The sequence below is a fragment of the Rhinopithecus roxellana genome, chromosome 14, assembly GCF_007565055.1.
Source record: "Rhinopithecus roxellana isolate Shanxi Qingling chromosome 14, ASM756505v1, whole genome shotgun sequence".
NCBI lineage: Eukaryota > Metazoa > Chordata > Mammalia > Primates > Cercopithecidae > Rhinopithecus > Rhinopithecus roxellana.
The window spans coordinates 59,776,807-59,920,985 of NC_044562.1; the positions used below are offsets into that span (position 1 = coordinate 59,776,807).

General features: G+C 47.9%; 2 protein-coding genes and 2 pseudogenes across 3 annotated transcripts; 2 read left to right on the forward strand and 2 right to left on the reverse strand.

The window, feature by feature from the left end:
• The first annotated feature begins 7,628 nt into the window (after positions 1–7,628).
• Positions 7,629–12,077, forward strand: LOC104660459 (annotated as a pseudogene).
• Positions 12,078–22,609: 10,532 nt separating this feature from the next.
• Positions 22,610–86,080, reverse strand: TWIST2 (twist family bHLH transcription factor 2). Of its 2 annotated transcripts, none has more exons than XM_010360804.2 (2): positions 85,383–86,068; positions 22,610–23,304 (listed from the first exon to the last, which is right to left on the reverse strand). In XM_010360804.2, exon 1 carries the CDS (start codon positions 85,898–85,900, stop codon positions 85,418–85,420), a length of 483 nt encoding a protein of 160 aa, XP_010359106.1. In that variant the 5' UTR covers positions 85,901–86,068; the 3' UTR covers positions 22,610–23,304; positions 85,383–85,417. The 2 variants fall into 2 exon arrangements, with proteins under 2 accessions (XP_010359106.1, XP_030772763.1); XM_030916903.1 differs by lacking the exon at positions 22,610–23,304 and adding an exon at positions 46,414–46,887 and having other exon boundaries at positions 85,383–86,080.
• A 41-nt stretch (positions 86,081–86,121) lies between these two features.
• LOC104660458 lies at positions 86,122–89,574 on the forward strand. The gene has a single exon (XM_030916902.1). The coding sequence runs from the start codon at positions 86,643–86,645 to the stop codon at positions 87,204–87,206; it is 564 nt and encodes a 187-aa protein (XP_030772762.1). The 5' UTR covers positions 86,122–86,642; the 3' UTR covers positions 87,207–89,574.
• A 39,915-nt stretch (positions 89,575–129,489) lies between these two features.
• LOC115893422 lies at positions 129,490–129,622 on the reverse strand (annotated as a pseudogene).
• Positions 129,623–144,179: the final 14,557 nt, after the last annotated feature.

Consider the following 144,179-nt stretch of genomic DNA (forward strand, 5'->3'; position numbering starts at 1 on the left):
TCTGCAGAGCTTGTGGCAATACCACCTGTTTCATTACTGATATTGGTAATTTTTGCCTTCTTTCATTTTCTTTGTCAGTATTGCTAGAGGTCTGTCAATTGTATTGCCTTTTCAAAGTGCCACTCCCTTCATTTCACTAATTTTTCCTATTGCTTTTCTGTTTTCAATTTCAGTGATTTTCTCTCTTATCTTTATTATTTTCTTCCTTTTGTTGGCTCACACCTACAATCCCAGCACTTTGGGAGGCCAAGGTGGGCAGGTCACCTTAGGTCAGGAGTTCGAGACCAGCCTGGCCAGCATGGTGAAACCTTGTCTCTACTAAAAACACAAAAATTATCCAGGTGTGGTGGCACACACCTGTAATCCCAGCTACTCGGAAGGCTGAGGCAGAAGAATCGCTTGAACCTGGGAGGTGGAAGTTGGTACAGTGAGCCGAGATCGCACAACCACACTCCAGTTTGGGTGACAGAGCAAGACTCCATTAAAAAAAAAAATTGTTCTTTGGGAGGCCGAGACGGGCGGATCACGAGGTCAGGAGATCGAGACCATCCTGGCTAACACGGTGAAACCCCGTCTCTACTAAAAATACAAAAACTAGCCGGGCGAGGTGGCGGGCGCCTGTAGTCCCGGCTACTCGAGAGGCTGAGGCAGGAGAATGGCGTAAACCTGGGAGGTGGAGCTTGCAGTGAGCTGAGATCCGGCCACTGCACTCCAGCCTGGGCGACAGAGCGAGACTCCGCCTCAAAAAAAAAAAAAAAAATTGTTGATTTGAGACTTTTCATGTTTAGTATACGCATTTAATGTTATAAATTTCCCTCTTAGCACCGCTTTAGCTATGTCCTACGAATTTTAAGATGCTGTATATTCATTTTCCTTCAGTTCAATGTATTTTTAAAAATTTCCCTGAGATTTTCTCTTTGACCCATGTGTGGTTTTGGGATTTTGTGAGGTTTTTTTGGTTTCCAGGTTTTTGGAGGTTTTCTGTTATTGATTTCTGTTTGATCGCACTATGGCTGGAGCACACATTCTGCATGATTTTCATTCTTTTGAATTTTTTTGAGATTTGTCTTATGGCCCAGGATGTGGTCTGTTTTAATATACGTTCTATTGGGATTTACAAAAAAATGTATTCTGATGTTCTTGGGTGGACTGTTATAATATTGATCAGATACTATTGGTTGATGGTGTTTTCTATATCCTTGATGATCTTTTGTCTAGTTCTATCAATGGTTGATAAAGGGGTTTGAAGTCTTCAACTATTTATGGATTTGTCTATTTCCCCTTTCAGTTCTATTAATTTTTGCTTCCCATATTTTGCAGTTCTGTTGTTTGCTGCATACACATTTAGGATTGCTATGTATTTTTGTTGGATTGGTCATTATTACTATATAATGTCTCCTCTCCAATTCTGGTCATCTTACTTGCTCTGCAGTCTACTTTATCAGATATCAACATAGCCACTTCTACTTTCTTTTGATTAATGTTTGCATAAAGTATCTTTTAAAAATCTTTTTACTTTCAGTCTGCTTATATCATTATATTTGAAGTGAGTCTCTTGTAGACAGTGTGTAGCTGAGAAATGTTTTAAATCCAACCTGTCAATTTCTATTGTTTATTGGTGCTTTTAGACCACTTTCATTTAATGTAATTATTGATGCATTAAAACTTAGGTCTGTCATTTAATTTTTTGTTGTTGTTGATTCTGTTTCATTTTTTCTATCTTTCTGAGGGTTACCTTAACATTTTTTAGAATTCCATTTTTGTTTTGATCACCAAAGGGATCTAAATATAGGGTGCAAATACATGTCACAAGTAGGTTTCCCTCTGTATTCTGCTCAGTGCCTTGAAGGTACCTCTCCTTCAAGTCTCCTGGGTGTTGTATGGTGAATGTGGTGGTCCAGTTGGGGGAGATCTCAGATCAATGTGAAGAGGGTCTCTCATTAGACTCCCCATCTTGAGAGGTCTCTGCACCATGTAGACTAGCAAAGCTACTGCAGTCCAATTTTGCCTCGATCTTCAAATGTCCTTGTAGTACTATCAGCTTACATTCTTCATTTTATCTGGACTCCACTTTTAAAAAAATAGTTTAGCTTGTTTATTTCTTACTATCTTGTTTGCTCTTCTTTGCTTTTAAGAATTAGAAACATTTTTCCAGCATTTTAATTTGTTTTCAGCAGGAATTTTATTTGAGTAACCTAGTTTGCTATGTTCCTGGAAGTAGAAGTTGCAAATGCTTTTTAAAAGACCCTCTAGATTGAGTTATTTGGTTGCAAGTCCAAAATAAGAGCGATTCACTGAAGATCCCTCAATAACAGGGGTGCCATTGCTTGTCTTCCCCCTCAAAGAAGACTCTGAGGCCAAGTTTTTATACAGATCACTTTCTTTTTAATTTCCCAGGGGAAAAGGGACTAGGGGGACTGGGCAAATGAAGGAGGGAGGAGGGAAAGCTGGCCCAAGGCTGTGTCACCGAGCTACTTGCCACTGCTGGCAACAGGGGCTCAGTTATGCAGAGGACCTTCTGAGCAGTCATGGACAATGGGGTCAGAATAGTCCCCTTCTCTACAACGTGGAAGAGGGATATTTATCTTCCAGCTTCTGTCCCATGGATGGAGAGTTGCTCCCAGGTCTGTGAACTCCCCTGTGCTGCCACTCATGGGCCCCAGAAGAGATGAGTTCTGTCCCATGACAGGCATCCAGGAAGCCCTGGGCAGAAGACAAGAAGCACCTGACATCCTAGTGAAGCACCATCAGGACACAGGCAGGTCAAGAGGATTCGAGAGAGGCCCTAACAGATGTCTGGACAAGGCTATGTACTGTAAAACGAAAGGTCTGGAAGGAGAGAGGCAATCAGGCATCTTGGAGACTCCCTGCTCCACCTGCTCCAAGGGCAGTGTGGTCATCTTTGCTTCCTCCGTGGCTCCTCTGCCAGCCTGCTCCCTCTCCGTCCTCACAGGTCCTGGTCCCTCATCTCCCCAGCTTGCTCAAGGCTCACACACTGCAGCCTCCACGGCCCCTGCTGCTGAATCCAGATAGGTATCCTCCTGGTCTCCGCTCTTGCAGCCAGTGAGCTCAGCCTCTGTGTTTCCCAATTCCCAGGAGGACTCCACTTGGCCGACTCATCTTTTTGATCCAGGCCACCCATGCCACGGCCCTTGGCAGCTTAGTGGTTGGCTACCATCTGGTCCAGTGTTCACCCTGCTCCAATCAGCCAATGGGGAGGGACAGAGATTTGGCTGTTTACACAGAAGGGCTGTGGCAGGAAGACACTGTCAGCACAAAGGACATAAAAATGAAGGCAGGGAGGTTTGGTTTTGTTTTTTATTAAATCTTACGACTCCCAAGAATGGGCAGTGGGAGGAACTGGGCCTGTGGGGTCAGCAGGACCATCTGACAAAAAGAATGTGCAACGTTTTCCAACGTGATTCGTTTTGTCTTTTTTTTTTTTTTTTTTTAATCTGTGAATTGTTGGGTCAATTCCAACATGATAAAGAGCCACATTTGTTAATCTTGGCATCAAAGTGATGTGTTTTCAAAATCCGAACAGAACTAAAGAAGTAACAAGTTTTACAGAGGCAAGACTAAGAAGTAAAGAAGTCACATCCTGTGTGAAAAGTCTGTTTCCAAAGAAAAAAACACAGATGAGCAAAAACACTCTGCTGAATAAAGACTTCCCCCACCCTCGTGGGACGCTGGAGCTGCTGTGTGCTGAATCAAGACTTCCCCCACCCTCGTGGGATGCTGGAGCACTCTACTCTGATGTGAGTGTTTGGGGATCCGGGTTCCGGACCAGGACCTCCTCTGGGGCTTCCGCACGCTGCTCCTTGGGCGCGCCTTGTTTAGGGCTCTGTTGAGGGCATTGTGGTGGTAATGGCACCCACGGAACAAGAAGGGCATGGGCAGAGGTCTCGAGGGCCTTGTCTCTGGTGTGTCCGTCAGAAATGAGCATCCTCCCACCTGCCAGTCCAGGCACCCTGACCTGCAGGAAGTAGGCCGAGACACTCCAGCTTGAGGAGCGGGGACTGAGCTCAGCTTCCAGTACCTTTCCGGAACTTCTCATCTCTGGACATCGAAAACATGGAGCACCCACACAACCCCCCTGGCATGACAGCGAACACCTGGGTGGTCCTTTCTGCTCATTTATCAGCCCATTCCTTTCCCCAGTGGCGCTGCCGGTTCTATTTGGTTTCCACAGTTGCTTCCTTGCAGATGGAGACATGGAGGAAAACTCGGGCTATTTGCTGTTGTTTCTGTTGTTTTATTATGCTGCGTTTTGTCAAATCAGAAAACTCTCCATTTGCTCTATTTCCAGCGGTGGGAATGGACTGTGCAGAAGCCGCCCACACCTGGCAGGGGTCAAGATGAGCCCTAGGTCACCACGTTCGCTGGGACTCCTAGGATGGCACCTTCGCCAGGATTCCCAGGATGGCACCTTCGCTGGGACTCCCAGGATGGCACCTTCGCCGGGACTCCCAGGATGGCACCTTCGCCGGGTCTCCCAGGATGGCACCTTTGTCGGGATTCCCAGGATGGCACACCTGGCAGCAGTTCCTGTTTTCTTCGGTGTCATTGGAAACACTACTCTTTGGATGTGGGTTGTTGGGATGTCAATGTATCAAGAAAGATTTCCTTATTCTCCCTCCTGAAATTCTGCACAGACAACTGTTTTTAGCAACAGTGATGTAATTTCTATTTTTGGTGGCAGTTTTGAGCACCCTGTCAGTTGGAACTTTTTGTGTTGTAAACAGACAGGAGTTCCAGCCCAAATGGAGGTAAGCAGTAAGGACAGTGCACTCACCTCGGTGGAGACGCCAAAGGTTCAGGGACCTTCAGGAGAAGTCTGATCCAGCCGCTCAGTGATGCAGTGGGGACCGAGTGCCCTGCTCCCTCCACATGCCCAGGGGCTCCCATGCTGGCCTGGCCGCTCTGCAGAAGGCCACCCTAAAGAAAGGCAGCCGGCCCCAGCTAGAGCCCCGGGGTTCACGCTGGCTGAGCCACCTTCTTGTTTCTTCCGCAGCCCAGAGCTCTTCTCGCCTCCCCTGAAGGCCTTCCCAGGTGATGGGGGCCATGGAGACTGCATTGGACGCCTCTATGCACTGGCCACGAAGCACTTGCTGCGGGACTCCCTTGGAAACCCAAGACCCTAAATGCCATGGGACCCCAGGAGGAGGCACGTGTGCAGCTAGCAGTGCCGCTCTGTGGCGTGGAGATCGTTCTGCTCAGACATTCCTGAGTGGGGGCTTAGCAGCACAACTGGGTACCCTGTTGCTTCCAGCCCCTTGGGCCTGCAGACCCCCCACTAGAGATCGGCCCTCATGCCAGGCTTCTTACCTTGTGCAACTTAGCCTCCTGCTGCACCCCATCCACCAGCTCTGCCAGCACGAGAAGTCATCCCACACCCTCCTGCTTCCAGACCACCCGCTGTCTCCCACAGCCCCCATCTGTACCCTCTGGACTTTGCAGAGGCCCTCTGCTCTCCTTAGGGTTACAGAGCTCTGCATCCCTCTCCTCCCCTCCCCTGCAGCTGTCCCCAATCCTGCACCCCACACAGAGCCTGGGGCTCCACACTCCCTCACCACTGACCACACCTGCCAGGTGCTGCCCGCATCTCAACTCAGGCCGCCTGCTCCCGCCCTCCACGTTGGGGTCACGCAGCGAGTCTCCCAGGTCACTCTGCGCCTCCCTCTCCTTCGGTGTCCTGCCGCCTAGGCGGCCATGTCATTGCAGCCCTTGCTGCAGAATGCGTGCCTGGAAACCTCGTCCCAGCTCCCTGAATGCACTCCCTTCCCACAGGACATCCACACAAGACCACATCCAAACCTCCAAATGCCTCCTGGACACTTCACCTGGAGGCCTCACCTGCCTGGTGGCTCACAGAGGCTGGCTCCTCTCCCCGCCACAGCCAGGCTGCTCTGCTCCCCCTCCTCTTCACGTCCCCTCTCGGTGACCACCTGCTCCCCCATTTCCCACCTCAAGCAGTGCCCCTCTGTGGCATGGAGATCGTTCTGCTCAGACATTCCCGAAGGGGAGCTTAGCAGCACAACTGGGTACCCTGTTGCTTCCAGCCCCTTGGGCCTGCAGACCCCCACTAGAGACCCCCATTTCCCACCTCAAGGGCACCCTCCTCTGGGCCCCCTCCCCTGGCTGCTACCTATGACAGGCGGCAGCCTCCGGCCACCCTCCATGCCCAGCCATGCAGAGCCTGGGAAACGACAGGACGTGTGGCTGTCCTTTCACAGCCCCGTCAGCTCCCCCAAGTCCAGCCAGAGCCGAGGCGCCCCGCACTGTGGCCCCTGGCACAAAGCCTTGGTCCTTCTTGAGTGCAGGTTGGGGGCAGTTTTGTTCTGTGAAGTTCCTTGGCCTTGAGCTTAGCTGGACCCCGCTCCTGGAAAGCCTGAGGGACACATTCCTCTATGCTAAGCCCCGTCTGAGTATCTTCGAGGAGCACTCTGCCGTTCTCACCCCTGGTTCAGGCTTTCATCTGCGTGGAGGGCCTTGTCTCCTGAGAGTCCCTGCCTCAGCCTCACCTGACTCCCAGAAGGCTCTGCAAAGGTTTGCTGGGCTGTTCCCCAAACAAGGGGCCACAGGAAGCTGGGGACTGCTGAGGGCGTGGGAGGCAGGGGAGACTATGTGTGCCCTTTCTCTTCCCCACCTGGATCTTGACTTTCCCTCACTGGAGACCTGAGGATGGAGTGCAGTGGCTCAGCTAAGCTTCTGCTAACAGCATGCTCGCTGTTTTGAAACAGCAATGAAGGAACATTTGGGAGTTGGGGTATGTGCAGAGAAAACATTTTCCTTGAATGTCTTTACTGAATGGGTGGGAATAGGTATGTGTGAAGGGGAAAAGTTCAGGGTACAGTGGTCAGGTCCTTGGGAGACGTTGGGGAGGGCTGTTTGGCCCTGCTCCTGAGGAGGGTGGGCCCAGGCTCATCCTATACGCACTAGTTCCGACGCCTCACAATTAATCGAACGGCTGAAAACAAACATACAAAAAGCTCTCAGCGTTGTGTTACCAGGGCAGCGGTGTGATGTCATCTGTTCATTCCAAGCTGTCACCCTGAGGCTGAGTGAAGTACATGGTAAGGACAGGCAGATGGTGCCTTATGTGCATCGCGCAAATAAGGTTTGTGTAGAGTATTTTGCTCATGGACTGGAATTCATTGGTTATTTTACTCACTGCACGTTCAGCTCTGCAAAGCGTCTTCTGCCTACCTCGGAGCAGCGTGGTGCCATTTCCCTTCCTCCTTCAGACTTTCTTCTACGTGGAGGTCCCCGTCCTACACAGGTCCCAGTCTCAGCTGACACTCAGGCCCCAGGAGGCTCTGCGGAGATTTGCTGGGCTGTTCCCTCGCACACTGGGCTACAGCAAAGGTGGGCGCCACTGAAGGGCCTGGGAAGTAGAGGCGTAAGAGTCTATGGCAAAGCCTGCTGCACATAATCTGATTATTTGGCTAAAAATCAATAATCAGATCCTGTGCAGAATGTTCTCATGTAGATGATCTTATTCATTGTCACAAAAACCCACAAGAAAGGTAGAATGGAGGTTTCTAATCCCTATTTTAGAGCTGAGGAAACCAAGACCCAAAGTCCGTTTCCAACAGTGGCTTTTCTGCTTCTTCCAGGAACACAGCATGACACGCGCTGTGAACCTCGGCTGTGGGACAACCGCAGGAGAGACAACACTCAGCAAAAACAGAACCCACACCGCCCCCGTTTCGCTCAGCCCCTACTGCTCCACAGCTTGGAATGCAGCAAATGTTTCCGCTGCGCTCAAAGGGAAGGCTTTGCTTTAGAGTCAGCATGAGAGCTCGCCTCGCCTCCCCTCCATGCCCCTCCTCACCTGGTTGGGTTTGGACCTCAGCTCCCTGCTCCTCGCTCTAAGCCCTGGAATGCGAACCCCAAGGGCCAAACCCCCCGAGGCTCTCAGGTCCCAGGCGGGGACACCTTCCTGGCCTTGGCTGTCATGGCCCAGATGGAAACAAAGAGAGCTCCCCTCTCCACGGGTCGGCTGGTCCTGCTGCCCTGAGAGCAGGAACCCAGGCTCAGGCTCTGCATGGAGTTCCCCATCTACCTCTCCCTGGGCAGCAACGCAGAGGCCACCTGCCTCTCACTCTCTGGGTCCCACCTGCAGCCTGTGCCAGTGGATTCTGTAGTCTCCACAGTGATGCTGGGAAAAGACCAAACACCCGGACAAAGCACGTGGACGGCTGCCGATGCCAAAATTGCAGGAAGCAAGGGAAAGGCAGCTGACTGCGACACTTTGCCAACCATGTGCGACACTCCAGGTACCTAGAGGCAGTGAGGCGCTACTGAACTGGTTCCTGTCCATGCTTGCAGAGGCTGCTGTCGCAGAGGCAGGGCAGGGGTGCATGGCTGTGCCAAGTATCCTTCTGGGATGAGCCGATTCTCTTGTCCCAGGTCGGGTATGATGGAGGGGCCAGAAGGTGTGTTTGAATAGCAGGCATTGGGGATTTGCAAAGGGCTGTGATTTCCTGGGCCTCCCATCTTACGCAGGCTCTTGGTTCCTCCCTTGGAGCGGGGACCTGGCTTTGGAAGGCCCTGGATCTTTGCTGGTTTCTGCTGTTATCTTGCAGTGTGACCGAGGTCAAGTCCATACCCTCTTCCCAGGTTGTTTCCCCTGCAGTAAAATTGCCTTTTGGAACTGAGCCCTTCAAGGGGAGGCGGCTGAAACAGTGGGGGTGATGCTGCGTGCTAAGCCCCGCCCCCTTCTCCTAAATATCTGCTTCTCTCCTTGTTGTCCTTTTTTACTTATTGATGGGTTAGACAGCCAAAAACCCTCTCTGAAAGAGTGTCTTGGCCCAGGCCCATCTGGGATGCTGTTGTGAGCCTCAAGTTCTATGGATCTACGCCTGGAAAGCTTTTAGCATAGAATGTTTTAGGTAGAAGACCAGGACCACAGAACAGGACCAGGACCCCAGAACAGGACCAGGACGCCAGAACAGGACTAAGACCATGAAATAGGAAGCAAGATACGTCCAGCACCCAGTTCAAAGAGAGGGCTGGGGACGCCAACACTTCACCTCCTTCCCAGCAAACTTGGAAGGCGCCAGGGCATCCCTGGAGCTGCTGCTGGCAGAGAAGAATCAGCGTCCACACGTGCAGCTCACGCTCGAGGAAGGGCAGGGGTGACGTCAGAGGCCTGCTTTGCCCAGCACACGCTTCTGGAACGGCTGGGATTTCAACTTTTAAGGTCTCAACTCCTTCTTCCTCCTCAGATCTTGGGATTTTGAAAATGATTCCGAAATGCCTTTCGATCTCAATTTTGCTCAAGGAGATGGACCTAATTTACTGCATTCCAACTGGAAACATTTTTGAGAGTAAAAATACCTGAAGACATATTGGGCCTGGAGGTAGCAGACTCAAAATTAAAGAAGGGACCCCTCTGTCCTCTCCCCCGATTGCATTGAGCACAGCATGTCAGGGATCAGTGAGTTTCCATGGCCCTGCAATCAGACCTTTTGCTCTCTGAAATTTAGCCTTGATTTTGAAGCCCTGAGCTTAGTATATGTAGATGAGCTGACGGGCCCAGGGAGTCACTCAGAAAGTCTGGAGGTCCTTCAGAGCTGCATTAGATACAGCGGGAGGGGGTCAAATTGCTAAATTCATCTGCCCCAAAGCCCTGAAAATTCCCAAACAGCAGAGAACTTCTCAGAAGACTTGTGAAGTTGGGAGTCTGCAGGTGGGTGGGGGTGATGGCATTCTACCCCAAGACAGCGTTTTGAAGTTGAAGCTCAACTTAAAATATTTGTTCCTATTTTTGAGACAGTGTCTTGCTCTGTCACCCAGGCTCTTGGAGTGCAATGGCACCACCTCAGCTCACTGCAGCCTCGACCTCCCAGACTTGAGCAATCCTCCCACCTCAGCCTCCTGGGTAGCTGGGACTACAGGCATGCACCACCACACTTGGCTGATGTGTGTGTGTGTGTGTGTGTGTGTGTGTGTGTGTGTGTAGAAATGGGGTTCTGCCCTGTTGCCCAGGCTGGTCTCGAACTCCTGAGCTCAAGCCATCTGCTCTCCTTGGCTTCCCAAAGTGCTGGGATTACAGATGTGTGTCACCTCGCCCAGTCACCTTATGCTTTTGGAGGGACATCACCAATCAGACAGTGGCCTGGGCTGGACATGGCATCCCTGGAAGACGGCCCCTCTCTAGGGTATACTGTTCATGTGACTCTCAGAGCAGGCGTGGCCAGGGAGTGTGACAGCTTTGTATCCGTGTCCTGGAGCTGCCGCAACGAGGCACCGAGGGCAGCGGGCTCAGGCCTCAGAAACGCATCCTGTCCGGGCGGTGGAGGCTGAAGCCCTAGATCACAGTGTGGGCGGGGCTGGGTCCTTCCCAGGCTGTTCAGGGGGGCTCTGTCCCAGGCCTCTCTCCTGGGCATGCAGGTGCTAGCTCCGCTTGTGTCCTTCACCTCCCCTTCCCTCTACTTGTGTCTGCCTCTGTCCCCACATCTCCTCTTTATGAGGACATTGGCCCTATTGGATCAGTGCCCTCTCTAATGACCTCATTTTAATTCAGTGACCTCTGTGGAGACCCTCTCTCCAGAGAAGGCCTCCTTCAGAGAAAGCCTCCTTCAGATAAAGCCTCCTTCAGATAAAGCCTAAAGCACTGGTGGTCAGGACTTCAAAGTGTGAATTTCAGGGGGACACACTTCAGCCCATTACAGACCTGATGGCTTCTGCAGGACACCCAGCCCATCCCATGGCTTATGGAGGAAGAAGCCAAGTGGAGAGGGGGAGGTGGTCGGGCCACCCCTTCCATGGCCAGCAGCAACTGCGCCCGTGTCTGGGCACTTCCTGGGTGCTGGACCCGTGCAGAGCGTATTCATGCCTTGCCCCAACTCGTCCTGGAGGAAGGTGCTGTGAGCCCCCATGCACCATCGAGACGGAGGCTGAGGCGAGGGCAGGCGGGAGCTGAGACCCATCTCAGGAGGTGGATATTTTTATCATTGGGTGTTTGTATTTTTCTTATGATAAGAGCCTTTGTCTCTTTCTTCTTGCACATCATTTGTTGCTTGCTTTTATTCTTATCTGGTTGTTTTCTGTGTGGGTTATGGATCCCCAAGCCGCCTTCCCTCGGTCCCAGCCCAGGTTGTGGCTCCCCTGTGTGACTCCCAGGACCCAGGATAGACGTCAATCGTGTCCCCTTGTGGGTGCCTTCAGTCTAGCACCTGCCTGTCCCTTCCAGGGGTCTCTAATACAGGACTTATGTCTTCATGAAGACACTACTGTGCTGGTTCGTGTTCTCCGGAGGAGCAGAGCCACTCAAGTTGTGCACATCAGAAGAGAGTGATTTTAAGGAACTGGCTCACACTGGCAAGTTCAAACTCTGCAGGGCGGGCCGGCAGGCTGGAAACCTGGGAAGGAGCTCATGTCCCAGTTCCAGGCCTCAGGCAGTCTGGGGGCAGAATTCCTTATTGCTCAGGGCAGGTCAATCTCTTTGTTCTAATCAGGCCTTCAACTGATTGGGTGAGGCCCACCCCCTTGGACGAGGGCCACCTGCTTTACTCGAATGCTAATGTCATCTAGAAACACCTTCACAGGAGCATCCAGATTAATGTTTGACCAAATATCTTAGCACCGTGGCCCAGCCAAGCTGACCATAAATTAATCATCACACTGTCTAATGCCAAAATAATTCAAGTCTTTTTTTAAGTGAAAACAAGTTTATTAAGAAAGTAAAGGAATAAAAGAATAGCCACTCCATAAGCAGAGCAGCCCCAGTAGTTCAAATCTTTACTGAAGTCCCAAGATGCTTGTGGGAGGAAGGTGTACTCTGAACGTACGCAAAAATCTTAACATTTCTCTCTCCTTGGCCACTCTCCGCATTGCTTGCTATGACTCCCCGCAAACTGCTTCCCTCACTCTCAGCCCTGAACCCAGAGATACCCCAGCCCCCAGCACTCCTACACTTCCTTCTGCCTCCCACTTTGCTCCTGTCCCGTCCTTCCTTCTCCTCCACAGGTGACTCCCAGCCACTTCCAGTCCTCACCCTGTCCCGACTTCTCCACCTTTGTCTCTTCACCAACCCTGAGGCCTTGCCGTGCAAGTCCAGGCACTGAGCCAGCAAAGGCAGAATCCACCACCCTCAGGTGGGGAAGGGGAGCAGAGAGCACGGGGCACTCTTCCTTCTGCACATTTCCTGGGCATTTCCACCCCATTGCTCGCGAAGTTTGGCCAGCTGGTAGCTTACGGAGCCAAGACTCCTCCAAGCCCCTCAAGACTGCAGGCCCAGCCCTCCCAGCTTCGGTTCAGATCGGGGAGGAGAGCATCAGTGTTCCTGCTTCTGCAGCACCACCGTCCTCCCCAAGGTGGAGATGATGTCGACAAAGGGGGTACTGAAGCAGATGGAGCGGTGCAGGTGGTGAGTCCCTAAAACGCAGGTGGAAGGTACATGCTGCCACAGGCTGAGACAAGCAGATGGGAAGGTGGGTGTCTCTGTTGGAATACCAATCCTTGGCCCCAGAATTCCTGGTGGAGAATCCTCCAGTAAGAATGCTTGCTGGGCACGCTCCGTTTGGGAGGAGTTAATATAACAGGTCCTGTTTCTTTCTTAAGGACCGAGGCCACTGTGGGAGCATGGGCTGCCTAGTGCCGTCCCAGTTGTTGCTAGATGAATGGTGGGACCTGCCATGTAAATGGCTATTTGATGCCTTTTCTAGGTTGTGTGTCCTCCTGGAATGGGGCTTCTGGCTTCCTCAGTCCTGGAGGCTCAGAAAGATGTAGGTTGTGCCTTTTGGGGAATGCTTCCAGGGACCTACATGTTACGTGCCTCTGTCCATATTTTCAACAAGCTTTTCAGATCACAGTTTTAATGTCCATTAAGGAACTATCTCATTTGGCCAAGGGAGGCATACACATGTGGGTACTCTAAGATAACACAATTTGAAGAGATTTGATATGAAACTGTCAGACTGGGGTATGATCATTCTCACTGCAAGAGAAATACTTGATTAAAATGCATTGAAGACATATTTTAAATGTGTATAAATGCACTCTCTCAGTGCATTTAAGACAGATGCATTTTACTTTCCAGGCTTTTCACATCAAGTCATGCCTGTGCCCACAGACAGGGGAGGAGGTGACATGAGGCTCCAAGCTCTGGAGCCTTGGAAGTCAGGCAGGCCCTGCTGGAATCACAGCCCCTTTACTCCCAGGCAAGTCAGCTCGCCTCACCAGACCTCTGTGTGCTTCTCTGTGAAGTGGGGATAAGGGAGAGAGTCCCTGTTACTTGCGTTTTCATGGGCTTAATCCTCTCTGTCCAACGAATGTGTGAGAAAGCAAAGGTGACTGTAGCATAGACATGGTTACCAATAGACCGGCCGCTTACTGCGTCGTCCCCACTCAGACGTTCCTGCACCGGACTCCTGGTGGCTCCTCTCATCTTCTCAGGCACACCTAAGGAGTCAGTCTCTCCTGACAAGTGGATCCAATGACACAACTGAGACTGAGCACCAAGGGGACGTGATGCTGGGAGCTTGTCCCAGGAGACGCGACTGAACCCCAGAAGGGCCCCATGGGAAAACTGATAAAGCCTGAAATGTGTGTGCAGACATGGACCTCTTTATTACACACAACGACCATTAAAATCTCTCCTGCTGTGGTGTAATTATTTTCCATAAATTATTGGGGTACTGGTGGTATCTGGTTACATGAGTAAGTTCTTTAGTGGTGATTTGTGAGATTTTGGTGCACCCATCACCTGAGCAGTATGCACTGCACCCTATTTGTAGTCTTCTAATCCCTCGCCCCCGCCTACTCTTCCCCCAAAGTCCCCAGAATCCATTGTGTCATTCTTATGCCTTGGTGTCCTCATAGCTTAGCCCCCACATATCAGTGAGAACATACGATGTTTGGTTTTCCATTCCTGAGTTACTTCACTTAGAATAATAGTCTCCAGTCTCATCCAGGTCATTGCAAATGCTGTTGGTTCATTCCTTTTTATTGCTGCATAGTATTCCATCATATCTATCTATTTATCTATCCATCTATCTATCTATCTATCTATCTATCTATCTATCTATCTATCTATCTATCTATCTATTTATCTATCTCTATATCAGAGTTTTTTATCCACTCGTTGATTGATGGGCATTTGTGTCGACTCCACGATTTTGCAGTTGTGAATTGTGCTGCTATAAACATGCATGTGTAAGTATCTTTTTTGTATGACTTCTTTTCCTCTGGGTAGATACGGTAGTGGGATTGCTGGATCAAATGGTAATTCTACTTTTAGTTCTTTAAGGAGTCTCCACACTGCTCTCCATAGCAGCTGTGTGAGTTTACATTCCCACCAGCAGCGTAGAAGTGTTCCCTGTTCACTATGGTGTAATTTTTAAGTTTAAGCTTTTAATCTCAGATGAATCTATCTATCTACCTACCTACCTATCATCTGTCTACCTATTATCCATCTGTCCTAAAATATTCACAGGCTTACAACGGAAAAGAGCTCTTGTCTTCCTCCTTTCACATCCCAGAGCCCCAGCGTTGGGAGGGTTCTTTCAGTGTTTTTATCCATTTCTTCTGGTATTTATCTCCATTTTTAAAAATAACATGCTTAGGCTGTGGAGTGCGGTGGCTCACGCCTGCAATCCCAGCACCTTGGGAGGCCAAGGCGGGCGGATCACCTGAGATCACGAGTTCAAGAACTGCCTGGCCAACATGGCGAAACCCCGTCTCTACTAAAATATGCAAAAAATTAGCCAGACGTGGTGGCAGGTGCCTGTAATCCCAGCTACTTTGGAGGCTGAGGTAGGAGAATCTCTTGAACCCGGGAGGCGGAGGCTACAGTAAGCCCAGATTGTGCCATTGCACTCCAGCCTGGGTGACAAAGCAAGACTCCATCTCAAATAATAATAATATACTCTCAAATAATAAAATACTAACAAGCTATTATTATTATTAATAAGATACTATTATCTCAAATAATAATAATAATAGCATGCTTAGAATGTTCTTTATGAATTCTTCAGTTCTAGGCGTGATCTTCTGTCTTTCCACACCGGGAACCGAGGACTCAGCTCTTCAACATCCACCTTCCCACCTGTTTCTGCTCCTCGTGCGCCTCTCTAACTTAAGTCTTAATTAATAGTTGAATCTGTTTTACTGTTTCCATCATTATAGCTGTGATATAATCACAGTTCGCAAAACGAAATCACATACTGCACTGCAATCCCACTTCTTTCCTTTTCAAACTTTTTGTTTTTCTTAAAGTTAATCATTGTTTGTTTCCTGTTTTCCCTTTTCTTTTTTTGGTGTGTGTGTGGCTTTTTATGAACTTTTCACTCGTTCAGCCCCAAACTTTGCTAAAAAAACAAAACAAAACAAAATACACACACACACACACACACACACACACACACACACACACACACACACACAAAACACCTGGGGTCTCTCAGCGCCATTGCTTTCCTTGCAGACATTGCTTTGGTGACACACCCAGCACTGGGCTGCTTTGCCCGAGGCCATCCTGGAACCCTGCTCGGGATGTTGCTGCCCTCTAGGCGGGATCCTTTGCTTCCCAGATCTTCTGGTTTTCAACCAGAAGGAGCTTGTTGAGTCAGGCCAGCAGGGAGGGGAGCTGACCTTTTCCCGTTTGCGCCAGAGATCCCTGCTCTGTACCCACCTACTGCGTCTGTGGGCTCTGTGCCCTCTGGTTGGGGGTCAGTGGTGGCCTGTGGAAGGGGACCAGTGGTGGGAGGAGAGCAGGCCAGAGTTTCTTCCCTAGCTCTGTCCCTCCCAGTCGTGCGCAGCCCTCAGCAGCCTCCACAGAGTGTCCTGAGTTCCAGCGACCGCACCACCCCAGTGGCAGCTCACCACCTGCTGCCACCCCAGCTGCCACTCCAGCTGTGAGCGCCCCACATTCTGCCACACCTCACACATAGCTCCGGCCAAACTTCCCTTAAACCACGGAATCTGGGCGCAGGCCTGGGGTCCTGCAAGGTCCTGGTGGGGAGGCCTGGGGCTGCTGCTGATGTCTTTACTCCGCAGCTCACAACTGACAGGGCACCTGGGTCCCCACGCCGGGGGTCGAAGCCGTCAACCCACTGTCCCAGCACTACTGTGGGGCTGTCCAATGTGGTTGCAATGGACGAGGCTTTGCTGAGGCCAGGGGGCCTGGCTTCTCCCCACTCCTGTTTCCACAATGGGGTCCCCCATAGCCTGTCTCCCATGGCTCTCTGTGTTCCAACGTGGAGCAGTGATGTCCCTGGAGATTCAGAAAGACTCACAGGGTTCCTGCAGCCCACCCCACCTTCCTTCTAGTCCCAGAACCTGGGTGTGTGGTCGAGGCAGTGGGTTTGGGTACCCCAGGCCAGGCCCACTGGGTTCCCGGAGATGGTCTTGACCTTGGCTGAGCCTCCACTGATTGTAAAGGTGACACTTAGCCCTCTCCCGCCTCTCTGTTGTTTTATTTTTCCAAATTGCTCAGAACCTGGGCAGGGGAGAGGGACAGTAACTACTAGCTCCCTCGATCATCCCAGCACTGGTGCTTCGACGTCAGCACTGTGTGTGCTGCTGCGGGCCGCGCTTCTTTCCCTCCCTCCTCCTTCTTTCCCTCCCTCCTCCTTCTTTCCCTCCCTCCTCCTTCTTTCCCTCCCTCCTCCTTCTTTCCCTCCCTCCTCCTTCTTTCCTTCTCGGTGTAGGACATTCCCGTGGCCCTTTCAACCTGGAAGCACCTCTAAGCTCTGAATCCTGCTCCTCTCTGTTCTGTCTTTCTGGGACTCCTCATTGGACTTCCTGGATTCGTGCTCTGCTCAAATCTCGTTTTTTTTGTTGTTTTTTGTTTCTTCTTCTTCTCTTTGTCTTTTTGCTCTGCTGCTTATGATTTCCCTCATTTTGTCTTCCAAAACTGCTACTAAAGTTTCCATTCAAAAAATGGTGTTCCTAATTCAAGGAGATCTCTGGAATTCTCAGTTTTCTTTTTCGCCGGTTGCTGTATCTCGGAGTACGGGAGCTTCTCTCCGACAGCACTTCTGACGTGGTTCTCCCCCTTCCCCTGTGCTCTTTCTTCTGTGTGTTTGTTCTGGCCTGTCTGTCCCGGGTGTCCATTTATAATGGCAGCTGAGAGGGGTTCTCCTGCCTCCGGCCTGGAGAGGCAAGGCTGGGCTTCCAGCGGCTGGCACTGAGCAGGGGAGAAGCGGGGAGCCTCCTAGAGTTACCCCAAATCCTCCATTCCCACCTGCTCCACACGGCTGTGCTGGGGTTCAGACCCTTCCTGGACCCCTCCAGCTGGCAGGAGTGGGGGAGGGTGGTCATCAACTCTGAGCTGGGAAGAGGGTCTTCCCATGCCTCTTGCAGACCATCAGCCAGTCCTGCGGCTTTAGCCCCATGCTGTACCTCAGAATTAGAGGTTTTGTCACCTGCCAGTCCCCAGTCCTTCTGGGACCAGCCTGCTGGTCCAGCTTCCCAGACTCAGGCCTCCCTGCTGCATTTCCCCTTTCGAGGTTCAGCCGAGGAGCTGCCCACCCTTTCCCACTCATCTTCCGTGAGCCTGCCAACGTCTCCTGTCTGCAGGCTGCCCCCGGCCCTCTCTGCTGTGCATTCGCAGGTCATTCCTTCTTTGATGTCATTTTCAGGGTCTGTATTCATTCCCTGTGGCTGCTGCACCAAACAACCACAAACTGATGGCTTCAGAAGTGGATTCTCCTGGAGTTCTGGGGTCAGACATTTGAATCGAGGTGTGGTGGGGCTGGTTCCTTCTGGAGGCTCTGAGGGAGCACTGGCTCCAGGCTGCTCTCCAGCGTTCCTCACTTGTGGACACGTCACTCCCATCTCTGCCTCTATCATCTCCCGGCATTCTCTGAAATCTCCCACTGCCCTTCTCTTGTAAGGCTGGCCTTGGATTTAGGAGCCACCCCAAATCCATATGGTCTCATCTCCAGATCCTTAACTTAATTACATCTGCAAAGGCTGTTTCCAAGTAGGGTCCATCCACAGGTTCCAGGGGTGCAGATGTAAACATCTCTTCTGGAGGATTTCAGGGGGGAACACTGATAATCAGGCGTGTGTAAACACACAAACACCTAAACACACGTCCTGCAATGCAGAGCTGCCGGACAGCTTCCTGCCCTCCCTGCTCCCTCCCACGCTTCATCCCTAGACCACCGGAACCCAGGCATAGCCTGATCATCCTTCCTGGCCAACGCACCCCTGCACCCCTCCCATCCCTCTCCCCTCCTCTGGCTCCCACTCATGCCCTCCCCACTTTCTTTCAGCAGTCGGGCCTGTTTCCTGAATCACTGAGTCAGCGAGTGATGAGACCTGCTGGAAGCATGTGGAGGATGGGCGAGTCCACTCAGCCTTGGATGGGGTGGCAGGAAAAAGGCAGCCCTAAGCCCAGCCCAGGTCAGGATGAGAGTCTTTACTCAGGAGGACAGAACTGGCAGATTGGCAGAGAGCAGGCCCAGGAGTAGATATTGGGGTCTTCATCTCAGGGAGACTGGGGCTTGGAGGGGGAAAGTCAAGCCCACTGGGGTGTAAACCAGTGTGGCCATGAGCAGGCAAAGGGCCTGGCTATTTCTAAAGAGCCCTGACCCTCCCAGGCAGCTGTTGACTTCCTTTAGGGAAAGGACACTTTGAGTCTTCCTACGGGCTGGGAGTCAGAACAGACCTTTGCCCTATCGTTCGGTTATGAGGTGCCCACATTCAATCCCATGAGGGCTGCCATCGCCATGCTCTCTGGGCCTTTGCTTGCCCTGGCTGTTGCAGCTCAGGCGGCTCCCATCCTGTGTGGGCAGTGAGGCGGTGCTCCATGGATGGAGGGTTAGACTTGTCTCGCCCCAAGCCAAAGGGCTTAAGTGGGAGACAGAGTGTGGGTTATGCCCCCCACAGAGAAGCAGGATGCAGAGACGGTACAGATGGCCCTGGCCCCAGACGACGTGGCATCTTAGTCTGTGGGTTGAAGGCATCTGTGGGGCAGATTGCCTCTTTACAGGTTGGCCCCTATGTGTAGCGGCCCGCAGGCATACCCATGCCACACACAGGGAGGTGTTTGAAGAGCCTCCGACGGCATCGTTTCTATGACTGACCGCCATTTTCATGGCCTTGCAGGCACAGGATAACACAAGGCTGCACCTGGCCTCTGTAGCCACGTGGAATATACTGCCTCTCCCCAGGACCCACCCTGCCCTCGAACGCCACACTCTTCCAGACAGCCCATCCCACTCAGCCTTACCCAGAGGCTTACCCAGAGGTCCCCTGTGAGGGCCCCCACCTCCTCTTCTGGGGTGCTCAGGGCTGCCAGCAACCCCTCGAACTATGTCACTCAGAGCTACACAACACCCTGCAGACGGCATTGGGGCCACAGGGAGATGGCTGACCTCAGGCTGAGTTCCCGTTGCCTCTTGGCTGCCCCATGACTCCCGGCTCCCACTGGACCTGTGTTCCATCAGCTACAACCTAGAGTCCCACCTCCGTCTGCAGTTGCTTTCAAAAGCAAAGAGTGAGACTTTTCCATCGAGACGTGTTGGTCTTGGCCACTGCACAGGCCCAAGGCTGTGTTTCAGATCTGAGCCTGTGGACCTGCAGAGGAACCCCCGCCCCCAGCGTGTCTCACCCTGCGGGGAAATTCAGACTCAAGGCCCCCACCTGCCTGGCCAATGGCCCTCCCTCAAGGATGGTCTGCGATGCCAGGGCCTGACTGGGTGCAGAGGTCCCAGCAGCGCTGCTGCCCCCTCCAGGTTCCCTCATCCCACACGTCTGCACCCAGGCCCCTCAGGTTGACCTGGTCGCCTGACAGCTGGGGACTCCTTCGGGCTGCCCTTGAACACAGGTGGAGGTGAGGGGGATTTGGTATGTTTTCCTTTAGAGAGCCCCTGGGGCTCTGAACGCTCTCCTGTTCTGCGGACTCAGTCATCTGACCCTGAAAATATGTGCACACCAGCTCTCACAGGTCTGTTCTCAGGGCCATGACCGCAGAGGGCTCTGGTTGACGCCAGAGCCGTTGTGACACCCCGGAGCAGGAGCCAGTGTGGGGAAGTGGCCCCACGACACTGGGGTGGAGGAGCCAGCAGCAGGTTATAGGACAGCATGTACCTGCGTCCATAGACATGCATCACACACACACAAATACACGCATGCCAGCGTGCGTATGGAGCCATAGACACACACATGCGTGTTCCAGAAGCATCTTTCGGCAACCCTTCCAGGAATGTGTGTGCAGGGGTGAAAACAGGAAGGGAGCCCGTATTCACGGCCACGTATTTCCACGTAGCCTAAGGTGTTGGTGACCAGCTCCTAGGGCACCCAGAGTTGGAGACAAAGCCCCAGGAGAGACCCCAGGAGAAGCCAGGGCTGGGGGAGAAGGAGACCCTGATATGCCGACCAGAGTGTGGGGTGGGTGGGCCGGGAACAGGCAGCCGCCAGTGACGCCCGGAGATGCAGCCGCCACAGGGAGGCCCTGGGATGACCCCCTTGGCTGGGTCACTGCTCTGAGGCCCCCACTGAACCCCATTCCTGACCTCCCACGTGGGGTCAGGTTGCTCCCTCATTTGCACGGGGCCCTCTCATTCCTCGCCTCCTCTGCCTTGGGCTTGGGTGTGCACACTCACAGGGCTGGGTCCCCCACAAACGTGACAAGGGGCTGTTGCTGAGCAGGAAACCAGGCTCAGGCACCGAGCAGAGGAAGAGTGAAGTTTTTAACTTGGAAACCAAGAAAGAGGCTCCTTCTGGCCCCACCGTCCATCAGCTTTGCATTGCGTGATTTGGGATTGTTTCTATCTGAATCACGTCAGGAAGGAGGGCATCATGGCCTTCGTGGTCTTCGTGGCCCCTACGGGCCTCTGCAGAGCATGCCAGACAGTACGGGGGAGGGCAGGGTCTCTTGCTGCTGGGACCACTGCTGCCCTATTCTATCTCCCCAGAGTCTCGTGTGTGCACACGTGTGCATGTGTGTGCTGGTCGTATGTGCATACATTCATGTGGCATGGGTATGTGTGTGTCTGAAGTGTGCCAAGTGTGTGCACATGCAGTGTGTGTGCGTGTGTGGTGTGTGTGCATGTGTGTGTGGTATGTGTGTACATGCATGTGTGTGGTGTGTGTGTACATGCATGTGTGTGTGGTGTGTGCATATGCAGTGTGTGCATGTGTGTGTGATGTGCATGTGCAGTGTGTGCATTGTGTGGTGTGTGTGCATGTGCGGTGTGTGCATGTGTGTGTGGTGTGTGTGCATGTGCGGTGTGTGTGTGCATGCATGTGTGTGTGGTGTGTGCATGTGCAGTGTGGGTGTGGGTGTGTGTGGTGTGTGTGTACATGCATGTGTGTGTGGTGTGTGCATGTGTGGTGTGTGCACATGTGTGTACATGCGTGTGTGCATGGTGTGTGTACATGCACGTGTGTGTGGTGTGTGCATGTTCAGTGTGTGAATTTGTGTGTGTGGTGTGTGTGTACATGCATGTGTGTAGTGTGTGTGTGCGATGTATGCATGTGTGTGTGTGTCTTTGTGCTTGTTGCATGTAGTGGGTTCTGGGACTTGCGCTTCAGGGATCTGTCACCTGGACAGGCGCTCAGGGCCCCTCATGGGGATGCCAGCCCCAGCAGAAGCCAGTGCCGCACCAAGGTCACCACCAGGAGCCAGATGGAAGCTGAGGTCATGCTGGTGTTTCTAGAGCTAGTGCCCTTGCCATGGTGGACCTGAGGGCAGGGTGGGAGTGGGAAATGAGGCTTACAGGCCACCGCCATCCTGCCAGAGAACCCTACTTCTAGAACCCCTGTCTGGGAGCTGGGTGGGCTCTGTGTGCCCACTGCTTGGTGAGCAGCTCCACCCAGCGGACCCCGGTACCAGGTGTCCCCCAGGAGACATGCCTTTGGTGTCTCAGGGTAGTGACCTGGTGACTCACAGTCCCCAGAGCTGGAAGCCTCCACCCTGGGGTCCACAAGCACCACCCACCCCCACAGTGCTCATGGGTGCTGACATGGTAAGGAGGCAGCAGGCAGGGCATGGAGCCCTTGCCCTCATGCAGAGGTGCCCACCTGCACCAGACCTGGGCTGACTCTCCTTGGTGGCAGATCATGGTCCTTGTGAGATTTCTGGGCAGGATTCCAACCTAACCTGCACATCCGGGTGTTCCATCCTTAGCCAGCTGCCTGGTGAGCTCACAGTCAACATGGCACGGATGCACGTGGAGCAGACAGTGATTCGTTCGGACAGGCAGGCAGGTGATGGCACAAATGAATGCCATGCTTGGGAGAGCAGGGAATACCACCCAGGGTGAGCAGCAGGGAAGGCTGGCCCTGACTTTGGACAGCAGGGGCGGTGCACAGGATGGGCATGCTTCTGTATCAAGAGTGGGGCATGGGTGTGACAGCAATGGTCTCTTGTGCTGAGGCTGCTGGGGAGCAGCAGAGGACCAGGCACTGGGAAAGGGCTGAGGCCCCCTCTGCTCTCCCAGGCCCGGGTCTGTTCACACTGGCAACCGTGTTAGAGTTGGTAGTTTCTAGAAATTTCTGCAATTATGCACAGTATAAAACGTCTCACATCCTCTCTCGTGCCTTTTAAAGTGAAGCAATATTGATTCCTGCGACCTGTTCTGACTCTCTCAGGCCATGCCCTGAGCTGCGAAGTAGAGATGAGAACAGAGATGGGGAGACCATGGCTGCGCGGACGTCTTTATTTTTCCCGGGTGGGGAGCAGGATACACAGCCACACTGCAGTCACTTAGCTTGTAAAAATATCTCAATAAATAAAACAAACAAGCAACATATACACTGAACAGAGAATATTTTTTTAAAATGGCTAGCTGAGCAAATCATGGAGAAAGAAAAAGAACAGCGGCATGAAAATCAGAATTCCAGGCTGACTTGAAACAATCAGGCAGAGGCTCGGGGGAGGGGAAGGAACTCAGGGGTCCTCTTCTGAGAGCCTTGGTCCAGTTTCGACAGAATTGTACAAGAATGCATTTCTGTTTTATTAAAAAAATAGACATTAAAAAAGGCACTTAGAGGGAAATACAAATTCAAAATCCAAATCCTCATAAATGTGTTCCTGAATCTAGACATTTTCAGAAAGAATAAACCTCCCCCAAAACATAAGACCCAGAAGAAAAATCCAAACAGAGACAAGATGACCATGACAACGTCACCAGCAAGAGGGCTGGGGGTGCCCTTCCTATGTGGGGACCGTCCTGGGGGAGGACGGGAGCCCGGGTCTTCTGTCCGATGTCACTGCTGTCCCCTCTCTCGACGCTGGTGGAGGGCAGAGGTGAGGGTCTCCTGAGGTTGTTCAGGTTTCAGAAGTTACAGACTCGAATGCATCCCAATTCCACTTGCGCTGCCGACGCGACGGACAGCCTGGAAGATAAGGAAGGGGGACGGTGAGCTAAGGCCGCCTCGCTCGGCGTCCTGCAGGATTGTCCCAAGACTGTCTCAAGGCTGGGTGGGACGGGACACGGGGCCGGCCTTGAGAGAGCTGGCTCTGTTCTACTCACGTTCCTCCCAAAAGACACGGGACAGGTGACTGCTACTGGGCCAGCCCAAGCTTCTGCAACCCCTGCCCCCAGGGCCAGGCCAAGCCCAGAGCACCCTTTCCCACTCCCGAGTGCCCTTTCCTGCCCCCAAGTCTACTCTCTCACACTCACCACCCCTAGGCCTCTCCCTGGCCAGTGCTCGGCATAGCTGTGAATGCTGTCTGGCTGTGGGTGAGCCCCTCAGAACAGGCTGCCTGGGGACAAGATGTGCACACTGGCCCTATACAGGCCTGAGGGAGCTGTGGGGTTTTGGGCAGCAGAGGGCTGTGTTTCAGGGAGGAGGACGCAGAGAAATGGGTCAGCCGTGGGGGGAGCTGTCTACGGTGGATTCTTGCTTTAAAATTTGTGCTTTTGACACAATTATAGATTCACAGTAAGTTGCAAAAACAACATAGAGATGTCCCATGTGCCTTTCATGCAGTTTCCACACATACCACACCCACAAACACACCCCACCCCCACATACGCACACACACACCACACAAACATACCACACACTACACACACCATGCAAACATACCACACACTACCATACACCCCACACTGTACATACACACCACATACACATACCACACACACAAACACACCACACTGCCACGTACACACACACACTACGCACACCACACACCACACAAACACACTACACCCCCACATACACACAAACACACACCACACACACCACACACCACACAAACATACCGCATACTACACACACACCCCACACTGTACATACATACCACATACACATACCACACACACAAACACACCACACTGCCACCCCACACTGTACATACACACCACATACACATACCACACACACAAACACACCACACTGCCACGTACACACACTACGCACACCACACACCACACAAACACACTACACCCCCACATACACACAAACACACACCACACACACCACACACCACACAAACATACCGCATACTACACACACACCCCACACTGTACATACACACCACATGCACATACCACACACACAAACACACCACACTGCCACGTACACACACACAACACACACACCACACAAACACACTACACCCCCACATACACACAAACACACACCACACACACCACACACCACACAAACATACCGCATACTACACACACACCCCACACTGTACATACACACCACATACACATACCACACACACAAACACACCACACTGCCACGTACATACACAATACACACACCACACACCACACTACACACACCACACACCACATAAACACACCACACCCCCACATACAATCACACACCGCATACACCACACACCACAGAAACATACCGCATACTACACACACACCCCACACTGTACATACACACCACATACACATACCACACACACAAACACACCACACTGCCACGTACACACACACACTACACACACCACACACACTATACACACCACACACCACACAAACACACCACACCCTCACATGCACATAAACACACATCACATACACCACACAAACATGCTGCATACTACACACACACCCCGCACTGTATATACACACCACATACACACACAAACACACTACACCCCCACATACACACAAACACACATCACATACACCACACACCACACAAACATATCACACACCCCACACTGTACATACACACCACATACACACGCAAACACCACATACACAAACACACCACACCCCCACATACACACACACACACACACCACACGCCACAAATACACCACTTACTACATACACCTCACACACTGCACAAACATATTACATACATATCCACACAGATGACATACCACATGTGGTATATTATATACCATGTTATATGCCATACATACAATGATGTCACCACGTCACACCCAGGCATCTTACACCAGTAGACACCAAGAACTTATTCATATATCACTCGTGTGGGTGTGTGTGGTGTGTTTGTGTGTGGAGTGTTGTTGAGGGTGTGTGTGGTGTGGAGTACGTATGTGTGGTATATAGTGTGCAGTGTACATGGTACTTGTGTATGCATGTGGTATGTTTGTGTGGTGTGTGGGATATGTGGTTTGTGTGTGTATGTGGGGGTGTGATGTGTTTGTGTGTGTGGTATGTGTTTGTGTGTGTATGTGGTGTCTATGTACAGTGTGAGGTGTGTGTGTAGTGTGTGATATGTGTGGTGCATGGTGTATGTGGTGTGTGTTTGTGTGGGGGGTTGTGTGTGGTGTGGGATATGTATATGTGGTATATAGTGGGCAGTGTGTACGATATGTTATCTATGTGTATGTGTATGTGGTATGTCTGTGTGTGTGTGTTGTATGTTTTTATGGTGTGTGGTGTATGTGGCGTGAGTTTGTGTGTATATGGGGGTGTGGTGTGCTTGTGTGTGTGTATGTACAGTGTGTAGTGTGGTGTATGTAGTGTGTGGTATGTTTGTATGGTGTGTGGTGTATGTGGTGTGTGCTTGTGTGTGTGAGGATGTAGTGTGTGTGGTATGTGTGTGTCTATGTGGTGGATATGTGCAATGTGGGATGTGTGTGTAGTGTGTGGTATGTTTGTGTGCCGCGTGATGTGTGTTTGTGTGTGGTGTATGTGGTGTGTGTTTGCATGTGGGGGATGTGGTGTGTTTGTGTGTGGTGTGTGTGTGTATGTGGTGTGTATGTACAGTGTGGGGTGTGTGTGTAGTGTGTGGTATATTTGTGTGGTGCGTGGTGTGTGTTTATGTGTGTACATGGGTATGTGGAGTGTGTGTGTTTTTGTGTGTGTATTGTGTGTTTGCGTGTGAGTGGCATATGTGTACTTCCTGCAGTTTCATCATGCGTGTTGTTTCTTGCACCCGCCACTGTGATCAAGACACACAATTCTTCCAGCCCCACAAGGTCCCCTCCTACCACACAAATGACTTCTAAGCGCACTTGTGGGCCAGTCCAACTGTGGGTGTGCCAGGCTCGGTGCAGCTCCGGGCTGCAACCTGCTGTCCCAAGCGCCTTGGAGAAAGAACCCACTCAGGCGCTACCCAGAGCCTTGTTCCCACCCGCAGGGGAAGGAGACACAGGCAGGAGGAAAGTCCAGGTCCTCCAGGAAGCCGGGGTGGGGACCCCGACGCCGCACCGCCCTCTGTGCCCGCCAAGCTCAAAGAGAAGGTGCTGGGAGGTGGCTGGGGCCAGCGTCTGAGTCCCAGGGTGCACAGGGAGGTGGTGTCATAAGCCCAAGGTCTTGGGGCGCCGCAGTGGGGCCCACAGGGCAGGGGACATACTGCTGGCATCAGCACTTGGTCGGGGGTGTGGCGAACACAGGCGGGCCCCGCACCGCGCCCCAGGCTGCTTCTGCCACACACCCAGGCCAGCCTGCAGCAGCCCCCAAGCTGTGCTGCTGTCCTGCCAGGAGACCTGAGCTCTAGCAGGGATCTCTGAAGACTCGCCCTGGGCCCCAGGACCTTTGCTGCCCACCACAGGGCCTGGCCCACGTAAGGACTCATTCCCATGCCTGTGGCACAAACGTGAGAATAGCCAATTGACCGGCAGAGCTTGTGGGAGGCGAGTGTTCAGCGAGAATGTGTTCAGCGAGAATTATTAGAGAGCTCCCCTCAGCTAAGGGGCAAACCAGCGCGAAAAGACCCTCCTCCCGCAGAGGGGCTGACCGTGGTGGGAGGGGTGGGTGTCAGCCCAGAGGCAGGCATGGGCTCCCCGAGGCAGCCGCCAGGAGAGGGGCCACCGTGAGGATTCTGCTGCAGGGAAGGAGGTCCAGGGAGGCCCCAGGCACTGGGGACAGGATGTGGAAGCCACAGGTGGAAGCTGGAGGAACGTGTGACGTGGTGCTCGGTGACATCGCGTGTGTGTGTCTGTGAGTGTGCCCACTCATGTGAGAGTGTGTGAGTAGGAAAGAATGTCCAGAAGTGTCAGTGTGTGTCCATGTGCAAGTTGCATAAATTGCATGTATGAGTATGTGCATCATGTAAGGTGGTCTGTGTGTCAGTTGCGTGTGTGTGTCTGTGTGAGCATGTGCATCCATGAGTAGTTCTGTGTGTCCCTGTGGGAGTGTCAGTGTGCACGTGTATGTGTGTGTGTGCATCCATGTGAGTGTGTTTCCCATGGAAGTGATAGTGTGCATGTTTGTGAGTGTGTACATCCATGTGAGTGGGTCCGTGTATGTGTCTGTGTGTGTGTGTGTAACCATGTCCATCCTCATCAGTGGGTCTGTGCGTGTCCCTGTGGGAGTGTCAGTGTGTAGGTGTGTCTCTGTGTGTGTGCATCCGTGTGAGTGTGTGTTTTCCTGTGGAAGTGCTAATGTGCATGTTTGTTTGTGTGTACATCCACATGACTGGGTCCGTGTGTCAGTGTGTGTGTGTGTAAGCGTGTACCTCCTCATGAGTGGGTCTGTGTGTGTTCCTGTGGGAGTGTCAGTGTGCATGTTTTTGTGTGGGTGTGTGCATCTGTGTGCGTGGATCCGTGTGTGTCCCTGTGGGCGTGGGTGTCTGATGCTACACAGCAGTGTGCAAGGGGGATGTGTGGTTCTGCTCCTTCACCCCCAGCCCCCCAGCCCTCTCCCAACCCCAAGCGCCAGGCTTCACCCCAGCAGCCTATATCCTCAGAGAATGCCCGGAACCTTTACTGAACCAAGGCAAGGGTCTGAAAAGGCCAAGACATATTTTCCCTGAAACCCATGCATATGTAAACCACACACACACACACACACACACACACACACTACTTTTCAAAGTTCAGAGCACTCCAAATATTTAAGCCTTTTTTAAGTGGTCCTGGGCAGAAAGTCAAAGACTGCTCTCTCTTGGAGAATGTGGTTGTAATTAGATAATTAATAAGTGGGGGGGGGGCGGGGTAGAGAAAGCTAAATGGAAGCCTTCCTCAGTGGGAGGAAATAATTACCACAGCTTTTGATATATGAGCTGAACCAGCCCTCCGAGGGGAAATACCGTATCATCCATGAAAAGCCAAAAATGACAGGGGCCGTCCCCTGGCCAGTGGTGGGTTTCAGGGTTTGCTTCACATGCCCGAGGGGACCCAGGCTCAGGCAGAAACGGGCGGCAGGTTCATTAGTCTTCTTGACCGAGAGCCTCCGGGCCTGGCCCCCTTGATGTCACCCTGACCCCAGCCATGTCTGCTGACATGGGCCGCGTTCTCTGCAACAAATGTAAAACATCTGGGGCTGGGGAGTGCCTCCTGCATACACAGGCCACCTGGAACTGTGTGCATGCGTCCTGCGTGCAGTTACCTCCCTGTATCTGCCTGCCTGGGCCAGGAGTGGGGGCGGGGTGGAGCTGCAGAGCTGTGGCTGGACCAAGAGGGTGCCTCAGTTGTCTCTTCCACACCAGACCGGGCCCTAATAAGCAGGTGATAGGCCTCATTCAACTATATCCCCAAGGCCTAACAAAGGGACAGAAGCATTAAGGAAAAAGCTAGGAGAGGCAGGGTGGGCCAAGGGAGAGGGGTTTTACTCTAAGGCCATTTATCCATCTCCTCACCTGCTCACCCATGCAGCCACCCAGCTACCTACTTCTTCCTTCCTTCCTTCCTTCCTTCTTTCCTTCCTTCCTTCTTTCCTTCCTTCCTTCTTCCTTCCTTCCTTCCTTCCTTCCTTCGTTCTTTCCTTCCCTCCTTCCTTCCTTCTTTCCTTCTTTCCTTCCTTCCTTCCTTCGTTCTTTCCTTCCCTCCTTCCTTCCTTCCTTCCTTCCTTCCTTCGTTCTTTCCTTTCTTCCTTCCTTCCTTCCTTCCTTCGTTCTTTCCTTCCCTCCTTCCTTCCTTCCTTCCTTCTTTCCTTCTTTCCTTCTTTCTTTCTTTCCTTCCTTCCTTCTTTCCTTCCTTCCTTCCTTCCTTCGTTCTTTCCTTCCCTCCTTCCTTCCTTCTCTCTCTTTTTCTTTTCTTTCTTTTCTCTTCTTTCTTTCTCTTTCTTTTTCTTTTTCTTTCTTTCCTTCTCTTTCTTTCTTTCCGTTTCCTTCCTTCCTTCCATCTTTCCATCCATCCATTTATTCACTGATCCATTCACTGATCTACCATCCATCCTTCATTCCCTCCACCCATCCATTCATCTATCCATCCTTCCTTCTTTTTATCCATTTATCCTTTCACCAACTCATTCATTTTTCCCTTCCTTCCTTCCTTCTTCTTCCTTCCTCCTTCCTCCCTTCTTTCTTTCCTCCCTTTCTTCCTTCCATTCCTGCAACATATTTGAGCATCTATCATGTGCCAGGAATGCTGCCAGTTATTGAAAAAGCTGAGATGAATCAGATAAATCTAGTAGGGCAGAAGCATGTTTGTAAGCAACTAGAACACAGAGAAGACACGGATCAGTTTTTAAAGCGCAGGTAGACTCTACAGCAGAAAGGGAAGGGCAAAGTACCACAGACACTGTCGGACGGTCAGAACCAGCATGGCAGGGAAGAAGGCTGAGGGGTGAGCACACATGTGAAATCTCCTCTAGTCAGACACACACACATGAACACGCACACAGACACACGCACATACACCCATCACACATACGCCACATCACACACACTTCACATTAGACACACCTCACATTAGACACACACTACCTCAAACACACCTCACGTCACACACACTACATCACACATCCCACATCACACACCTCACATTAGACACAACCCACATAACACACACCCCACATCACACACTACCTCAAACACACCTCACGTCACACACACTACATCACACATCCCACATCACACACCTCGCATTAGACACACACCACATCACACACACCTCACATCACACACACCTCACATCACACACACTACATCACACATCCCACTTCACACACACACCTCACATTAGACACACCCCACATCACACACACACTACATCACACACACATCTCACATCACACACTACCTCAAACACACCTCACGTCACACACACTGCATCACACATCCCACATCACACACCTCACATTAGACACACACATCACACACACCTCACATCACACACACTACATCACACATCCCACATCATACACACATCATACACACACACCCCACACACACATCTCACATCACACACACACATCTCACACACCCCACATCACACACACACATCACACACCTCACATTACGCACATACCCCACATCACACACACACCCCACATCACACACACACCTCACATCACACACACCTCACATCACACACACCCCCATCACACACACCCCACACACTACATCACACTCATACTCCGCATCACACACCCACATCACACACTCTACATCACACACACACCCCATATCACACAGATATCACACACCTCACATCACACATGAACTCCACATCACACACACACACACACCACACACACACCCCACACTACATCCATACCTACATCACACCCTCCCACACCACACACACTCCACATCACACACAAACCCCACACCACACACATACATCACACACACACTCCAATTCAAGCAAACCCAACACCACACAACCCCTACACCACACACATCACATACACACCCCACATCACACACCTTACATCACACACACTACATCACGCACAACTCACATTACACATGAACCCCACATCGCACACACACTCACACACCACACACATACCCCACACGACACTCCACATCACACACACACCTCACACCACACACATACATACCCCAGTTCACATACATCCCATATCACACACATACACCCTGATTAACACAAACCCCACACCACACACACCACATCACACACACATCACACACACATACTCCATATCACACATGCCCCATATCACACACACACCCCAATTCACACAAACTCCACACCACACTCCATATCACACACACATACTCCACATCACACATACCCCATATCTCTCTCACACATACATACACACACACACCATTACACACCCGAGGTTCCACCAGGGGACCCTGGAGAGGCAAAAGTGAGGATCAGAGGTCAGAATCTGGCCACAGAAACATGGGCTGTGACCATTGTCCACATCATGGAGCGGATGTCCAGGACATTCACTACCCTGAGCTTTCCCTGCCTTTCCTCAGCCCCTGGCATCACAGCAGAGGAGACTTTGCCTCCACAGGATCCTGGCATCGCCCAGTTCACGTGAAAGGGACTGCCACCTGGCAGTCTGCTCTCACCCCCACCACACCCTTAACCCTGAGCTTCCAGATGCTCAGGGCTAAGGAACGTGCCAGGGTGAGAGAGATCACAGCAGAGTCCACAGACGTGGAGAAGTCCCAGCTGCCAGCCACTCCCATGGGTCTCCATGGGTCCTGGCCACCCCACAAGGCCAGTCCTCTCTTCTCCTGAGTGCCTGGTGGGCACAGTCCTTCAGTGGGGGCTCTCTGTCCCCTGCCGAGTCTGGACACAGCCTCCTGACCCCTCAGACACCCACCTCAGCCACCCCAAGTCGACCAGAGGTAGGGAAACACTCAGTGCGATCAGTGAGACCTGCCATCGGCGTGAGCGCACAACAGACAAGGAGACGCCTCAGGGACCTGAGGGCCACTCGGGGGCACCTGCAGGCTGAACACCCAGCAGAGGCCTCCAAACAGGGAGCCAGCCTCAGAGCAGCAGAGTTCACCCTCCGAGGAGGGGCCTGGATAAAACCAGAATTGTCTGCTTTAGAAAAAAAGGAACCATCAGGAAACAAAACAAGGACTGCTGGAAACAACAAAGCCAATACAAGGAGAAGTTTAAAGAATTTTTAAATGAAAAAAACTAGTAAATCAGAGACTGCTCCTGGAAGTCTCCCAGCATGCTGAGCAAAAGGCAAAGAAAGCCGGGTGCGGCGGCTCACGCCTGTAATCCCAGCACCTTGGGAGGCCAAGGCGGGCGGATCACTTGAGGTCAGGAGTTTGAGACCAGCCTGGCCAACATGGTGAAACCCTGCCTCTACTAAAAATACGAACATTAGCCAGCATGGTTGGCATGCACCTGTAATCCCAGCTACTCCAGAGGCTGAGGCATGAGAACACTGGAACCCAGGAGGCGGAGGTTGCAGTGAGCTGAGATTGTGCCACTGTATTCCAGCCTGGGCAATGGAGCGGGACTCCAAAAAAAAAAAAAGTGAAGGAGAACGGACGGGGCAGAAAAGATCAGGAAAAATGGCAGAGGAACGTGTCTCCGCGTTGAGGATTATCTTCAGATTATCAGGATAATCTTCAGATTAAAAGGGAACATCAAGTTCCAGGAAGGAAAACAAGAAGAGGGGCAACCCAGCTGAATCATGAAGAAATCTCTGGACTCTAGGAGTAGGGCAGCCTCCTACGACTTCCAGACCTAGACAACCAGCAGACGTGTGCTGGCTTCCCACGAGCTCACCACCCCCACTCAGTGACACTCCCAGGATGTCCAGAGTGTCGGTGGAAAGAGCAGGGCAGCCTGGAAAGTCCATACCCAGGGAGTCCAGGGACCATGCGGGAGAGCGAGAGAAGCAGTACAGCTGCAGAATGTGCACCGCTCAGCGGCTGCTCCTGGGAAATTCCCCTAGAAATGCCTTCCATCCAAACGAAAGGTATTCCTGGGGCTACTCTGTCTGCAAGTAAACAACAAAAGATGGGCTAATCCTCCAGTGCAAAACATACAAATAAGAATGTTGGGGAGAAGGAAACGTGCTGTAAGGAAAATCTTGAGAGGCTCACGGTCAACTGGAGGCAGGAGTCCAGGGGTGTACAACACCTAGAGCTGCCGGTCACACTGGGCACATCTGTGGGTCCCTGGTCACCCCAAGCTTCCGTCTGCCCAGTCACACAACGAATAAGGACAGCAGGAGTCAGATGGACACCAGGCAGTTGGATTCGTGAACTCACACTCTTAATTCTCATGCTGTCGGAGTTACCAAACTCACCCAAGGTAAAGCAGGAAACCCAAATGTAACCATCAGGCACGTGGACCAGGTTACCAAAGGTCTGTATCTACGCCACAAAGAATAATAAACCTGCTTGTTTTATAAGAGAATTAAATAGAACTTTCTATAAACAGACAATTCCCATCTGTATTAAACTATTCCAGAACCTAAAGATGAAGGACCACTTCCCATTTTATTATTTATTTATATCTCTTTCTTTCTTTCTTTTTAAAGACTTTATTTTCTTAGAGTACTTCAGATTCACAGCAAAATTAAGAGGATGGTCCAGAGATTTCCCATACACCCTCTGCTCCCACCCATATCCAGCATCCTCCATAAAAAGACAACACAGTTTGGACACCTGACGGCATCAGAACCAAAGGCTAGAACGCTGCTGCCTGTGAATCTAAATACAAAAAATCCTAAGACATTAGCAAATTAAGTCAAGTCAGGTATTTAAAGAATCAATTCCGGATGACCAAGAGGCGTTTATTTCAGGAATACAGAACGTTTACCATTCGGAAATGTGTGAAAGGAGGGACGGTGAGGGCATGCCGGGATGGGCACGGAGAGGGGTGTCTGCAATTCCAAGGCTGGGTTTCCTGAGCTGTCCCTGAGACGGTCCCCGGAGCCTGGCCCCAGTCTGAAGCCCAGCTACCACTCTCTGTGGCGCAGCCTTGGGAAAGTGGCTTCACCTGTCTAGCTCAGTTTCCACCTCTGCAAAACACCTAAGGGGGGTCACAACAGGACGTGCTGCATCCATGCTGTGAGGGCTCAATGAGCCACTTCACCGGAAAGGCTTGGCCTTGCCTGGTCTATGGTCAACATGCGTGTCACCAAAAGAGCAGGAGCCCAAGAGGGCAGGGAGCTGTTTTCTTTGCCAACTGGGTCTAGAACAGCTCCTGGCACCTTGTAGGTGCTCACTAAATATTTGTTGAAAGAGGGACTACAATGAAGAGCCCAGAGAGAAACCAGCAGCTGAAGCCTTAGGGATACCGGGACCGTGCAGATCAAGCAGGTGGCTCCCGTGGCCAGTGGGCACATGGCTTGGCAGGCCGAGGCCAGGACCGGATAGATGATGGCCAGGGCTGTAAATACCAACAGCAAAGAGGCCAGTAACACTGGGCCATGCCAGTTGGATGCCGGAGGGCAGCAGGGCACAGATGGCAGCCTCTGCCCACCTTCTAACCCAGGCACATACTATGTAGGGGAGGAGTCATCGATCACATTGCCCAACCACCACACGGTGCCAAGGGGCCCACCAGGAGCCAGCGCTGGAGCTGCCTGACCACAGGCTTCCAAATAACAAAGCTGCAGCCGAGTGAGCCTGGGCAGACAGAAAGGCCACAAGACACAAGGACCGGGACCCTCTGCCAACTTCTCCCTGGGCCTTCCCTCCAGGGCTTTGCCCACCCAGCCCCCACCCCAACAGAAGCTTCAAAGCCCTTAGCACAAGGGCACGATCTGGAAGGCTGGGCCGACATGGGTGCCTTCTCCCCACAGTGTGAGAGCACTCACCCCCACCTCAGGCGAGAGGAAGGAGAAGGCAAGGCCAGCCCCCCCCAGGGCAGCTGTGCCCAAGGAGCTCTCGCCCACACTGCACCCACCCTGAGCTGTGTCTCAGGAGCGGCTGGCGGGAACCTCCCTTTTGTACCAGTCCAACAGACCCAAGCGACCTCTGCATCTACAACAGCATCACGGGCATTCTAGGTTCTTGCTACGCGGAAGTTGGTCCCCCGACCAGCAACAGCACCATTCCCCGGGAGCTTTCAGAGACGCAGTCTCAGGCCTTGGAGCCTCAGAATCAACATCTGCACTTTGACAAAATCTCCAGTTCTTCTAAGATGTTTTTTGGGCAGAAAGACGAGGCTCAACATATCCGGCCTTGTCATTCACCTCCTGTGACAATTCAGCCCTGTTGAGAGGGATCAGCTGAGGCTGGGCCATACTGTCACACAGCTGGTTACAGGCAGGATGCTCCCTGCTCGGGGCTGGCCCCACCCCCAGCACCCAGGCCCCGAGACTGCGTTCACCAGCTGCAGTTCCTCTGAAGGGCCCTGATGACATACCCTCCAGCCCTCTTGAGACAGTCTGAGGCAGGCAGGAGGGCCTGGGGCAGGCCGGACACTCAGTGGACACAGCTGTGCACCCAGGCCGAGTCCAGCCCTGTGGACCATGCCTCACTGATCACCCACCCAATGGGCAGGCATCAGGGTGACAGCAGCAGGCCCCGTGGGGACTCTCGGGAGGGTCCCTCCTGCTCTGCCGAACGGGTTTCCTTGTTCCATCTGGGTAACGGTTCAAAGAGACCATTGGCCACCGAGGGCCAGACGGCTCCGGGGAGGCTCCCAGCTTGCTGCTAGTCTGGGCTGGGATGGGCAGTGCCAGCATGAAGCTGGCCACCTCCACCCCAGAGCCTCCTCCCCAGTGCACTGTCTTTTTGACAAATGCCTTGTCCAGAGGCGGGGGAGGAAATGCAGAGTGCTGCTTTCATGGTAGAGAGTGTGACACCTCCTTCCAGGCCACATCTGCACAGCGAGCTCTAAGCAGGGCAGGGGACCTCGGAGGCTGAGCAGCTGAGCACAAGGCTGGCCCTGAGCAGGAGAAGCCACGCGTCACTAGGGAGCCAGGCACCAGGGTGGCCTGGGTTGGTGGGGCCTGGCATGCCAGGAAGCCAGCTGCCCTGCCACCCTTGCTGGGTGCTGTAGGGGAAAGGTGGCAAGGGGGGCCCACTTGGTAAAAAGGCAGGTGTCTTTGGGGGTCAGGCTCCCCTCCTCCTGGCCAACCTCTGTGGCTCCTCCAGCTGTGAGCAAGTCCTGGAAGCTTGGGGCACACGGGGACAGGGGGCTGTGCAGAGGACAGAAAATCACAAGGGAAACAGCAAAAGCTTGCCATCCCCCCTTAGCCCCACCACAGGACCGTCTAAGAATCAATGTCTGCAACCAAGGCAGAAGTGTGGCAGGAGGATGCAGGGACACCATGGCTGACGGCGACTTTCAAAGGGGGCATTAGAGGATTTGGTGAACATTCTATGGGACGATGATGAGGCTAAGAGGAAAGGGATGGAAAGTGGCTCTATTCTCTCTTGGAAGCAAATGGGAATCAGGAAACAATCGGAATTCTGAGATTAATTTGTTTTTCACAATGTTCCCCTGAATGGCTGTGCCAGGGTGCCCCCTCACTCCTTCACCCAGGTGCCTCCCTCCCCCTGGGGCTGTGCCCACCTTTCTCCACACTGAAGCAGTGACTGTTACAGGCAGGACCCTCTGGTCTCTATTTGCGGGCTCCGAGTGGAAGCCTCTGCCATGTGATTCTCAGCAGGCCAGTGAGTGACAGGGAGGCCACCACGTGCCCATGGTACTCCAAGAAATGGGCCAGAGCTAAAATCCCAAAGCATGTGTGTGTGTGGCAGGGGCTGGCTCCATTCCCCTCTGGAGAGTCAGGCCTTCCCAGGAAAGACTGCATGGGTGAGATTCCCTCACTCACACCCCAAAGTTCCTAGGACCCCCCAGAGGATTGATGGGTGTCTGCTGGTCACAGAGAAATGTACTAGCTGCTGCCTGCTCTGAGCTCTTACGGGGCCTTGAGGATTTTTGGGACAAGTGGCTCAGGAGGTGGTCAGGTGGCAGCCTGATATTAGGGAACCAGCTGGTGACTTGGGATAAGTCACACCCCACCCCACGTTTCTGTGACCCAGGTTCCTCCATCTCTGAAAGGACACTGCTCAGCCAGGCGGCCTCCAGAGGGACCTCCAGCATCACTAGCTTGAAATGGCGTCTTGGACGGTGCCTGTTATTCCAGCACAGCCTGGTGACCCTGGGGATAGTGGCCTGTTTGCTCCCCATGCTATAGATGTCTCCCATGCTCTCTGCATCCCTCTCTGCTTTGATGGCACCCCAGGCACGCTTTCAGATGCCCCACACACGGGGCATTCGCCGTCAGGATGTGGAGGGCCAGTAGGCAGGGTGAAGTCAGGCGAGGACTGCCGAGCCCGTCTTCCGGATCCCGCCCCTCTCTCCCCGCTTCATGACTCATGCCTCTGACCCCGGCTTGCCTGCTGCGCCTGAGAAGGAGAAATCCTGCTGGGAATGTGGGAATGACCGTATTTACGACGCCGGGGCTCCCGGTGGCTATTGGCCTGGCCTGGCCCCTCCAGGGGAGCAAGGACTTCGCGCCAGCTGGAAGTCAGGCTGTCTCTCTCCCTCAGCTTGGGCTTGGCTTCAGGGACTCAGGCTGACTGTGCTTGGAATGGCCTATCTGGCAAGGAGGAGTCAGCCCAAGGAAACCAGGGGAGAGGGCGAGCTTGTCTGCAGCGGACCAGGCCGGCTCCCTCCTGCTTGGAGCCCCCAGCACCACTGCGGGAGGGACCACCCTGCAGAGCCGCTCCCTGTCCACCTGGCAACCCCCAGGCTCTCCAGGGCGGGCTCTGCAGGGGCTGAGGCTGCAGGGTCTGACCCATCCCTCAAGATCCGCCCCACCCTCTTCTTCTCTGTGAGACCTTCCCATTTCCCCACGATGAGCGTCCTGGGAGCACTGCCAAGGGACCCCTCCCAACTTTCAGAGATAGCGAGGGCTGGCTGGCCACGAGAAGCCAGATGGCAAGAGAGCATTCCACCTCTCCCAGTACCTGGGGCCTCCAAGTCCAGGAACCCCTTAACTTCTCCAGATGCCACCAAATTCAGTCTCCAAATAAAACCCAAGAGTGGAAGACGGTGGAACACAAATTGCCCTGCAGTCACCGTTTCCAGCTGGTGGTGCTGGACGCCCCTCTGGAGGCCATCTGGCCAAGCAGTGCCTTTTCAGACACAGAGAGACTGGGGCCACAGGAAGGTGAGGAAGGGCCTGACATACCCACCAAGCGGGTACAGAATCTCCCCCAGAATATGCAGGTCAACTAAGCCCTGGGCTGGAAATACCTTTTGTATCCACAGCACTGATACACTGGCCCAAACCCGGGGCATGAACTTTACAAATGTCTTTTCACAGAACACATGGATTTCTGAAGACACAGCCCTCCCAGCGACAGCAGCAGCAGCAGCAGCTAACAAAAGTATGGACAGAAGGGCTGCCGGTGTAGGGCACTCTGCCCAACGTAGGCACATGAAGACGAGTAGGACGAGGCCCCTTCCTTAGCCAGCTCACAGTTCATTTGGGGAGACAAGCAGCAGAACAAATCACTATCACAAAACTGTACTAGTAAAGGTATAATAAAAGTACATTCAGGTCTGCAACAGTCTTGCTATAAAATATAAATATATTATAAATATAGGTGATGACTGCAAAAGTTTTATTACAATAAAGAGATTACAAGGTCCACAATAAACATACAGGGAAGGTGACAGTTACGTTTCTGAGGGTTTGGAGAGCTCATCACAGAATTCGGGATTGCAGCCAGGTCTTCAAGGAGGTCAGTTCCGGTTGAGAGGGATGGAAGGGCCTCGTGGGCACAGGCAGAGATGGGAGGCACAGCCAGGAGGGTGGGGAGAGGGAGTTGGGGGTAAAGAGAGCATTGACTCTGGGCGGGGGGGGGGGGGGCAGGAATTGGCAGGACTCCCCAAGGTGACAGGGAGGCTGGGAAAGGTTCAGGGGTCCACAGACACCATCAGATCTGCCTGTCAGAGATAGCTCTGGCTGGCAAGGGACAGACCCCAAAGTGGGGCCTGGGCAGGGCGGCTCCCCCAGTGGCCCAGAGGGAGGCCAGGACCACACGGAGACAGCAGCTGTGCAGGCAGGGCGGCAAGGGGCCACCCACCAGACACAGTGACCCACTGAGTGTGGGGGTGGCGAGGGGCGGCTGAGGGGTCCAGCTTGGGTGGCTGGGTGCATCCTGACCCAGAAGCTAGACTCAGTTCTAGAGAGGAGGAGTTATCTCGGGGGCAACAAGACCTGTGTCAGCCACGTGGAGCCGCTGGAGTCCTCAGGACACCGTGAAGGGCACGTCCATTCAGCAAAGGGACATGCCGGGAACCCCAGAAGAGGGTGGGGGCTTCAGAGTCCAATTCTCCAGACTGAGGCCAACTTTATTCTCCCCTGGGAGAGAGGAGGAATCAGCACAGAGGTGGAGATACTTGCTTTGCTAGGATTTGAACCCAGGCCTCTGGATTCCAAAGATGGGCTCAGATTCCTGATCTACACCTCCATCCATGGCAGAACTGGAGGAGGCAGATACTTAGGGGCAAGCGGAGGGGGAGGCTGGGAAGAAGGTGTCTGGTAGGAGAGGCAGGGCCGGGAAGAGCTGACACCAGAGGGTGCCAAGGGAGGGCTCATGAGCACCACCCCTGCTAGCAGGAGGACCAGGCGTCGAAAAGGTCACCAGGGTCCAGGACTTCAGAAGGGCAGGCTCAGCTGGGCGCAGGCTGCTGCAGAGGCCGGGGGCTCGGTACTTCCACACATTTGATGGAATAGCGAATGTGCCAGAAGCTGCGAACAATGGCTGCAGGCGCTCGGTGCTTCCTGAGTGCTGGGCCCCAGGCTGTATGTCTGGGATTCGGCTGAAGGCTCTCAACCATCTCACGCAATCAGTGCTCCCGTGTTCCATGTTCTGAGCTTGAGCACACGGAGGCTTTGAGAGGCAGGAAGCCGCTCTGCCCAGAGAGCGGAGGAACAAAGCCCTGGGAATTAAACCCAGGTGTCCAGGCTCCGGGGCCTGTTTTCAGAGTGGCGAGGCACAGGCTGTGCTTCTGGGGAGTGCAGAGCCTGGAAAGTGTGGCAGAATGATTCTGGGACTGTCTCCCTTGAACACATTTTAAATGGGGGATATAAAACTGTTGTGAATAATTAAACAACGCTGACCATAAGCCATGTCTGTAACTAAGGCTAGTTTTTAGTTCTTCAAATTAATCCTGAAAAAATAGGCCATTTTTAAAATGCGAAACTGTTTACAAGAATAATTCTACTTAAATCTATTTCAGTGAGCAGTCTTTTTTTCAAATGCCTCTGATAAAATAAACTACTTTTGAAATTTTTTGCATCTATTCACCTATATTCAGAAGAATGCAAAATCCTAAGGAATGGCAGGAATCCTACTATAGTTCAATGCCGGGTCCCACAAATCCCTGGGAAACCCGATTTCAGCTGAAGGTGTGGCAGAGGTGCTTTTAGGCCTGCAGAGTTGGAGTTTCTGGCAGAGCAGCTGGGAGCACGGTTAACCAGGTCTTTCTGCAACAGGGACAGGCCTTTTGCTTCCCAAGCTCTGGACTCAGTTACTTTTAGCCTATTTCAGATTCTCAAACTTCTGCACCACATGAATAAAACGGATCTCTGTTGAGAAACACATCATATTAAGAAACCAACGAGCACACACTAAGTGTTGAAGACTTTGCCTCAGTTAAGGTAAAATCAGCTAGTGGAGGCCTGTAGTGGTGACTGAAAAAAACATATTAGAAGGCCGAGCGCGGCAGCTCACCCCTGTAATCCTAGCACTTTGGGAGCCTGAGGCAGGCGGATTCCTTGATTTCAGGAGTTCAAGACCAGCCTGGGCAACACAGTGAAACCCTGTCTCTACTGAAATACAAACGAATTAGCTGGGCGAGGTGGCAGGCGCCTGTAGACCTAGCTACTCGGGGGGCTGAGGCAGAAGAATTGCTTGAATCTGGGAGGCGGAGGTTGTAGTGAGCCGAGATCACACCACTGCAGCCTGGGTGACAGAGCAAGACTCCATCTCCAAAAAAAAAAAAAAAAAAAAAACCCATACACACAAAACAAAACAGACAAACAAACAAAAAGGCATATTAGAGGGAAAAAGTAAATTTCAGGGGCAGGACAGGGTGAGTGAACAGCCCAGGCTGGACAGGCGACTGGGGAAGGTCCTGGCTGGTGACTGGCGAAGCACCTGTGTGTCTTCTCCTCACGTGTAACACGTGGCGCAGCACACATGCACCCGGGCCATGGCCCCCTCCTCGTGCCGCTCTGCATTTCCACCTGGACCTCTGTTTCCCTCTGTCCTGAGGCGGGCGGGCTGTCAGGTGTCTGTGTTCCACCGTGGGGTGAGCCAGAGTCTCACCGACTGAGTCCTGGGGAAGGACTCACCCTTCTGCTGGTTGCCTGGCTCAGCCCATGTAGAGTCAGGGACACAAGGGCAGGTGGGAGTGGCTGCTGCAGGCGGGTTCCAGTCCACACACCCGCACATAAGAGAACACAGAACCCGCATGGCTCAGCAGCAAGCGCGAACTGAAGAGGAAGGGATAAGTGGTCAGAGGCTCCACCAACGAGCTCCAGGGCTGAATTTCTGTGGTCCCACCTTGGGTCCCGTCTTGGGCAGGTGCATAAATACAGCTTGTCCTGCATAGCCCAATATCCTCCCACACTCAGTGGCTGCTCGTTCACACAGAAAGACATCCCCGCGGACTCCACAGACCCAGCGCTTGGGTCTCTAGGGGCAAACAGAGGAAGGCAGTGAGGCAGCAGAGACACAGAGAGCAGCAGGGGTTTGGACTCAAGCCTGGAAAATGTGCAGGCCTCTGCCTTCCCAGCTTCCAGCTCCCGAGCTGGAGGACCCCAGAGCGAGGGTGCTGTCAGCCAGCCGAGGAGGACCCCAGAGCGAGGGTGCTGTCAGCCAGCCAAGGAGGACCCCAGAGCGAGGGTGCTGTCAGCCAGCCGAGGAGGACCCCAGAGCGAGGGTGCTGTCAGCCAGCCGAGGAGGACCCCAGAGTGAGGGAGCTGTCAGCCAGCCGAGGAGGACCCCAGAGCGAGGGAGCTGTCAGCCAGCCGAGGATGACCCCGACCCTCGAACCTCCATGCTTTCTTGTCTCGAGGCCCCCACCTGCCTTTCAGGACCTTGGCCTCCTCCTGGGGGAAGCTGTTCCCCTGTTCACATGCCTCCTAGATCTGCCAGAGGAAGGATGTTTGCCATACTCTCCTCTCACCCTCCAGCTCCCCCTACACTGGAACATAGACACCTGGGAGCCCTCAGGCCTCACTCAGGACAGCACAGAGAGACACACAAGTCCAGGACGAAATGCAGACCAGCAAAAGGAAGAGTCCACGCCAGCCAATCCCCAGGTTCCTTTTGAGGAGACACACAGGTGCTCGGCCAATCATCAGCCATGACCAGTGATATCTCCACCGGGTGCAGCGAGGGCGCGGGGCCCAGAGGCCGTTGACAAGCACAGCTCTGCTGTCCACTGAGAGAGGTTTACCAGGAGTCCGAATGCTCCCGACAGGGTCAAGGTGGCCTCACCGATCCTAAGAGCGCCTGGAGCTGGGGATGGCTCTGGAAAACGTGTTGGAGATCTCTTGCATCAGACTCTAACAAAAGGCTGCAATTCCTGACATTTCATTTTTGAGATCAGACTGCGAATGTCACGATCTACAAATCTAATCAGCGTCCTCCTAAAAGTGGCGTGAACTGCAGAACTGAGAGCCGGGCTGGGCCGAACCTCGGGGGATCCGAGAACGGCAGTGAAAGTGCACAGATTCTTATCAGCCCACAAATAGCTGGCAAGGTCCCGGGGTGCAGGTGAGAACACACCGTGGCATCTGAGAATTTGAAGGAGTCTAGTGTCTCAGTGCTGTTTGTGATGACGGTGGGTGGAACAACTTCAGTCGTGGAAGGGCAGACCCTGGGAGAACAGGTCCCCCACAGCCTTCTCAGGCTGTCTTCGATGTGAGAGCTTAGAGACTAATCCCCCTGCCCCAGAAGACTCGCAGCCTCAAGGATCAAGTAAAGAGATACAGAAATATACTTACGATTACTCAATTTGTAAAAATTCGACATTCCTGCAATAAAACCCCATGTTTATAAACTGTAGCATGCGCCAACAAGTCTTATGGCATTTGTTTTTATTTTCAACATGTTTTTGAATACTCTGTATTTTCCTAAACAGTGAATTTTTTTTCCAGAACTAGCAAATGACATGAATGAGAGTTAGCCACACGTGCACACACATTTCTGGTCATGCTTCTGGAACAAAAATCCTAAGTGGGGAAGGTTCACCCGGATTGTGGCTACAGAATGCGTTCCCTCTTTTTTTACAAGCCTTGTGCAATCGCGAGCTCTCAGTGGCCATCTCCTAAGCTGAGGATGCCTTCATACCTGATGGGGAGGTGCCGGACTTTCGCCCAGGCTCTGGAGGGTGCCTGCCCTGCCCAGGCCGGGGTAAGCTCTTGCTGTGCCGGTCCTGCAGAGCAGCGGTCAGCGTCTGTGGGGATACAGCCTGGAGTGGCCACAAGCATGGCAGGTGGCCTGGTTGACCCCAGCCCAATGGGCTCCTGGCTGTGTGGCATCCCTGGTGCTGTCACCTCCCTGGCCGTGTGCAGAGGCCAGTGCAGGATTTTGCTCTGGATGCTCCACTGCCCCAGGTGAATCTCGCTTTCCAGGGATGTCTTTGAGAATGTATCCTCCATGCAGCTCTCCTTGAAAACTAAGCCCTGGGAGCAGGCTCCCCTTGGCGCATTTGCACTCCCTGGGACCTCTGTGAAAGCACAGGCCGGGCTGGGCAGCCTCCACCCAGGCAGCTCTTCTCTCCAGCAAGCTGGGTGCCCTCGCGGACAAGTGGGTTCTTACACTTACATATCATCCTTGGCAATCCATTTCTCATCTACAAAATGGGCTGGTACTACCTGCCCTGCAAGGGGGAGAACACGTAGCAGGTGCTCACTTCATGTTAAGAAATCTGTAATGAATGCACTGAGTATCAGAGCATCAGAGCAGTCATTTACAAATGCGGCCACCAGCCTGTGAGGGGTGGAATCCCATTCCACGTGACGACTGCACTGGGGCTGTAGAGGACTATTCACTGCAGCTTAGATAACTCAGGTAACTATGAAGGAATACATACAAATATAATTTTCTTTGAGATGAGACAACTCAGCAACAAATACCTAGCATGCACAGAGTGTGCACGGAGCTCTGCTCCGCACCCAAGAAACACAGGGATGGCCTGGGGAGAGTGTGGGCTCTGAAGTGCAGGCTGGCAGTGACTTTAGGGTCTTTGGTATTTATACACCTGGTGTACACATATTTATACACACCCACCATCCACAGTCTATGTATCTATGGTACACACATGTATATATGTGTGTGCATATATGCATGTACCATATATACATGCAGATACTCATATACACACACTGCTTCCATAAGAAGGGCCACCCTTGTCCCAAGTTTGCCTGAGTCATGATTTACTGAGTTCATGGTTTGAGGGTGGAGATTTTACACTCACATTGTTCCTAATCACTCCACGATTCAGAAGTGAGTGTAATTTGGGGAACTGAATGACAGTCCTATCAAACCTGGCTCTTCTTTCGGGCTGGACTTCTAAGATTGGCTCCAGGAGTCCTCTGTGAGATCCAGGGCTTCAGGGATGGCCACTTCCTACTCTATGATGCCTGCTGCCACTCTGGGAATGTGTGGCTAGGACATGTCCAAGGATGACACTGCAATTTTTTTAAGAGAACATTTACAACCACTTGCATGTCAAAGAACATTTCCAGTCTCCTCCTCTCTGCTGGAATCAGCCTGGGCATTCATTTGTGGGAATCTTACATGCACATGTGACATGCATAGTTGTGTATTTTTCCAAAGATTCCCATTTACTTCTTCATGAGTTGCAACAATATTCCTCAGCTTGAAAGTCAGAAATGACTAATTTTAGGTGAAATACAGCAGAGCTAAGATCTAGGGAGCCTGAACAGGACTTTGCCGTTATTATGCAAGCTGAGTAGCGAACTGAAGTCTCCAAATGCTTGCTACAATATTTCTGACTAAACCAGGGACTATGACTCCTTACGTAGGAATCATCCTTCCCTTAAATGGCCATTTTTAATGCATGTAATTACCATTTAAACTTCATCTCCACATCCTAGGGTAATTTCTTTTGCTAACACAGACCCCATGAATATACAGAGTGGTGTCAAAGTCGATGTTTATAAGGGAATCCAGCCATCTACTTTCAATCCTTGATCCAGAAATCCACCTCCCTCCTAGGTTGTCTTTAATCAAGCTTTGTCAATAAATAGATGTGATGCAGATGTTCTGTGCAGTTTTAAAGAATTCAGGTTGAATCTGCTTTAAAACAAAGCACTGCCCTGCAATCAAACAAGAAGGATGAAAGTGAGTAGAGGCAAGAATACTTCAACAAAACCTGAAATGGAGACAGGACTCTGAAAACAGGGCAGTAGACCTTGAGCCAATGGTAAGAATTCAAATAGCACTTAGGTAAAGTGCAAAATGGTTACATCTCTCAACATCCTAACATTCGAGTTACTTGAAAGAAATCTGGCATATAGAGCCACATTTTGTAAATAACACATGAAGCTATAGTTACACCTTGGGAACGTTTTGTGATTTGTAAAAAACTTGAGTGAAAAGTGCCTTTTGGAACTGAGCTCCTCTCACATGAATTTTAAATCCACCCCCCCCCCATTTCACAGGCAAAGTCCACCTGCATAAGGTTTTCAGGACAACACGAGAAGCAGCTGTGGGTTATGAGATGGTTTTCCTGCTCATGTCGGTGCTGTACCAGGCAGAACAAGTTAGGCTTCACGCTGCAGCACAGAAGCCCCTGAATCTCAGGAGGTTCATGCAGCAGTCATTTGCTTCTTGCTCATCCAGGTTGGCAGGGACTCTGCTCCACGCAGTCACGAAGGGACTCAGGCTGGTAGAGCCTCCACGGTCTTGAGAACCTGTGGCCTCATCTGGAACTTGGGGCAGCAGAAGAGACCTGGCCTCCTGCACACAGCTTCTTCCGTACGTTAGCCTGGAAGCCCTGCCGAGGCTTCCTCCCAACGCTCATTGGCTGGAACTAGTCCTATGGTCCTGCCTAACCACAGGGGCTCGGAGGAGCATGAAGGGAGAAAGTCAACTCTCCAGGGGACCACCGAGTCTGCCTCCAGGGCCAAAGCAAGAGTTTGAAAACAAAGGATTGTCTAAAACAAACAAAAAGTAATTTATAGATGGCATTTGAGGAACTGATAACTTAATTGCACTAATTTCAGCCAAATGCCAGGATTTGATCCCTAAAAATGCCCAGGGCACCAGAATCTGGCCAGAGGAGTGTAAGTCTCATGTGGAAAGAGACGGAGAGAGCGAGATACTGAATGAGCCCATGAAAAAGCTTAACTGCCCAACATCAACAGAGACAGAGGATTCAATTGGTAATGAGGGAGTCACACTCGTTCAGTCACCTTCATGGTTTATTGAGATGATGTGGCGGGGTGGAAGAGAGGAAAGGAGGGTTATTACCGGGCGCCCCTCTGTGTCCTCTTCCTCCTCTAAAGGGAAAGACACCAAGATGGTGTTGGTGGTGTCGCTGGTGTGCAGGCTCCACTGGGCATGAGTACCCCTAGGAGCTCAAATGATAGAGTCAGCACCGGAGTCCCTGCCTCATGGTCCAAGACATTGGTGAAGGTTCCTTTTCTGAACTTGAAAAAAAAAAACTCCAAGATGCATGAGTGGATTCGCCTTTCCCCGAAGTCCTCTTGTGGCATCTCTGTCCTGGGTTGCTGCAAATGATTCAAGCGTGTTCTTAGCCATTACTAATGTGCTCACTCCTGCCAACGTTTCGAGGGCTGTCTTGGCCACACGCTGCCTCCTCTTCCTCTTCGCTCTCTTTGGTAGCAGAAGGTTTGGCAATGGCAGCATCATTCAGAATCTCCTCTGGTGGGAAGAGTCTCTTGTTACTGGAAATCTGTGGTGTGAACAGAGCCCCCACTGCCCAAACACATGGCCCTTCCAACGCTGCACTCCCACCTGCCCTCCCTCTCCACCCTTCGCTCCACTCAACTCATAAGAATCAATCACTCACCAAGATGAAGCCTGGAGCCTCAAACCTCCCATGTCCCCGGGACTCCAGACAACAGCCTAGAAGTGTACTTCCTTAGATTTGGGGTGAGGTGAGCTCGCGTTGGGGAAGGGAATACCATGTACACATGTGCTCATCTTTAAGGCACTAGCAACCCTTATGGCATCTTCTGAGAGGAAATTCACATTCTCCCTCATACTGTGTACGAGGGACCAGAGAAGTTTCATAAATGAAACTTTTAGCAAACCAAAATTTTGGATGCAGAAAGAAGCCACTTTCCCCCAAATAGTCTACCCTCGGTTGCAGGTGTTTGAACTGCTGAGTTGCAAACATAATTAACGCTAAGAAGAGCTCTGCCCTGGGGTTTTTGGTGCGTCAGAAGATAATGTTCTTTCCCTGAAGCCTGGGACTCAGAGCCCAGTAGAGGGTCAGGCAGTCATCGTGGGAGCTGTTCTGTTGTTTGTAGAACAAAGTTCACGATGCATTTTATATCTTAGTGAGAAAATCATCAGTAATTTTTTTTTTTTTTTTTTTTTGAGATGGAGTCTTGCTCTGTCACCCAGGTTGGAGTGCAATGGCGCAATCTCGACTCACTGCAACCTCCACCTCCCAGGTTCAAGTGATTCTCCTGCCTTAGTCCCCCAAGTAGCTGGGATTACAGGCACCTGACACCATGCCCAGCTAATTTTTGTAGTTTTAGTAGAGACAGGTTTTCACCATGTTGTCCAGGCCTCAGTACAGCCCCTGGGCCTTCTCTGGGGGGTACAGACTGGAGGTGGTGAGCTTCAGACTTCAAACATCTCAAAGTGCTGAGATTACAGGTGTGAGCCACCATGCCTGGCCAGTAACGTGATTTTAAAGCTAAGATTACAAATATACTTTAAAATGTATAAAACCCATTGGTTCCCTTTAAGATGTGATCCCGATGAGCCTTCCAGTAATACTCCTTCATCTCCGCAGGGCTAGCCAAAGTGTTTATAATGTGGCTTGCAGGACTCTTGGGGCTCCTGATGGTGAATTTGTACCATCACTCTCAGTAGCACCCGGAACCTCTCTGCTAACAGGTACCAAACACCCACAAGACACTGGTAAGGTGCAGTGTCTAGGACCAGACATCTTCTGTGTGCTATAGCTGATACAATAGACATCAAGCACAGTAGATAGCCAGCAAGAAATAGCAGACTCATCAATGTACATTTCTGGGCTGATTCTTCCGTTGGTCAAATGTGCACTATAAAGCCACAAAAGGCCAGTTTTTCTTTTTCTACCACTTTGCCTGGACTAATTAAAGCAAGCTGAGTCAGGCAGCATGACGGCTTTGGCCAGGTACCGTGTGGCACTAGAGGAGAGAGGGAAGACTGATCACCATCCACAGGAGCCAGGCCCTCCAGCCCACAAGCGAGGCAGGGCGGGAATCGGGGTTCTGCTGGGAAGACTTGGCCACGGGGACCCTGAGAGGGAGGGGGCACTGCATGTCCATAGTGGTGCAGCCTCCCCGCATCTGCACAACCTGGGAGGGCACTGAGGGCTGAGAGGTATGAGAAGGTGAAGAAGCCCCTAACGGACCAGGGCTGACCCCGACCCGCTCCAGGCTTCTCAGGAGAAACGTGTCTCCACGAGCACGTGGACATTCTCTTCCATGGGGGGACGCTCCACTGATGCCCCCTGGCCTCCTCTGCCCCTTGCCCACACCACTCAGGGGAGCTGGAGTGACCTGCAGACTGGTGGGTTTGGGAACAGTCAACTGGGTGAGCGCAGCTCAGCCCTGGAATCTTCCTCTGGAGCAGTGAGCCGGCCCCAGGGAGCAGGCACTTCCTGGCCATGCTTCCGGAAGGCTCCCTGTGCTCCTGACCTAGGGGAGGCCTGTGAGGTACATTTTTGCCAGCACTGGGGGCTGGGTCTGCTGGACCGTGGGACAGCAGCAGCCGGACCCCTCCTCTGAGCCCTTCTCCATGATACAGCAATATTCCGTGGGTCTCGCCTCTGCTGCCTGCCCCAGCCCCCCAGCAGGTGTGAAGGTGCCGTTCTCACCTCGCCTGCCCAGTCTGGTGGCCTGCGGGCGGCAACCACACCCTTGAACGTGCCCGTGAATCAGACCATGCCTAGAATCTTGTTCTGGGGCTTAAACCTGGACATCTGTGACATGGCCAGGCAGGGGAGGGGGAGAAGCCCTACATAGAGAAGAGCCCCAGATTGAGAACATGCCCATGGCTTGAGGCCACTCGCATGGGAAGCGGCCAGGCCCAGCCTCACCTGTGCCACTTGCTGTCTGGGGACCTTGGCCTGGTCTTGGCCTTGCTGGGCCCTCACTTCTCCAGGTAAAGGTGGGGAGCGCTGACTCAGAGTCTTGTGATCCCACACCCAGGAGCCTTGGGACCCCTGGGGCAGTCTTGGCAGCCTACTGGCACTTGAGCCCAGGCACAGTCAGCAGCCAACGACCCTGTCTCAAAGAATTGGCTTGTAGGTGCTGGCCCTGTTATTCCCAGATTTCAGCTGCGTGGGCACTCGCGGCGCCTTCTGTGGAGGGGCTGAACTTCGTGGATGGATTTCCGAACGGAGGAAGGCTGGAAGAATTCGGATTAACCCTAGGGGAATTTGGATTAACCCCAGGGAAAAGGCCAATCACATTTAATGCAGAGGAGAGCGAAGGACGGAAACCACAACGCCACTCACGGCTCTGGCTTCACACAGCGACTCTGATCGGCCATCAATTACTGAAGCCTTGCAGATGCAGAAGGAGAGAAAAGCCACAGTTATGTGCATCTTACAGCTGGGAAACCAGCAACAACATAATCCTGTCAGCTTTTCATTCCTGAAAACCGCCTCCCTCTCCACAAGGCACGGAATCAACATGGTCTTCCCCAGGGTCCTCTCAGGATCCTTGGAGCTGGGAATTCTTCTTACTCAACTCCCTCCGTGTGCTCAGAGCCCCTTCCTGGCCAGGCTTCTAGAAAATTCCTCTGCTCAAATGCTAAATGTTTTCCCTGATCTGTCTTCAAAATCCCCATCCTTCTCCTTCTATTGGAATTAAAGGATAGGGAGTGATAAGGCTGGGCTTGGGCCATCTCCATCTCACTCTGCAGCTCTGGCGTCTCCTGTCCCTTCTCCCCTCACTTTCTGTTTTTTTCTCTCCTTATTTTTCCTGTTTAATGTCAAGCGAGCCAGCTCAGCTCCTCAGAGACGACCAGCTACAGCGGCAAGCGCGAGTGGATTTTAAATCAGCAGAGAATTTTCAAAATGAGCAGTTTGGTGAACGGAGCCCATCTGCAGCCCTGTGGGGCCCTGGCCGGCTCCCACGGTGTTCATGGATCCCGCACGTCTCCACGAGGATAAACAGTCCACGTGGGGCGACTGCCTGGGAGGAGGAACTGTCGCCAGCCCAATCCCGGTAATAAAACAAGAGTCACGTAAACACCGCGCTGTCCTCCAAGGAACTTCAAGCACTACCCAAGTAAATAAAAAAGCAGAAAATGGAGGTTCAGAAACGCAAAGGCCCTGCTCAGGTTTCTAGAAGAATTCACAGAAAAACAGAACCTAGAGGAGAAAGAATCATGGAAGAAACATTCGTGTCCATCTGTCCCCTAAACTGGAGGGAACGATGTCAACAGCTGCCCTCAAATCAGGAGGGGCTCAGACATCTGCACCCTGGACCACCTATCCCTGACCTGCATCCATCCTGGGGCACACACCTGGACCACGTTCACCAGCCCCTCTGCTCTGACTGCCCCAGCTTCCAGGAGAGCAACCCAGAAGCATCCTTTGATTTTGTTAAAAGAAGCTTTGATCGTGGAGGACTTTTAAAATCGAGATATCACTTCCCAGGATTCCAAGCAGATAGGCTCCCAGGAAGTTCCCTCATTATGGGACAAAAGGAATCTGTAAGTTACAAACACAGGTAACTTTGCTCCTTTCAAGAAGGAGTTTTCCCCATGAATTTAAGTGTTTTTACAGATCATTAACTACTGGTCTGGAAGGCAGGGCACTAAGGCAATCTAAGCTGGAGTGTGAGTCGGTGCTGCCTCGGAGGCCAATCGGAGTCGAGGTGAAGAGGCTCAAATGATCCTAACATGAGTCAGTGTTACCCCAAATTAAATTTACACATGCTTCTCCAGAGCTGTCTGCTTTGTAAGGCAGGGCACCCTGGCACAGCACGGGACACAAGGCGTTTGCATTTCTGTCCAGGCTGCAGTCTAAAAGTGGAAAAAAGTACTGATCTGTTTTCCAGCCACCACCCTGTTGAACGGACTCAGAGGTTTTGGGTCCAGTTAACACAGGTAGGCACTGCATGGGCTGGAAAGAGGCCGGGGACTCCCACGCTCTCAGGAAGCACAGGACAGTGCACTGTGCAGACAGCAGACCTTCAGGCTCAGGAGACCTAGGCTGCTGCTGGGAGAGGAGGGAAAAGAGCGCCCCAGGGAAGAGAAGGCGAGTGGGGATTGATGTATGAACAGGGACCTAGGAGCCAGAGGCCCAGGGTTAAATCTGACTTGCCATGTGCCCCTAAACAAGACAATGAGAGAGACACAGAGAGAGAGAGAGAGAGAGAGAGAGAGAGAGAGAGAAACAGAGTCAGGCAGACAGACAGGGACACAGAGACAGACACACAGAGAGACACAGACAGAGGAAGAGAGACAGATGGAGAGAGAGACAGGAAGAGAAAAACCAGGCAGTCCCTTCATGGAGTGGCTGTGATGCCCACGGGCTCTCATGGATGGAAAACCCAGGCACACAGCAGGTGGCACCTCCTCCTCCCTAAAGCCCTCATCATGTCCAGTGTTCCCATCTGAAGGCCAAGTGGCTTCTCCGGATGACACATCCTTACGTAGGGATTTATAGATGCAGCATTCCTGCTGGGACTTGGGCTGTGCAGGACTGCAGACGTGAGAGACACTCAAGAGGGGCCGAGATGGGGACGCAGACAGCTCAGACCCAGGACACCAGCCCAGCCCAGCCAGAGCTAATGCTGGCGCTAATACCAACACGAATGCTAATAAATACTAACTAATACTAATAAATACTATCACCAACACGAACACTAATACTAACAAATACTAACCAACATTACTAACACCAACACTAATAGATACAACCTACTCACACACCTATACACAGGCCGGGCGCGGTGGCTCAAGCCTGTAGATAGACGGGGGATCAACAGGAGATCGAGACCACCTGGCTAACATGTGAAACTCACTACTAAACATACAAAAACTAGCCGGCGAGTGCGGCGCCGACTAATAAATACTGACACACTAACACAAATACTAACACTAACACTGACACTAATAAATAGTAACTAATACTAATAAATACTAACACTAACACTAATACTAACACTGACGCTAATGCTAATAAATATTAACACCAACACTAACACTAATATTAATAAATACTGACACTAACACCAATAAATACTAACAGTAACACTAATACTAACAAATACTAACACTAACACTAATACTAACAGTAACACTCATACTAATAAATACTAACACTAACACCAATAAATACTAACAGTAACACTAATACTAACAAATACTGACACTAACACTAATACTAACAGTAACACTAATACTAACAAATACTGACACTAACACTAATACTAACAGTAACACTAATACTAACAAATACTGACACTAACACTAATACTAACAGTAACACTAATACTAACAAATACTAACACCAACACTAATACCAATAAATACCAACACTAACACTAATACTAACAAATACTAACACTAACACTAATACTAACAGTAACACTCATACTAATAAATACTAACACTAACACCAATAAATACTAACAGTAACACTAATACTAACAAATACTGACACTAACACTAATACTAACAGTAACACTAATACTAACAAATACTGACACTAACACTAATACTAACAGTAACACTAATACTAACAAATACTAACACTAACACTAACAGTAACACTCATACTAATAAATACTAACACCAACACTAATACCAATAAATACCAACACTAACACTAATACTAACAAATACTAACACTGACACTAATACTAACAGTAACACTAATATAAATACTAACACTAATACCAATAGATACTAACACTAATACTAACACTGACGCTAATGCTAATAAATATTAACACCAACACTAACACTAATATTAATAAATACTGACACTAACACCAATAAATACTAACAGTAACACTAATACTAACAAATACTAACACTAACACTAATACTAACAGTAACACTAATACTAACAAATACTAACACTAACACTAACAGTAACACTCATACTAATAAATACTAACACCAACACTAATACCAATAAATACCAACACTAACACTAATACTAACAAATACTAACACTGACACTAATACTAACAGTAACACTAATATAAATACTAACACTAACACTAATACCAATAGATACTAACACTAATACTAACACTGACGCTAATGCTAATAAATATTAACACCAACACTAACACTAATATTAATAAATACTGACACTAACACCAATAAATACTAACAGTAACACTAATACTAACAAATACTAACACTAACACTAATACTAACAGTAACACTCATACTAATAAATACTAACACTAACACCAATAAATACTAACAGTAACACTAATACTAACAAATACTAACACTAACACTAACAGTAACACTCATACTAATAAATACTAACACCAACACTAATACCAATAAATACCAACACTAACACTAATACTAACAAATACTAACACTGACACTAATACTAACAGTAACACTAATATAAATACTAACACTAACACTAATACCAATAGATACTAACACTAATACTAACACTGACGCTAATGCTAATAAATATTAACACCAACACTAACACTAATATTAATAAATACTGACACTAACACCAATAAATACTAACAGTAACACTAATACTAACAAATACTAACACTAACACTAATACTAACAGTAACACTCATACTAATAAATACTAACACTAACACCAATAAATACTAACAGTAACACTAATACTAACAAATACTGACACTAACACTAATACTAACAGTAACACTAATACTAACAAATACTGACACTAACACTAATACTAACAGTAACACTAATACTAACAAATACTGACACTAACACTAATACTAACAGTAACACTAATACTAACAAATACTAACACCAACACTAATACCAATAAATACCAACACTAACACTAATACTAACAAATACTAACACTAACACTAATACTAACAGTAACACTCATACTAATAAATACTAACACTAACACCAATAAATACTAACAGTAACACTAATACTAACAAATACTGACACTAACACTAATACTAACAGTAACACTAATACTAACAAATACTGACACTAACACTAATACTAACAGTAACACTAATACTAACAAATACTAACACTAACACTAACAGTAACACTCATACTAATAAATACTAACACCAACACTAATACCAATAAATACCAACACTAACACTAATACTAACAAATACTAACACTGACACTAATACTAACAGTAACACTAATATAAATACTAACACTAACACTAATACCAATAGATACTAACACTAATACTAACACTAATACTAATAAATACTAACACTAACACTAATACTAATACTAACACTAATACTAATACTAACATGAATACAAATAATAAATACTAACACTAATATCAAAACTAACACCAACACTAATATTAACACTAACACTCACACTAAATAATGCCCTACAATGTTGGCAGCCCAGAGCCCTGTGGAGGCCCCTGTCTGTCTGCAGGGCAAGCACTCTCCATGGGAAATTCATTCCCCCTGGGGTTTGAGCCATGCCCTAGCTGGCAGTCATAGCAGGTCCTCTACATAAACTATCTCTGCCTCTCCCTCTGTGCAAAATGCTCTCTGCACCTCTGAGTGCTGGTCAGTGCTACCTCCTCCAGGAAACCCTCCCTGACCCCATCACACCAGGACAGCCAATCATGCCCTTCTGCAGGTCCAGGGAACTTCCCACAGGTACTGCCTGCATGGAGCAAGGTCTGGCAGGACTGTCCATGTCCACAACCCAACAGCTGGTGCTTGACCCAGGACGGCCAGGGGATCCTGCTAACCACTAACTTGACACTAGATCCCTGGTTTCTGAGCGAGTGATTTGCAACACATGCCTTCCTAGCTGGGCATGTCAGAATAGGGGATGGGTAGCCGAGCAGAGCAAGGAAGGGGCATTTTAGGAAACTCCACGAGTGACCCTAGGAGTGGTGAGTGTGGCCTAGTGGCCAGGTAGTCCCGGCGGGAGGGAGGTGTGCGTTTGCTGGACAGGATGACCACATGACCCAACAAATAGAATGAGAAGCTTTGGGAGTGAAAGGGGCTCTATTAATAATCACGATTGGAGAATAAGAGGAAACCGGAACAGTCGTGGGCTGATGGGGAAGGACTGTCACCTTTTCAAGAGGTCATCCACTTCTGATGTTCTACCCCCACCTCCACTCAGCCCAGCAGAGCCCTGATTATTGGTCTCATCGAGAAGGTACTGACTCCAAGCCTCTCTAAGACACATGAGTCTAGGTAAGGCAAGGTCAGAGCCCCACCAGGAGGGGCTCACGGTCTCAGAGGGGACAGAGTCAGGCAGGCTGTGTGTCCACCCAGGACAGCCGAGACAACCTCAGTCAGCTTGCCTTTTGTGCTTGCTGGATTATTCTCTGTATAAAGCATACATGCGACGTGATATTATACAATTAGAATGTTTTAAAACTATGGTCTCACTTTTTATCCTTGGGTGTCTGAGCCTTCTGCACGATTACATGCCCTCACTTGGTATGTTTAATTATCTGAGTTCTTACCGCAGGCTCCATCATTAACACTTAAAGAAATATCAGAGCAAAGTCACCTCCTGAAGGTGGAGGGCTATCAAGAGAGAACACACTGAGTTTCCAGCTGAGAGCACAGACCCCCCCACTGCTGGGGCAGCCTCCTCTCCTCTTCACTCAATTTGTCCCCATGGTCACAGACAGCTATTAGAGCCTGTGTTTCGGAATTAAATCCGTGCATTGCTACTGTTCTCAGAGAAAGGTTTGTGTTCTGCGTCAACTCCTGGAGGAATAAACTCCAGGTTAACATGAGGAGCACAACTTCACGGGGGAAAAGATCAACAGGGGCTGCTACCTGCACCATGCAGGAGCCCTACAGTGAGCGGTGAGAGGTGACCCGCATCCCCCCAGGCTGGCCTCTGACAATCACCAGGACCCAGGATGCCGAACAGGTCTGCAGATTCCCATTGCCTTAATAAGCTCTGGAGGCCCCGCTGCGCTAGGGTGAGGAGCCGACTTCTTCTTTTTCTCATGATGCTCTGGCGTTTACACTCTCTGGTAGCCATTTAACTCTAGATTAGAAAACTGTAGGAAAAAGTAAAGTGTAACAATAACTCTAAAAGGCAAGAGTGGGTTGCCTGCAAGCCAGACCCAGATAAGTGAGCCTTGGGGTGGCTGATGTCCTGGGCCCCCATTGGTGGCACGGAGATCCAGGGGTTAACTATTGAGTTGCTGGTGCGTGGAGGGGGAGGGGTACAGCAGGGGAGAGGGCCACCATGGGAGCTGTTTACCAACTAATAGAGAACATCAGCCTTTAACAACCTCCTGGGCTGTTCTTGGGTGGACCTGTACAAAACCAGTCTCCAGGTAATTCCTTTTTGGAATTATGCTCTGCATAATCCACCGTCTTCATGGCCATTGTCTCCTTTACCCTGTACCTGAATAGGACAAGCATCACGGTTGTTTCTGAGCTCTCCACGGTTCTATTTCATTCCATTTTCTGCCTGGCCCCCAGTGCACCCAGTAATTTCAGTATTAAAATTCTGGATTACAGTCCCTGGTAGTGCAAAACCTCTCTCCTAATTTTTCTTTTTCATAAGTTTCTTGGGCGTGTTTGCTCTCTTAGTCTTCCAGGTGCACCTGAGAATAATTTTGTTGAATTAAACATGTCATTAAATATATAAATTAAATTGTAAAAGAAATGATATGTTCACAGTAATATGTATTTCCAAACAGTGTCCTAATAAATAAAGCTTCTCATTCAAAAAATGTTCTATTGGACTCTCTAGCTAAGAGATTTTTCTTCATAAAAGTCCTCCATATTTCTCACTAAGCGTATATAAGGTATCTCATAAGCATAAATATTTTTGTTTGTGTGAATGACACATCTTTTTGTTTCATTATATGATTGAAATGCTCACTGCTAGTGTGTGCGAGAGTGCTTGTGAGAATTATCTTCACTTAGCAATTGCCTTCAGTCTAAATTGTTTCATTTGTTCTAAAGATTTTCAAATGGTTTCTTTTTTTTTTTTTTTTTTGATATAGGATAGAGACTGTATCATTTGTAACATTTGTAGATGTCTAACATTTGTAGATGTCCTGGTAGACAACTGTATCATCTAAAAATGTTAATATTTTTATCTTCTGCTTGCGAATAGCCCTATCTCTACTTCTTTTCATTTTCGTGATCCATATAGAATCATTTTTTTAAGTTTGAGACAATGTTACAAGAGTATACTGGCGGGAGTCCTGCTGACTTTTATACAAAAGACTTGAGCGCTACACAGCCTTTTTTATGGCTGTCGTTTTGAGATGGAGTCTTGCTCTGTCTCCCAGGCTGGAGTGCAGTGGTACCACCTCAGCTCACTGCAACCTCCACCTCCTGGGCTCAAGCAATTCTCCTGCATCAGCCTCCTGAGTAGCTGGGACCACAGGTGAGTGCCACTGTGCCCAGCTAATTTTTTGTATTTTTAGTAGAGACAGGGTCTCAGCATGTTGGCCAGGCTAGTCTCGAACTCCTGACCTCAGGTGATCCACTGAAGGTAAGGAAGAATCTCTTTATGATAGCTTATTGAGATTTTAAACATCAGAAAGGGAGGTTTTAATAACAGAAATATGTTAAATTTTTCTCAGATGCATTTTAGTATCTCTTGAATCGATTCCCTTTATTTCCCTTTGACTATAGATGTGCTTAATTGCATAAATGAATCCAAGAATCTGAACAATTTGAATGTTTTTGACACATACTGCCAAAGTGTATCAAAAACCTTCATAGGCATCTGAATGCCCTGATATTCCACAAATACACCCACCTTCTTCACAGCGTCCTATTCTGTTGGCATATTGCTAAGTGTACTTTTCGTATATATAATTTACCTAGAATTTAATCTAAGCTCCTACTGAGAGACAGCCTCTCCCATCCCTGACAGGTTTTGGTAGATACCACCACAGATGCTCTGGGAGGCTTCCTCATCTTTATTTTTTCTAATCTAGCTGCTGCCATGTTGGGGACTGTCCCCAAAGGCAGGACTTTGTCTCTGCCATCACTGCACCCTCGGCCTGACACAGCAGTGGGCTTAATAACTGAGTGGACAGCTCTAGAAAGCAGAAGGCATTTACCCAGACAGGGAGCACCTGGAGCCTGCAGTCTCTTGTGGGTCCAGTTCAGGAGACACTTTGTAGTCCTCTTTTCCCCTAGGTTTTACTCTTCCTAATTTCAAACTCCTTAGGAGTAAGGACAGTTCTGAGCTGCTGAGAGTCCCCTAGTGCCCACTGCAGAGGCTGCCTGGGTGCCTGACATGATTTCACTCTAGTGGGGCTCAGCTGTCCCCAAACTTCTGGAGTGGCTGTGTGGCCATCCGCCCTCTGCCCACACCCACCCAACAGGGCAGTGACTGGTACACTAGGAGGATTTCTGAGAAGCACAGCTCACTGCGACACAGATCTCCTTTCTACCAGGGTCCTCCACATCCACCGCTAGTGGGGTGAGGATGTGAACCCTGGCCGGGGCCTCGGGGTCCCCCGCCCTCCTTGCACCCTGGCGCCTCCTCCAGTCCTGCTGGATAGTGGAGCCCCACGAGCCGCAGGCTCCCTCACCCCATTTATTTTTTCTCTATTGCATCAGAATCTTCTGAAGTCAACTTTCACTCGGGACAGAGCTGTGCTATTCCAGGGGTCTTTGCCAAGGATCTGTGAGGTAACCTTTCCATCTATTTATTTGTCTTTTTGGAACTTGGGGACAGGGGAGAAATGCGAAGAGACCCATGACCCCCAGAAACTCGGCCGAGTGACTGACATCATGGGAATTTGTCTGGCCTGATTTATGGCATTCCCGTGACCCCGGTCAGGGAGCTGAAGTTCACAGCACTTTCTTGGCTCCCATCTGTTCGTAAACGTCCAGCCCACTGGAAGCCAACCTCTGTTACAAGGTGATGTGCAAGTCTGCATAGCTTCCCAACAAAGCAAACCAATGCCAGGACGTGAAAAACAAAGTCACAGAGCATACACCCTTTATTGGGATGCTTGACCAGTGTCACATGGACTTCTAAATTTCCTTTTCTTTGATCTTTTGGCTGAATCCATTTTCTGCCAGGGAGGAAGCTGCTGGAAGCTCAGCGACAAGTCTGACCCAGCGGCAGCACTGTTGGAGGAGTCTCGGAAGAGGCCGTTTTCTTCTTGGAGAAGGCCCGCAGCTGCACCTTCTGTCTCATCTGTGGTCAGGGCTCCTTAAAGGGCTGAGTGTCCACCATGTATCACCCCAGAGAAAAGAAGGGAGCTGGGTCCACCGTGGCCTCAGACAGTGATGGACTCCAGATGTCCAATCTCTTCCGCCAGGGCTTGCCCAGTTGGGTCAAACCATTTAAGACATGGGAAAGCTAATGAATGAATGTATTTCATATTTTCTGCATTGTGTCTTGAGTCTTCTGGTAGCAGGAGAAAAATAAATCCTTCCAGCTGTGCCTGCTCTGCTGTCCTTCCAGACTCTGCAACCAGCTTCCTCCTTGGTCAACTTCATTGTTTTTGTTCCTTTGTGCACTCTATATGAAGTCATCAACAGAGTCTGGAAGAGGACACATGTTCCACAAGGAAGGGGCCAGTGAGGCAGAGAGGGAGGCACCAAAACATAGAACCTCACCCCTGAGAACTCACCTGCACGTGAAGGACAAATCAGGTACCCTGGAGAGCCCAGGCCCCTCTCCTACCTGAATCACAGGTGCACACCCAGGTGCTGTGGGGAGCCCAGAGCAGACAACTCTTCTACCTGAATTCTGGGTCAGCATCCAAGGCAGAGAACCTCTGTAGATTCTCCAAGAAACAAGCAAAGTACCAAGATCTGCATCTTTAGAGAAACTCCTTCAGGCCATTTTCAATGTGCTATGTCCAGTGAACGAATATATGCACTATGTAATATTAAAGATTTTCAGTGACCAGGAGGTGGGGTTGGTGCAGACCAGCATTCACCAGGGAGAGAGTCGTCCAACCAGGATACAAATCGTTTCAAAAGCTTGCTTTTTTATTGTGGAAGTCCTGGGATAACACAACGTCTCCTGGGCCTGCATCCTTAGCTTTTTTTTCCTACTCTTTTGCAAAAGAAGAGCCTTAAGTAACTAAATTGGACATTTTAAGACCCAATAACATAGAACTAAAGAGAAATGCCGCATGTGAAATTAAGATACCCATAGCAGGAAAGCTGAGTTTTTAAACAAATTGGATTTTCATGTCCAGGATTCTGTAAAGCATGAGGACTGAATAAAAGCATCTGGGCAGCTGTGTTCCCAAGTTGTGTTTCCCTTGAACAGTAATAGCTGCACTTCCCTGAGTCACCAGCCCTGGTCCCCAAATTCTCAGGAGGGTGTGGTCCTCTTCGCACATGGAATCCCATCCCTCGTCATTGACAAAGATAATCGCCATCCCCTCCGTCAACATCCTGCCTGGGACACAGCTCAGGCCCCTTGTCTTCCAAACAGGCTGCTAACTCCTCTAACACATGTACCCCGTCTCAGAGGTACAGAGCTGCAGGTGACACTTTTCCTTGATGGAACATGGATTAGCAAGTTTAGAGCAGGCCACCAACCCAGTTTCAAGCTGATGCACAATGACATCCCCATTCCTAGTCTGGATTTGGAGGCGGGGAAGGCAAAGGAGAAGAATCACAGGCCTCCAGCTTCTCCTGAGTGAGACACGAACAAAGGCTTTTTATTATTTTGTTTCTGGTATCGAGACGTTCTGGAAAGTCCCCTCAGGCCCACTCATCAAGCCTTTCCAAGACCAGCGTGACTTTCGGCCCAGCTTTGCTTCTGTCCTCCCCTGGCACCGTGCATTGGGCACAGGGAGGGGCACTCAGATCCACCTGTCCATTGTGCATTCCTTGTGCACGGTGTACACCTTCCTGAGAACGTCTCACTCGGCAGGACCCCATAGCTCTCGTGCATGCTCATGTGTGTACATCTCTGCAGCTCCCTTCTACTCCAAAGCCATCCCCCTGTGCACTCCCAACCCCCAGAGCATACCCCAGGTTCTGCGCACCTAATCCTCAATCTAGGCAGGACTCCTCACTCCATTCATTCTCTGCTCAAGCATCATTTCTTCAGATGTCCTTCCCCATCCTCTTGCTTCCTTCTCAGCACCTGTGGTCAGCAACCCCCACATCTGCTGTCTTCTGTGTTTCCTGCCTGTCCTCCCTTTCCCTCCCATGGCAAGCTTCATGGTGACAGGAACTGTCTTGACTTCTTCCCCGCCATATCCCAGTCTCTAATGTGGAGCCCAGCACATCAGAGGTGCTCAACAAGTATTTGTTGAACGACAAATCCACCGAAGTGCCACCCCTTGGTCTGGCCTCCCTACTGTGTCCAGGAGAAGGCATCCTTGTCTTCTTTGTTTGCTAACCATTGTTGTACAATAGCTACATGCAGTGTTATGAATGGTAGTCAATACACCTGTCTCCTTGGCTGGAAGTGGATGGTGAGTCCTCCATTGTCTCTTTGGCTGGACATGGATGGTGACTCTTCCATAGGAGAGACAGATTCTAGTCATCCTTATGTCTCCAGCACCCAGCAGAAGGACTGCAAACAGCCAGTGCTCAGTAAATGTGAGGGCAACACGAAGGACCCTGCAGCTACCCCAAATGATACCAGCTAGGCGAAACCATCTGCGGAGTGTGTGTCTCTGGGCTGTATGCCCGTGACCTCCGGACTTTCCATCTGCAGAATGGGAACAATACTGGTCACCTGTCCAGCAAATCGTCCTGGTACCAGAGGTTTAATGGCACCTGTGCCTGCTCCCTGGCTAGTCCTGTGCCCTACCTCCCCCCATGAGTAGATGCTATGTATTTAATAATTCACAGCTTCTAAAATGTCTGAAAGCTTTTGTGTGAATGACCCTGAAGACTCATATTTGTATCATATTGATGGACAATTAACTCCAATTCTTGGAAAAGAAAGAGCATTGCCCTTCCCTGCACAGGATTGGCCAAAATGTTACTAGATCTAAATGCAGACAAACAAAAAGACACTCACAGGACCCAATTTTTGCAAGGGTTTGGACTCAACCTTCTTGAGAATCTGTAAGCATCACTTCCAAGTAGAATGTACTGGAAGCCCTGACGTGCACAGGGTGGTGCACCTGAAACCACTCCTCTGGCTTCCCAACCCCCTTACACTGGCTTGGTCCTCATCCTGGACTACAGCCCAGGCCTGTGTCCAGCCCAAATCTCACCCAGGAACAACACCCCCTTGGGTTAAGGGTTATATATAAGCAACAAGTCTGAGGGCATAAAGTGGCCCAGGACTCTTGGCCAGGGACTGCTGGGCAGGTAGAGAGCATGGGGGCAGGCAGGAGCCACCGTGGGACCCCCCCGGCCCAGTAGTCATCTGCCTTCCAGTTAGTATGGCAGAAACATCCCTGGAAATAATCTCATCGTGGTAAAATACACGTGACATAAAATGTACCGTTTCAACGTTTTGAAGTGTAGAGTTCTGTGGCATTAAGGACATTCACGCTGCTGTGCAACCTTCACCACCATCATCTCCAGACCTCTTTTTCTCTTCTCAGACTGAGACTCTGTCCCCACTAAACACGCCCTCCCCACTCCTCCCCTCGGCCCCTGACACCCACCGTCCTGCCTTCTGTCTCTATGAATCTGACTGCATGAGGTTCCTGGCAGAAGTGGACTCATACAGTGTTTGTCTGTGACCAGCTTATTTCAGTTAGCACCGTGTCCTCAGGGTTCATCCATGCTATGGCCCCTGTCGCAAGAGCCGTCCTTTTTAAAGGCGGAATGACATTCCATCGTGTGTGTGTGTGTGTGTGTGTGTGTGTGTGTGTGTGTGGGCAGGGGGTGATGGTGTGTGTATGGGGTGTGTGTGTGGTGTGTGGTGTGTGTGGGGTGTGGGGGGGTATGTGTGGGGTGTGGTGTGTGTGTGGGGTGTGTGGTGTGAGTGTGGTGTGTGTGGGGTGTGTGTGGTGGTGGGTGTGTGGGTGTGGGTGGTTGTGTGTGGGTGGGGGTGGGTTGTTGTGGGGTGTGTGGTGGGGGTTGTGTGGGTGTGTGGAGTGTGTGTGGTTTGTGTGTGGCGTGTGGGGTGTGTGTGTTGGGTGTGTGTGGTGCATGTGTGGTGTGTGCGTGGTGTGTGTGTATGGTGTGTATGTGGTGGGTGTGTGGGGTATGTGTGGTGTGGGTGTGTGGTGTGTGTGTGGTGTGGGTGTGTGATGTGTGTGTAGGGTGTGTGTGGTTTGTGTGTGGGGTGTGTGGTGTGTGTGTGGTGTGTGTGTGTGGTGTGGGTGTGTGATGTGTGTGTGGGGTGTGTGGGGTGTGGGGTGTGTGTTGGGTGTGTGTGGTGTGTGTGTGGTGTGGGTGTGGTGGGTGTGGGGTGTGTGTGTGGTGTGTGTGTGTGTGGTGTGTGGGTGTGTGTGGTGGGTGTGTGGTGTGTGTGGTGGGTCTGGGGTGTGTGTGTGGGGTGTGTGCTGTGTGTGTGGGGGGTGCGTGGTGTGGGTGTGTGGTGTGTGTGTGGTGGGTCTGGGGTGTGTGTGTGGGGTGTGTGTGGGGTGTGTGGTGTGTGTGTGGGGTGTGTGGGGGGGTGTATGTGGGGGGTGTGTGGGGTGTCTGGTTTGTGTATGGGGTGTGTGTGGAGTGTGTGGTGTTGAGGGGGTGTGTGGAGTGTGTGGGGTGTGTGGTTTGTGTGTGGTGCGTCTGTGTACACATCACAGTTTGGTCTGCATTTTGTTTCTGAGGGCCCTCCATACTGTGTTCTATGGCACTGGTTTACGTTCCCACCCGCAGTGCTCAATGGTTCCAATTTCTCCACATCCTCACCAACATGTATTTTCTGTGTGTTTGTTTGTTTTGAGACAGGGTCTCACTGTGTTGCCCAGGCTGGAGTGCAGTGGTGTGCATAGCTCACTGTAACCTCAATCTCCTGGCCTCGAGTGATCCTCCCTGCCTCAGCCTCTCAAGTAGCTAGGATTATAGGCACGGGCCACCACACCCTGCTATTTGTTTTATTTTCATTTTTGTAGAGACGGCATCTCACTATGTTGCCCAGACTGGCCTCAAACTCTTGGCCTCAAGCGATCCTCCCTCCTCAGCCTCCCAGAGTGCTGGGACTGCAGGCATGAGCAGGCAACCTCATAGGTGTGAGCTGGGGCCTCTTTCTGGTTGGATCTGCATTTCTCTGATGGGTAGCGATGTCAAGCATCTTTTCATGTGCTTACTGGCCATTTGTATATCATCTTTGTAGAAATGTCTATTTAAGGCCTTTGCCTACTTGTATTCAGGCTATCTAATTTTTATTGTTGAATCGTAGGAGTCCTGCATCTCTCCTGGATAGTTCTCTCCTATCACATGGATAATCTGCTCATACTTTCTCCCATTCCACAGATTGTCTTTTCACCATTGTGTTCTTCCATACACAGGAGTTTTGAAGTTCGACATAGTCCCATTTGTCTATTTTTGTTTTCCTTGCCTATGCCCTGGAAGATTTATTGAGAGATCCCAGATTGTTCCTTTTGAAAGTATGAAATTCCATCTCCGTGGCAGTAAACAAGCTGCAGTGGCCTGTGCCAGCACTGCTTGTGAAATCCCTTTTTTAAAGTACTCCTCGCCGCACTTGGACGTATTTCCCATTCTGTGCAAACAAGTCCACGTTGCTCACTTCGGAAGCGGGCTTTGCAGGAGTTGATGCCTTTCTCTCAGTGGCATCCTCCCCAGCCTTGTCCTTTGCAAGGAAACCACTTAAACTGCCAAGCATTTGCTGCCTGCACGCCTACCCGTGCCATCTGCTGCCTGATGCTGATGCGGATGACACTGTCTCTCGCAGCCCAGCCACTGATGCCAACTGACCCGTCTGAGATGAACTTCCTTCCTCTAGAAAATGCAAGAGAATGCAGGTGGATGCCACCCCCATCACTGGACCATCTGATAATCAAATGGACACAAGCCCCTGCACCGGCTGGCAAGCAGCAGTCCCTCCAGCCTTGCTGAGCCGTGGGCTTGTGTCCCGGCCCTGCCATGCCTGTGGATCAGCCCACACTGGCACCATACTCACCCCGGCCAGCGATGCCTGGGTGTGTGGGCAACAGAGGATACTGGTCATGGTGGTGGCGGGTGATCCCGGAGAGTTACCAACCTCGGAACACAGCTTGTCCCACAGACACAGTCATAGCCAGGGCTGCTTGGTGTCCACTGTGGGAAACAGCCATCTTGTGTCTCTGTCTCTAGAAGGGCCAGTTTGGTTTCCTGTGGTCCCATAGAATGATGTGGAATGGGAGGAGACCGGGATCCACCTGGCCATGCCCCCTGACTCTGCCTGACTTAGCCAGTCACCTGTCCCCCACTGAGACGCTCCACCCTGCCCCTGTCTGAAGTGGGCAGGCTTGGATTTTGTTTTTTGTTCTTCCAAACCCTGCTTTGCTGGGTCATCTGGACAGAAGCCCAACGCTTACCAGAGCAGGTTGGAGGGCGGGGGGCTCCTGGCAGTGGGGGAGTCGGGTTTGAGGCCTGGAGCTCACCAGCTCATCTGCACCCCAGAGAGGGCCCAGGGGCTGTACTAGACGATGTCTAAGGGCTTCTCAGCAGAGCCCCTGGGAGCCACGTGCAGAAAGCCTGACCACCTGGGCAGGTGCACCCAGAGGGAACCCAGGGCACGGGGCTGATGTCTGAGGGATGCCATCTTTTTGGGTCATTGCACTGGTCAGGGAGGTAATTCTGGAATGCCAGTCACCTTCCTAACCGCAGTTTTCCTTGGAACTTCCATTATACTGCATTCATTTTTTCTATCTTTCTTTCATTCCATGTTTCCCAAGCCTCACTCCACGCAGATGGGTGGCCCCTCTCATGCCTTCTGCTGACCACAGTCTCTGCTCCAACACCTTCTTCAGCCTGCCTGCTCCTTCTGCTGGTCCCAGGGCCACCTGGCCATCCCCAGCCTTTGCCTCCCACTTCTCCCCCTCCTGCCATCGAGGGGCGCCCCTCAGCTCTGGGCACAGCTGCTTCCCTCCTGGCCTCCTAACTCACTGTCAATTTCTTCCTGATGAGGATGTGACTGCCTTTTCAGTTTCTAGTTCCAGGGCACTCAATACCTAAGGGTTCCATGCGGCATCCACCTTGCATCCAGCCTGTTCCCCGACCTCGGCCACCGCTCTGTGATCTCAATCTTCGGACGCCTGCTTGCTGACAGCTCCTCCATGCCAGGCTGTGCCGAGGGGAAAATTTTCTTTCCTGTTTATTGAAGGGTTCCCAGCCACAGCTCTCTCCTCCCAGGCTCTTCCTCAGCCCACACCGCCCCGGGAACTGGCTGGGACTTTTCTTTATTATGCCCCTACCCCCAGAGCCACTACAGAAAGCCTGGCGAGGACTGGGCATTTTACTGAGGAGTGCGTGTGTGTGTGTGTGTGTGTGTGTGTGTGTGTGTGTGTGTGTGTTGGAGGCAGGGCATTTTACTCCCCAAAATAATCTTCCATCCCAGATCAGATGAATCACTTTCCCCCGAGATGCCTCCAGGCTAGGCTGTACAGTGGCCTCCCTCTCCCTCCCTGCCTCCCTCTCCCTCTCTTTCTCGACCTCTACCTCCTTTCCTCTGCAGAAGAAATTCGGGGGTTGTGGCCCTTCCAATGTTACAGCCAGCCTCCTTCCCTCCAGCTGCTGGCTTCTAGAATGGAAAAGGCCCTCCAAACAAGAGGTTGGCTCCTCTATTTGGGGCAAACACAAGACCCCCAGGCTGCCAGGTGCCTTCTGCTAGGAAGGTAGCCAGGGAATTGTAAATCACAGATGCACAGAAAACATGCGCTTGCATCAGACACAGTGTAGTTTATTTGTGTACTTGGTGGGGAAACAGAGGCTCCCTCCATGACCCCCACTTGTGCAGGGCATGGGCTGAGCCAGGCATCTAGACACATGACAAGGACACAGTCCTGAAGGTGCTCCCGGGGTGACAGGCAGACAGACCGTCGCAGTTACCAGGCTTCTAGGGGATGTACGAGGCCTCAGGAGTCATCACAAATGCCACCAGGAGGGGTGGTTAGAGGCTCCCCAAGGAGGGGATGCTGGAGGCAGTCCTGGCGGGCATAGGGGAGATTCTAGCCGAAGGAGAGCAGCGTGAAGGCATGGAACATGAAGGCGCCATGCTTTTTTTTTTTTTTTTCCATGGTGGTCTTGCTCTGTCACCCAGACTGGAGTACAGTGGCGTGATCTCAGCTCACTGCAACCTCTGCCTCCCTTGTTCAAGCAATTTTCCTGCCTCAGCCTACCAAGTAGGTAGGATTACGGGCACGCACAACCGTGCCCAGCTAATTTTTCTATTTTTAGTAGAGACGGGGTTTCACCGTGTTGGCCAGGCTGGTCTTGATTTCCCGACCTCATGATCTGCCCACCTTGGCCTCCCACAGTGCTGGGATGACAGGTGTGAGCCGCCACACACCGCCGAAGGCGCCACGCTTTAAGGACAAGCAGGTGGGTTTGCTCCAGGTTCTTACTGGCAACTGCTCCAAGTGCCGGGTACAGGGTGAAAAGGACAGACACGCTCTTGGCCTGGGGAGCTCACCATGGAGGGTGCCCAGGGCTCAGAGGCAGCTCACAGAAGAGCAGGCAGGGCCCATGCCATGGGGAACCTGGGCAGTGCCTGGCAGGCCTGGCCATCCCACTGGCAGCAGGTGAAATGGGGGTAAAGGTACCTACATTCAGTGGGCCTGGGTAATGCCAGATGCAGTGTGGGGTGCGTCGTTCACGCTATTCCATTAACAGGTTAAGAGATGGAGTCGGGTCAGTGACTGGGAAAGGCACCCCAGGCTAACCATACAAAGAAGGGCCTGAAGAGGGGACAGCAGATCCCAGGAGTTGGGACCAGGAAGAAGGGCCGAGCCGGCCCTGGCCAGGCACTGCACAGTGGAGTGACTGGAAAGGGTTCATCACGGCAAATGGCATTTCCACCACACAGGGTGACATGGCACAGACCATGGGGATCGCTCCCTACCTACAGAGAGCATCTAAACTGGCGTGTTCACTGACGCCACGTATGAAAAGGGATCTTTGAGCAGTGGTAGTGAGGGTCCTCTGGGTTAGGGGATGCCTGTCTAATGCCACAGCAAAAAAAAAAAAAAAAAAAAAAAAGCTTCAAAAGAGCAGATGGCACAGCTGGCCCTGGACCTGCAAATTCAGACTCAACCTGCAGGCATGTGGCTGGGCCACCCAGAGCCAGGAGACGCCAGGGGGTGACGCGTGTAGGGCAGGGGTTTGATCTGCTCACTTCTGGACCTGGAGGCTCCTGTGCCCAGGCTGAAGCTACCCGACCTCCCACAGGGAAACCTGACACGAGTGCCTCAGGCCTTGCTCCCGACTCAGGAGCACCTGAGAACAGACTGCAGGGCTGTAGGAACACCGACAGGTGCCCGGCTGGATCCACTCCCTGCTGCATGGGGAGGTCCCCGTGCACCATCGTTTGAAGCAGAGAGCCCTGACGTAATGACCCGACTCAGTAGGACAGGGCCACACTCGGCATGGAGGGAAAAATTTCATTTTTTAGACAACTGGACTGGCTGGGTTTGCTTCCTGGCTCTGTCCACTGCTCTGTCTGTGCCCTCAGCTGAGGAGTGACATAGGACCTTCAGTTCCCCCCCTGTGAAATGGGGGTGAAAGCACCCAGCTCACTGGGCCATTCTGAGGATGAAAATAATTTTGCTTGCCCAGTGCTGGCATATGCTTGCTGTGGATTTTCCACGAGCGGAGTGACGTAGCGTGGCTTTGCCATCGTTTGCAGGGGAGAGCAGAGGCCCCGCGGGTGGCCGGGCCCACCAAGCCTCGGAGCAGACGCATCCTCCGGGTACCCCCTGCAGGCCTTCCGGAGATCTCTGCTCCTGGAGGATCTCCAGGCCTGGCCCGGCTACACACCCTGCACTCTGAACTTTCCAGGGGGCCCTAAGGAGAGGAAAACCCCTCACAGATGCTCAGAGAAGGGGACAGCCCCATGGGTGTTTCCAAGGCGCAGGGTGCAGGCCTGGTGGGTGCCTATACCAAGTGGACCCCAGGGCAGGGTGGACCCCAGGGCAGTGTCCCCACAGAGCAAGCTAAGGCCCCGCACCCTCCCACCTCCTTTTCCCCCCGCACCTTGGGGGGTACAAGCCTCTGGGCCCCTGTCTTGCTGGTCTTGCTGGTCTTGGCCGGGTTGGGTGGGCTGCCTCGTGCCCTTAGTTCTCCCCTCCCCAGGCTGACCTGGCCTGGGGGCCGGGTGGGGCAAGCCTTGGAACTGGGAGCCGCCTCCAACCCTGCTCTCTGCTCCAGGCCTGGCCATTCAAACCTTCCTGCTCTGTTTATTTGCACAGCCAGAAGACAAAAAGCCGTGGCTCTGAGTCACTCCTGCTCCCAGTCGGCTCTGATTCATGCAGGAGGCCCGCGGTGGGGACTAACCCTGGCCGTTAACCTCTTGGTTTCTTTATGTCTTTACAGCAGTGAACATCTGTGTCTTCGAACTGAGGATCAGGCCCCGATCGCCGCTCACAGTCGCGTGCTGGGGGTGTAATATGGAGAAGAGAGGACACCACAGCACAGCCCGAGAGGTCCCCCCTCACCTCCAGCCCCTTCCCCCAATGCTGATGGAAACTTACAAATATTTCAGTCATCTCTCCGAAAAGGATTTGGTCATCTGGCAAGGGTGGTCCCAGAATTTGCCAGAAATATGCGTCAAATGTAGCCCAGGGCATAAAGGAAGACAGGCTTACAAAAATTAGATTATGGCGAAGAATCTGAAAGGAAACGAGAGATTCTGTGCCTGGTTGGTCTCCAGCCTCCAGGGAGGTGCGGCCTGGTGCTTCCTCCCTGTAGGTTCTGGAGAAGCTGGCACACAGGGATGCCCCGGGGACAGGGGGTAGACCCACTCTACGGCCGACCTCTCCTCAGTCCCACACATTTGTCATTCATCATACAAGGCCAGGGGGACGCGTGGTTTTCATTTTTGATCCTGGTAAAAAGTGAATAAAGTGTCTCCAGTAGCTAAGAAAGGGCTTTTTCTAGCTCCACTGAGTGAGTCGGGGTCCAAGCACCTCTTCTCAACTTGGGTTCGGGGAACAGCTAAGGAGGTCATTGTGGTTTTTTCCCACTTGTTTCCCCAAAGCCAAAGTGGTTTATGACTAACAACAGATATCCCCAAATATGTAGAGAGGAGTGAAAAAACGAAAGAAGAAATGAGGATGCTGACATCTAACAGCGTGGGGATGAATGCCGGTCTCATCACGAAGCACCATTCAGGAACTGCCCAGCGGGTAAAGGCGAGCCGGAAGAGCTGAGACCGCATAGCCCTCACTGCCAAAGGAGGCCGCCAGCTCCACAGGGGGGCCGCGCTGGCACATTCCGGATGCATCCTTCCAAATTATCCTAACGTGAAAGGCCTCTTGTGAAAACGATGGACGGGCATCTTTAATGTAGACTGGAGAAGATACAAAAATATATTTTGAAGGCCACTCTTTTATATCACTTTAGCAAGAACCTAAGTCATAACACCGAGTGGGGGTTCCGGTGAGGACATTCCTATGTGGGCGGCAGCTGTGTTTTCACCGCATCGCCTTATGATGGGACTGGGAATAGCTGCCCTTCTCTGGAGGGAGGGTCGGTCAGCATGTGCCTGCCACACTATCTTTACAAAGCAGTGGGCACCTCTGGATTTGTGTTCTCAAATTGCCGAAGTGATACAGGGCATTTGTGGAAAATCTAGAAATTAAAAAAAAAAAAAAAAAAAAAAAAAAAAAAAAAAAAAAAAACGAAGGAAAGGAAGCTCTTTCATCAACTTTTGGTCCAGAGACGTTCGTTCTTGACGCTTTCTCTCTAGACAAACACACCCATACATGCACACACACACTTTGATTTTCCAGCCTGAGATCGTATGAACTGCTCCATCCTGCCATCATGGCCGTCACTTTATTAAACATCCACTAAAACACACACTTGCTGACTGTATAGTGTTCCAGCATATGCACCAAGCAGAGTTTATCCCACCTATTTCCCAGGACATTTTAAGTTTTTCACCAATCTTAATGAAGCTGATACGAATTTCTTTGTTGCTAGATTCACTTAAGATAATTCCTAGAAGTGGAATTGTTCATGCAAAGGGTATTTCCAGTCCTAGATCTTTTCTTACCTAACTATGGAAATTCCTTTAGAAAGGTTGTGCAGTTTTTCTTCCCTCTGGCAAATAGGATGGCCTGGTTCCCCCACCTTCCTCAATACTGGGGATGATAATTATGTATTTTTTTCCAATTTAATAAAAATAGTATCCTTCTGTTTTATTTCAAATTCCTTGGATTATTGTTGAAATTCAACCCTTCATGTGTTTATTGGCCAACTGAATTTCTCCTTTTACGAATTTATATTTTTTGCCCATATTTCCTACTGGGTAATTGTCTTTTTAAATTTTTTAAAGGCCTTTTTTTCTACTAAGAACATTAACCCATTGCAAAATAGATTGTAAATATTTTCTTCCTGGTTCTTTAAAAATTTTTGATTGTCGTAGTTATTTGCTATACAGAAGTTTAGATTTTAATTTGGTCAGTTATTCTTTTGCTATTTTATTTATGATTGCTGGACTTGGAATGGTCGGCGTTTGGGAGCAGATCGTAGGAAGGGCCTGCATCAGTAAACGCCACTTCAGCTCACTGGATGCTCGCCGCTGCCGCCTCTAAGACACTGGCCTGATGTCCCGCTGTGTTCCGTCCACAGCGTGGCTGGGGTGTTCCGTCCACAGCTGTGAACGACTGTCCCTGCTGGCTTGGGCCATGGCACCTCAGTGGGATGAAATTATAGTAGGCCCCTTCATCCACAGGGATACACACCAAGACCCCCAGTGGACGCTCGATCTCAAGGATGGTACTGAACCCTATATATACTATATGTTTTTTCTATCTGATGACTGAGAGGCGGGTGGGACGGAGCCGGACAGCTCAAGATTTCATCAAGATACTCAGAATGGTGTGCAATTTAAAACTTATCAGAATGGTGTGCAATTTAAAACTTATCAGAATGGTGTGCAATTTAAAATTTATCAATTTTTATTCTGGAATTTTCCATTTAATAAGTTTGGACTGTGTTTGACTGTGTGTAACTGAAACTTCGAAAAGCGAAACCATGGATAAGCGGGACGGCTGTATCGGGATTCACCAGGAAGCCTGTCTTTGCTGTTAGTCAGGTGGTGGCAGGTGTGCTAAAAGGGATGCTGACTCAGTGCATTCTCTGACACCAAGGTCTGGCCTTCAGGGATAGTGAGAAGGACTGGGAGGAGGAGTGGAGGGGATAAGAGAGGGACACTGTGTCCCAGAAGCCTAAGGGTGACAACTTGGCTCAGAGCATCCAGATGGTGTCTCTGAAGGTCAGTTGGAAAATCAATGATGGAGGTACAGTTTCTAGTGACCCTAACTCACTGGGCGCTGGCTCCAGGGTCCTCCCAAGCATACAGAGCACGGACTGGACATTGTCGAGCCTCCGATGTAGTTACTACGAAGCAGAAGTGGCCAGAAAGAAAAGCAGAGCTTCCCCCAGGAAGAGCAAGTGTGCTGTGCTACAAATGTGAATAACGTGCTAATGAATCAAAGCAGCTGGGCTCCGCGCCCCGGCAGCTGCGGGAAGAACCCCTGCGGCAGTGACTGATGGGGGCCATGAGACCAAGATGTGTCTGGCTTGAGGATGACCCATGTTCCTATCAAGCCGACTGCACAACTTAACTAAGCAAGCGGCCAGGGCCCCAGAGTCCAGTCCTCACATCTCCATCTGGAGTCCTCGCTCTCCACGGCTTTTGGGAATCTCTTTCCCTTTGTGCCTCCTCCCTGGTGGCTTTCTCTTTGCTCAGCAATAGGACTGGGAATGGGGGAACAGCAGCATCACACGGAACAGTTTTTGTTTGTTTTGTCTGTTTGTTTTGAGATGGAGTCTCACTCTGTTGCCCAGGCTGGAGTGCAGTGGTGCGATCTCGGCTCACTGCAACCTCTGCCTCTCAGGTTCAAGCAATTCCCCTGCCTCAGCCTCCCGAGTAGCTGGGATTACAGGTGCCCACCACCTCGCCCAGCTGATTTTTGTATTTTTAGTAGAACCAGGGTTTCGCCATGTTGGCCAGGCTGGTTTCGAACTCCTGACCTCAGGTGATCCACCCGTCTTGGCCTCCCAAAGTGCTGGGATTACAGGCGTAAGCCACCATGCCTGGCCCAGAACAGTTTTTGTCTGCTTTTGGCAACTCGACCCTTGGTGAGATCCTTTGGGATTTGCTCCAAGTTCTCCTGAGCCCTCAGTCTGGATTCTGAAAATTCAAACAATCCTGGAGCCCAACACCATCTTTGCGGCTTCTATAGTGTCTCAAAATCAGACTGAATAATGCCACAAAGGTGATGATGTCTTAAAAAGAAACAGGATGGGGTCATAGCTGAGGGAGCGCTCAGAGCAGCTCTGGGCAGTTTTGACAGCGTCTCAAACATAGGTGGCTGAGGACCACATAAAGGGTGCACAGATCAGGGAGGAAGAAAAGAAAAATGAGCAACCAAAGAAAAACACACAACTGGTGCTGAACGATTTAGTGCCACCCTCTCTGTGTCTCCCGGTGTCTCCCTGTCTTCTGGGAGCAGCATCTGCACACATGAAGAGCAGGAATCGCATGACTCTGGAGGTGGCACCAATTCCTTGAGGGCCTCTGAGCCCAGAACCAGCCTGAAGTGGTCCACCGAGCAGGCAGACGAGCCCTGGGCTGTGGACAGCCTGCTGATGGAGGCGAGTGGTGCGCACTCACGGGTCACCCTTGTGCATCTTCCTGTCAGGTACCAGACACCCCCACTACAGATATGGCAAATGCTCCTGGCTCTCATCTAGGGGCTGACTGCGAGCGGCATGGAGGCTTAGAGTCAATCCCTCTCCACCTCTGGCCCCCAGAGTGTGAGAACTCAGTCTACTGTGGAGAGGCTTCAAGAGGTGTAATCGACATGCCACAAAAAGTGGAGGGCAGGCAAAAGAAACAGTGTGCCTCAGAATTGCTTGATGCACTGTGCGTGCATGTGTGTGTGTGTGTGTGTGTGTGTGAATAAACACATTAGGAACTAGATGTCGAAAGGAAAATGCTCTTAGGCACAACTAGAATAGTCAGATAAGCGCTGAAGCAGGAGGATAAACTGGATAACGTCTCCGAAAAGTGAGGGATGGGTGAACGCTTAGCCCCTTCGCCCCTCCACCACCAACTAAGCACCTCAGTTACCAGAGATGCACATGGTCTGGGAAGTATGATGGTAGTAAGATACATGTAACATAAAATTTATTATTTGAGCTTTTAAAGTATAGTGGAATTAAGCACATATACCTTGTTGTGAAAGCATCATCACTATCTAGTTCCAGAGCATTTCATATTATTCCACACAGAAACTCCACACCTGTTCAGGACTCACCCCCGATATCTCCTCCCATGAAGCCCTGGAAACCTCCAGTCTCCTTTCTGCCTGTAAGGATTTGCTTATTTGGGACATTTCATATAAATGAAACCCCAAATATCACAATATGTAGTCGTCTGGCTTCTTGAGCTTAGCATTATGTCTTCAAGGTTCATTCATGCTGTAGCACATACTATACTTTTTTTTTTTTTTTTTTTTTTTTTGAGACAGAGTGTTGCTCTTGTTGCCCAGGCTGGAGTGCAGTGGCGCAATCTTGGCTCATTTCAACCTCTGCCTCCCGGGTTCAAGCAATTCTCCTGACTCAGCCTCCCTAGCAGCTGGGATTATAGGCGCCCACCACCATGCCCAGCTAATTTTTGTATTTTTAGTAGAGATGAGGTTTCACCGTGTTGGCCAGGCTGGTCTCGAACTCCTGACCTCAGGTGATCTGCCTGCCTCGGCCTCCCAAAGTGCTGGGATTACAAGCGTGAGCCACTGTGCCCAGCCTCATATGTTTTTATGGCTGAATTAGATTCCATTGTATGGGTGGGCTACGTTTTACTGACCCTCAGTTCATGTACACCTTGTTGTTTCCATCCTTTGACTATTGTGAATAATGTTGCTATGAACACTCATGTACAAATTTTTGTTTGAACACCTGTTTTCAATGTTTTGGGGTATACACCTAGCAGCGGAATTGCAGGGTTGTATTGGCTCTTAGAATTCTAGTAGTCAGAGGGTTATCAGAAACTTAGTCCATTATTTTACAGACGGGGAAACTGAGGCCAAGGGAGGCCATTACTTGCCTCAGAAATTGCAAGGCTGAGAGCAGAGAAGTGTTCTACATGCCACGCTTAACTTCAGTTAAGTCTTATTCTGGACCGTGGATCCCCTAGACACAAGACAATGGGTTCTGCCCAAGAGAGTCACTTGAGGAGCTAGCTTGCCTCTCGCAAGGTCAATAGCCTAATTAAAATTTCCCAAATTAGAAAAATACCACCTCAAAAAAGCTTACTAAAGGGAAGAGTCACATATGATTTATTCCAGAAACAGCGACTTAAATTAATTGCAAAATCTGTTGTAGAGAGTCACACCGATCATGTATAGTCACAAGCATTTAAAAGTTCTAAGAATTAGTTAATTATGGTTTCACATTGTGATGAACCAAGTAGGAGAAAGCCCAGTGGGTGTGCTCAGGGAGCCAGAAATGCACACCAGCTTCACTTTCTGTCTCCCCACTTCCCCTTTTCCTCTTTCTGGTTAGAAAAAGTGAAATTATGTAATTAACATTGAACAATATTTGCAACTTTCAGGAAATGGTACAACACAAGCTGATTGTCCAAGAGCCTGGTACAGAGAACGCCCAGGCCAGTTGGCTGTGGAGGAACCAGCCAGGAGGATAAAGCCTGTCAAGTGCCCAATGTATGGTGTTTGTTTGCTGTTTGTTTGTTTGTTTGTTTGTTTGTTTGTTTGTTTTGAGACGAAATCTCACGTTGTCGCTCAGGCTGTAGTGCAGTGGCACGATCTCGACTCACTGCAACCTCTGCCTTCTGGGTTCAAGTGATTCTCCTGCTTCAGCCTCTTGAGTAGCTGGGATTACAGCCGTGTGCCACCACACCCGGCTGATTTTTGTATTTTTAATAGAGATAGGATTTCACTATGTTGGCCAGGCTGGTCTCGAACTCCTGATCTCAGGGAATCTGCCCACCTTGGCCTCCCAAAATGCTGGAATTACAGACATGAGCCACTTTGCCCAGCCTCAATGCAATATTTTATCTCTGTTCAAAGAGCTCTGCCATTCAAGCAGAAGGATGCTTTAAGAGACAGACAAGATGGTCGTTTGGCTTCTCTCAGCAAAGACAGGGCTGGTTCTGCTTCATCTGCAAACCTCAGCGGCGGCCTGGCATAATCTTCTCTTGGAAGCTGTCTTTAGAGGAGCCGAGGCTTTTAAAGTGGTATCTGACTGCAGGTTTAGATCTATCACTATTAAATCCAGGGGGAGGAAATCAGTGCTGAGTTACCACTTCCTTTCCTTAACCTTGGCAAATACTGAGCCGTGTTGGGCTCATGCTCAGACATTTATCAACACGACCTGATGGGTGACTTGGGCCTCAGCGAAGACGGGCTCCAAGGCCCATCCAGCCTCAGGGACCAGGGAAGTGCCAGGGTGGTGGGACGGTTACTTGCAAACAGCCAGCAGCGTCCTTCCTCTTGCTCTCCTCCTCTGTCATGGGATGGCCCTCCCTGTCATGCAGGAGCACCATGCCCATGGCGCTCCTCCCCTAAACAGTCCCAGGCCAACCCAAGCTCCCTCCAGCGGTCCTTGACCCCAGACACAATAGATGGCCCCCTGACCACCTTCCTCTGGGGGCCTCTGCTTTCTCCGACAACTGAATCACCTGCAGTTGTCACAGGCCCCTCAGAGGCAGAGCCCCCTCTGGGGCTTCTTTGATGCCCCTTGCTGGGCAGTGTTGATGCCTGGGACCAAACAGGAGGGGAAGGCACCTGCGGGCCTTTTCAAGTCACTATGCCTTGGCGGCCTCCCTCGTGGCACCATTGCGGCAGTGTGGAGGGACCCTGCTGGATTTTTACAGTGTTGTTTTTCTGAGAATGGCAGGAAGGGTGGTTTTTCTGAAAAAATCGCTGTCTTCTAGGTCTCTGAGGGACACTGAGGAAGAGGTGCTGGGTCTCCCGTGGTCAGCAGCAGAGAGAGGCACACAGCCCTGACACAAGCCTAGAGATAAATACAGAACGGGACCTGCTCTCAAGGGACCTGAGTCCCTTCTGCAGCCCTGATCCCTTGTGAAATTCTTTATATATCACTTGACCTGTTCACAACCCGATCTTCCCTTTTACTTTGTCCTTCATGAAAAAAAAAAAGTTTCCATGTTACAAATTATAAATGATAGATTAATGTACACAAGGTTGCTGGGGACACACATGGAAATTACGTTGTTCCACACTGAAATTACATGATCTTATTCACTTGCGAACTGCAGTAAAACAAGAAAGGAGATAACATACAGCAACATGGAAACGAGCAGAGAGTTGAGCAACGGTGCTTATCTTTTGCTTGTGGTTTAATTAGAAGAAAATCCTACTCTCAGAAAAATATAGTCCGAAAGAAAGTTTTGGAATTAGCAATAATTTAACACCCAGTAAAATGCCCTTCAGTTAATTCTACCCCTTCAATGCTGCTGGCTCGCATGGGCCACCTGGACCCTGCCTATTAACACCTTCGCAGTCACACAAGACGGGACCTCAAGATAAGCTCTCTCCTGGCCCTACCTCGGGGGCGATAAAACGCCAGTCCTGGATGCACCCCCTCTGCCACAGCCACCGCACGGCCCCCACAGAGTTTGGGGATCACTGAAGCACACACTGAACCACTCAAAGAGCAGAGATGAAGGAAAGGAAACGGTACTTCTAGATCTCGTGATTAAAAGAAAACGCTGCCTGCATGAGAGAAATCAACAAAAACAGGGCACCTTGGGATTCTTAGGGTACAGATATCTGTTTGGGGCACTTCTGTTCTGGTATCAGTGAAACAATATTTTTAGAAAATAGTAACGTGAGCCCACGAAGGAGAGGAGTCGCCAAGCACGCACTGAGGCAGCGGTGCTGAGCACACATCGATGGGCCGCACCAGGCTTCAGGAGCCCCTAGATGCGCGTGGCTCAGAGGGTCCTCGGCCATTCTGTATTTACAGTCTGTATTTCCACGTGTGAGCTATCACGGGACCTGATGGTGGGCTTCTCGTTCTTCCTCTGTTACTTTTTTATAAAGTGAAACCTCAAGTGGACTTCAGCTAATCATTTTTTAAAAGATGCTGTTTCAACTAAAGAATGTATAAGAGTATATGCTGATTTGGGGGAAGCAGTAGGAAAGACTTGCTGGAGAAGAAATGTTCACCAGACAGAAAAAAGAATGAGAAGTGATCACATTTTTCTCTCCTAGCTTCCCATCTACACATGCAGATTATCGTGGAAGAGAGGAAAGCCAGGCGGCTGGGCATATGCTGAAGATTTTGAATAGTTAGAAACCAGTATACATGTAGTAGGCAATCTGGGATTATTTGATTTCAGGAAAATTAATCCTCAATGAAGAGTTGTTCGCCCATTAGTGTCAATGATGTGAGCAGAGATGTGTTGATGACCAGTCGGAGGAAGAAGAGTATGCCTTCTCCTCCTTCCTTTCCCTTCCCTTCCAATTTGCAGTATTTTAGGCCTCTCCCAAAGAAATGATAACTGCCTCATTCTGTTACGTATCAAGACAAAACAATCTCCTTGAGACTGAGATTTAAAGTTCACACAAACGTTCCGGAAGGGATCCAGTCGGTACGGGTTTTGCCAGCCCTGCAGGCCAGCTCGTGCCACGCCTGCGCACTCTTCCGCCGAGCTAAAAATCTGAGCTGTGGAAGTAAAGGACAAGTGACAGGTCCAGGGAGTCCACGCAGGCAGCCGGCTTGCGACTCTGAGCCCTCTGCGCACAGGCCACACGAACCACTCAAAGAGCAGAGACGAAGGAAAGGAAACGGTACTTCCAGATCTCGTGATTAAAAGAAAACGCTGCCTGCTTGCATTTTCACATACAGAATGCTAATTCAACGTAGAACAGACAAAGAAAGCCACCGTGGCAGCAGAGCCCGAGATTGTACATGACTGGCCTGTGCTTTCTTTTAGGAGGTTGTTCATGCTCCAAGCTGTCTCTCATGGAGCCCCTGCCTCGGAAGCAGGCCAAACTTTCTCCACCCTTCAGCAGGGGCATTTACTTACAGAGATTTAACAGAAATGCTAGGGTGGCATTTTGTCTGGAAAGCAATAGAAAAACAGTAGTAACGACGAAAGTTTCCATTTTTTCTCCACGGGGAAGATGGCAAAACGGTCTCTAACCTTCCCCTCTCACAGCAAAAGGCTAAAAAGCTGCCCTAGCCCCTCCTGGGGGGAACTGCTCTGCCTGGTGCTCCGGAAAGGCTCTGCCTGTGACCACACCACAAACCTCAGCCACAGGGTGGGGTCTGATGTTTAGTCAAGCTCGAAGGGTTAATACAAATCAAGGAGTTTGCCCAGATCTTTCCTGTCAGTCACACACCAGACCTGCACATCCAGAAACACAGAGGTGAACTGCCCATCAAATTAGACAGTGAGAAATAGGAATCTAATGCCAGACCACATAACACAATTTACCATTTCCTCCCTGAAGATGCTGATGGCTATTTTTTTAAGACAGAATGTGAACTAAAAAGTCAGGAGTATTTTCCAGGATAATCGAATTTGATAACCGAAAGCTCTTCTGAGTTCAACCCTGTCTTTCATTTCAGTGAAGGGAAATTCTGAACTAAAGGAAAGAGAGATATGTCTAAGTTTAAAGGCATTGCTCTTAGGATCTGAGAAGTAAAACTATAGTTCTACATGAGGCTTCGAGAGAAGCTGGGTCATCTAAATCTTTCCCTGGCCAAATAACAGAGGAAAACAATATTATGATAGAAAACTGCTCAGTGAGGGACAGCCCCAGCAGACACTGCACTCAGCTCGTGCCATCATGCTCTCACATCCTCATAATCACAGGATCATCATGTTATTCTAAACACCGCAGTTGTGGATGAAATAGCCCAGATATCTGCAGCATGTCAGATACCGTTTGGGTTCAAAATGACTCTATTTTTAACTAAACACTAAAAAATTTCCCTCATGTTGGAATCAAGTTATGTGCTGGCTTTTCCAATTTCAGATCCAAGTCTCCTTTTGAAGTGACAACCATTAATAATCACTGAAGAGAAATCCCACTGTGCCTCAGTTTACAACAGCTTAAAATTCACCTTGTTAATGCTACCGCCCTCATTTCCAAATCGGCATCAGGTAAGGTGTAGTTTAATATCACTCAATCTCACTCAACGGGTTACTACCAAACAAAAACACAAAATAGGTTTCTAAAACAATTATTGATTAAAAATAACTATAACAGGGCTTAGAGTTTAAGTCTCTCTCTCCCCCCCGCCCCACTCCTCTGCTATATCCTGTCCCTTTCACTGTGTTTGCCTCCAAATACTAAAACTCCAATCTCTATACTTCTTGATGAATAATTTTTATAAATCATTGGCTTTAGAATTGCATGTGTATACTTAATGAAATTTAATATAAAATTAGTATCTTAAAAAGCAAATATAACACAGGTATCAGTTTAAGGTAGATACTTCCCAAAATGTTTTATAAAATATTTTCTTTATTAGTATAGGAATAAATGTATTGCTATTATAATTGGTATTTTACCTTTCATATTTCTGGGATACTACTCTTTATTTAAGACTTATAAGGAACCACAGATTTAAACTAAAGTTATGAGTTATAGTGCTCTGCTCAGAAAGAGTTATATATTGGAAATATATTGAGATTCTCAAATGGCATCAGAAAAAAAATGTGGAGTTTTGCTCAAGTCACATTTTTAGTTTATTGCTCTGAGATAAAGCTTAGTAGTAATTTCTTAGATAATTTGCTTATCTAAGTATATAGATTTAATATTTTTATGGAATATCTTTTTTATTTTAATTTTCAGATAATTATAGATTCACAGGAGGTTGCAAGAAATATTATACAGAGATTCTCATATATTCACTCCTTTCTCCCAATGATGACATCTTGCAAAACTACAGTACAATTATCATAATCAGGAAACTGGCATCAATATCATCCCCAGACCTTATTCAGATTTCACCAGTTTTACATGCACTCCTGTGTGTGTGTGTGTGTGTGTGTGTGTGTGTGTGTGTTTAGTGCTGTGCAATTTTATCATGTGTAGACTCAGGTGACCATGTGGAATATCTTTTTAATCAGTTTCTGTTTGTAGTGTTTCATCTTGGCTTTACTTTTGAAAACAGAATCGATTAGATTCTGTTTCTCCTTTATGGTTTTCCTTTCCTTGGCTACAGTAACTTATTCATCTCTTCTTTGCATGTTATTGCCTCATTTGTGAACTCTCTGCTAGCGGAGAGCTCTGTATTTGGTTTGCTTTTGCAGCACATTCATCCTTTCCCAGGAAAAGGCACAAACATAAACAGACATTCCAGCATTCACGGGGTTTTAAAGACACCAGTGAGAATAGATTAATATAAATACTAAGCTTAAAAACTGTCATAAAAGTTCAGCCTTTAAAATTGGCTTATTAAAATATTTGTTTTTTTTTAAAGCCCAGATTTAAACTAAAGTTATGAGTTATAGTGCTCTGCTCAGAAAGAGTTTACTTTATGTGTGTGGGTTTTTTTTTAATTTTTAAATTTTTATTTTTTTGCCAGGCAAAAGGAATCCGGCATCTGTGCTGTCTACCCAGAACAGAGTGAAGCAAGGATGACAAGAACATGGTTCCGCTCAAGATCTGTCTGAAAATGAGTTTCAGGAAACCTCAGTGAAGTATTCTATCTCAAATGGCCTCAGACACTGAAGTCTGAGGAAGTCCCTCTCCAGCAAGATGAGTAGTAAGACTTCCCTGATGCAAGGCCGAAAGGACTGCTGATACTTAAGGGGACAAGACCCACACGAACAGGTCAAATCCCTACATCAGATCTCATTGATAAGTATTTTGTAACCAAACATTGCTTATATTCCAGGGAGCTCAGCCTTTCATTCTACTTCTAAGCAAGCAAAAGCTCCGTTGGGATTCTGCATTTCTGTTCTTCTCCACGAAGAACTGATTTTCTAGCATCCCGAATACAGCAGTTAACAAACACCTTCGAGAAGTAAATTTTCAGGAGGGAGGAAAAGGCTAACGTATATTAGATGGTGAAGGGGCCATGCAATTTCTTCAAAGGAGCTAAAAGTTCTCAGAAAAAAAAAAGTTTGTTGAGTAAGGTAACCTATTGCAAATCTGTGCACACTTTGCAGAAGTTAGAGAAGATGTTTTCTTTAACCACACAGCAGGGAAGAGGACAAACTTCTGATAAACTAATGGTCACCTTCCCCCATCCTCCAAGCCAGGTGGCCGGGACCCTGCTCCAAAGGCTCAGGCATTTAATGAGAATACTAAAAAAATCCTTTTGAGATTTTTCCATGAGATGAATCCAACTGACTGGCCAAAGACACCTGATTTATTGTCTAATTGTGCTTTTAAATACCAGGCCAAAGAAGAAAGGCAGGATAGATATCAGCACCAGCCGCACTCCACCATCTCTTGTGTTTCTCTTCCTTTCAAAGGACAACTTAGGCTTTGTGCTGCTGTTAGTCTCGACACAATTTCTTCACATACGTGAAAACATCCCACATCAAACATTAAAATCACTTACAATGTACTGAAATGTCTAGAGATTCTTTACTGATGCATATAATTAATGTTTCTTAGAAATGCTACAAATAAAAACAAATGCTGTTTAGCAACATTTTCAGGAATCAAACGAATTATAATTGTATTGATCTGACAGGGAATAATGAGTTAAAAACAAAAAGAATGACAAGATGTTTGCCTAACGTGCCTGATAGATAAAAACAAGGCGTGTCCAGAATCATTCATGGATAAAATTTTTCCATATTTCTTTTCTCTCCTTTTCGAGTATCTACTTAAAGAAACTAGCTTGTTTGAACTACTCAGTTATAGTCCAGTACATAAAAATAAAAATAAATAGGCTCCTTATAGATCATCGGCTCTCCCACTACCTGTGTAATTATCGATTATATTTTTAAGGAATTTTTTTTTTCCAAATAAGCTCTTAGCACTGTTTTTATTTATTTATGGCATGTGTTGCATTTTATTTTTCTATAATCTTTAATGGTTACCTATGGCTGATTCTCTAAGTTTTGAGGAATGCGATTATTTTTAAATGAATTTTAAATGTTCCTACTAAATTTTAGCAGCATCATATCTACTGGTATTTGTTTTCAGTAATTTTCTGGAGGGCAGTCTTAACGATAATTACAGTGACATTTTCCTTAAACATGGCTCAGTGTGTGTGTTTTTAAAAAGATGACATTCCTCATCTGTTTGTTCTTATTTCAGATGTGCTATAAACCATGAATGAGGTAAAGCATAAATGGAAGCAACTAATGGAAGCTCATTATTTAGGCAGCGAAAACCAGAATTAATGTATTACCCCACTGTAGTGTTTAGTACTCAGCCAATCCAAACTTTCCTAGAGAAATATGTGATTTGAGACACTTTCCATATGTTTTTGACAAAGACAGGAGAAGATTCCCACAAGTTATTTTCTGCTGAAAATTCTTCTTAAAAACTATACAGTTATCATTATCTCAGGAGGCTCTCCTCATCGAAAGAATTTTCAGTGACATCGAAATAAAAGTTGAAAAAATGAAATAAAACCCACCTGTGCTAGATCAGCTTTTCGTGGCCTCGGCAACAACATTCGCAGATATTATAGTACCACATAAAAAAAGAAATAGATATGTTTGGGAGAATAGGCGGCCGGGTGCTCTTGATTAATCTAAATTCCTTCTGTGTGAAGTAGAGACTTTCATAAAAAACATCACAAGATGTGCGAGGAACTAAAACATACTAAGGAGGAAGGATTTTTAACGCGGCCCCGGCAAAAAGAATCCTGTGCCCCTCCATGGCCCAGGATGGCGGATGAGAGAGGGGCTCGCCTGCTCACGGAGCCTCTGGGAAAGGACGGCGCCTCTGTGGCTCGAGCCTGTCTAAAGGGACTTGAAAGGTGTCTGGTGAAAAGGACCCGGTGCAGGACGTCCTAATCGCTCTTCCAGAGGAAACCAGAACTTCGAGTGCTCCTGGCCGCTGTGTCCCCCGAGCCTTCTCCTCGTGCAGGGAGGGCCCGGCGCGCACCGCCTCCCTGACCCCCAGACCTGTGTCCCAGCCTGGACCCCTCGCCCACCCCTGCGGGGTTGGACCCCAGGACGCGGCGCGGGCGGGGCCCCTCCCGGGCACTCCAGGGTCAAGGTTGGGACTCAGGGCTCCCAACTCCTAGGTCGGCTCCACCTGCCTGCCGGCGCCTTGGGGCTCCGCGCGGCTGCGTCCGACCCCCCTGCTTCAGCGCTCCAGGCTCTGCGCCCTCGGCCCAGGGCCCTTCTCGGGCACTCCCGGCCCTGCGGCTGCTCCGGCCCCGAAGCGCAGGGCAGTTTCCTCTCGCCCGCCCCAGGCAAACCCTGGAGCCGCAGGCCCGCACCTCTATGCCTACTGGGTCGGCCAGGGGACCCCAGGCGCCAGCAGCTGGGGAGATCTGAGTGTCCGCCCGACGAACGCGCTCTACCCATGCCCCGGAAGAGAGCGAAGCCATTAGCCCGACACCACCGGCTCGGGCAGCTTCACGGGCGGCCTGCGCTGCGGCGGACGCAAAGGGCAGCCAGTCCCCATCTCCCAGTCCCCGGTAGGTTTCTCCGATGCCCGTCCCTTCCACCGCCAACCACCGACACCCTCACACCACGGAGAATGAAAAATGCGAACATTTGTCTAAGTATCTTCGGACCGCGCCGGGGAAGTCACCGGTCCGCCGGTTCCCAACTGACACCCTCGCATGGAAGTTTGCACTCAGGGGTGTCCCTGGGACTGGGAGCGTCCCTCCTGCCCGCCTTCGTTGCTAAGAGGAAAAGCGCACGGCATCCACACCACCGCGGCCCGCGGGGCCTTCCCGAGGAGACACGCGCAGGCCCCAGCGCCCCTGCGCCCCTGCCGCCCGCCCCCCGCAGCGGAGGGCGCCCGTCCCGCGCGCAGCACCTACCCTGGCGCGCCGGTCCGGAGGTGGGTGGCGCGGCGCTAGTGGGAGGCGGACATGGACCACGCGCCCTCCATGCGCCACACGGAGAAGGCGTAGCTGAGGCGCTCGTGGGCCACGTAGCTGCAGCTGGTCATCTTATTGTCCATCTCGTCGCTCTGCAGGACCTGGTAGAGGAAGTCTATGTACCTGGCGGCCAGCTTGAGCGTCTGGATCTTGCTCAGCTTGTCAGAGGGCAGCGTGGGGATGATCTTGCGCAGCGCCGCGAAGGCCTCGTTGAGGGACTGGGTGCGCTGGCGCTCGCGCACGTTGGCCAGGATGCGCTGGCTCTGCAGCTCCTCGAAGGACTGCGCACTGGGGCTGCCCTTCTTGCCGCGCTTGCCCGGGGTCGGGCTGCCATCTTCGCTCGACTTCTTGCTGTAGCGCCGCTTCCGGCCGAAGCGCTTGGGCTGCCGCTCGAGCTCCTCCTCGCTGGTGCCCAGGCTGTCCACGGGGGACACGGGCGAGCTGGAGCCCTCCTCCATGGCGCCCGCCCGGCGCGCGTGGGCCTGGGGGCGCCGGGGCGCCGAGCGCGCGCCGCTGGCCAAGCCGGCGGTCGCCGAGTACACGCTCTCGGAGTTGCTGGAAAGGCTCTGATTTCAAGGCCGGCTTGTGCAAAAACCGAGGTCTCCGGGAGAGGAAGTTATTCTAACTTTTTTGGAAACTCTAGCCGGGCTGGGTTGCTAAATAGTTGTCAGGAGCTAGGGCGGCGCGCTGATTGGCCGCGGTGGCCGGGGGCAGGACAAGTTCTGGGGCCTTCGCCGGCCGCCCCCGCCCCCCGGCGCGGCACTTTCAGTTTTGCCTCCCCCTTCGGCCCCTGCCTCGGAGGGCATCCCGGGGGCCGGGTCCTCGCACGCCGCCCGCGCCCCCACCCCGAACGCAGGACACTCTCCGGCCGCCCCGAGCCCTAGGCCTGGCCAAGCCTGGCTTTGTCTGCGCCTTAACGTAGAGATCGGCCCCCACTGGGCTTTGGGGGGGTCTCTCTCTCGGCGTGAGGGGCTCGAGAGGCGAGTCCAGCCCCAGATGCGCTCCCCGAAGATAAGGACACAGCCAGAAGCCTCCTCGACCTGTGTGGGTCTTGGTGGCCCCCGGGCGCACAGCTAGTCTGCACCGCGGCCCGCAAGCTTAGGCCTGGGGTCTGGGGAGCTGCACGGGCAGCGGTCTCGGTGCCCCGACCGCCAGTGTAAGGACAGTCAGTGATCCCTGGAGACGCCCGTGCCCAAGGACATGCCGCCAAGATCCGTGGAGATGCCACCCTTCGGGTTAGCGTGCATGTCGGGGACCATTTCTCACCCGGGCTTGTTGGGGAGCTCCGGCCCGATGCCTTTCCCGAACCTTCTTCTAACTCCTTTAAAACAACGCCACAGCGAGCCTCTGCGGGAGCGCCCGGTGTCCGCCGCGCCCGCCTGCCTGGCTCTGCCCGGGGTTGCTGGGCGCGGGTTGGGGCGCCTGCCGGCCCGCCTTGTCCTGCCCCAGCCTCTGCGCTCCGCCTTAGCTTCGCGGGTCAGCGGAGGACGGAGGGCGCTCCAGGAGTTGCACGAGGCTGTCCCGGGCCCGGCCTCCGCTGCGCTGGGCGCCAGCGGGCAGCTCCGAGCAGGAGGGTGCAGGGTGGCTGGAGTGTGGGGCCCGGCCTCGGTGAGCGACACCATGGACCCCGGCCCCCGGGCCATCTGGACGCCGAGCGTGAGCGCGTTTGAAGTGGTTCGGGGGCTCTTTGTTCGCCAGGCCGCTCTGGCTCTGGGCCTGGAGGTGGTTTACGGCTTGGATGCCTTTGAACCTATTCCCAGGTGACCCGGGCTCAATTAGGCCTGGGCCTGAACCGGGCTGTCAGGCAAGCTGCGTGATCAAGGGCGGGCTGGGCCCTTTTATTGAAGTTGAACCCGGGGCCGGGGAGTGCTCGGCCTCCGCCGCTCCTCCGGCAGGCCAGGCGGGCCGCGAGGTGGGGCCCGCGGGCCGCGACCACCGCGTTGGGAAACCCGAGGACAGCAGAGAGCGGGTTCTTCGCGCCCCTGTCTAAGGGCCCTGGCTCCGGCCGTTCTAGGGGACGTTTTACTAACAATCCATCAAGGAAGGCAGAACGCCAAGGAGCAGGCCCTCGCATGCATGTGACTCGGTAGCAGCGCCCTGCGCAGTGTCTGCGCACGGGACCCGCGGCTTCAGTTCCATGACTAAAGGTTCTGCAGAGCCACCGCACCCAGCCCCACCCGGCCTGACCGCCCTACTTCCTCCGCGCTGGGAAGGCCCACGGCCCCTCTAGTACAGCAAAATAGCTTTCCGGGTCCCTTTCTTCAAAATTCTCAAATAAAAATTTAAGGAACGAGAGAGAGAGAGAGAAGCCAGGTCCCCAGCAGTCCTGCCTGTGCTGGGCTGAATCCCTTCCTGGGGCTTCACGTCAAATGGACAGGGCCTGTTTTCCCCAAACTGGCCTTTCCCTGGTTTCTTTGCTCAGAGCAGTAATAGTAGCGATTTGCTGCTTTTTTTGCCAGCCCTGTGTGGGTCCAAGGACCCAGATCCAGCGACATCTCCCACTTCCCAGATGCAGAGGGCTTTTACTGAGGAGCGGAGCTGCCTGGTAGCCTGCTTCGCCACCCCTGTCTCCCTGTCTGCTTGCCCCTATGTCACTCTGGCTCTGTCTGTGTGTCTTTTTCGCTGTCCTTCTTTCTGTCTCTCTCTCCAGCAGAGAGAGTTCATACTTTAGTTTGAAAGAAAAACAGCTCAGCTTTGGTCCAGAGCAGCCCAGGGCTCAGCCCAGCCCTGAGGACCAGAGGTCCCGGGGACGCCTTGGAAGGGGAGCGCAAGCTGGGTTGCAGGCTCTTCTTTGCCTAGGGAGATGGGCCTGGAGGATTTCACCTGCGACCCCCGGGGCGCCCAGGTCCTGTTATAACCGGCAGCCCAGTGCAATCGTCTGGATGCACTTTCCTCATGGCGTGTCTTTTCTATTTTAAAATACTTTAACAATGATTAAAGTACTGGAGTCTGTGATACTGACGGGTGCTTGCAGAAAACCTTGGTTAACGGAATTTGGAGTGTCTTTCTTATGCTGTATTGCCAGCCCCTCACAGTCATTACCTGGGCAGTGACCCCTTGCATAAACAGGAGAAAATAAGGCACGGTGACATTTAGCAGCATTTCCAAAGTCACCTGCAGGTTGTCTGGGGAAGTGACAGCATTCTTCTCTTTTGAGGAGGAGAATTTGCTGAATTAAAACCCAAATGAAAATGTCATCAGTTTGGGAAATAATACTCAGGTTATTGATTTAGTTTGAGTTTTTTTTTTTCTTTCAAAAATTAAGTCAGTGATAAGGCTAATAAAGCCAATGTATTAATAGCATAAGTACTATAATGTATCTCTGTGTGAATATTCTTTGCAGGACCACCCAGGCTCACTTGGACTTGAATTAAATATCACGCAATAAAGATTCACAGAAGTAAACACAGGTCTTGGGGTACTTATTCATTATTGAGTATGGAAAATCCTGTGAATGCTTCCTTTCATATATGTAAAAAAGTGTGCTTTGTTTCATGTGACTTTGTGTTTTTTAAAAAAATGACCTGGTGTTCTGAAAGATTCTTCTATTGCACGTTTTCCTTAGGGCAGCAAGTAAGAGAAGGTGCCATGTTTTCACAGCGAATTTGACGGCTATTAGTTTGGCTTTAATCTTGCTGCAGTGGAATGACACTGCTGGGATTGTCACCTGGGGATAGTCTTCAAGAATAGGGGCCAGGCATGGTGGCTCATGCCTGTAATCCCCCCAGCATTTTGGGAGGCCGAGGCGGGTGGATCACCTGAGGTTGGGAGGTCGAGACCAGCCTGGACAACATGGTGAAAACCCATCCGTACTAAAAATACAAAAATTAGCCCGGCGTGGTGGTGCACGCCTGTAATCTCCGCTACTCGGGAGGCTGAGGCAGGAGAATCACTTGAACCCAGGAGGTGGAGATTGCAGTGAGCCGAGATCACGCCACTGCACTCCAGCCTGGGTGCAAGAGCAAGACTGTGTCAAAACACACACGCACACACACACACACACACACACACAATAGGATGATGCAATTATACAGCCCCTGGGCTTTCTTGGGACAATAAACTGTGTACTTGCTCAGATGTGAAAAACATTTAGTAAACTCCCAGGAGCTATATAAAGCAATGAATGTATATATTTGAATGCCATTGTTGCTACCGTTTGTCAAAATGCCTGCACAGGTGAACCCACTTGAGCTCTTCACCAGATCCTTTTGTAGTTTAACTCTATAAAGTTCTTGATGGAGCCAAGAGACAAAAACCAAGATATTGTTAAAGGTCTAATTTCCATTCCCAGTGACATAGTGGGTTGTTCCCTCCACTTGAATTTAGTGAACTGAGAGCAGATGACAGAGCAGCCCATATTTGTGTGACAGAATCAATCCAACAGATTAATGAATCAATGACATTGATCCAGGGGTTGATAACAGCATCTCCCAGTCAAACAGCACTTCCTTATTTGCAAAGCAAATAGCATTAGCTCAGTAGCAGTCTTACACTAACACAGCGCTCCACTGACACTTTTCCATCAAACTAGTCTTAGTGCCTTCCTTTTGAATTATTCTCTCTTAGACCGAAGTAACAGGGAACATGACCCATTATTTTAAGAAACCACAAATTTTCAGAGATGGACTCTGGAAATTATCTGACCAAGTTTTGGCATTTCTGTGTAGATTCTAGGAGTCTTCAGCATCATGTTGCTGAATGTTAGAAATATGCTGTCTGGGAAAAAGTTATCCTTGTACCATGTATTGTTGGCTTTATTCTGGCAATACTTTATGCCTCCCTGCAACCACCTGCCACCTCCCAAGATTTCAATCATCCAGCACATTCCCCAGTGTGATAGAGCAGTGGTAGGGGTCGGGGGTCACTGTAAAATCATTTTTCAGTTCTAAAAGCCAGGGTTGAAGATGCTTCTCGAATCTAGTCATAAAGTGCAATGTATTCTTGATGATGAGCATCAGAAAGAACACTTTCTGGATGTCAAGTCCAAGAGCCAATCTTCTGCCTAATTTCAGCAATGACACCAGCAGGATGGAATCCTACTTACAGAGAACCAGAACCTAAAGCCCAAGGCACATATCCTGTACAGGCAGGATTCGCCTTTAAAAATCCCCACTGCTACTTTGGGAGGCCAAGGTGGGCAGATCACTTGAGGTCAAGAGTTCAAGACCAGCCTGGCCAACATGGCAAAACCTCATTTCTATCAAAAACACAAATAATTAGCTGGGCATGGTGGTGTGTGGCTGTAATCCCAGCTACTCTGCTGGGTGAGGCATGAGGAAGGAAAGCCTGGTAACTGCTGCAATGTGAATGAATCCTGCAGTCATTGATGCTATGTGAAATAAGCCAACACAAAAGAGTAAACACTGGCTGGGCCCAGTGGCTCACGCCTGTAATCCCTGCACTTTGGGAGGCTGAAGCAGGCAGATCACCTGAGGTTAGGAATTCGAGACCAGCCTGGCCAATATGGTGAAACCCTGTTTCTACTAAAAATACAAAAATTAGCCAGGCATGGTGATGCACGCCTGTAGTCCCAGCTACTTGGGAGGCTGAGGCAGGAGAATCTCTTGAACCCGGGAGACGGAGGTTGCAGTGAGTCAAGATCGAGCCATTGCACTCCAGCCTGGGTGACAGAGAGAGACTCTGTTTCAAAAAAAAGAAAAAAAAGAAAGAAAGAGAAGGAAAGAAAGCAAGAAAGGAAGGAAGGAAAGAAAGAAAGAAAAAGAGAGAGAGAGAAAGAAAAAGAAAAAGAAAGAAAGAGAGAGAGAAAGAAAGAAAGAAAAAGAAAGAAAGAAAGAAAGAAAGAAAGAAAGAAAGAAAGAAAGAAAGAAAGAAAGAAAGAAAGAAAGAAAGAAAGAAAGAAAGAGAAAGAAAGGAAGGAAGAAAGATCACTATATGGAAGAGATATCTGTGCACTCGTGTTTATCACACCACTCTTCACGATGATCAAGATCTTGAATCAACTTAAGTGTCCATCATGGATGAATGGATACAAAAATCTGATATATATATATATACTGGAATATTATTCAGAAATGAAAAGAATGAACTCCTGTCACTTTCAGCACCATGAATGGAACTCGAGGTCATTGTGTTAAGTGAAATAAGCCAGATACAGAAAGACAAATATCTTGTGTTTGCACTCACATGTGGGAGCTAAAAAATCAGATCTCATGGAGGTGGAGAGTAGGATCGTGGTTCCCAGAGGTCAGGAAGAGGAAGGGAGACAGGGAGACAAAGAGGAGTTGGCCAAGGGGAACAAAAATACAGTCATATAGAAGAAATAAGTTCTAGTATTCTGCAGTGCTATAGGGAAATTATAGTTAACAATAATTTATTGTATATTTCAAAATAGCTAGAAATTAAGTTGTATAATGTTTCCAACAGAAAGAAAGAGAAATGTTGAAGATGATGGACATCCCAATTATCCTGGTTTGATTGTTACACATCATGTACAGGTGTCAAAATACCCCAAAAATATGTCCAACCAATATATCAAGAAAAAAGATAAATGTTACAGATTCCAATCAACATAAAAAAAAGATAAAAAATAATCCCCTTGAGAAATCCTTTGGGTTGGGGGACTGGGGCTGAGGCACAGCTGCAGTGTAATGGCCCTGCCCTCAAGTGTCTGATGTTGCTAACCCAGCAGTGTTGAACAGCATCATCTCCTGGTGGCATCGTTCCTCCCTGTTTTGGGTCCTCATCCTCCTTTCCAGCCAGCCTCTCTTCTTTCTTCTTAAATTGCAACAGATGGGAAGATGAAAATGACCTTTTTCAGGCTCTGGAAGCCCTGATTGGTGAGGTGAACTTCTAGGGATATGTAGGGAAATGGGAAGATGCTTGCATGTTGCTGGTCAGCCCAGGGTGGAGGTGTTGGGTTTTCTTGGCAGCCTGGTGTCCAGGCACTGGATGTCGAGAGGTGTGGTCTGCACATCCAGTTCCTGGAGAGGTGCACAGCAGGAGCGCTATGGCTCCAAAGCTGGCTGCAGCAGGAGTGGCTCCTTGATTCCAGGTGGTTCTGGATTCACTGGTTTCTGGATGCAATGAGTCAGCAACTCAAGCTCTGCAGTATGCCTCGGAAGCCAAGCTCGACAGCTCTACCTAGAGCCTGCTCATTCAGCTCCACAAACGATTCTATCATGGCCTCTAATAAGTCATTTCCTGCTTACGCAATGTACTCTTTGTTCTCCATAGTGGAATCCTGGTGGCACACCCACACTTCTGGACTGTGGTTTAGAAGGTGGACGCTAGGGCTCCCCCCATCCTTTGGCTTTGACTTCTTGACATCACTAACATCCACTCATAAAGTGGAGCTAACACTGGCCTTTGGCACACGTTTTTATTTTTATTTATTTTATTATTTTATTTATTTTTTTATTTTTTTGAGGTAGAGTCTCACTCTGTCACCCAGACTAGAGTGCAGTGGCATAATCTCAGCTTACTGCAACCTTGGCCTCCTGGGTTTAAGCGATTCTCCTGCCTCAGCTTCCTGAGTAGCTAGGATTACAGGAGCTCACCACCACGCCCGGCTAATTTTTGTATTTTTAGTAGAGATGAGGTTTCACCATGTTGGCCAGACTGGTCTCAAACTCCTGACCTCAAGTAATCCACTTGCCTCGGCCCCCCAAAGTGCTGGGATTACAGGCATGAGCCACTGCGCCCAGCTGGCACACATTTTTAAATGCCTTTGAGAGCTAATCAAAGCTGTTCTTGCATCAAACTCATGTGACTTTTTTTAACCTGGAATATATACCAAATTTCAATTAAAAAATGAAAATGGAAAGATCAAATAAGACATAAATAGAGTCAGAAAGAATAGAGTGTAGGGGGCTGGGATGGGAGCCAAGTCCCTCCTAATAAATCTTGCTGTGTAGATTTGACTTTGGAATCATGTAAATGTTCATATAATTATATATATAAAATCAAGTAAAATAAAAAAAAGTAGAAATCCCTAAAAACTCAAAAGCAAAATCACACAAATGTACCTTATCAAATGTGTATCATATTGGTGTCTTAACCACGCAAACAGAAATAATTTAAGCTAATTTAAAACACTATAATTGCCTTAACATCCCTAGTGAAATACACTCTAAAGACAAAAAGAACTGCAAAAAAGGCTTAAACCTTTCAGCATTCATGTTTCTAGTAACAAAATTGCTAAAACTATATTGTGAGCTAAGCCAAATCAATAATTATGTTCATGTCTTTGGGGATCAAGATCTCCAACCTCAAAGAAAAGAGGTACAAACGTAAAACAAAAGAAATTGTCTGGTGTAGTGGCTCCCGCCTGTAATCCCAGCACTTTGGGAGGCCGAGGCAGGCAGATCACAAAGTCAGGAGATCGAGACCACCCTGACTAACACAGTGAAACCCCATCTCTAGTAAAAATACAAAAAATTAGCCAGGCATGGTGGCATGCACCTGTAATCCCAGCTACTAGGGAGGCTGAGGCAGGAGAATGGCATGAAACCAGGAGGTGGAGCTTGCACTGAGCCGAGATCTTGCCACTGAACTCCAGCCTGGGTGACAGAGTGAGACTCCATCTCAAAAAAAAAAAAAAAAATTTAAGTGAAACCATGTAATTCTAAATTTGTTGGAAACGTCAGCTATGGGCTTGGGTCTGTATTTCCTGACCCTGACTACTGAAAAGAACTAGGACAATGAACCACCCACTGACAATGAGCACCACTCGTGTGCAGATTTTGGTCTCTCCTTGAAGAAATGGTTGACTTAGGTCTAGAGTAAAACAAGATAAGACTGAGTCACACTTGGGGGAAGATCCCCTAGTCATTGCTATTTTTCCTTGTGGCTGGCCCCTCTCTCCTGGGAGGAATTCTTCCACCTCCTGCTCTGAGGCAGAAGCTTGGGTTCCAGTGTCTTGGGAGACTTGGGAAGGGACCTAGGCAGGGGATCTCACCATTCAGAATGTGGATTTTCACACATTTAACCTTTTCTCAGTACAAACCCTCTCATCTCTCAGCACTGCCAGGTTCTCCTTTTGGGCTCAGATTTTCCAGAGTAACTTTCCAGCTCCTTCCAGGCTTGTCCCCATGATGATTACCTCCCATCAGGTCCCTCCCACCACACATGGGAATTATGGGAGCTACAATTCTAGATGAGATTTGGGTGGGCACACAGCCAAACCATATCACATTCTCACTGTCCTGCCCTGATTTTTAACCTTCAAATTTGTCATTCACATCCTATGCCCTCTCTTTCCCACCCTGCTCAGCTCCCTACTCATTTAACTTTTAAACATAGCACTTTCAAATGAAGGCAGTGTGGAGGGATCATAGGAATCACGGTGGCATCTCTCCTCACTGGAGACACACCCTAATTTTTAAAAATGTGGCTGGACACGGTGGCTCACGCCTATAATCCTAGCACTTTGGGAGATCGAGGTGGGCAGATCACCTGAGGTCTGGAGTTCTAAACCAGCCTGGCCAACATGGTGAAATCCTGTCTCTACTAAAAATACAAAAATTAGCCAGACATGGTGGCAGGCGCTTGTAATCCCAGCTACTCAGTAGGCTGAGGCAGAAGAATCGCTTGAAATTCATCTCAAAAAAAGAAAAAAAAAGAAAAACCCTATGCTATTTATTGTACAACTATGGGAAGAAATTAATCAAACAGCAAATTATTAATACAGTACCTTCTAATTAATCATTATTTAGTGTGCTTCATATTGTGCTAAGAAGTGGAGTAGGAGCCAATAGATAGACACTTTTTTTTTTTTTTTTTTTTTGAGATGTAGTCTCACTCTGTCACCCCAGCTGGTGTGCAATGGCGCGATCTCAGCTCGTTGCAACCTCCACCTCCTGGGTTCAAACAATTCTCCTGCCTTAGCCTCCTGAGTAGCTGGGACTACAGGTGCATGCCACCACACCCAGCTAATTTTTGTATTTTTAGTAGAGACAGGGTTTCACCATCTTGGCCAGGCTGGTCTCGAACTCCTGACCTCAGGTGATCCACCCACCTCAGCCTCCCAAAGTGCTGAGATTACAGGTGTGAGCCACCTCTCCGGGATGACAGATACTTTATAAGACAGCAGGCTGAGGGATGTAATGGGGTTTTGAATCCAAGCTGAGAAGACTGGGAAGAGAATTATCTGCAGGGTTTGGGGTACCCAGAAAGACATCAGTAAAGGGCAAGTGAGATGGTGAATATTTTCAACTTGATTGGATTTAAGGGTGCAAAGTATTGTTCCTGGGTGTGTCTGTGAGGGTGTTCCCAAAGACTAACATTTGAGTCAGTGGACTAAGACAGGCAGAGCCACCCTCAGTCTGGGGGGGACCATCTAATCAGCTGCCAACAAGGCTAGAATAAAGTAAGCAGAAGAATATGGAAGGACTGGACTGGTTGAGTCTCCCACCTTCATCTTTCTCCTATGCTAGAGGCTTCCTGCCCTGGAACATCAGACTCAAGTTCTTCAGCTTTCAGACCCTTGGGTCTATACCAGTGGTTTGCTGGGGGATCTCGGACCTTCAACCGCAGACTGAAGGCTGCAATGTTGGCTTTTGTACTTTTGAAGCTTTGGGACTTGAACTGACCCTTCTCCTCAGCTTGCAGATGGCCTGTTGTGGGACATCAGCTTGTGATCATGTGAGCCAATTCTCCTTCATAAACTCCTTTTCATAGATACATCTTTCCTATAGTCCTGTCCCTCTAGAGAACCCTGACTAATACAGTAAGTAACATCTGCCAGGTAGAGGAGGGAGAAAAACTCATTCAGGCGAAGAGATGACGCTGTGCCAAGACCCAAAGGCATGAAAGAGGCGTTCATGTCCCTGAAATGGGTAGCACCCTGTGGCTCAGACCTCAGGGGCTCAGTGGTTAGCACCCTCTTGGTTGTAGGTAACAGACATTCAGCCTGAACCTGCCTACCAGAAATGTATTGGCTCACTACTTGGGAAGTTCAGGCTTGGGTTGGCTTCAAGCTTAGCTGGATCCAGGAGTTTCGGTGATGTTATATCCCTCTCCTTTCTCTCCATGCTTTAGCTCTGCCTCCCTCTGTGTGTGGGCCTTGCTTTTTCCTGTGTGTGATAGGAGGTGGGATACTCCAGAGTCACATCCTCCCAGGACAGCAGTGCCTATTAAACAGCCTTCCTCTCTTGTTTGGCAGAGACACTAGGGGGCTCTGCCGGCCTGACTCCAGCTGGGGCTCCTGTGATGGGGTGGGATAAGAAGGGCAGGTTGGTGCCCTGAGAGTGGAAAGAGGTGCTGGGCAGATAAGCAAGGCTTGTCCACTGGGTGTGCTTCTAGCACCATAGAGGAAGGCAGGGACCAGGCTCCCAAGGGTCTTGTGGGACCAGTTAGGAGTTTGAATTTCCTTCTGGAGGCAACTGGAAACAAACGAGAATTCTAAGGGAAAAAGTGATCCAGCTGGAAGATGGAAGCCAGCCCAGTGCCCAGCCAGACAAGGAACTGCAATGGGTAGGGAGGGGACAGGAGGCAGGAGAGGGGACAGGAGGCAGTGGAGGAGGAGTTGAGAGTGGGGAGCCAAGAAGCGGGAGCCGCAGAATTTGGCCTCTCTTCCCATGACTATGAAGTGTCTGGAGATTGGCTTGGGCTAACATGGGAGTTCACCTGGACCCACCACCTCTTGCTACATGTAGATGCTAATTGAGAGTGGGAAGGCAGGCAATTGAAACTCTTATTTTTTTATCATATAAGAAAAGAAATGCTAGTTGCAGTCGCTCATGCCTGTAATCCCAGCACTTTGAGAGACTGAGATCGGTGATCGCTTGAGCCCAGGGTATAAGACCAACCTGGGCAATATAATAAGATCCCATCTCTACAAAAAATACAAAAGTTAGCCAGGCGTGTTGGTGTGTGCCTGTAGTTCCAGCTACTCAGGATGTTGAGGCAAAAGAATCATTTGAGCCCAGGAAGTCGAGGCTGCAGTGATCCGTGATCACACCACTGCCTCTAGCCTGAGTGACAGAACAAGACCTTGTCAAAAAAAGAATAAGAAGGAGAAGGGGAAGGAGAAGGGGAAGAAGAGGAGGAGGAGGAGGAGGAGGATGGAGGGGAGCGAGAAGGAGAGGGAAAGGGAGAGGGAGGGGGAAGGGAGGGGGAGGGGGAGGGGAGGGGAAGGGGAAGGAGAGGAAGGAGAAGGAGAAGAAAAAAAGAGCAAAACCTAACCACAGCACCAGGCTATGGGGAAGGTCAGAAAAAGAATTGGGCCAGGGAGTCTGGATTCTGTTTTCTGTCATTGGTTAGAAGATGACCTTGGTTATCCCCTTCTCCACTGTGGCCTCAGTTTCCCCTCTGTGGATACCAGTTGGGGTGAATGATCCCTAGGGTTCCCTCAGCATGACAGTGTCCTGGTTCTATTTTCAGAAATGGAAATCCCTGTTTGGGACTGAAGCTACGTATCACACTCTGTGGCTCAACGGTGCTGTCGAAAGAGAGGCCCTGGGGATGTGAGGAGTGTGATTTTCTTTACTCTGCCTAAATAACATGCAGGGGCCTGGGGTGGCCACACATGCCCCGGCCCCTCATAAAGCCCTTGCCCTGTGGTGGCGTGGTCATAAACTTTCCTGGAAAGGTCATGTGAATTTATCGCCCCCAATGCTTTAGAATTAGAAATTATGGCCTTCCTTCCCCATGACACTTTTGAGCCTTAGCAGATCTTAAATTAAAACTATGTTTATGTTTCAAAATGTTCTTCAGAAAACTTTAAACTCATGAGTTGAAAATTTAACTTTAAAAAGTTCTGAACACTTATCTAAATAAACACTCAGGTTTGACCTAACATGTATGAAGCAATAAACTTGGAATTAAACTCGTGTGTTAAAACTGATTATATCTGGAATATAAAAACACATCAAAGCAGGCTTCTGGGGGGAATGCTTCTGGGTGTATGGTAAATTTCTCTTTTCTGGGGCAGTTGGAGTGGGCTACAGGCCTCTCCCAAGTGACCAGGAAAGAGCCATGGAGTGTCCTTGTTCAGAAAAGAGAGAGAGAGAAAGAGAGAGAGAGAGAGTGTGTGTGTGTGTAGGTAGGGATATGGAGTGATATGTTACTTCTCTAGGCTGTACAGTTTCTAAAATGTTTTTAATGATTTCCCTTGACTCCATTTCCCTTCTTTATTTCTTCGTCTCCTGCCAGGGAAGATGGATAGATGGTGGCCAGGAGTGCCACCACTTCCCCTCCCTCTGTGCCAAGGCACCAAAGTCTGCCCACTCCGGGCTTTCCCTCCAGGCTTCTTCCTCCAGTTTCTCTTTCCTCTTCTACTCCTGATGGATTTTTCCTTCCTTCTTCAAAAAGGCCCTCATGCCTGCTGGCTGAAGAGATGCTGAACTCCAAGAGTAAAGCGAAACGACTTTATTGCATTATTTGACAGATACTTACTTTTCCCCCTGAGGAGAAATTCATGAGCCAGTATCAAAGGATGAGAGTGTGGCCTTTGTTTCCCTGGGCCACACAGGATGGGTGTAAAACGTGTCCATCTTTCAGGGTGCACGATGGGGGTGTCGCCTGTGGTCTTAATCCATTTGAAATCCTTAGATTTCCACTGACTCCCGGCTGAGCAGCTCAGCAGAAGCGCTCACGGGTTGGCTGGCAGATGCACACACAGAAGTAAAGAGGTTTGAAATGTAATAGGAGGAAAATATTGACACTAATTTTTCATTCTCTAAAAATTATTTGTGTAAGGAATCTGGAATATTGTATTTTCTTCCAGGATGATTTTGGTATATAATCAATAACAATGCAAGTTGTGGAAATCTTCAAGTAATAAGATATTTTCTTTATGCTCACATTAAGGAAAACAGTCAATTCATTAAAGAGGAAGGAGGAGGAGAAAGAGAGAGAGAAGGTGAAGGAGAAGGCGCTGTCGACACCTAGTAAAAAACAAAACAAACAGCCTTGTGATGTCCTTGTTGCTGACATTGAGAAACCGACTCAGTTTCCCACACGTGCACATCCTCCTGCAATTTTTGTGTGTCTTGAGACACTGTGAGCCCCTCCACCTGCAAGCTGGTTTTCATGCTCCACATATAAAGCAGAAAAGCAGATCCGTCTAAAGCATGCAAGCTTTTACAAAAAAATAACCATTTTTAAAAAGGTATAGTTTGCATACAGTACAATCCATCCATTTCAAGTTTAAAATTCATATGCGGAACTATCTCCATAAGAACATTCTCATCACTCTGACGAGTCCTCTTGAACCCCTCTGCACTCAGTTGCCTCCCCTTCCCCAGCCACTGGCGACCACTGATCTCATTTCTGTTTCTGTTTTGCTTTGTAAAGACTGTCATAAAACTGAAATCAAGACAGAAAACAGCCTTTCGCGTCCACCTTCTCACCCTTAGACTCGTGCCCTGGAGTGTCATCCATGCCGTTGCACATATTCGAGCCTGCTGCTTTCTGTGACTGAGAGTTCTGTGGTCTGTACATACTGCAATCGCTCATCCATTCATTGGCTGATGATCATTTAGGTTGTTTCCAGTTTAGGGTGGTTTTTCTTCAAGCTGCCTCTGTACACATGTGTTTCAACTCTCTCAGGTCTCACAGACGATTTCATCTCTCATCTTTCTAGGGGCTTGGTTGCTGGGTCCTGTGAGGATGTGCACTTACCTTTAGAAGAAACTGCCAAACTATTTTCCAGAATGGCCAGACCATTTTGCATTCCCACCAGCAACGTATACAAGTTCAGCTGCCGACGGCTATAGAACATAAAAAACAAAAACTGAAAAGTGACACATTTTGGCAAGGATGTGGAGAAATTGGAATCTTCCTCCACTGTTGGTGGGAATGTAAAATGGCACAGCTATTGGGAATAACCATTTGGCAGTTCCTCAATAAGTGAAATACAGAATGACTATATGATCCAGCAATCCTAATAATACTTTCGGGTATGTAACCAAAACCATTAAAACAGGTGTGCAAAAAAAATGTGTACATGAATATTTGTAGCAGCATCATTCACCATTGCTGAGATGTAAAAACCACCTGCACACCCACGCACAGATGAAAAGGTAACAAGATGTGGTCCAGCCATACAATGGAATATTATTCAGCCATGCCATGTAAAGGCATGAAGTCCTGACACATGCTGCAACATGGACAGACCTTGAAAACAAGACGTTATATGAAAAAAGCCAAAAACAAAGGGCGACATATTATACAGTTCCATTTCTATGAAATGTCCACATTTGGCAAATCCAGGAGACAGAAAGCAGACGAGTCATTGCCAGGGGTTGGGAGGAGGGCATGTGTTAATCATGTTTTTTGTTTTCTGTAGTTTACAGTGCTTTGACATCTTGGGTCCTTGCAGACCCAGGGAGGAACTGCCCCTCCCAGGGTTCGCTAATTCCTGGAGATAGCAAACAACTTGTCTGAGAGCATGTCTTGATTTGCAAACCAACTAGTATCCCCATCCACCTGATTTTATCCGGCTCCTGCAGACCATAACACTACTCACCCTTTCCTAAATCACCCCAGAGCCAGATACTGACAACTAGGGACCACTATAGCCCAGAGCCTGCTGAAATTGTTTCAGCTATTCAATCCTAAACATGCTCAACTTGCTCACCCTGCCCTGCCTCTCCAATGAAAACCACGATCAAGGATCTCTCGCACGCATCCCCCTCACCTCTTCTGCCTCCTGATCAATCCTGGTGCTTCGCCATAAGGCCCTGCCAGGTGTACTGCACCTCCTGTTTCCAGGGATCTGTGAGTATAAAACTCCTCCCTTCATAACAGTCATTTCCATATCTGCATGTCTTATTTCCCCTGATTAAAACAAATCATAGGTATATGTTAAAACAGAGGGGAATAGGGAGTGAGTGTTAGTGGGTACAGGGTTTTCATCTGTGCTGATGAAAAGACTCTGGAACTATTCATATATAGTGGTAGTGGTTGTGCAACATTGTAAATGCAATAAATGTGTCTTTTTACCATGATAAAGACAGAAAGCAAATTCAGTTTCTCTGCATCTTCGTTAGTACTTGCTAGCATCAGTCTTATTAATTCTAGCCATCCTAGTGGGTGCACAGTTACCTCCTGTTGGTTTTAATTTGTATTTCTCTAATGACTAATGATGTTGACTTTTTTTCCTACCAAATGTCATTTTTATTCTGAAATAATTTTAGATTCACATAATAGTTGCAAAAATAGTTCAGAGAGTTCTCATATGCCCTTCATTCAGTCTCCCATAATCTCACAAAGCCATAGTACAGTGGTGGAAACCAGGAAGCTAACATGGATTTAATACTGTGAACTAATCTGTAGACTTAATCAAATTTTCCTGTTTTTACACTTTTTTTTTCTGGTCCAGGATTTAATCCTGGATGTCACATTGAATTTAACTGTCAAATTTCCTCTAATCTGTGACAGATCCTCAGTCTTTCTTTGTCTTTCATGACTTTGACACTTTTGACAAGTCCTGGCCAGTGATTTTAAAGAATGACCCTCAAATTGAGTTCATCTGATGTTCTTTCATGAACATATTGAGGTTATGCATTTTGGGTAAGAATACCACAGAAACAATATAATGTATGTGGAATGTATTATTACTGCTGATGCAACTTTGATAACTTGGTTAGGTGAATGCTAGTTTTCTCTATTATAAAGTTACCCCTTTTCCTTTAGTGTGGAAATTACTAATTCCAAATTAGTAAGAATCTTGTGGGAAGATACTTTGAGACCAGGAGACTATCCTGCTTTTCATCCTATTTTTACCCAATAATTTTAACATCTATTTGTGATTCTTGCCTGCAACAGCTTTTATTGTGGTGCTTGCCAAATAGTGATTTTCTATTTGCATTATTTCTTCTCCATTTACTAATTAGAATTCTACCGTAAAGAAGAGCAGTTCCCTTTTCCCATTTATTTATTTGTTATTTATATCACCATCGACTAATAGATATTTATTTTATACTGTGGGGTAAAATCCAATACTATCATTTATGCTGTTGCTCTGATTCCCTCAGCTTTGGCCATTGGGGTCACTTTCATGTTTGTACCTGTGTCTTTCCCATATGTCCTACCATTTTTGAGCATGTCTTTTTCTTTGGCATTGCAAGAGTCTCAAGATTTGTTGACCATCTTTTAATACACTTAGTTGCCATTTGTCTGTCATCTGTGGTAAAATGTCTGTTCAAATATTTTGCCCATTTTTAATTTGGTCATTATCTTCTTATTAAATGGGTAAGAATTTTATATAAATTCTAAATGTAATTCTAAATGTATATAAATTCTAAATAAGAATTTTATATAAATTCTAAATGTAATTCTAAATGTATATAAATTCTGAATAAGAATTTTATGTAATTCTAAATTTCTCTATTTAGTGTATATTTTGCAAGTATTTTCTCTCTTAGTTTTCATCTTATTTCATTTTCTTAACAGTCTTTCAAACAGTCGAAGTTTTCAATGTTGATAGAGTCCAATTTATCACTTCTTCTTTCACAGTTTGTATTTTTGTATCATATCTAAGAAATCTTTGCTTAACTCAGATATCAAAAATACCTTTTCTGTATTTTCTTTTAGAAAATTCGTTGCTTTAGCTCTTTTATTTATGTGATTTATTTCTGGCTAATTTTTGTATACAGTGTAAGATTAATAGTTGAGGTTGATTTCTATTACATATTGATGTTTAATTATTCTAGCACCACTTACTGAAAATAATATTCTTTCCCAATTGAATTTTCCTGCAAATTTTTCAAAAATCCATTGACTATATACATGTAAGACTATTTCTGAGCTATCTAGTATTTTCCATTACTATATATCTGTCCTTACATTAACAAAACACTGTCTAGATTTCTGTAGTTTTATAGCAAGTCTTAAAGTAGTGGGAATCCTCCAACTTTGTACTTCTTTTTAAAAATTATTATGTCTATTCTAAGTTGTTTGCATTTCCATATAAATACTAGAATCTGAATTTCTACCAAAAATACCTGCTGGCATTTTGGTTGTTATTGCCTTAAATCTACAAATCAGCTTGGGGAGAACTGAGCTCTCAATAATATTGAGTTTTCAAAACTGTAACAGATCCTGAATATATATTATTAGATTTATACCTAGGCAATTATTTTTATTTGTTTGTTTGTTTTTTGGTTTGGTGCAGTGCTAAACAGCACTTTCAATGTTTCCATTTTCAGCTGTTCATTGACAGTATGCAGACATTAAACTGGTTTTTGTATACTGACTTTGTATCCTGTGACCATGTTAAATTCATTTATTGTTCTACGAGCATCTGTGTAAATTCTTGGGATTTTCTACATAGATAATCATGTTGCCTATGGATAAAGAGTTTTTATTCTTTCTTATCTATGTGCCTTTGGTTACTTTATCTTGACTTATTTCAGTGGATGGGACTCCAGTACAATGTTGAAAAATATAGTGAGAACAGAAATCCTCACCTTTTCCCCAATCACAGCAGGAAAGTATTCAGTCTTTTGCCATGAAGTATGATGTTAGATGAAGGTTTTTCATAGATGCTCCCTATCGGGTTGAGGAAGTTCGCCCCTATTTTTAGTTTTCTGAGAGTTTTTTTTTTCAATTATGAATTGGTGTTGCATTTTGCCAAATATTCTTTCTGCATCAATTAAGTTGATCATATCAATTTTTCACTTTTAGCCTGTTGATACGGCAAGTTATGTTCACTAATTTTCAAATGTTGAACCAAACTTGACTCCATAGATTAGACCCTACTTGAACATGACGTATTATCACTTTCATACATTACTCAATTTCATTTGCTAATATTTTGTTAAGGGTTTTTGTGTCTAATTTAGTTTTTTGGTCAGTTTTGTTTTGTTTTGTTTTGTTTTTCTTGTAATGCCTTTTCTTGATTTGGGTATCAGGGTAATCCTGGCCTCATAAAATGATTTGGGAAGTATTTCTTCCACCTCTATTTTTTTTGGAAAATAATTGTATGGGATTGGTATTATTTCTTCTTTAAATGTTTGGCAATATCTATCTGTGAAGTCATCTGGACCTGTGCTTTTCCTTGTGGAATCCAAATACATTCAAATCACTATAAATTCAGTTTCTCTAATAGATGTAGATTTATTCAAGTGGTTTATTTCTTCATGAGTGAATTTTAGTAGTTTGTGTTTTTAAAGGAATTGTTCTGTTTCATTTAAGTTATCCAATTTATTGTTATAAGGTTGTTCATAACATTTTCTTATTATCCCTTTAATTTTTGTAGTATCTGCTTTATTTCTAACATTGGTACTTTGTATTTTCTCGCTTTCTTCTTATTCACTCTGGATAAGGGTTTGTTGATATTTTTACTGTTTTTATGTTTCTCCTTTTTTACTTCTGTTCTTTATCATTTTCTTCCTTCTGTCTGCTATGGGTTTAATTTTCTCCTCCTTTTGTGGTTTATTAGGGTGGAAGCTTAGCGGTTTCAGACCTTTTCCATTTTGTAATATAAGCAGTTAATGATATGAATTTCCATCTAAGCACTGCTTTACCTGCATCCTACAAATTTTGATATGTTTTATTTTTATTTTGTAATTCAAATCATTTTATAATTTATTTTGTATTTCTTCTTCCACCTAAGAATTATTTGCTGCTTACCAACCAACTGTTAGTGGCACTTCCAGATATCATTCTGTTGTTCATTCCTGAACTGATTAATTTGTGGTCAGAAAATACACTTTGTATGATTTCAGTCATTTTACTGTTGCTGTGATTTGTTTCATGGCTCGGAACATGTTCTATCTTAGTGAATACTCTGTGTACACCTGAAAAGAATGTGTATTCTGAAGACGGTGGAGTGTTCTGAGAAATGTCAGTTAAGTTGGTTGGTACTGGTTTTCTAATCTTCTACTGCCCTCCTGATTATTTTGCATGCTTTTTCTATCAATACTGAGAGAAGAGTGTGGGACTCCCCAGCTGTCATTATGGAAGTGTCCATTTATCATTTTAGTTCTCTCAGCTTTCGCTTTATGCATTGGGAAGCTCAGGTATAGGGACAAACACAATTAGGATTGCAATGTCTTCTTGATGAATTGACCTAGTGGTTTCTTTGTCTTTGTAATACTTCTTATGCTGAATTTTAGTGTTTCTGAAATTATTATAGCCACTTCAGCTTTCTTTTAATTGATCTCTACATCGTATTTCTTTTTCTATCCTTTTTCTTTTCACCTTTTTAAGTCTTTACACTTGAAGTTTGTTTTTGTTTTTTTTACTCATACAGTGGGTCTTTTTTCCTTTCCAGTTTTACAATCTTTGCCTTTTAATCAGAGCATCTGCATGTAATTGCTTATAGGGTTGAATTTAAATCTACAACTTGTTTACCTTTTTTTTTCTTTTTTTGAGACAGAATTTCGCTCTTGTTGCCCAGGCTGGAGTGCAATGGCGTGATCTCGGCTCACCTGCAACCTCTGCCTCCCCAGGTTCAAGCAATTCTCCTGCTTCAGCCTCCTGAGTAGCTGGGACTACAGGCATGTGCCACCATGCCTCGCTAATTTTGCATTTTTAGTAGAGACGGGGTTTCTCCATGTTGGTCAGACTGGTCTTGAACTCTCCACCTCAGGTGACCCACCCGCCTCAGCCTCCCAAGGTGTTGGGATTACAAGCATGAGCCACCGTGCCCAGCCCACTTGTTTATCATTTATTCATTCCGCACTCTGCTCCTGTTTTCCAATTTTCTTGTCTTCTTTTGGATTAATTAAATATTGCTGTGTATTCAATTTTACCTTACAATTGGCTTATTTCTGCAATGTTTTCTCTCTCCTTCTCCCTCTGTTGTTGCCTTAGAGTTTACAACACGCATCTTTAAGTTATCACAATCTATCTTCAAACGCTGTTATACCTTTTCACATGCAGTGTGTGAGCCTCACAATAGTTATACCTTTTCACATGCAGTGTGTGAGCCTCACAATAGTGTTCTATTTCCTGCTCATTCTTGGTGCTTTTGTTGTCATGCATTTTGATTCTTCATATGTTATGAATTTTACCATTGTTACACTTTTAGTTTAGACAATCATCTCTGAAAAAGATTAAAATGTAAATAAATAATATCTTTTATGATTACTCATTTTTATGAGTTCCAGCATTCATCATTTATTTGTACAGACCCAGACAGGTATTTCGTATCATTGATATTATACATTTTCTGCCTGAAGAACTCTCCTTAATATTTTTTGTTGTGCAGGTGTGCAGGAAACACACACCTTATTTGTTAATCTTAAAAAGTCTGTTTTGCTTTCACTTCTGAATGATATTTTCATGTTATATAGAATCCGGGGTAGGAGAGAACGTTTTCTTTCAGTACTTCAGAGATGTCACTCCATTGTCTGTTGGCTTCCAACATTTCTAATAAGAAATCTGCCTTAGCTCTTATCTTTGATCTTCTGCATGTGATGTGTATGTTTCTTCAGTTTTTTTAAAAGAGATCTTATATTTATCTTTTGTTTCTATTTGTCCTAAAATATATCTTGATGTGATATATCTGAACTTCTTTGATCTTCAGGGGTTTATTGGGCGATTTTTCCTTAATTTTAGTAAATTATTAACTACTGTCACACAAATCTTATTCCTGCCCCACTATCTTGCTCTCTCTCGCTCTTCTCTTTTTGGGACTACAATGGCGCATATGTAGACTATTTGATATTGCCTCACAACTCTTGAGTGCTGTTTTGTTATTTTTTTCCTACTCTTTTTTCTTCTTTATGTTTCAGCTTGGATGATTTCTACTGGTTAACTTCAATAACATTTTTTCCTCTAATGTTCTACATTTCTGATAAGCTTGTCAAACGAATTCTTCACTGCTGTGGTATATATTTTTAATATTTTTTAATGTGTATCATTTTCATTTGACTCCCCCCCCCCCCCACTTTTTTTTGACAGAATCTCACTCTGTCACCAGGATAGAGTGCAGTGGCATGATCTCGGCTCAGTGTAACCTCTGCCTCCCGGGTTCAAGTGATTCTCCTGCCTCAGCCTCCCAAGTAGCTGGGACTACAGGAGCATGCCACCACTCCAGCTAATTTTTGTATTTTTAGTTGAGACGGGGTTTCACCATGTTGACCAGGATGGTCTCCATCTCTTGACATTGTGATCTGCCCACCTCAGCCTCTCAAAGTGCTGGGATTATAGGTGTGACCCACCAGGCCCGGCTGTTTGATTCTTTTATAGTATTTACTTCTTTGCTGAAATTTCTCATGTGTTCATACGTGTTGTCTATCTTATCCTGGATCTTCTACTATATTAATTACAGTAATTTTAAATCCCTATCTGATATTTCCAACATGTTGATCACCTCAGGGTCTGATTTGGCTGATTGCTTGGTCTCTTAACAATGGGTCATCTTTTATACCTTTTTGTGTATTACATAATTTTTATTGAATGTGGTAAATTATACATAAAATAACAGTACAGACTAATCTAAATAGTACTTATGCCTAGAAATAAGCATGTGTCTTCTGATGATAGGTGTTTGGTACAGGAGTTGAGGCAATCTGTTTAGTAGTTGAGTTGGGTGTACAATTTCTGTTCTTAGAGTTAACTTTAGTGGGTACAGATTTCAAATTTCTTCTTTGGAGGGCCACTGTTTCCCTGTGCTTACTTAGGCCTGGAATGCTGTAGGGTTTCCCTCTATATTTCTGCTATACCTTCAGCGCTCAATGTGCCCTGTACATCTGCACCACAGAGAAGGGCTTTCTCTAGTTACAGCCTCTTCCAGCCACTGCCTGCTACGCTTGTTACTTGGTGCAAGCCTTAGGGTAGGGTCAGGAGAAGTTTCTCAATTCTCTTGCTCCTGCCTCAGTCATAGGTGTGCATCTGGGCCTCAAAGATGGGGTTTTGGCAGCATCTCTACCTGTCCCCCATGACAACCAAATTCTTGTTTGTTAGTGTCTGGGAGGGTGTTGGGTGAGAGTTTTCTAATCCTCCTTTAGTAATAAGTATCAGACTTCTGCTTTGCATCAGGGCAGGATGCTGTGCTTGAGTCAGGTTCCAGTCCCTCCTGTAAAGAAGATGGCTTTTGCTTCCTCCCCTTCCTGAAAGAGCATCTTTGCCTGATTTCTGGGAGCTGTCCCTTCCCAGCATGGCTTTTGCTACATATTGGACATGGGTCCATGATGTAGGCAGGCTTCCACATCTACTGATACAGACTCTCTCAGGTCACCTTCCCTCTTTCTGATCCTTCACAAAAGTACTTGGTGAAAGTCCATAGAAAAAAGTCAGTGAGTGACTGCAGGCTCCCTTATGTCTAGAATTACCAGGGATTCTGATGCAGGGCAAGCAAGCACAAGATTGGGGCTTAACCTGGAAGAGTTCTTGGCTTCACCCAGGAAATAATTCAAGAGCAAGCTGGTGGTGTTGGACAGCAACTTTTATTGAAGCCACAACATAGAGCAGCAGCAGAGGCCCTGCTCCTCGTGGAGTGGGGCTACCCCATAGCCAGTGTGTCCAGAGTAGCATCTCAGGGCCATTCTGCAGTCACATTTATACCCACTTTTAATTACATGCAAATTAAGGGGAAGATTATTCAGACATTTCTAGAAAAGCATGGTAACTTCCAGGTCCTTGCCATGGAAAGGTGTGGTATCCTCCAGGCATTGCCATGGCCATGGTAGACTGTCATGGTGATGGTGGGCATGTCTTATGGAGAGGTGCTTTCGGTGCCTCTTACCCCTTTCAACCAGCCTTCAGTCTCGTCTGATAGAGAGTCCTGCCTCCTATGTCAATTCTACACTATCACGCCAGCCCATTGCATTGGTTTGTTAAGGGGGCTATAAATTATCACACACTTAGTGGCTTAAAGCAACAGAACTTCATTCTCATACAGTTTTGGAGGGCAGAAGTCTAGAAACAAAGTGTCAGTAGTGCCCTATTACTACAGAGGCTCCAGTGTGGAATTCATTCTTTGCCTCTTCTAGGTTTGCCAGCTTCCTTGGCTTGTGGCCACATCCCTCCAATCCCTGCCTGTCTTCATGCTGCCTTTTCCTCTGTGACTTTCGTCTCCTCTGTATGTCTTATAAGTGCACTTGAAAGAAGATTTATGACCCACTTGAATACTCCAGGATGATATTCTCATTTCAAGATCCTTAATTACATCTGCAAAGATGCTTTTACCAAATAAAATGACAACTTCTAGGGGTTAGGACATGGACATGACTTTTTTGGGGGCCACCATTCAACCCCATATATCCATATTCGGCATTTAATAAACCATTAGATTTCAACTATTTCTTTTTTGCTTGTTTTTATGTTAACTCTTCTTATACTTTGCCAAAAGTAAAACAATCCACATGTCTTAACTCTCCTTTGTGGGCTTGTCACTCCTTGTGGTTCAGTTCACCTGTTTGCCTTGTACCCTTAGCTCTCAAGAAAACTTACGATCTTACAGATGATGTTGCGTCTTCTGGTGGTTAGAGGAGGAACAGTGTTCTCTGGCAGTGTTCTACAGCCCAAGCAGAAATAGAACTCCCTCACTTGGAAAGCCTGTGGCATGGCTGCCTCACCAGGTCAGTACTCTGGTCAATAGAAGCATTTGGGTTGTCTTGTAGATCACTCACGACATTTATATCACTGCCACTTGCAGCTGATGAGTCTTTTTCTCTCAATAATTTGTCTAGTCTTCTAAGTCTTGAAGGGAACTAATTTGTAAATTCTCAAAGTTGGGACTTCTGGGGTTTTCCAAGTGTGAACTCTTCCCCACTTAAGATCTAATACTATAAAGTGCATCCTATCAGTGCACCATCCATCCTCTAGTACCCATGCGGACAGAGCAGTGTCTGCCCCTGTCTGTGCAGTAGTTGAGAAGCAGGGATTTGGCATAAGTCCCGATTGGGGTCCTGGGTCCCTCCCTTCCATCTGCAGCACTCATATGGGGATAGCGCCTCATGGGTGGTATGAATCACACCCCCTTTTCACTCTCAGGTATCGTTTTTTAGAAAATAAACAGGTACCCTATGCCCACGGGCTCAGCTGCCCAGCATTGTTAGAGCTTCTTGATGCACAGTGCTTCACTCCTGAACTGTTTCTGTGTTCTCCTGCCCCAGACTTACCCCTGGAGCGATGATGGCTCGGCTCCCTGAGCAGTGACCCTCACTTTCCTTAGCATGACTCTGCTCTTGGAAGCAGCTCTGGGGAGCCTCCTGCTCAGCTCCTCCAGTCTCCAGGGCCCTTCCCTGGCACTGGGTGTGTGGCCAGGATGCTTCTGGACCTGGATGTGGGCAGGCTTAGTGGTGTGAACAATGGAACCCAAGGCCAGAGATGCAGAGTATTTAGATCTGGAGTCTGCATCGAATAGGACAGCCGGCCCACACCTTTGTAGATTTACCTGGAAGTTCCTACTTGTTTGGGGACACGTGTATGGGTGATGAAGGGCAGCTCTGCACAGACCCAGGAGCCAAGGGCATGTTCACATCCTCCCAAGTGAGGAGGGAGGAGGGACCAGGGCCCACTACCCTGGAGCTCATGCTTGTCCTTGACTCCTTTTTCTCTTCATCCTCACAGTCCTTGTCTTTTTGGGTCATGAAAACATTTCATGTTAAGTAAATTCTCCTTTGATGTTTTCTCCTTTTTCCAATGGAGTTTGTGCTTCCCCCTCCTTTTTCTCTGTAGGAAAGAGACTCCCAGAGCCCTGAACTTCAGGCAGGACACACCAACACACTAAGGCACGCACACACACAACCTCTGATCCTCCTGCTGACACGTGGCGCATTAATCACACTCCACAGCTCTCATTGTCCAGAGCTTACATCACGAAGCCGCGTCCTGTGAAGAGGCCAGGTTTGAAGAGCACATGAGGCAGAGAATGTGCATTGTCAAGTTGATTTACACTTAGAAGAGTCAGCAAGAGATTGTTGGCATCATGAATCATGCCTTAAAGATCTCGAAGAAGGGCTCCTCTGGCATCTGAGGGTTTCAACTCTTTGGCTCCTTCAGTGAGGTCTTTCGTGTGGGAAGTGATCATGAAAAATGCTACCTTTCTTTGGAAGGGGCTCTTTTGAAATTCTGAAATATTTGAATTTACCTTAAAAGGGAAAGATGGGCATTCGGGCTTTGATTTGTCTGCAGACCTCACCACCTTGACAGATGTGTACCGAGTTGTGATCTTGGTGAGTAACTCAGCATTTCCTGACCTCATTTGCTTTTTTTATAAATTGGAATGAAAAATAGCACACATCCAGTGAGCTGGCCCTAACGACTAGGACAAAGAGTGCACAAGAGTGAAGTCTGATGCAGGCGTTAGAGATGGTTCTCATGCTCGTTCTTGCAGACACTGCCTTGAGTTTTACAGGCTGTGCTTTTCATGTCCCCGTCCCTTCTCCCCAAGAGAACCGAGGGAGAGCCCTGTGACTCACACAGAGCTTCACTTCCTGCACTTCTGTCTTCTGATTTAGGATGATGTTCCTATGGAGGCAGAATAATGGTCCCCAAGATGCCCACATTCTAATCCCCAGAGCCTGTGAATATGTGACCCTCCATAACAAAAAGGACTTTCCAGATGTGATTAACTTAAGGGTTTTGTTTTGTTTTGTTTTGTTTTTACTCTTCTCATGAAAAAAAAAATCATTTGAACTTTTTATTTTAGATTCAGGGGATACCTATGCAGGTTTGTTATATGGGTATGTTGCCTGATGTGAGGTTTGGAGGTACTAAAGACCCCATCACCCAGGTACTGAGCATAGTACCCAACAGTTAGTTTTTCAACCCCTGTTCTCCTTCCTCTCTCCCTCCCCCTTCCAGTAGCCCCTAGTGTCTATTGTTGCCATCTTTATGTCCATGAGCCCCAACGTTTAGCTCCCACTTACAAGTGAGAATATGTGGTATTTGGTTTTCTGTTCCAATCTCACTGACACTGACCCTCCTGTCTTCCAATTATTCACTTAAGATGATGGCTGCCAGCTACATCCATATTGCTGTCAAGGACATGCTCTCATTCTTTTTTATGGCTGTATAGTATTCCATGGTGTATATGTACCACATTTTCTTTATCCCATCCACTGTGATAGGCATCTAGGTTGACTTCATGTCTTTGCTTTTGTGAATAGTGCTGCAAGGAACATACGTGTGCATGCACCTTTTTGGTAGGATAATTTATTTTCCTTCAGGAGTATACCCAGTAATAGGATTGTTGGGTCAAATGATGGTCATATTTCAAGTTCTTTGAGAAATCTCCAAACTGCTTTCCACAGTGGCTGAACTAATTCACATTCTCACCTACAGTGTGTATAAGCTTTCCCTTTTCTCTACAGCTTCACCTGCATCTGTTGTTTTTTGACCTTTTAGTATTACCCATTCTGGCTGGTGTGAGATGGTATCTCATTGTGGTTTTGATTTGCATTTCTCTGATGATTAGTGATGCTGAGCATTTTTTCATATGTCTGTTGGTCGCTAGTATGTCCTCTTTTGAGAAGTCTCTGCTTGTGTCTTTTGATCACTTTTTAATGGGGTTGTTTTTGCTTGTCCAATTGTTTAAATTCCTACTAGATTCAGGATATTAAACCTTTATAAAATGCATAGTTTGAGAGTATTTTCTCCAGTCTTGTTGGCTGTTCTGTTTATTCTGTTGGTAGTTTCTTTTGCTATGCAGACGCCCCTTAGTTTGAACAGGTCCCACTTGTCAATTAGTGTTGCAATTGCTTTTAAGGACTTAGTCATAAATTCTTTCCCAAGGCCGATGTTCAGAGTGTTGTTTCCTAGGTTTTCTTCTAGGATTCATATAGTTTGGGGTCTTATAATTAAATCTTTAATCCTTGTGTTAATTTCTGTATATGGTGAAAGGTAGGAGTCCAGTTTCATTCATCTGCAAGGGGCTAGTCAGTTATCCCAGCACCATTTATTGAATAGGGAGTCCTTTCCTTATTGCTTATTTTTTTTAACTTTGTCAAAGATCAGATGGTTGTAGAAGTGTGGCTTTACTTATGGGTTCTCTGTTCTCTTCCATTGGTCCAAGTGTCTGTTTTTGTACCAATGCAATGCTGTTTTGGTTATTACAGCCTTATAATATAATTTGAAGTTGGGTAATGTGATGCCTTCAGCTTTGCTCCTTTTGCTTAGAATTGCTTTGGCTATTCAGGCTCTTTTTTGGTTCTGTATGGATTTTAGAATAATTTTTTTCTAATTCTGTGAAAAATGATGTTGGTAGTTTGATAGGACTAGCATTGAATCTGCAGATTTCTTTGGGTAATATGACCATTTTATTGATATTGATTCTTCCAATCCATGAGCATGGAAAGTTTTTCCGATTTGTTTGTGTTATCTATGATTTCTTTCAGCAGTGTTTTTTAGTTCTCCTTGTAACCTGCTTGGTTAGATGTATTCCTAGGTATTTGTGAGTGTGTGGTATTGTAAATGGGATTGCCTTCTTGATCTGGCTGTCAGTTTGAACATTACTGGTGTATAGAAATGCTACTAATTTTCAAACATTGATTTTGTATCCTGGAACTTTATTGAAGTTGTTTGTCAGTTCCAGGAGGCTTTTGGTGGAGTCGTGAGGGTTTTCTAGGTATATGGTCATATCATTGGTGAAGAGATATAGCTTGACTTCATTTCCTGTTTGGATGACTTTTATTTCCTTCTCTTGTCTGATTGCTGTGGCTGGGACTTACAGCTTAAGAGTCTTGAGACAGGGAAATTGTCTTGGGTTATCCAGATGGACCCAATGTCATCACAAGGGTCCTTATCATTCAGAGGCAGGAGGGTCAGGGTCAGAGAGACTGGAAACAGGGCAGAAGCAGAGGTTGGGTGTCACGATGTGATCACATCCAGGAAGACAGACAACCTCCAGAAGCTGAAAGAGGCAAGGCAATGGGTTTGCCTCCAGAAAAGCACACTCCTGCAGACACCCCTCTTAGCTCCATAAGACTCATTTCAGACTTCCTCCTCCAGAACCAGAAGATCATAGATTTGTGTTGTTTTAAGCCGCTAAGCTCAAGGTGATTTGTGACAGCAGTGCTAGGAAACTGACACTGCTCCCTCTGAACCAGTCGCCCAGGGTGAGTCCAAAGTGATGGTGTCACAGGTTCAGGCTTCGCAGCCCCATTAGTGCTCTTGCTTTCCGGCTGAAGTCTGGTCTGTGGAGCCCCTGTGCCTCCAGGCAATTGGATTTGCTTAATTGCTTAATTTTCCTTCTAAGACTCACCCTAGCCAGGGTCGCATGTGAGGCCTCTGACCAAATGTGACAACAGTTTTGATGAATGTGCTAGGAAGCCTCATTAAGATCAATAATTCTTTCACCATCAAAACCCACCCCAAAAAGATGCAACAGGGCTGGCACATGGTGCCCTGGAGCTGTGTTGTGCCACAGCCGCACTGGGCCCAGGGGCAGAGGACCCAGCTTCTTGTCCTTCACTGCTGTTGACATATTTATTACAGATCTGTTTCCAGTAGACCAGCCCCCAGGCACATTAGTGTAATAATGTATGAAACCATTAGCAGGAGCTTTTAGGACCTGGGGTAAGGGAAGTGACATGCTTGCCACAAAGGAATCTAACTGGCTTACTGTTCATTTAAAAAATCACTTTGAATGGCTCTAGCTTTGACATTTAGAGCTGCTATCCAATGTGTAAAATTAAGGAGCATGAAGGAACAAACCTTGCTAACTTCAAGAGAAGCTGGCAATTCAATTAGAATAATAATGGAAACCTACTGGGCATAAAAAACTGCCTCACTCAGGGCCTTGGTTCCAGAGAGACTGGTCTTGCCCAGATCTGAAGGGTCTCTGTGACTGACAGTGAATTTCACCCCGTGCAGGCCTCCAGGAAGAGGAAAGTGCATGTGGCCAACGTGTTCTTTATCACGGCATAGAGGCTATGTGGTACCTGTAAAGCTGCAAAGGTATCAGGCAGCCTGGCAGATGCGGGCTGGAGTGGGAATCTTGCAGGAACAGAACAGGATGCAGACGTTGACTTTGGTGCGATCCTAGGCTGTTTCCACCCTGGCGAGTTGAAACGTCCATGGTGATGAGACCTTTCCGAGAGGACAGTGCGGAGCCCGCCTTGATATTTTAGGCCTTTTCAGTCACTGGTCAAATCAGAGCTGTCTCCTTCCGGGAACACTGAACACAGTAAAATCTGATGTAACAGAAACTAACATGTATTGACTCAGTGTCCTCTGAGCCAGTCACCGTGCGAGCCCTGGAATGCTCCTTGGTCAGAACGTGGTACACAGTAAGTGCCCAATAAATGGGAACTACTGTTTTTATTTCAGGTCATTGGGATTACTGCTGATGATCAGATGTGAGGTAGTCTTGTCTCCGTGGCACGATTGGCTGCTCCATGAAGGCAGATGCCCTCACACGCACATGCACACATGTGCTACACATATGTATTTTCACACCCCAAGAAAAGAGGCCAACACGCTCACCACACGTGGATGCTCATTAAACTCTCTTCAACTTGAAATGGAGTCAAGTGTACATTCTTTTTTAAAAGTCTGCAGTGTGGAGCCGAGTGTTTACTTAGTGTTGAATGACAGAGGTCCTGCCAACGTCCACTTGCCATAGTGAACATGTGTGTGTTTCATGGGCTTTGTTACCAAGGAGCTCACCGATCCTTCCCACTGAACCTAAAGTGAAATCACAGCCCTGGGTCTAATGAGATCACTCTTTCCACTTTGGGCAAATAAATATGATTTTTTTAAAAAGTTCTCTTCAAAGTCTGCTTTGAAGAGCGAGTGAGAGACGTGGGTAGCAGATGAGGATGGAATCAGAGCTCCTGTCACTTCCTGCTTTCCTTTTTAAAGTTCTTGATGAGCCTGCTTTGTGGAAGTCTTGGTTACTAGTATGATGTCTTGGTTGGTAGGAATACTGGATTCCTGGAAGTAAGAGCGTTGGGACACCAAGATGGGCATGCTGCCATCCCTTCCCCAAACCACACTCACCAGCATGACATTGAAGAGTAGGTGAGCTGGTCTACAGTCCTCTGTTGAAGGGCCTGGAGAGGTCAGATTACTTTCCCAAGCTCACGTAGCCATTAAGAGTTGGAATCAGCTTACACTAAGGTATCCTCACTACCCAACTTCTTCCACAATTTTGAGTGAAATGTGTATGTGTGTGTATATATATATACATATATATGATATATATAACATATATCCGCAGAGTTTATGTCCTCTGCTGCTTTTATGGGTCACAGTTTCTCCTGGCAAGGCATGTTACCCAGAGTTCTTATACCTTGAACGTGGTGGACTTGCCGCAGTGTAAGGACAGGGTGCCCAGTGTCACAGCCCTTCCCAAGCTCTGTGGGAGGCACCCTGCCCCAAGCAAATCTGACCAGAGGGACCAAGGTGGGCTCACTGTGAATCAAGGGCAGCTGGGACACGGGTACACTTTGATAATGTCTGTTCCATGAAATTCTAGTTAAAATGAACAGGACCGTGTCACAGCATTAATTGTAGTCAGTAAAATTAATCCCAAATTAGCCATTTTAATACCTACTTTCTATAACCCAATTCAGTTTACTGTTGAAGCCTAGATTGGCTACATATATAATGGAAGTAAGTCAATTAACTATGATATAAACCAGTAATTTTTTTCTAGATTCAGTTATGTTCGGAATACAAAAATTACAGAGACCCAGATTTTAAATGTAAACTTTTTTCTTAACCTGAAAGATGATCAAGGCAAGGGGTAGAGAAGAAAAAAAGGGCACCAAATGCCAGCCTGAGGGTGAACCCTTGAGAATAGACTAGAAAAGAAATGGAAATAATTTCGGAACAAAAATATCCTAGCAAATAATGTTTATCTTCACAGTGAGAAGATAAGTTCATCTTTGAAACAAGAATAAGATGATGGGAAAAACGAACAGACAATAAAAGTGAGTCCTCAGACAATTACTTTTTTATGAAACAACAACATGTGATTGCTAACATAAAAGTTTTCAACAGAATATTTGGGAGGTAAAAGTCAAGGAAATCTCTGAGAAAACAGAACAATACGTCAAAGAAACAAACAAATAAGCAAAGGAAGGAGACAGGATTAACCCCGGAGGTCCTAGATTCGCTCATCCTGAATGGGAGGGTGATTCCACGCAGCCTCTGCTTGAGTTGGTATCCACACTCCAAGCCCTGGGAGCCGTTCTCCGACAAGTGACTGTTTCAATACTGCAATTTGCCAGTTAAGCCCCAAATGGGATCAAATCACCCTTCTCACTGTGCTTGGCTTATGTCACCAATGAGTTTTACCCGAAGTCTGAATCTTGTTATTTAAATTCCAAAATGTGGTCCTCTCTCGGGTAGTACTTTTGCTCACCCCATTGCATGTTTATATTTCCGGCTTTATCCCAGCTTGCTGTCATCAGGTTCTCGGCCAGCCCTGGTGCCCACGGCATGTGGGAGCCCTCTCATTCACCCGGTGCCCAGGGCATGTGGGAGCTCTCTGGTTCGCCTTCTTGGCTGGGAAGCCTGTGTCTATCTGGAGATGATGATGGTCCAGAAGGGCTGAGCAGGGGCCAGAGAGATCCACCAGGAGCAAAGCACTCCTACTCCAGTGCTGTGTCAATGGCCCTTAGCATTGTCAGAGATGGAGAGTGTGGGCTCCAGAACAGCCCGGGCATGTGAGGGCTGCCCACGGCTGCCTCCGTACAGCCCAGGGAACACAGTGAGCACTCAGTCATCATTCACTGTACTGTCATTAGTCTTCTCCAACCACTAAATGCCCTAGCGGGAGAGGCTGAGAGATTCCCACAGGGTGGAGGACTTGCCACCGGAGCCCCATAGAGGAGGAAATAGTGCTGGCTTGGCCTGCAACTGACTGAAAACTCTTACCAAAGATGTGCTGTAATCTCCAAGACACTGGAGCTCCATGGGTCGGAGCAACGGAAGAAGTCGAGGCCACCCTGCACCGGCTTATTCACCCCACGAAGCTTCAGTGCTTGCTCTGATACCTCCCATCCTTACAGCAACCTTTAAGGGAGGGCTGATATCCTCTCCAGTTCACAGGTGAGGAAAAGGAGGCAGCAGAGTGGCTGCATAGGTCACCCAAGGACCACACAGAGAGGAAGAGGCAGAGCCAGGATTTGAACCAGGAAATCTACCCAGAAATGTACCAGCTGCTCAGTCTACAGAGTGGAAAAGGCTTCCTGCTCTGGCTGTGGTGGGTTGTGGAGAGTAAAGGCTCAGATCCCATCAGCTTCAGTCCCTCTTCCTGCTCAGGGGAACCCAGAAAATACAGAAGGCTCTGGAAGCACAGTTTAGAATGACTGAGCAAGTTAGAAAGAGAGGTGAGAGCCTGGGAGCCAGCCAGTGGGTTCCTGAACATCAGAGAGGTCCCAGGAAGGAAAGCAGGGCTGGGTGAAGCTGCTAAGGGCTTTGATGGTAGAGTTATGACAGAAGGGTTTAATTTGTCAAAAAAGAGCCAAAAAGTCACTGTAGGGAAGCTGAGAAGGAGGATGTATGCCCTGACCTCAGCGAGTGCTCTGTCCAGTTGGAGACGAAAGACAGAGCACCACTGACGAGGCCTCCAGGGCCCTAGATGTACAGACAAGGGATGCAGAGAGCTCCCTGTGTCCAAAGCACTCAGGGAAGACTTCGTGGAAGGTGGTCATGCCTGGCTCCCAGGTGGGCAGGGTGTGGGCAGGGGAAGGCACTGCGAAGTCCTTGGGAACAGGGGCAGGCTGTGGTTTCCCAGAGTGGGGCAGGCGCATGACGGAAGGAGTGGGGGAGTTGCCCCAGGAATAATGAGGAGAATGATCTCCCTCTATAGAAAGGGAGCTGGAGGGAGGAGACCAGGAGGAGGAAGGGGTCAGAATAAAGGGAGAGGAAGGCCTAGCCAAGGCTTTGGAAGTGGATGGCTTAAAGATTTCCAGGGAAAATTGCTTTTGGCAATGGTGGAGGGAGGATTTAGAGTAGGTGACGCTGGAAATAGGGGCATCGGCCTGGAAGGTGCCATGATAGCCTGGGAAGATAGAGAGCATCAGAGTCTGGATGGAAGCAGGAGGCTGGGGCGGGAAAGGAAAAGGTGAGTGGGGAAGGGGAAAGTGGCAGGAAGGCTGGCTCCAAACCTGGCCCCTGCCCAGCCACCAGCACAAACGGCCTGTGAGTTCTGGGTTTCTCACCTTTACAATGTGGATATGACAGTCACCATGTGCAGCGGCGTCTTAAGGGCTTTGTGGGAAGGCGGGAAGGTGACAGTAACAGCACAGCTGGCTCCTGGCAATGCAAGAAACGTCTGTTTCCTGTCCTCAGAGGGACCTGGTGACAAACTGGCTGTGAGGCTGAAAGAGGAAGGAGTCAGAGAGGGATGCATGATGTAAACCAGGCTTGCTGGAACCAAGGTGGGCCATGGACACCTAGGTGGGATCAGCCCCACCCATATCACTTATGGACAGGCTGCGAGTGGGCAAGGTGGCTTCCTGCTGCCCTTGGATGAGCGAGATCTGTGGGGCAGACACAGACTTGCGCTGCCCCGGCCCCCTGATCTCCAGACACCGCCAGACTCTCCCCACTTCCCCCACTTGCCCTTTCTAGAATGGAAAGAACCTGGAGAACTGGACAACCTTATCCAAAGCGCACCACTGCCACTCCAGAGAACCGTCTCCTTCTGGAGGTGTCTTATTCAGAGTTTCACACCCAAACAAATCAACAAAGGAGCTATGAGCCAGAATCCTCCATCTAGGGCTGTCCCTAGCCTCTGGAAAGGGGATTTCTCATGCAGGAGATGTATAAGACATGTCTGTCAGATCAGAGAAATTGCAATCCCTGTCATATCTGTGGGATTTTCTGTCTTCCCTCGGACAGGTGTGGCTACGTTCATGTCAGAAGGGAACACTGGGGTCTAAAAGGTCAAAGGGCAGAAACGAGAAGCAGAAGAAATACATTCTTTGGCGTGTTTGGCAGTACGGAATCACAAATTGCACTGTGTGAATTTAAAATGTTTTAAAAATTATATTGTCAAGACCATTTAAGAATTTAGAGTAATCCTCATATTTGCTTAATATTAACCCACTATGTGTCCATCTGTTTCCCTTTCTCTTTGACCCTGGATGTTCTAATGTAATCAGCATTTTCTGAGTTGAAAATTGAAGCTGAGGATGTCTAGAAGGAAGAAGGTATGTTAAAAAATAAATATAGACCAGGATAACACTGATTCAATTTTGTCATGAAGGAGAAAAAGTGAACACCAGGTCCAACTCTGAACTTGAGGTTGGAGAGCTGAGACTTAATTGAGAGCAGAAATAGAAACACATTTGCTCGCTGGGCTTTGACCATCTGCCAGCAGCACATCCACGGTTTCCTCAGTGTCTGTGCGTCATGCTCATGATGTCTCCTGTTTTCCCTCCGCCCCGTATTCAGAAATAATTGAGAAGATTCAACAGATGTGGTTCTATCTCGGTTTCTCTTTGTTATTCAAATGAGAGAGGAAAGCAAAATTCTAAGGAGATGGTTTTAATTAGCAAATAAAATAACAGCATCTTATGCTTGCAGACCACTAGATCTGAAATTGATTTGCAAACAGGAATTTGTTAGTCCTTCCAACGTTTCCTAAGATAGGGTTGTGGAAAATGTTATTCTACTTTTAGACAGAGAATTGGGCTCTGCGAGAAGCAGTGGCCATAGAATGAAAGACCCTTCAAGAGGCGACTGCTTAAATTCCTTGTAAACATTACTTGAAATGAAAACCAGAACGAGGCTGCTTCTCCGTGAATCACTCGCACCCAGATGTGGCAAAGTTAACGGGAGAACTTCCTTGCTCTGACTTCCAGATGGCTTGAAAGAAAACAATATCTTTATCACTGGAGTGTTTCAAATCAATCATGGATAGATCAAAACTTCCTGCTACATGGGGGTGGTGTCAGAACGAACTGGGCCATTGTTTCCGCACGTGGATCTTCAGGATTGTTCTGAGATGGGACTGGAACAAGCTGAACCATGAGCATGAAATTCCAGAGAAGAGAGGGCAGTCCTAGAGGAGCTTACTAAGAACTGACCTTTGGTTCCAGAGGTGGAACTGAAGCAGGCTCCTGCCCTTCTGAACAACTGGGCCCTCCACTGCATTGAATGATGGCCCCCACAAAAGACACGTCCACGTCTTAATGCCCAAATATGAATTATCATATTTGGAAAAAGGGTCTTTGCAGATGTAATTAAGTAAAAGCTCTCAAGATGAGACCATCCTGGATTATTCAGAGAGGCCCTAAATCCAATGTCAAGTGTCCTTACAAGGGACAGAAGAGGAGAGACCCAGAGAGAAGAGAAGGTCGTGTGAAAGTGAGGTGGAGATATACACCCAGCAAGCCCAGGAATGTCTGCAGCCACCAGAAGAAGGAAGAGGCAAGGATGGATTCTCCCCCAGGCCCTTCAGAGGATGCATCACCCTGTCAACACCTGGCTTCTTGACTTCCAGCCTCCAGAACTGTGAGAGAATAAACTTCTTTTCTCTGAAGCCACCAAGTTTGTGGCACTTAGTCATGGCAGCTAGGAAACTTAATATAGGCCCTGACACAGAGAACACAGATGGACAAAACAAAGAAAGCCTTGTGTCACCTTCTAGTCTCTAAAGACCCACAGCGGAAGGAGAAGCGGGAAGACAGAAGGGGTGGGGTGGCAGCCTGTTGCCATCACGAGCGATGGCCAGGGCTTTCTAACAGGAGCAAGGTTGGGGGGACTTTTCTGACCAGCTGCCCTGGTAACCTGGATGGAAAGGACCAACACATCCACCATCAGTGGGGCTCAGTCCAGACGTCTCCTCAGCTGTCCCAGAGAGCAGATGGCAGGTATGCTGGACTTAGGGTCCCAAAAGTTGGGGTCTGGTGTCCTAGCCAGAGCAACTGGGCCTTCTGGATTGGTCCCAGACACAAATGACCCACAGACCCTTTAACGACACACAGCTAAAGATCAGTCACACTCTTACATTTCAAACTTAGGTGACTGAGCCTGAATTCAAGCTCCTTGCATTAAAATCAAGATGCATTGGCCATTTTTATCTTTAAGACCTCAGGCTTTAACTAAAGTAGGGGAGTGTGGCAACTAAAAAAAGTTTGTCTCATAACACATGATTTATTTGGGAGGAGGCACCCAGGCCCCACAAGGAGGTTTTCCCAGGACTCCAGGAAGTACTTTTAGGATGTTTAAATTAGGAATAATCTTAGAAATAGGGAAGAAGGACTCACGTCTGATCTGATCACCAGGCAGGCGCCAAGCCCTGCCACAGGAAGACGGTCACAAATTGGTTAAGCTGTTTGAACACTGGGACCTCATCTGTTCAGAGTAGAACCTACCTCTTCTCAACTGACATTATTCCTGGAGGCTGGAGTCTTGCTCTGTCATCTAGGCTGGAGTGCAGCGGTGGGGTCTCAGTTTACTACAACCTGTGCCTCCCAGGTTTTAGTGATTTTAGTGATTATCCTGCTCAGCCTCATAAGTAGCTGGGATCGCAGGTGTGCATCACCACATTTGGCTAATTTTTGTATTTTCAGTACAGATAGGGTTTCACCATGTTGGCCAGGTTGGTCTTGAACTCCTGGCCTCAAGTGATTCACCTGCCCACCTCGGCCTCCTAAAGTGTTGGGACTACAGGCCTGAGCTACCATGCCTGGTCCTGATTTCATAGCTTTAAAAGTACACAGTGTTCACTAAAAGGTGTTTCTGAATTAGGTATAGTTTGTGATAGGGGCTAGAAGGGTATGGCAAGGAATACAGCAGTTCAAAAGGCACATGTAGTCTATTTAAAATAAGGATATGATCTGATCAATTAATGCTTTAAAAATACAACTGAAATACTCAAATTAAAAACTCAATGGAGAGTACAGAAGAAAGAATGGGTGAACTTGAGAGGAAAACAGAAACTAACCAATCTGGACAACAGAGAGAAAATAGACTGAAAAGAAACAGAGCCTCAGGGACTTGTGGGACAATAACAAAAAATCTAATTCTCTTGTCCTCAAAGTCTTAGAAGGAGAGAATAAAGAGGAAGATCCTGAAAAAGTATTCAAATAAATAATGGCTGAACATTTCCCAAGTTTGGCAAAAGACATCAACTTACAGATTTGAGATGCTGAGCAAATCCTAAACAGGATGAACTCAAAGAATCTCATGCCAAAACACAGCATAATCAAATTCCAGGAAACCAAACACAAAGTAAAATCTTGAAATTGGTGACAGCAAAACAATACCTTCCCCTGGCGGGAGAAGCAGTTTGAATGACAGCAGGTATCTCAACAGAAATTATGGGGGCCAGAAGGAAGTGGCACAACATTTTCCGAGTGCTGAAATAAAAGCTGTCAACCCCAAATTCCATATCTGGCAAAAATATCCTTTAGGAAAGAAAGAAAAAGAAAGATGTGCTCAAATAAAGGAAAATTAAGAGAATGTGTTGCCAGCAAGCCTACTCTAAAAGAAAGCCTCAGGGAAGTTTGTTAAACAGAAAGAAAATAAAAGACTCTTGGCACATCAGGAAGGAAGGACAGTGGAAAGAATAAAATATGCTGCATGCTGCTTTGCAGCCATGAGTCATCAAGCAGGAGTAAAGTCAGTCTGAAACTGGCTTGCTGGAGAGACTGCCCTGAGAAAGAGAGATGTGGTCAGGAGAACTCCAGTGTGGCTCTCTTGAGTGCCGACTTTTAGGATTCAAGCTGTATGACAGTGGGCAGGACCTGTCAAAGGCAAATTATCCTAGTTGGGTACCAGCTAATCAGATGAGCCCCATAAAGATGGACCAGGGGTTAGAGACATTCTCCTACTGATGCTGAAGAAGCAGCCACCTCACAGGGTTCACAACTGCCACAGTGAGGGGCGGCCTCTAGGAGTTGAGGGCTGCAGTTATAGAACTGCAAAGAACTAAATTCTGCCAAGAACTTGAATGAGCTTAGAAGAGGACTTCAATCTCCAGATGAGCATGCAGCTGGCCAAGAGGACCCAGACTCCTGACCCATGGTAACTGTGAGGTAACAAATACATGTTGCAGTCAGTCACAAATACACACACACACACACACACACAGAGGTATTAAAAGTAAAGATATGATCCAAGTCAATTGATTATTACACTAAGTATAGGTCATCATTTTGCATCAATAAAACAACACCTTCAGTGATGTCAACCCAATGTAAACATTTTATCCATCAGTTCTTGCACAGGGAATCAAAATTTGCAATTTATATTATAAATAAAAATTTAATTTGCAATTTAATTTTTAAATGTCAAAAAAGTTGAGTTGAATGAACATGATTAGTGATATCCTCAAAGTACTCAGATATCCACCAGCATACAAACTGTGCTATACTCACAAAGAGAGCACTGTACAGCCACAAAAAAGAGAGCTCCACCCCTACCTTGGACAAATCCCACAAATAGCATGTTTAACAAATGAAGCAAGACACAAAAGTGTATATGCGACGCAATTCAATTTACCTAAAGTACAAACACAAATCTATAGCAACACTAATCTATGTTATTAGAAGTTAGAATTGTGATTGGTTTTGGAAGGAGTCCACCCGGGATGGACTTATCTGGTGCTGCTAATTCTGGTGCCCGGCTTCCTGGATGTGTTTAGTTGGTACACATTTATATGTAGACTCTTGTGTATGTATATCATGTGTGACTAAAACGTTTCAAATGACGCAGGAACAGCTTCCACTATGAAAATGAGCAGTTTGTATTTGCTGTGGGGCGTGGTCTTGTTGCTCTGCCTGAACTGGAGGCTCTCCCTGTAAGAAGTAGGCCATGACACTAATGATACCTTCCACACGGGTGCCACCCCATCTGCGTTTGTGACCCAGGCCATGACATGATGACAGAATAGGCCACCTCATCCCCTGCCTGCCATGAGCCATGGCCCATGGCAAGCTATTAGTGCTTACACCATACATAAACCATCTTTTCTCTATTTACAACCACCAACCACAGAATGCACATTCGTCCCTTGCTCTCCAGAGTAGTGACGGGAGCTTAGTACCTTTGGTGTCAGGTAGGACCCCCAGGATGTAGGGAAGAAGGGGACTGTGGAAGAAAGACTCAGCTAAGTTGTTCCAGGCAATCAAGAGGAAGTCAGGGTGAGGCCTCCCAGTCACTCTCCTTTGCCCTGAGCCGGGTCCCTGCACTGCCTCTGCCTGTCATGAGTAACTTGGGGAGCCACCCTGTCCACTCCAGTCAGCAGCTAGAGTTTGGAGGGTGGGAGGAAGAGAAGAGCCAGGGAATGACCAGCCCACCACCCCCAACAGTATCTCCGTGTGCAACCAACATCCCCCTCCCCTAAGTCTATTGGTGTCAGTGAACTCTGGAGCATTTATTTAGATGTAAAATCTCAGGGGAATGGCCCAAACTCTCTGGCTAATTGACAGCCTCGCTGACCTCTGCTCATTCACTTGACTTCTGAGTGGGGGTCAACTCTCTACCCTAGCCAAGAGATTCATGTGGGCACCTGCCCCAGTGGGCATCACCCCTCACCTTACACAGCAGGCACTTGCTCCTCCATCAGTAATCTCAGTGCAGGGGACTCAGAGTGATTTTGTGGAATTTTTATTGGTGCATGGCAGTGGGATGGAGGTGTTGTACATGCCACCAAAGTGATGACTCCAGGCCATCGTGTAGAAACCTGTAAAAACTGGCATCTCAGCAACATGGCAAAACCCCGTCTCCACTAAAAATACAAAAAAATTAGCCAGGCATGGTGGTGCGTGCCTGTAATCCCAGTTACTAGGACAGCTGAGGCAGAAGAATCGCTTGAAACCAGGAGGTGGAGGTTGCAGTGAGCAGAGATTAAGCCACTGCACTCCAGCGACAGAGCAAAACTCCATCTCCAAAAGAAAAAAGAAAAAGAAAGGAAGAAAGAAAAGAAAATTGGCGTTTCAGGGGTGGTCTTTCTGTCATGGTGGTGCTTTCCGTGTGCCCGGGCTTCAGAACGACTGCAGCCCTCGGCAGGTTAAGATGTCAGATGCGGTTGATCCCAGGAGCCACCCCGCCCCGACACTCTGCTGACCTCCCAGCGGCTCCCCTGAATGCTACTTCAGGAGATGCCATGCTAGGGCACTTCAGCAATGCCCATGGGTCACAGATCTGTGTGTGTGTGTGTGTGTGTGTGTGTGTGTGTGTTGGGGAATGTCTGTTCAAAGAGTCAACGCTGAACTCGGAGGGACGCAGCATCTCACATCCACTGGGGCGGGGTTTAGACATGACCACGCCCACCAGAGCACCTGCGACTCCAGGACAGGTAGCAGGTGCCTCCAGATAGTTCTTCCTTCTCCCCTAGACAAATGGAGAACCTGAGGGGGACTGTGCTCCATGGAGAGGACTCACTTTTACAAAAGGTTCACAACCACATTTTCAAATAGTGTCTTCTAGTTCCTTCAGCTTTTCTTAGATAAGATTTCTGTTTATAACAATCACCACCACAAAATGGTCATCAGCTGCTCAGAGTCACAGCTACTACAGAGAGTGCCTTAGACACCCACAGGCATTTTGGAAGGTAAATTGGACAAGAGCAAAAGACAGAAGACCTTTCTTGTAGACGTGGTTTATTTGACTTGGGGATGAAAATGCACCAGTACAAGGCCTGACTGTCTTTTTTAATCACCTAGAAACTGATTTGTCTCTGAAAACTGAAATTAAATCTTTACTTGTGTGCCGCCCTTCTTCATTCTTTCAGATTTCCGTTTCAAATAGCAAGAATACTATATGTTTTTCTCGTCTGTTTCAAATAGCAAGACTACTATACATTTGAAGCCCCTTTTATTTTATTTTTATAATTGCAACTAAGATAACACAGATCAGACTTTAAGATTTGTGGAAGAATCAACACATTTATTTCTCAAGTTATTGGCCCTGATCCAATGCCTGAAAGATGACTGGTTTGTCCTGCATGGGGCATGTTTTTGTCAATATTTAAAACCTTCACCGTAGCACTGATTGATAGAGAATGTTTGAATTGACTAATCATTTCACATTCCTCGAAGTATTTTTAATTGAAAAAGGCAGTACAACTAATGTGAGGGGACATTCAAAAACTTTTAGAGGAAGCTGATATCTGATTGTTATGAGAAGAAAAAAAAACTGTTCTAAAATTCTTAAAATAATAAAGTTAACTTTAAATTTCAAAACCTAGTAGGTAATCTGTTTCTCTCTGGTATTTTAATGTCAGGTTTGAAGAGGCGGCAGTTATTTCCGGGAGGGAGAATAAACTATTCTCTCTTCAATCAGCTCAAAATTACTTTCTTTTTAGTTACTGTACTTGTTTTATCAGCTGCTACTCCCCTGGTTTTACCATGTGTTTTTTTTTTTTTTTATTTTAATTTTTGCCCTAATGTTAATCATGGCAGCTCCAAAGACAGGTGAGAAAACTTCATGAGAAAAAATACGATACATTTCCAGGTTCTCAGTTGTCCCCAGATGTGACCTGGCAGCCTGTCTGTTCTGTGTAGGGATATGCTTGATAAAGTCTTCAGAACACTCCCCAAGACACACGTATTTGCTGGAGACATGCGTGCTAGTGAGATCCCCACCTCTCCGGTACAGCTCGGGAGGTGGGGTTTTCGTTATTAATTACAAATTGTCTCTGAGACAGCAGAACTTAGGGAAGGAGTTAGTGAATAAAAATGTGGTGAAGGAAAGAATGGAGGAGGGCTTTGACGCTGCAGCGAGGAGGGTTTGGGACTAATGAGAGCAAATGATGACGACCATAAGCTTTTACTAGGAAAACGCCCCCGCCTGATTTTTTCTTTCAGAAATGCCTCCCATAAATGGTGGAAATCCTATAAATATCCCCTCCACAAATCGGCTGGAGGAAGACACAGCGGGAAGAGGGGGGTTGTGTAGTTTGTGGTGGAGTGGAATGCCTCGGCCCCAATTCAGCACCATTCCCTGTGGGATCCTTCTGCTTTAAAGTGGTCCCCGGGTGGGGCTCCCAGAGTATCCACGTTCTGAGCCAAGCTGATTATCTCTGCTTTTTATCTACAGACGGAAATAGGAACAATACACACAAAATTAGCTCCATAAATAAATGCTGAGGTCTAATTGCCTGGTCGGCTCTGGCCCAGGAGGCTGTGGGACGTTCTCTGGTCTCTTTCATCTCTGGTTGTGGCTGGTTGGCCTACGATGCAGGAAACTCATGTTTTCTGCCATCAGAAAAGTGCTCTGGTGGCCTCTGTCCATTTTCCCTGGGGGAGAAAAATTTACTTTGTACTAATTGGCCTCCTTCTTGGCAGCACTGGTGCAATCGTCACAGTACCCTGAGCTGAGACCGAGTCCTCCGTGGAAAGGAGAGAAGGTGACAGTCGGCATCAGCTCAAGGACACAGAGCTAAGGGATGAGGGCATGTACTTTCTGGAACCTTCTCAGCAAATGGCTGGTCCTGGGACAAAGCCTGTCATCCACATCCCTTGCTCAGATGTGGCATCTCTCTCCCCAGACACCGTTCCCGCACCCTGCAGCACAGGATCCCAGGGCAGCGTGTGTTGCCTTTCTTGAAAGCACTGTGCAAACTGTAGGTCAAAGGATGCTCTTTCCAGCAGTTATTTCAAATTTCATAAACAGGCCTTCCTGACTGTGCTGTGCTCATAAAGCAGTCATCCATGTGGTAGAAAAGAGGAGGACACCAGAAGTCTTCTACATTCACCACGCAAAGGTAACTGCTGCAATATTGTGGCAGGGTCACGCTCATTTCAAAAGAGCCTTGCAGTTATTTTTTTGTATTCAGTAACAAAACCTGCTTTTTTTTTTTTTTTTTTTTTTTTTTACTTAACATTATCCCATGTTCATTTTCTCCTGTTATTAAAAACTCTCAAACAGTTTATACTGACAGTATAATATTTCATCACTTAGCTTTCCATTATTTATTTGAAGACATCTCTCGGATGCTGGACACCGTAGTTTTTCTTAGATTTCATGATTATAAATGAGGTGGTGAGGAACACCTTCAGGCATGAATCATTGTCTCCATTCTTTATTATTCCCTCAAAGTCGATGATTCATCACGGCATTACTGGGTCAAAGGTAATGGACATTGGATCATTTTTAACACATAAATTTCCAAATTGCTTTCCAAAAGCACTCTAGCACTTTGTAGCCTCACTCTTGCCAAGGATCTGGGAGGCTACCCGGCCCCTCCCCACCTGACTCCCAGCACTGGGCATTCACATTTTTAAAAACCTCTGCTTAGGAGAGCGCTGCTTTGATCTGCGTTTCTCTGACCATCAGTAATGTTAGGCACATTTCTCATTTACTCATCCCACATTTTACACTATTATTATTGTGGGGAAGTTTTTAATTAGTAATAATTGCACCTCGGATAAACCTCATGGGTTACGATACTACCACTGTGCAAAGCTGTGCACTATGATTATTTTAAATTTAACTCTTTAATCTTAATATTTGGGGTTGTGTATGGTAGATAATGTGTTTTTCTAAATAGCCAACCAATTATATGAGCAGCACTTACTGTCTAATCCTCCAAGTCATCCCGGTTTGTGATGCCTTTTTTGTCGAATATTCACTTCCTTCCTCTCTTTCCAGGTTATCTCTCCTGCTCTGTGAAGTCTGTCTGTCCTTGGATCAGACCAATGTGAGAATTATGGATATAATTGCCCTGCACGCCGACAACCAGCCTTACTGGTGAGGTGTGTACCATCATCTCACTATTTACCCTTCATCTCGTATCTGTTGTTTTTGGTGTTTTTTAATCTCAGGTAGCTTTCGATTTTTTCTCCTTATCCTTGTATTTTGCAGTTTGTTATGCTTTGTCTTCACAGGAATTGGTTTCTATTTATCCTGTCTAGGACTTGAGGATATTTTAAAATCACACCATGTATACCTTTCAATTCTGGAAAAATTTCAGGCATTATCTTTATAAATATTGCCTATTCCAGAGTCTCACTGTTCTCCTTCTAGAACTTCTATGAGGTGCATATTTAAGCACCTCATCTTGTTCTCTCTGTCTCTTAATTTCTCATATGTGTTTCCATTTCTTTATCTCACTGTGCTGCAGGCTGACGAGTTTTCAGGTTTCTTCCCCCAGTTTTCTGCAGTCAAGCATCACTTAATGATGGGAATATGTTCTGAGAAATGCATTGCCAGATGATTTTGTCATTGTGTGAACATCAGAGCGTGTACCTACACAGACCTGGATGGTGCGGCCTCCTACACCCCTAGACTATGTGGTTTAGCCTCTTCCCCAGGCTACAAACCTGGACAGCATGTGACTGCACTGAATACTGTAGGCAAGTGTAACACGATGGGAAGCATTTGGTATCCAAACACAGAAAAGCCATAGCAAAAACAAGTGTTGGCCAGGCCCAGTGGCTCATGCCTGTAATCCCAACACTTTGGGAGACCAAGGAGGGTGGATCACGAGGTCAGGAGTTCGAGACCAGCCTGGCCAATATGGTGAAACCCCATCCCTACTAAAAATACAAAAATTAGCCAGGCGTGGTGGCACGCGCCTGTAGTCCCAGCTACTTGGGAGGCTGAGGATGCAGGAGAATCGCTTGAAGCTGGGAGGCAGAGGTTGCAGTGAGTCGAGATCGTGCCACTGCACTCCGGCAGGGCGATAGAGCAAGACTTCATCTAAAACAAAACAAAGCAAAACACAGTGTAAAATATAAAAAAGGATACATCCGTTATCTAAGGCACATACCGTGAGTGGAGCTGGCAGGACTGGGAGTTGCTCTGGGTGAGTCTGTGAGTGAGGGGTGGTGAATGTGAAGGCCTAAGACATTATCGTATACTGCTGGGGTCTTTACAGACACTGCACACTTAGGCTCATCTACATTTATAAAAATATTTTTTTCTTCAATAATAAATTAACCTGAACTTGCTGTAACTTTTTAACTTTATAAACTCTTATTTTTTAACCTTTTTGACTCTTCTGTAATAACACTTAGCTTAAAACAGAAACACATTGTACATCTCTACAAAAGTAATTTCCTTCTTTATATTCTTATTCTATAAGCTTCTTTCTGCTTAAAAACATTTTTACTTTAATTTTTCACTTTTTAAACTTTTGTGATGAAAATCAAGCTACCACACAAGCTAGGCTTACACAGGGTTGGGGTCATGCATATCACTGTCTTCCACCTCCATCTCCTGTCCCACTGGAAGGTCTTCAGGGCAATAACACGCATGGAGCTGTCGCCTCCTATGATGACAATGTCTTCCTCTGGATATGTACTGCAGGACCCACTGAGGCTGTTTTACAGGTAACTGTTTTTCTATTCTTTAACAAATGGAAGGAATGTAATCTAAAATAATGACCCAAAGTATGGCACAGCAACTACATAAACCAGTAACTTCGTCATTTATTATCATTATCAGATATTACGGGGTGCACATAATTCTATGTGCTAGACTTTTAGATGACTGGCGCGCAGTAGGTTTGTTTATACCACAAACACGTGAGGAATGTGCGGTGCCATCGACATCACCAGGTGATAGGAGTTTTCAGCTCCATTATCCTCTTCCAGGACCGCAGTCGTACATGCGATCTTCACCCCGTGCATGACTGTGCCTCCCTCTTCAGCGACGTCACATCGACTCTCAGAGGTTTCTTGTTTGCTCTTATAAAACCTTCTTAATTATTTTTCACGTTTGCTGATTCTTATTTCCTAATTGCCTATTCTTGCTTTAAGGATTTTTGTAGTTCGAATGTATGTTTCCCCCCAAAATTCATGTATTGGAGTTTGACTCTCAAGGGGTTGCTGTGAAGAGTTGGGGCCCTTGGGAGGTGATTAGGCCAAGAGGACCCCAGTCTCATGAACGGAATTAATGTCCTTATAAAAGAGACTTCAGAGAACTGCCTCCCGCTTCCACTCTGCTGGCATGTGAGGACACAGCCTTCGGTCCCCTCGCCAAGTGAGAGAGAACACGGTGTTTGTCCTGTCCACATGGCACAGCAGCAAAAAGGCGCCATCTTGGAAGCAGAGAGCAGCCCTCACCAGACACCAAGCTTGCTGGCACCTTGGTCTTGGACTTCCCGGCCTCCAGAACTGGGAGAGATAAATTCCCATTGTTTATAAATTACCCAGTAAGTGGAATGTTGTTACAGCAGCAAGAATGAACTCTTTCTCCTCCTTTAGCTCTTTGAATATTTAAAGTATTTTTACTTAAGAGTTTCATTGAGATTATTCCATTAACTTTAGCTTCTGGGGCACAAATGTTCCCACTCCAGGGCAGTGGACCCTGTGGGTCTATTTCTGTTGACACTGGGCTCAGCTATAGCTACTTCTCATCTGTGAGTGTGGTTTTCAGCTTGCTGTCTCCACACCCTGAGCATAGAAGTGTGACTTTGGGCCTCACACCTGCACACAGCAAAGGCTGAGCTTCTTCTCACTTTACAGCCTTTTAAAGGATTTCTGCTTCCAGGCTACGACCTGTGGCCAAAACACAGATTTTTCTGCTCCCTCCCTGCTCACGCTTGGAAACTTCCAAACTCTCATCTCCTAGAGTCAAACAAGAAGAGAATTATGGATTCTTTCTTCTCATGGTCATTTGAACCCCTCCTACTGTGAGAACTCCAGCCCACCTGCACACCCTCTTTGGAGCACACCACTGGGACTCCTGTTCACTGCCCCAGCTGAGAGCTCCCTCCTGATTTCTGGGAACTGGTTTCCCTTTCTTGCTTTTTTTGTCTTAGCTCAATTTTTAAATTTAAAGACCAGGTGCAGTGGCTCACACCTGTAATCCCAGCACTTTGGGAGGCCAAGACAGAAGGATCCTTTGAAACCAGGAGTTTGAAACAAGCCTGGACAACACAGCAAGACTCCATCTCTACAAAAAAAAATTAATTATCTGGGTGTGGTGACATGCACCTGTAGCCCCAGCTACTCAGGATGCTAAGTTGAGAGAATCACTTTAGCCCAGAATTGGAGGCTGCTATGAGTTATGATGGCACCACTCCACTCCTGGGTGACAGAGCAAGATCATCTCAAAATAAATAAATTTAGATCAGCAGTTTTAAGTGTTTGAAGAAGACCTGAACAAATCTCATGACTGTTGGATCCTTTGTAATGACTATAAATCTGCTTAATTTTTGTGGATTCTAAAGTGTTGTAACATCCAGTTGGGAGAAGGCTCCTCCATCTCTGCCTTCTCTTCACTTCCCGTTTGTTCCTTTCTTGTCTTTCTTTTCCTTTCGTTATTTGTTGAAGCTATTTTCACATGACTTCCAAATGCACTTATTTTTGTGAAGTTAGAGAAATCCTATAGGAATTTCAATTTGATTAAGGAATTTATATGTTTGTAATAATTAGTCTTCTTATTTGGAAACATGCTGTAAGAAATTGTGTTTCCTGTCCACTCCTCTTTATCTTCTCTTATCCTTCCTTCCTTATTTTGTGAAGTTAAAATCCTATAGGAATTTTAATTTGAATTAAGGAATTTGTATGTTTGTAATGTTTAGTCTTATCTAAAAACATGGTGTAATAAATTTTGTTTCCTGTTCACTTTTCTGTTATCTCCTCTTTTCCTTCCTTCCATCCCTCCCTTCCTCCTCTTGTCCTTCCAGATGTTTGCTAGAATGTGAACTACTTGGGTAATGCTGAAGAATCCTATTGACTTGGATATTTCGGGACAGACATCCCTCAGTATCCAAGGGAGACTTGTTCCAGGACTCCCAAACAGACCAAAATTTGAGGATGCTCAAGTCCCTGATATAAAATGGCATGGTATTTGCACATAACCCACACACATCCTCCTGTTTGCTTTAAATCACCTCTAGATTATTTATACTTCCTTATACAGTGTAAATGCCCTATAAATAGTTGTTATATTGTATTGATTTTATTTGTTTTTTTTTTTTTTTTTTTTTTGAGACGGAGTCTCGCCCTGTCCCCCAGGCTGGAGTGCAGTGGCCCAATCTCAGCTCACTGCAAGCTCCGCCTCCTGGTTTCACGCCATTCTCCTGCCTCAGCCTCCTGAGTAACTGGGACTATAGGCACCCGCCACCTCGCCTGGCTAGTTTTTGTATTTTTAGTACAGGCGGGGTTTCACTGTGTTAGTCGTGATAGTCTTGATCTCCTGACCTCGTGATCTGCCCACCTTGGCCTCCCAAAGTGTTGGAATTACAGGCGTGAGCCACCGCGCCCGGCCTATTTGTATTATTTTTAATTTTCATATTATTATATTTAATTGTTTTTCTCAGGTGTTTTTGATCCTCAGTTGATTGAATCTGCAGATGGGAAACCCTGGAACACAGAGGGCTTAATGATATTTTCACATCACTCAGGAAAGTTTTCTTCTAATATAACTTTGATTTGCTTTTTGTTTTTCCTTTTTTAAAAAATTATTATTTTTCATAGGTTGGATCTTTATTCTGTCTTCTCTATCATTCTCTCTCCCATCCATTTTCTTATTTTTTATTCTTTGTATCTGCATTTTGAGATGATGTTTTAAAAGCCTGATTATTTTCACCACAATTTCAACTTTCAGCATTGTGAACTCGGCCTTTACTGTCCCCAGGGCAGACTGCAGAATGTGTGGCTTCACTGTGGTCTCTCCTCACTGCAGCCAACAGTTGTCATGCCCAGGTCCTCCCCAGCCCTCCCTTCCCGAGGCTCCACATTCCCTTGGTGGGTGCTGACCCAGAGCTAGGAGTAAACAGATGGGTAGCCGGTGAGATGGAAGGACTCCATCCTCTTCCTGCATCACACCTGCTCTCTTCCGAGGGAAGCACACTCTGACCACCATTTGTGTTTCTCAGGCCACCTTCTTTGACACCATGGTTGCTTCAGGTTCTTCGTTGATCCAGTGTCCCCTCTTCATTACACCCCTGGCCTCCTTCACTGTCCAGATGGACCATGAGAACAACCCTAGCTCCAGAAAGAACAAGCCGGCAATGAGGCAACCTCACCACTGGAATCTGCTGGAAAATGGGGCAACATAGTCCTTGCCCTTCTTGTCCAGGCATTTTTTAACCTCAGACTGACCCAGGTGGCCTCCGTGAGCTCCCGCTGGACCGATTCCCTCTGCGGCTGCTCATCTGACCCTGCCCACCCCATCTTCCTCCTGTGGATCCAAGCCTTCATTCTTGCTGTATCCAGAATAGGGGATAGAAAAGCCCATCTGAACACACTTCAACATCAGGGATGAACTTAGTTTTCTGAGCTTTATCAAGTTACGGGGGAGGATGAGCTCTCCAGAAGGAGAGAGAGTGCTTCTTAGAAAGGAAGAGAGCTAGAAAGACAAAAAGACGGAGTGTCCTCCCCCAACCTGGCCAAATTTAAAATTGGATATTGGTTCTTTACCAAACAACCCTTTGAATCAGATAATTAAATGACAAAAAATTAGCCAATGGGCTGTTGGTGTCATGTAGTTCAAACACCTGTTTAATCTATTGAATTCTTTATTTTGCAACCTATTGTTTTTCCATCTTTTATTAAGGTGTAATTTCCATTTGGTAAAATTTATCCTTTTCAGTCTTGATAGATGTATACTGTCGTGTAACCACCACACAATCAAGACATAACATGATTCCGTCACTTTCCCCACCTAAAATTCTAACGTATCTGAACCTTCCAATCAAGTAAAGACATAGAGAGTCGTCATTGAAAATGAAATCTGGCCTTAAAAGTAGTTCTTGTGGACAGAGATTCTCCCAGTTACCTTCCCGTCTCATTTACATTGGATTTGCTCAAAATGTGAGAATGTCAGGAAGAATGTGCGTGTGTGTGCGCCTGCGTGCTTAACGTCTGCAACACTAATTCAACAGAATTGACTTCAAAAGCCACCCAAGTGTTCTGTCGCCTGCCAGCGCGGATTGCACAGCCCTGCGTCCTTGTGATGCCCACCCAGGTTGAGGCAAACGAAGTCCTTTTCCAGAGCAGCAGCGCGCAGTGGGAGTTACTGTCAGAGGGAAGGGCACAGAAGGGAAAGGTTGCAGGAGGATGGGAGGGAACTGGGACTTAGTGAGAAGCTGATGAGGAGCAGGGAGCGGGCAGAGCAGGGGTGGTCCAGGGACAGAGAGGCAGGCACAGACACGAAGGGGACCTGCAGGCACTGTGAGGTCAGTGGGCACAGTGGCCAGCTGTCTTCCTGCCACACAGGCAGCACTGGGCAGGGGGTGTCCTACTGTGGTACCCCGGCCAGAAAGGCAGGGCCCCAACAAAGGTCATTGCCACCTTGCTTTCTCTCTCCAACACATATGTATCATCACTCATGTGTGTCCTCTCTGTAAACATCCTCCCCATAAAGCAGGGGTACAAACCCCTCCAGAACAAAACAGCAGCACCAGAGACCCCTCAGGTTAAGTTTTAAACTGAGCCGGAACCCCACGATGATTTTGCGATTCTCATAAAAGAGTAGTGGTTTGAAGCTCAAAGAGCCCTGAGCATGAGGAGCTTGGCGACAGTTCTCAGAATGGAGGTGAGCAGGAAGATATAGCCTCCCAGCTCCCCGGCAGATGCTCGCCTGCATCAGACTTGCAGACTTAGCTCATTTGACCCCAGAGAGCCCAGCCTGGCATCTGCCATCTGCACATGGGATCTCCCACAGACTCACCTCTTTCCAGGAAAGGTGATGCTGACCAAGAAACACTGATATTTCAAAGCCTACATAGTGAGTCTTGGACAAAATCAGCCTCCAGCTGCCTCTTGACTTTATTACCAAACGAACTGTGCAACAAATATCACGAAAATGCCTTTGAACTGAAAGGAAAAAATGTTTATGCAATTCAGGGTGTCTTTCGTTAAGGCATAGTTTGCATTCAGTAACATTCATCCTTTTTACTTTTGTCGAATGTCCACAGTTGTGTGACTACCACCATGGTCAAGATGTAAATTCTGGCACGTGGCATAGCATAATTGAAGGCCATGGCCAGCTCTCCCTGTGGGGCTGGTTAGGGTGGCAGTTCTGACAGCAGATGGCCTCAGGTCACATCCTGTCAGTGGCTTTGGATAGTTACTGGATCTTTCTAAGGTTTTCATTTTCTCAGCCACAAATGGAGATGACAACATTGTCTGCCTAAGGATAGATGTGAGAGGAGTTGACAGACAGGAGGTTGGGCAGTGCCCAGGCACAGGGCACCATCGGCTGGCTCCTACCAGCCATTTGCTTGGATGGAGAGGCTTTTGTCTGTCAGTATATCCAGGAGCCCCCCTCCTCCTGGAGATTCTGCCATATCCTTCCACCAGGACCCAGACGAGACCCCCTGCCTGGAATGAGAAATAACACCACCGGTAACAGCAGAGCCAACTCTTTCATGGAATTCTTGGCTCCCTGCAGGTGCTAAGGATTTCACATAGATTAATGTGTTTAATCCACACCATGTACGCGGTGAGCATTACTCAGTCTCCATGCTACATGTGAGAAAACTGATGTACACAGAAAGTCATTTGCCCAGGAATTCACAGTGGCTAAGAATGGAGCCTGAGTCTGAACCAGGGTCTGCATTCTCAACCGTGACATGGTCCCCTGCTTCAGGAGGGAGGGCGTGGAGGGGAGACAGAAAGACAGGCTGGAAACCATGGCTGGAAACTCTCATTTATCTAGGAGGAAGGATGTTTCTCATACAGGAAGTGAGAAGAATCTTTATAAAATTATGTTTATGAAACAACAAAAAAATTAAAAATGGAAAAAGGATTTGAATAGACATTCCTCCCAGAAGAAATAAAAATTCCAATAAGAAGACCAAAAGATGCTCAACATCACTAATCATTAGGGAAATATAAATCAAAACCACAAGGAGATACCACTTCACATTCATCAGGATGACTATATATATATATATATATATATATACACAAAATACATATTTTTATATATATGTTATATATGTATATATAAAACAAAAACAAAAAAACATGTAAATCACAAGTGTTGGCAAGGATGTGGAGAAACTGGAAGCCTTGTGCATTGCTGATGGGAATGCGAAATTGTGCAGCTGCTGTGGAGAACAGTATGGCCGTACCTCAGATAATTAAACATACAATTACTAGATGATCTAGCAATTCCCTTGCTGGGCATATACCCCAAATAATGGAAAGCAGAGGCTGGAATGGATACTTGCACACCCGTATTTGGAACAACATTATTCACAATAGCCAAAAAGGGAAGGCAAACCATGAATGGCTATGTGGTCCATCCACACAGTGGAACATTACTCACCCTTAAAAAGGAAGGAAATCCTAGTACCTGCTGCGATGTGGATGAATCCTGAAGGCATTTATGCTATGGGAAATAAGCCATACACAAAAGAAAAAATACTGGCCTGGCGTGGTGGCTCACGCCTGTAATCCCAGCACTTTGGGAGGCCGAGGTGGGTGGATCATGAGGTCAGGAATTTGAGACCAACCTGGCCAAAATGGTGAAACCCCGTCTCTACTAAAAATACAAAAATTAGCCAGGCGCGGTGGTGGGCACCTGTAATCCCAGCTACTTGGGAGGCTAAGGCAGGAGAATCGCTTGAACCTGTGAAGTGGAGGTTGCAGTGAGCTGAGGTGGCGCCACTGTACTCCAGCCTGGGAGACTAGGGAAACTTCATCTCAAAAAAAAAAAAAAAAAGAAATTATGTCATGGGTCTCCTCGCAAGTGAGAGAGGGATAGTGAGGAAGGCGAGAGGTTATCAAGGGCTCTCTCTGGCTTTTACTGGCCATTTTCTCCTTTACACCTTTCTACATTTGGGGTGCCTTTATGACAACCATATGATGCTTTTACAATTAGAAAAGGAAAGAAGGTCACTTATTGAAGTCCCCTTACCTCCCACCTCTTCCCCTCCCTTCCACTGACCCTCCCTTTGTCTTCTTGAGTGCTTCTCCCTAAAGGTGGAAAAGATATTATTAGACCCATTTTGCAAAGGAGAAAATAGAGACTCTGAGAGGAAAAATGAATTACCCAAGGCCATAGGCCAGTACCTGGTGATGCTGGAACCAGGCCAGACTCTGCTGGGGTGACCAGAGCTCCCCCCCGCCCCCCCTCCCCACCACAACCCTGCCTTCCTGCAAAGGCGAAATCACTGAACACCAAAATCCCCTGCTCATCATCCCTGCTGGGGCTATTTCTGTTTTAAACAGCTGGAGGCTCTGCCTAGCAGAGGCTCTGCGAAATACAGCAGGGCGGTGACATCTGGGGTGTGTACCTGTACAAGCCAGGCTCACCACTGCACCAGAAATCAGGTCTGCTCTGACCTGACCACACACATCCGGAACAGCAACAACGTTCTGACTTACATGATCCAAATCATCCCCCGCCTGCCCTCCCACCTCGTGAGCGTGGACACTGCTGGAGAGGAGGCAGCGGGAGCCGGCCCGTCTGTGCCCATAGCTCTCTGCTATGTTGCCATTTCCAGGGAAGCATTTGCTGCATTTTGTGTTGGTTGATATCCCCCACCCCACCCCCCAACCCCAGCATCACCTCAGACTCCTGCAGAGGCCGGGGCTGAAGCCCAGCTCCTTCAGGGACACAGGCGCTCCGATGCTTTTGACCAGCTGGGCATGGGCTGGCCCCACGTTTTCAGCACACTCTTTTTTTCTTAAATAAAGAGCTGGTGGAAGAGACGGTTTCTAGAGGGTTTGAACTGGCTCCATTTATAAATTTGTCCTTTTTTTCTCTTATGGATACTATAACCACAAACTGCATTCACTTACAGTCACTTTTACACTGGATTCTCTTCAGCTTATTATCTGCAATTCTAAGAGATGTCTGTGATAACTAAGCTGTTTCTACACACAGCCTTGTTGGTGTTGGGAGCCATGAGCCAACTGCGGACGGGCTGGAGTCTGTGTGGCTGAGTGGTTGAGCTGGGCCAGCCCCACTGGGCCTGGGTCCTGCATCTGCCTGTGGTCACACTGTGCTTTCCAGCTGGGAGAGATCAGGACCCCGGGGTTCCAGAGTAGACAGGCAGGGAAATCCCTGGCCCAGGACACTTGTTAAGCAACCACTGGCCTCAAATGCTCCCCCTTGTTGGCGCTGTGGCAGCAATAGTGTCTCCCTCTTTAGTGGAGAAGGCTGGGTCCTGCAGGGGACATTTTGGCTGATTTTTTTCCTGCTCCTATTGTGCAGGCTCTGAGCTGTGTTTATTTGGATCTTTCTGAAGAACCCTCTAACCGTATTCCATTTCTGTAGATGTGTTTGGCAGAGTTGTGCGGTTTTCATCTTCTTCTTTTTTAAGTTGCAAATGCTTAAAATTCTGCTGGCTTTTCAGCTCCCAAGGGAATCCCCTCATCTCCAGCCCCCATGTGCCGTTGCCATGGTGATCTCCCTTTCCCTTTAAAGTCTGGAATGCCACATTCCATAAGATTTGCACAGAAAGTCGCTTGATCATACGCAAAGGCCTGTCTGTCCTTCTCCAACATTCTGTATCAATAAACGTGCTCTGCGACCCTCTCTCTGCCTTGCTACTAGAAATCGGGCTTTGACCCTCATCTGAGGGACTCTGGAGGGGTCCAGGGCAAACAGAGTTCGGCCTGGTGTTCACAGATCGTCTCCCATTCCCTTTCCTCGTTACGTTAGCGTTTTCGTTTATTGTCGCAAACATACCAGTGTGTGTTCCAGAGCAGCGGTGCAATTATACGTGCAGGGGAATGCAGGCCCAGGCTCCAAATAGTGAATTTTACGCAGATACTAAGGGCATGTAAAATGTTAAAGTACATTTAAGTCCTCAAATAAATAACTTTAATTACATAAAGAACTAGATTTCAAGGAAATTACAGTTATTTGTTATAGGAAAATAACCTCCAAGTCATGTTTACGACTTAATGGATAGTCATTTTGGAGGGAATTCTGTCTTCTTTGAGTCTACGTGTTCAACCTTTTTCTGAAACAGGAATAGGACTAATTGCTCTTGAGTGAAAGATTGTTGTGTATTTTGTCTCAGATCAGATGGATGAAAATAAACAAAAGATACAATGTTTCCTTATACAGAGAAGTTGCCTCCTCAAAACAACAACAACAACAACAAAAAATAAAAATAAAAAAATAAAAAAATAAACTCCCACAATCAGAATAAAGCAACAGGAATAAGACCAACGTTTTGTTATAATAACACAACATTCCTCTGTATTAAATAATGATGGGTTTCGTGTTTGTTACTGAGCAGAGATTTTTTTAAATTATTTTGAGAGCATGTCCTTTAGTGTTTGTAACTGTGCTCGCTGTGATATTAAACAGCCAGGAGGTGTTAGCAGCTGATTAAACGAAGGAAAGGAGACCCTACTAATTACATGGCAACCTTGGAATCGGTTTCTCCTGCTGAACTAGAGGACAAGCCACACAACTGCAGAACTTGACCAGCAGGAGCAGTGCCGGGGCCCAGCTCAGACAGCCAGCTCTGCTAATGAACCCAGAAAAAGCACACACACTTGTTTTCCCTCCAAGATAGAGACAACACGATGGGGTTTTCAGAGGTGTGTGGTGTGGAGGCAGCCAGGTGTAGCCACTGCACAAATGCAGTGGAAACACTCTCGTTTGATAAAATCAAAGACGGTGTAGCCTGCTGCCACAAGACACATCCAGGAAACTGCAGGATAGAATCACACTCGTGTGCCTGGGCAGGGAGAGGTGGCTCACCCATGTCTGAACACTGGGACACCAGTTCTCCTCCAAACATCTTGGGCTACTTAAATGTAAAGGTGAGTCTGGGTGCGGTTGAATTTGTGCATTGAATTTCTTTAACAGTGAATGTCAAGTGGAATACAACATCAAATTAGTTTCAGGAAACTTTCCACTCCAGTTATTTTGTTTTCTAATTATAAGATATACTTTCTATCACAAGGCCCACCGGGATTCTCAAGCCTGATTTTTTTAAAATGAGTCTTTATTATATAATAAGTTGATGGGCCGAGCACCTTCACTGCAGCACTGTGGCCGTGTATTTTAGAAAAATGCTCTCCATTGAAATGATTGTGTTTGCGTATCTATGCATAAATATGGGCAAAATGTTGTATAAAGTTAAGTGTGTTCTAGAATTGAAGAAAAATAATTCTCAATTCTAGAAATGTTTGGAGACAGAATACTATTTCCATTGCTAATTTAATGCAGGTTTTAAAAATGTTTTATAACTTTAAAAAATTGCAGATGGAAAAGATTTTTGTCCTTCTCCTTTATCTAGACAAATTCAGGACAACCTGGAGGCCTGGCAGAGATGTTTTCATCAAAAACTTCACCGTGTTGTGTCAGAAATGCCGCCGTGAAAATCGGAAGATAGAGTTTAAAACCATCTCCTTTTACCTCTGCAGAAAACTTTTCAAGAAGACACACTCGGAGTTAGCAATATTTCCACCAAAATACGAAGTGTAAAGAAAGCCTTCAAAAAAGCCACAGGTTTGATGTTTTTTCTTTTTAAAAGGAAAAAAAAACTAATTTAAAATTCTTTTTAAAGGAAAAAAAACCACAAGATAATGAAAATGAAGTTATACCTAGGCTGATATTGAATTTGCCAATACTCAGACTGTTTCATCATTTTAATAGTTGCATTTAAGAGTTTAGGATATTCAAACCTCACCCAGCTATGCCAAAAAAGAAAGCTGTGTGATTCAAGTAGTGTCTTTTTCTGCATAATTTTAAATTAGTTTTTATTTTTAATTAATTGTGAAATTTCTTAGTGAGGCTTGCTCCCTTCTTAACTGCTATAATGAACAAATTCATTTAAGCTTCAATTTAGCAACCCACAGTTTTCTAAGAGCTCAAATAAATGAAAATTCAAACGTAATTTTAAGAAAGGATTCCATTAACTACAAAATGGTCTATATCAAGTTTATTAGAAAGTATGGAATTGCTACAAGAATACATTTTCAATTTTATAAATTAGTTTTCAGAGGCTTAAGCAGAACAACACGTAGACAGAAAAAGTAGAAGTTTGTTGGTAAAAAAAAAAAAAAAAAAAAAATCCTATTCTAAAGAGCCGAGGCTGTAGCTTAAAATACAGCCAAAGCTTTAAAGCTTCGTCGTCCAGATTTCTATGTGACCATTTTCACACAGGGCATCTCTAGTTCCCAATGGAAATATTTCTTTTCCGGCACTTACATTTTCTGAAGCAATTTACTAGAGTTCATAAAAAGAGAATAACAGCTTCGTGTTTCATTGTTGAGGATTTTGCTTCACTTTACATAACTTTTCCTCATTTCACGTAGTGGCTATTTGAGGAGGTTGCCTGAACTCTGGGTAACCTCTTAGGTTATGCCTGCTGGATTTCAGGGACCTGAAGCTGCTGGTGCTGGCAGGCCAGTGGTGACTCGGGGCGCCTGTCCGACTGCCTGGGAGCTTGGACTGGGCTCTCTGCTTACATAGGACTGCGTGGGGGACAGGGAACTTCTGTCTTTATTTGGACAAAGGATGCAGTAAGACCAGAGAAAAGGAAGGCTTTACCTGTGGCTCTTTGCACGTTTAATACTCTGGAAGGAAATAGTGAGTCTACTTTAATGGAAAACAGTGAATCTTTTGCAGGACTCAAAAAGGGGAGTTTGCTAAGAGCGAGGAAATGTGAAGGAGTTGGAGTGACAGCATTAGAACATTTAATTTGGCTTTATGTTGTAATTATGACTTGCGGGAAGTGACCTGGCATGTACGAGCGCTGTTGCTGGGAAGAGCACTTGAGCATCAGCGAAAATTCTGAAACGCATGGACACACACAACAGAAAGAAACCGTGGAGACGAGGACTTTTGAAATGTCCCCTCCTCAGCATTCATTATAACCAATAATTAATTATGGAGATTTTTAAAAGTCCCTTCCTTGGCATCACGTTCCTCAGTGAGAACGTGGGTGAGGAGTCAGAGGTGTCTGGGACGTAAGCGCAAGTAGTTACGGGCAGGGTTTTTCAGTGTTTGTTTTTAAAGAGAATGAAAACTAAGCGGGGAGACAGTGGCACAGTGTGCCGTGCTCTGCCGGCCACGCCACGCTTTCTCCACCCTGACTCCCACGTTCACTCAACAGTATGAGAACTTCACGGGAACATGGAAGGGATC

What these genes read in the sequence shown, in the direction of transcription:
- LOC104660458 (XM_030916902.1), top strand. Translation starts at nt 86,643, where the DNA reads ATGCCGCCAAGATCCGTGGAGATGCCACCCTTCGGGTTAGCGTGCATG.
- TWIST2 (XM_010360804.2), bottom strand. Translation starts at nt 85,900, where the DNA reads ATGGAGGAGGGCTCCAGCTCGCCCGTGTCCCCCGTGGACAGCCTGGGC.